The following is a 131,785-nucleotide window of genomic DNA, read 5'->3' on the forward strand; positions in this document are numbered from 1 at the left end:
GTGGTGTAGCCACTAGTAAGGTACGAATACTTCTTAGTAGCCCTCAGGAGAGTCACTGGGACACACACACATAGTAGCTGAGAAGAAAGGGGTCTGTGGGAAAGAGAAGGTAACATGATCAAAATATACTATGTACACATATGAAAATGTCACAACTAAATCCATAATTACCTATAATTTATATACTAATAAAAACCATCTTTGAAATGTACCATTGCAATAAGTTTCAAGTTTTAAAAAAGGGTTTAGTCGATGTAGCATTTAAAACACTACATGTCGCAGTGCGGTTGTCACTTCCCTTTTAATGAACTGAGATTCTTAAACCAGGAAAAAAAAAAAAGAGGAACTGGTCTCAAGCGGCTGTTGTGATGCTTTTCCTGACTGCTCTGCACTTCCGCTGCTGCTCCAGCTGAGCCGCTGTGTTCCCGCCTTCCTTCCTTTCCTTCTTCTGTCCCTCCCTCTCTCCCTCCATCCCTCTTTTCTTTCCTCTCCTAAGCATAACCTGGCCCAGCTTGCCCCATCTGCAACCCACATGGCTGAGCTGGAGAGAGGAAAGATCACACCACTTGGGCCCACAGGCAGCTCTTGCTCTGTTTGCTCCGATGGCTACCAAGGATGTTAGGAAGGTCTGCCCCTCTATCGCCATCCCCCGATGGAGAGAATAGAAAACTGAGAAGCACCAGGCAGTGGTGGCGCACGCCTTTGATCCCAGCACTTGGGAAGCAGAGGCAGGCGGATTTCTGAGTTCGAGGCCAGCCTGGTCTACAGAGTGAGTTCCAGGACAGCCAGAGCTACACAGAGAAACCCTGTCTTGAAAAAACAGAAAAAGAAAACTGAGAAGCAGAGGAGATTGTGAAGCTGGAGCACAGGGAGCATCAGAGAATAAAAGGTAACTGCAGGCAACAAGACCTTGTGATCTGACTGAGGTTTCCATAAAAAAAGCAAAGGATGAAATACTGGGAGAGAGATGGTATTTGTGTGGATGAAGGCTTGCCTAGCATCTAGGTTCATAACTTGCCACATAAATTTATCTGTGTTGCCGGGCAGTGGTGGCGCACGCCTTTAATTCCAACACTTGGGAGGCAGAGGCAGGCGGATTTCTCAGTTCGAGGCCAGCCTGGTCTACACAGTGAGTTCCAGGACAGCCAGGACTACACAGAGAAACCCTGTCTCAAAAAAAAAAAAAAAAAAAATTTATCTGTGTTAAGCTGGGTGGTGGTGGCAGGGGTAGGCAGGGCTAAGTTTGAGGCTAGCCTGGTCTACAGAGTGAATTCCAGGACAGTCAAGGCTACACAGAGAAACCCTATCTTGAAAACAAAACAAAACAAAACAAAAACAGGCTGGAGAGATGTCTCAGCAGTTAAGAGCACTGACTGCTCTTCCAGAGGACCTGAGTTCAATTCCCAGCAACCACATGGTGGCTCACAATCATCTGTAATGGGATCTAACGAGAGAGACAGTGAACTCACATAAATAAAATCAACAAATCTTTAAAAAAAGAAAAAGAAAACAAAAATGGTTCCCCTATATTCCAAAGAAATTAGGATGTAAACACTGGTAAAGAATGTGGATTTGTTTACATTTTGGATTTTCTTTCTGCCTTCCCAGATCAGAGTTATAGAAAGAGTAAAGTAAAAGCCAGTGAGTGTCACCATCACCCTGAGAGGAGCTGTCAGAACCATGTGAAGTCTCTTCCAGGGACAAGTTCTCCCCTGTGCCAGAGCGGCAGCTTTCTCTGCCCTGCCCCTCTCTGCCTTGGATTCCTGGGATATTTTAATTCACAGGGATCCTTTGCTTTGGGGGTCCCTATTATGCCAACTCTGATCTCCAGCACTGCAGTAGTGGTGGGGGCCTCACTCGTTCATTACAGACCGCGCCAGGCCATGGGCTGTTGTACCAGCTCAGATGTCCTAAGTAGAGGAGCGTAGGAGACAGGTGGGTAAGGGCAGAGTGGGATCAGGACTGTACATCATGGTTGTTCTTGGTTTTGGGGGGCAGGTGTGGTGGTTGTGTTTGTTTCTTTATTTACTTAGGTTTTTGTTTTGCTTGGTTTTTTTGTTTGTTTGTTTGTGTTTTGTTTGAAACTACTGGGTTTCATGCAGTCTAAGCTAGCCTTAAATGTACTCAAATAGAACCTTGAACTTCTGATCCCTCTACCTCCTAAGCACTGGAATCACAGATATACATTGCCATACCCAGTTTAATGTAGTGATGGGCGTCAAACACGGAGCTTCTCGTATACTAGGCAAACACCCTACCAAGTGAGTCCCATGTACAGCCCTGTACAGTTCTTACTTTGAATTCTTATAGGGAAAGCTCTCATTAGGTCACAACAGCCTCCAATCCTGAAATCAGGATGCTCCAGGCCAGCAGCACACCCCCTCCTCTGGAGATCGTAAGCACTTCTGGGGGGAAGAAAAGGGTGTGACCTTTCACACCCCTGCATCCAACCCTAAATTCCTGCTCAGGGACCTCTCCCCTCTCCTGCTGGGAAAAGCAGTCAAAGGCCTCCTCTGGCTCCATGAGCTCTGACAATGTGGAGATCAGGGATGTGAAGACAGGTTGTCTCCACACCTCTTACACAGGCTATGATGTGAGCTCCTAAAATGACCTCAGATTCTTCAGTCTCCTGGGGACAGAGGCACTGTGAAAGGATTCCCTCCGCTCAGATGGAGCAGATCAACACAAAACACACTTTTCACCTCAAAACTGACAAGAGTTAGTTTGTTTACAAGTCAAGTGTGAGTGACCACTGCCCATGAAGAGATGCGGGTCACCCCAGTTTCATGTTCCAGTGTGGTAGCAGCTTGAAGAAGTTTTTGTAGTAACAGAACAAATAAAGCTATAAAGTGGGCTGGAGAGATGGCTCAGAGGTTAAGAGGTCTGCTCAGAGGTCTGCTCTTCCAGGGGTCCTGAGTTCGATTCCCAGCAACCACACGGTGGCTCACAACCATCATAGGATCTAGTGCCCTCTTCTGACCTGCAGGCATACATGCTGTATATACAATAAGTAAATCTTTTTTTTTTTTTTAAGTTATAAAGCAAGGCCCTTTTCACATACATTGGCAGAAAGGTTGGAGTGGTGACTTAGTAGTTAAGAGTAGTGAGTGCTCTTCCAAAGGACCAGAGTTTTGTTCCCAGCACCCATGATAGGTGGCTCACAATCACCTGTAACCCCAGCTTCAGGGGATCCTATGATCTCTTCTGGCCTCTAAAGGCACCTGCACTCACATGCACATGCCTACACACAAAGACATGCAAATAAACATAATTTAAGAGATAAAAATAGATCCTCAATAAAATAAAAAGATTGGGCTGTTATGGAGCATGACTTTAATCCCATCATTCAGGAGGCAGAGACAGGCAGATCTCTGTGAGTCTGAGGCCACCCTGGTCTACATAGTACATTCCAGGACAACCAGGGCTATGTAGTAAGATCCTGTCTCTAAAAAATAAAATAAAATAAAAAGTAAAGAAGAATCTAGGTGGGCTGGAGAAATGGCTCATTGATGAAGAGCACTGACTGCTCTTTCAAAGGTCCTGACTTCAATTCCCAGCAACCTTGTGGTGGCTCACAACCATCTGTAGTGAGATTTGATGCCCTCTTCTGGTGTGTCTGAAGACAATGACTATGTACTTACATGAAACAAATAAATCTTATTTAAAAAGAAAAGAAGAATCTAAGTATGATGGTGCACACTTTTAATCCCAGCACTCGGGACACAGGGCAAGTGGATCACTCTGAGTTCAAGACCATCCTAATATATATAGTGAGTTCCAGATCAGTGAGAGCTACATAGTGAGACCTAGCTTGAGAGAGAGAGAGAGAGAGAGAGAGAGAGAGAGAGAGAGAGAGAGAGACAGAGGCAGAGACAGAGACAGAAATCCAGGTACTATGGTTACAGGCCTTTCACTCCAGCAGAGGCAGGTGGATTTCTGTGAGTTTGAGGCCAGCCTGGTTTGCATAGTAAGCTTCATGCCAACACCATGGCTAACACAGAGAACATGTCAAAATATTAAAAAGAAGAAGAAGAAGAAGAAGAAGAAGAAGAAGAAGAAGAAGAAGAAGAAGAAGAAGAAGAAGAAGAAGAGGAGGAGGAGGAGGAGGAAGAGGAGGAGGAGGAGGAGGAGGAGGAAAAAGAGGAAGAGGAGGAGGAGGAGGAGGAGGAGGAGGAGGAGGAGGAGGAGGAGGAGGAGGAGGAAAAAGAAAATACATTAGGGTTCTATTGTTTTTCTGGAGAATCTTGTCCGTTCTTAAACTCATGATCTTCCTGCCTCAGCCTTCTCCTGAGTTTCTTAGGATGACAGGAGAAAGTCTAAGACTAAGACAGCCTCCAACCCTAACTTCCAACCAAACTTTGACCCTCTCTGTTCTCCCAGAACCTACCTGCCCATTTCATTCACACCCTAAGAATATCTCAATTATTCAAGTGCTTAGTTGCTTTTCCCTAAACAGAGAAGCAGCCAGACCTGAGCAACATAGGAAGGACATTTGTCTATTTAACACTCAAGAGACCTACTACAAGCCAGGAAGTGATGGCACATGTCTTTAATCCCATCACTGAGTAGGCAGAGGCAGGCGGATCTCTGAGTTTAAGGCCAGCCTGGTCTACATAGAGAGTTCTAGGACAGCAAGGCTACACAGAGAAGCCCTGTCTCTAAAAACCAAGGCAGGGGAGGGGTGGGGGCACAGATGACCCACTATGTGGAGCAAGAGGGTCGTCTTTGGGAGGTCAGTTCACATACCATGATAACAAAGGTAACATCTCCAGGATCGAGGCTAATTCACTGAACTCTGAATATGGAAACTCTGAGAGTCTTGCAAATGTTGGAACTCAGAAGCCATCCTATTATCCACCTGGAATTGGCATCAGATCCCACAGGCTGCCAAATGTGGTGGTGTGGGAGGTTAATCCCAGCATGTGGGGAGTAGAGGCTGCAGGGAGAGTTCTAGACCAGCCACAGGCTAAGATTTCAGCCTCACAAGACTTCCTGGGTTTAGGTGTCACTCTAAGGTCCTTGGCTGTCGCTTCTAGCCTACTGGCTACAAAGTCAAGAGTTCTAACAATTCTCCAGTCTCAAACTTGAAAATTCATAAATGTGGCTCCCACATCTCAGGAGAGCCTGGGTGAGCCGCAACGGTGGTACGGGAAGACTGTCTCTACAGCTCCCTCTTTTGGAGCAGCATGGATGTGGTTCTTGGGCTTCCAGTGTGAAATTTTGACAGCTTTTTTTTTTTTTTTTTTTTTTAAAAAAGACCAGCGCTAGTAGCCTAGGATTTGTCTTTGCTGCCCTCTGCTGGTCACGAACTGTCAAGAACTGCCTCCTGCGGGATTCTGCGATGCCACTATGATTTTCCTGACTCCCCGGGGAAATAATACCCCCAGAACCCTGAAATTTGCATCTTTTAGTAGTCTAGGGCTGGGATGATTTTGAGCCCTCAAAATCAAGATAAGAGTTCTCTTATGGCCAGGTGTCCTCTGCGGTATCCAAGGAGGCTAACCAAGCTGTGCTCTTCTGAACCCCAATGGTCGGATGTGCTTATGTCTCAGTATTCCTCCGGAGCCAGCCTACTCCAGGATGGTGTGCAGCGGACTGGGAGAGGGACATTCCCTGCTCCCAAGGCCGCCATTCTGGTTCCAAAGCTGCATCATAGCTGTGTCAGTATCTGCTGTCAATACTGTGTCAGTATTGTCCCTCGGGTCTGCTTCCAGCGACTGGCTTTGAGATGGACTAAATCAGGTTGCAACGCACACCCTCCATAGTCACCGGTCCCTGGACAGGCAAGGGGATGAATCACAGAAAGCTGCAGAGGCTGACCTTGGGGCAGATCACCCTTAACCTCTGTTGGGTTGTACAGAAGAGGCGCTAACCTTTTGTATTAACACCCTTTGCCTCTACTCCATCCTGCCAGTCAACTCACAATACAGAGGAAGAGTAAGTCTTTGGGTGGACAAATGTTCTCGTACTTCTGCAGTTATTTTCCAAAGTTATTCACTGAGTAAAAAGTTTGAGAGGAGTAAGGCCTCAGAAATTGTTATGACTGAGTTCCCTTTTCTGGTGGTTTAATCTGACAGCTCACAAAACTTCTGGTATCACTAAACCTTACAGTGTATGGGCTTTGTTTTGCTTTTCAGCATCAGTCTCTCAAAGAGAAATCAGCTTTATCAGTATCTGGATGTGTTTCTGCTTTTGTCCTAAGGAATAATGGACAAAGAGAAAGAATTCTTGAGCCAAGCTTTTCTCCAGAAAACCTGGGTTCAATTCCCAAAATCACATGGTCACTTACAACAATCTCTAACTCCAGTCTCATCTTGAGCCCTCTTCTGGCCTCTGCAGGTACTGCATCTACATGGTACACATACATGCAGGTAAAATACCCATACACATAAAATAAAAAGTACACTGTAAAAAAACAAAATAAAATAAAATTTGAGGTGTTGAGTTTAATCGTAGTTTCAATCATAGGTCAATTTCATCTATGAAGAATACTCCTTTGTAAATGGATCAAAACATAACAGTTTTTAAACACTCTTAATCCTCAAATGTGTTTACTTGGGCTAAAACAAACTTCCCAGATATAAAACATAAATGATAGATTATGAGAAAATATGCTGAGTAGCAGTTCGGCTCCTCAGCAGGTCAGCAAGGCTCTATAGCCACTGCGAGCCAGGAGCCCCTCCATGGGCAGGGCCTGCCTGTGGCCCGGACCTTTATTTCCATATACTACCTATAAACACTGGTCCTTACTTAGCCAAGATTCTCTTTGTCTATTCCCCACCCCCACCCCCCGCCCTTTGCTCTTGGTGTTTAGACACAGTCTCTGGGGCTGGAGAGATGGCTCAGTGGTTAAGAGCACTGACTGCTCTTCCAGAGGTCCTGAGTTCAATTCCCAGTAACCACATAGTGACTCACAACCATCTGTAATGGGGATCTGATACCCTCTTCTGGTGTGTCTGAAGCTACAGTGTACTCACATACATTAAAAAAAATACATTGTTAAAAATAAATAAATAAAAAGAATAGAAACAGTATCTGTCCTCACCTCACCCTCTACCTCTTTTCTATGCTGACCTCAAACTTGGGATCATCCTCTTGTTTAGGATTCCCCAGGGCTGCCATTACACCCAAATGGCTTTCCCTGTAAAGCATTCTGCCTCCCTGGGTCACTGTCCTTGGGCCAGGAAGACTGACTGCAGAACATTCCTTAGCTCTCTGTATCTGTCCCGCCCAGACGTTTTAGCTGTGAGTCAGCACACTATAGTTGGAGCGCTTCATGACACTCGCCCAACCTCTCCCCGTCTGGATTACGGCGGTACAGTCCTTCCTCAGGGTGGAGCCACACGTGTCTCTGCTTTCCCAGGAATGGCTGATAAAAATGGGCCAAGGATGCTGAGCACCCACGTCTGAGTCCGGGGTTTCTGGGCCAAGGTCTCTCAGAGTTCATTGTCTTCCTTTGACCGGAGCATGCGCCTCTGTTCCGTATTCAAATACAGTGGAGTTCTGGAAGGGAGTTTTCTCGTATATGTCAGTGTCACTCAAGCAGAGGCTTTCCACCTTTGTGTTTAGGAAACCCACCCAGGAGTGGGATTTAGCTGAGCATTTAGCATAATGGGGGAGGGGGAGGGGGAGGGGGAGGGGAGCCTGGGCAGGACCTCCAGCACCTAAAGAAGAAAAAGAGGTAAAGAAGGGGATCCCACAGGGGATCTTACCAAAAAAGGGAAGGTGTTTTAGGACTGCAGGATTTCTCAAGCCTTAACCAAGTAGTTTTACCACAGGACAGCCCCACTGCACTTTAGAAAAAGCCTAAATCATTAGTGCTAAAAAACGAAGACTCCACAGCTACTTTGGAGAGATCGTGTCAGTGGAGGGGCAGCGTAGCTACACACCTCTGAGGAACTGGTGACCTTTTACCAGACTGCTTCAGGGCTTGGGACTGCAGCTCAATTAATAAGAGTACTTGCAGGAAGCCCTGGGTTCAATCCCCAGTACTGACTGCATAAATCAAGTTTGGTCATAGTACATGCCTATAATCTCAGAACTAGATGGAGAGGCAAGAAGATCACCCTTAGAGTAATGAATTTGAAGCCAGCCTGGGCTAATAACACTCAGCTTTGCCAGGCAGTGGTGGCACAAACCTTTGATCCCAGCACTCAGGAGGCGGCTAGCCTGGTCTACAGAGAGAGTTCCAAGACTGCCAAGATTACACAGAGAGACCCTGTTGGAGTGGGGATGGGGAACACTTAGCTTTTGTTTGTTTGTTTGTTTTTGTTTTTGTTTTTTTCGAGACAGGGTTTCTCTGTGTAGCCCTGGCTGTCCTGGAACTCACTGTGTAGACCAGGCTGGTTTCGAACTCAGAAATCTGCCTGCCTCTGCCTCTCAAGTGCTGGGATTAAAGGCGTGTGCCACCCCCCGACCCCACCCCCCACTCCCACCCCCCACAAGCACTTAGCTTTTAAAAACAGTTCCAGTGTCCCATGGACCTCCTAAGGCATGAGGCGTATATACATGGAACACATAGACACATGCAGGCAAACACACTCAGACAAATAAAATAGGTCTAAAAATAATAATAATAAGCAAAAATGTATTAAAATAATAGCAACAAATAAAGGAAAGTAAAAGGTAAAACACAAATAAAAAGAAGTGCAAGCTTGGGCCGGGTGTGGAGTCACATCTTGATGAACCAGCCTGCCTCCATCGTGGGCTTGAAAGCCATCGATGTCAAGACAAACTAGATTGGTTCCTGTTTATGATTAAATCTGTGCTTCTCAAGGACTGGGCTGTGCCCCACCTGTAATCTTAACTACACATGGTTCTCTACTGCCTGTTCCAGGAAATGACAACCATGTCTTTGTTTCACAAAGTTATTACGACTACCTGTTATTATGGACACTTTGCTGTGACCAGCTTACTATAACCATCTTGTGTTGACCACCTTACAAACGTGTTTCAGGAGGGTCTTACGACCAACTTGTTATGTTTATGTTCTGCTTCTGTAACGCTGCCTCTGTGCCTTCCAAACCCTCCATACGAAAATCCCCTACTCCTGGACTATAAGCCCCTTATTTTACCTATATCCAATGTTAATATCGCGAACCCCACCTTTAGGGAGAGTCCATGTATATGAGTTTTTAAAACCTCACTTTAATTAATTGCTTGCTTTAGTTAATCTGGCCGTGATTTGGGTTGGTGGTCTTTTTTTCTTGAATCTGTGGGATTAACAGCCTTCAATCCCAGCACTCAAGAGGCAGAGACAGGCAGATCTCTGTAGTGAGTTTGAGGCCAGCCTGATCTATAGAGTGAGTTCTAGGTCATCCAGGGCTAGAGAGAGACTGACTCAGAAAGAGAGAAAGAAAGAAAGAAAGAAAGAAAGAAAGAAAGAGAGAGAGAGAGAGAGAGAGAGAGAGAGAGAGAGAGAGAGAGAGAGAGAAGGTTAGTTTAAATTAAATACAGGGTCTCCCTAAGCAACCCAGGTTGGCATACTACTTAGTGCCAGGATTACATGTGTGTGGCCCTGTGTGTGCCATGTGCCAGAGGAAACACATTTAGTGTAACTACTACACGTATGGTGTATGCCAGGGATTAAAAGTGTTTCAGGAAGCAACCCTGGGCGGTGTGAGGAGCCATCTGTAGTGGGAACTTTGCAGGGAATTCTAAAACTTAAAGACCCCAATTCCTCATACAACTTTTTCCTCAGGTTGCTCCCCACTGTTGTTCTAATTACCTTTTAAAGTAGGTGTGCCTGTCTGGGGTACTTTCCCATAGAAATGTTGCCATTTGCTTGGCTACTCAGGCTGTCTCACACAATAGAAAGTGGAGGAGCCTCTCAAAGGTAAATGAAAGGTTTGCCTTCTTAGAAGGACTTCCCAACCTCCAGAGAGCCTTCAAACAAAACTGTGCAGGCTGGGAGGGGCTTCTGTTCTCAGTAAAGACAGGCAAAGTTTGCAAACCTAAGTACAAAAGAAACACACACACACACACACACACACACACACACACACACACACACACACATGTCTTCCCATGAATGAGTAGTACTCTGCTGGGCAGGTAACCATCCAGAAACACTGACCTGAGGAACTTCTCTTCCAGGCACAGAGCATCAGCAAGCTTTCTTTAAGAGGAAGGGAGGGAGGGTAACACTGTCCCCTCCCTAAATCGCAGGCACCCACTGAGATGTATTCCTACACCATTCCCTACAGCAAAGGAAGTGAGTCCCTGCGGCCCTGCAGTCACTGCCTAGTCGGTTACTCTACAACCAAAAAGCAAAAATGCAAGGCATACAATTTCCTTTGAAAGGCGGTTCTTTCTACTTTATGTTTTGTTTGTGGAGTTTTTTTTTGTTTGTTTTTTTTTTTTTTTTTAAACACGTCACACTGGAACTATGTAAACCATGCTGCGGCAATTCTGCTTCTGGTTCCCAAGTGTTGAACTAGAGGCCTGTGCTTCCATGCCCAGCTACACCCAGCTATGAAAGGTCACTGAATCTAAAGAACAGTCTATGTCTATCAGTGAGCTTCTCTGAATCCCCTTTAGATTTTTTTTTTTTTTTCCAGAGACAGGGTTTCTCTGTGTAGTCCTGGCTGTCCTGGAACTCACTCTGTAGACCAGGCTGGCCTCAAACTCAGAAATCTGCCTGCCTCTGCCTCCCAAGTGCTGGGATCAAAGGCGTGTGCCACCACCGCCCGGCTCCCCTTTAGATTTTTAAAACAACTTTCTGCCCAGTTGTGGAGGCATCCACTGTAGTCCCAGCCCTGAAGAGGCCGAGGAAGGCAGATATTTATGAGCTCAAGGGCAGTGTGGTCTAGATAAATAGTTACAGGCAGCCAGGGTTACAGACACACACACACACACACACACACACACACACACACACACACCACACACATACACACACACACACCACACACACATACACACCACACACACCACACACATACACACACACACACCACACACATACACACACACACCACACACACGAAAGAAAGAAAGAAAGAAAGAAAGAAAGAAAGAAAGAAAGAAAGAAACTTTTCACTTGGAAATTATTCAATTAGTCTCAGCTCCAACAACTGCATGTGAATCTGGACATTGTTGAAACAAAACTACAATTCTCACTCACCTCAAAAAGGATTAGAGGTAATTTATTCTGAAGCCAAATGTAAGAGACTATAGCCTAAGAACAGATTCAGGGTACCCCAGATTCCATGTCCAATGTGCTAACAGGTTGACTTTAGATTTCTGAGGCAGTGGGAAGAAACACAAGACAGAAAGAGACCAGAGTCTAACCTCCTCAGACAAAATGTGTTTATTAGTGCACACAGTGAGAGGCAGCCTCTGTCCTGTAGGAAATACAGGGCCTGTAGGGTAAAGGTTAGCTTGGAGCATTGTGGTGGGAGTGTTGGGAATGAGGAAGCTGTTAGAACTCAGGGGTCTGCTTGTGGTCTGCAGCCTCTCCTTCCTGAAATTGTCCGCCCAAGGCAAGACAGACTATCTTGAGAGACAGGCTTTCACAGCAGGCATTCCTTTCTGGACTGACAATAATGGTTGAGCAAGGTCAGTTGTAATCTCCTAAGGATTCCATTTTTAAAACCGAGGTGCTCTGTCAGATGGTGTTTTTATGGTAGCTGAATAAAGAGAGTTATAAATCAAGGTACTTTCCAATACATTGTGAAAACAGTAAGTGGGCAGCCACAGAGAATCAGAGAAGTGACAGGAATAGGCTTCGGCTGTCATCTGGTGACATTCTGGGCTTTGGAGTTGGTGAAAACTAGAGGGTTTTTTTTTTTTTTTTTGGTTTTGTTTGTTTGTTTGTTTGTTTGTTTGTTTTTTGAGACAGGGTTTCTCTGTATAGCCCTGGCTGTCCTGGAACTCACTCTGTAGACCAGGCTGGCCTCAAACTCAAAAATCTGCCTGTCTCTGCCTCCCAAGTGCTGGGATTAAAGGTGTGCACCACCACTGCCCAGCGTTAAGAGTTTTGTTAATACATTACAAAAGGTTTTATCTGTTATTCATATGATGTTAGGTCAGACACAGGGGTGGACAAGGAATTGCCATTTTAAGGGATAAAGGTAGCCCAAGATAAAGTGTAATTTGGCTCTGGCCCTGCCACATTTCAACAATCACTGATGCTCTAATCAATTGACCAACCTGATGACAGGGGTTTTTCTGTATAGCCCTGGCTATCCTGGAACTAGTTCTGTAGGCCAGGGTGGCCTGAAACTCAGAGATCTGCCTGCCTCCTGAGTGCTGGAATTGAAGGTGTTCGATACCACTGCCCAGTTTAAATATGGTTTTACCTGCAGATGGCTTTGGGGGTTCTTATCAACCAAGTTACACTTTGAGGAAATTAACAGGTTTCACAGATACAGATACTACATGTTTGTGTCATTATTGGGCAAATGGGAAGGTTTACAAAGCAGAAATTCTATCATAGCAATCTTTGAGATAGACCAGATGTTCTTCTAGGCAGCTGTTAGTCGGGGGTCATTCTTTTTAAACTGTCCAGCTGATTTTCACTCTTCCTGCTAAGAGGGAAAGAATTTAATGACGAGGCAGACATGGTGAGCAAATTTAAAAAGGAACATACCCTTGGGGAATCTGAATTCTAGTTATGTTAGAAGTAAAACCCTGGTTTCCTTAGGTTTCACAGTTTCTACTAAGTCTGGGTAGTGTGCTGCTGGTCTTAAGAGTTCCACTTGAGACTACAGTTTACTGCTGTATAACTTCATATTTTCTAAGCAGGCTTATTGGCAAATTGTATTGGCAAAATACAACATTAGCTTGTGGTTTTTACTTTTTTTTTTCTTCATCTACTCCCACACAGATAGAAGGAGACATAAAACTGGGAATCATAGCTAAGTATTTCGGTCCCATAAATTCCTTCAGATAATGTGGTCCTGAACCTGTCACAGCCTGTTTCCGCTCAGTTATGAAGTTTGATGGTGGGTAGTGTATCAGTGTTAACTGTCTGCTAACAGAAACAGCAAATAAAAAAAAAGTAATTGAAGCACTTGGAGAAAAACTAAGTTCAAGTCATTCTGGGCTACATAGGCAGCCCCAGCCAGCCTTCAACCCCTTCCCAGGGCATGTGTTCTCTGCTTGCAGCTTCCTGTACAGCCTAGACAGCAATTTGGGACTGAAGCTTCCTCTCTACTTGGAGGTGTTGGGATAAAACAATCAAAACTTGTCCTAAGTACTGCCATTTGTTTTCAGACTCCATCTTAGTTAGGGTGTAACTAAGTCCAAGTTCCCAGGCTCTAGGAAACTTTCCAGATGGCCCACCAACTTCCTCCTCCTCCTCCTCTCCCTGTTCCCAGAATGTGATCAATCCTAACCATGAAAGAACAAATGACTCTGACTGACGCTGTGTTGTGATAGAACTTAGCACAGATATTTGTGACCTTTAAAACTCTATAGTGTGTGGCTCAGGGTCACAGTTCAGACCCCACATCTGTTCTTTTCCCCTAATTGATCAGTAGAGACCTGAATACAAAAAACCTTTCTCATCTGCTTAACTATATGCCAAGATGAACGTTCCGAAAGCACAGTTAGCTTTATCCAGGCTGTGCTGTTGTCCCTGACTGGTCAGTTTTTGCTGCCTGATTCAGATAAAGACCTTGCTTTGCTGGACTCCTGTAACTGCTTTGACTGTTTTACATTTTTCAGATCCCAATAAAGGGAGTTCACCATTGCAGCCAAGCTCATCTCTTCTGATCCCGTTCACTCTTTTAAAAATATATTTTAAAATTTTCTTTGTATATTGTTGTCAAGCAGGCCAGGGAACCCTTGATAAGGAAGCCAGATCATTCTCAGAGTGGCTGCTTTAACACTGCTCAGCTGATGCCCTAAGTCTGCCCTCAGACCACAGTGCACAGGGTTCTCTCTCCAGGCCTTCCTGTCTCTACACTTTTCCTCCTTGAGAAGTTTTGACTGAACATCTGCAGAAGAAGAAATCCTGATCATTGCAGTCCTTCGTAAGTGTCCATGCATGTGAGTTGCTCCTTACTTCCTTAAGTAAGCTGAATCCCTGCACACCCTTCTGCCTGGGGGGTTGTGTTGGTTCCTATTCTGCAAAGAGACAGAGACAATAATACAAAGCCAGACTGGAGAGTTAGCTGAGTGCACGTGCTTAGCATGTAAAGCCCGGAGTTCCATCTGAAACAAAGCAGAACGTAACGGTGGAAGCAAGAGACAGAAGGTTTTAATTGGATACCTAAGACCCTGTCTCAGAGACACACGTACAAAATACTTAGCTATCGCTCTATTTTTGTTGTGACAGACACCATGGCCAAAAGTGACTTGAGGGAAAAAGCTTGATTTTATTTTACAGGTTATAATTCATCATCAAGTTAACTAAGGGAAGAGCCTGAGGCGGGAGCTGAAGGAAAACCATGGAAGAATGCTTCTCGCTGGCTTCTTCCCTTAGGTAGCCATATACAGCCCAGGCCCACCTGCCTCGGGAAGGCCACCCACAGGCCACAATGATCTAGGCCCTCCTACATATTAGCAATGATTGTGATTATTATGATAAAGATCTAGGGCTTTTGGACTGGCTGATCTGAAGGAAGCAGCTGCCTGGGTGTATCGAGTTGGTAGCAAGATCAGCCATCACACCACTGTGGCGTCCAAGTGTTCAGAAGGAGAAAGGCAAGCTGAGGTACAGTAATGTCAGAAAAGCCAAACGGTTGACACATTTAGAAGTCATGAGTTGCCTGGTGGTATGGAGAAAATGACTACGACAAACAGGAGCTGAAACTGTCTTTTGCTCTGTGCTGAGATATTCATACCTATAATTTTGCCTTCCATAGGAACCAGGTGTTATCTCCCCCCATTTAAGTAGTCCAATGTGGGAGGGCTCTAGACCTCAGTCTGATAGAGGGATGTTGTGGGAAGACTACTTAGACACAGGTTTAAGCAAATAAAAAGTCTTTATTAGCTGGTTGGAGACTACACTGGGTTTTTGGGATACCAGTGTAACCCTGAGTCTTCCCTGGGGTGAGCTTTTAAGCACAAAAAGCACATCCTGGGTTGACATACTTTTTAGCCAGAAGCAGAACTACAGAAGCCAAAAAGCAAGCAAGGTTAGTATATTTAGAGACATTGTCAGAACTGTGGGCTTTGATGGGGTACATGGTGAGAGCCTGGCTGCCAGAACACCCACGTTTCAGGGGAGGGTATACCCATCAACTGCTGAAAATACTTTGTAGTCTCCCTTTTGTAGTACCAACATGGGTTCTCTCTCTTACACACACACACACAGAGAGAGAGAGAGAGAGAGAGAGACAGAGAGAGAGCGAGAGAGCGATGGAAGGAGAGAAAGAGGGATGGGGAAAGGAGAAGGAGAGAGAGGGAGGGAGGGGAGAAGAGGGGGAGGAGAGAGGGAGAAAGAAAGAGAGGGAGGGGGGAGGGGAAGAGAGAGAGAGAGAGAGAGAGATTGATTGATTCAGGACGGATATCTGCTTAACTCTAACACTAAACTCAATCTCACACACTAAGTTCTCAGTCCCCCATAGCCACACCTTCAGCCCAGCACCAGAAGCAAGCAACAGTGTCTCCCTAAGCTTCAGTTTTCTTCCAGAAATTCCAGATTCAGAAATTCAGCTCATATGCCCAGACCCTTAGGAAGGCCCGTAATGATCTGAATTTCTTCCTTTGCAGAGGCTCAAGGGAGGGAAAATATGGAAACCAGGAAGTCCTGGAGAGAGAACCCTGGGTACTGTGGTCTGGGGACAGACTCAGGGCATCAGCTGAGCAGTGTTAATCAGCCACTCTGGGAAAGATCTGGCTTCCTCATTAAGGGTTCCTTGGCCTGCCTGACATCCCCAGCTTCTAGGCGGGACAGCCAGAGACCACCCACTTCCAGCTAGCTCCACTTCTCTTAAGCAAATCTCTAAACAGCAAACAGGACAGAGGTGACCGCCACCCAGCCCCCTTTCCTGCTTTGTAAGTTTCTTAAAGCTTCCTAACTTCCTGATGCCTGAGGATCCACTCAGCAGACTGTGAACACTTCAGCCCTACCAGGCACCTAGAAGAGAGGGCTAGCTCTGCCTCAACTTGAGGCAGAACAGAAAGAAAAAGTGAGGGAGGTAGCCAGGTGTGGTGGTACATGCCTTAACCCCAGCAGAGGTAAGCAGATCTCTGAGATTGAAACCAGCCTGGTCTACAGAATGAGTTCTAGGACAGCCAGGGCTACACAGAGAAACCCTGTCTCAAAAACCAAACCAACCAAACAAAAACAATGAAAGTATGTGAGAGAATGGAAACGGTCTGGATTGCTGCCTGCTAGAGAACTTGGGGAACTGCTGATAAAGCCAAAACCGTTTCCAGAGATGCTGTGTGTCTTCCAAGGGACAGCTTGTTGGACAGGAAGCAAACTGCTTACTTAAGACCAAAATGATATTTAACCTTAAGTTACTAGCCCAAGCTTTTTTTTAAAATCTAAATAACACTCATAAATTCATCTCTGCAGCTTTGTTTTCTGAATGTTTTCCAAATTTTTATTATTTTTCTTTACCTCCCCGTCCCTTTTTTGGAGACAAGGTTTCTCTGTATAAACCTGGCTGTCCTGAAACTTGCTCTGTAGACCACGCTGGCCTAAAACTTAAGAGATCTGCCTGCCTCTGCCTCCTGAGTGCTGGGGTTAAAGGTGTGCACCACCACTGCCAGCTTTTTCATGTTTCTTTCTAATAATCCCATTAATTAAGTTCTATATGGGAGCCAGGTGTGTACACCTTTAGTCCCAGAACTCAGGAAGCAGAGGCAGCCAGATCTCTGTGAGATCGAGACCAGCCAGGGCTACATGGTAAGACCCTATCTCAAAACGGGAAGGGGAACAGGAGAGAGAGAGAGAGCTCATTCAGAGACGGTTAAAGAGCACTAGTTGCTCTTCCAGAAGACCCAAGTTCAATTCCAAGTACCCACCTTTGCCACTCAGCTCTCTGTAATTCTAATCCCTGGGAGAAGTCTGACATCCTCTTGTGGCCTCTGTAGGCACTGCATGCACATGATAAATCCATGCAGGTTAAACACTCATACACATAAAATAATAAAAAATAAAATTATATTAAAATGTCCCTTTATTGAAGCCGCTAACCTCTTTGGTCTGAGTGAAGGTCACTAACGGGAAATAGAACCCTTCAGGCTGGAGGAGTGGAATAAAACTGTGGCTCTGTCCCCGTGGCCAGTGATAAGCTAGTGTAGTTACAAGGACACACTCCTAGTAATGGTCACGACACCTTCTGCTGGTGTGCTGTACCCTAGCCTATCAAACAAGGCCCCTCAACCCAGGACCTCCTCACCCACACCCACACGGCTAAGTTTTCCACTTGGATCTCTATGTTGGGGTCCATTGTCTGGATTTCTTCTGCATGAGCTGAGGGGGTCCCTGCAGGTGTCAGACAGGTGAACTGTGCAGAGATGAGGATGACAACCCAGTGCAGATTGCCATCATCAACCTGGATCAGACTCCAGGGAACCTAACGGCAGGCAGCTGGTTCTCTGTCAGCATATTTAAAATACAGTAAAATACAAAAAAGCTTGGAAAAAGATTTCCAGGCAACACTCAGTCCGATCCAGCTGCACAATAAAGCTTAAAATGTGACTACATGTGGGCGTGGGGGAGCCGTGGGGAGCAGGCCTGGACCAAGAATGGGGTGGAGGCCTGTCCAGACCCTGGAAATCTCATCCCAAGATCATCAGTACTAGGATAGCCACCCCTGATGCACTGGGCCTGCTTGGCTGGGCACATATAGACCTGTGTCCTTTGCCCCACCAGAGGAGGCCACTCCCCTTATAAGGTCATGCCCAGCAGCTCCTGGAATTCCTCCTTATGCAAATGAGGCATCCCCAGGACTCTGGCCCTGGACGATGCTGTACACTCACCCTCAAACCCTCTACCTGCTCACCAAAGGTTTAAATAGCCTTTGTTCCTCCAATTAAAGGAGCTATTTAATGAAGCAAAGCTTCAGGAAGAAGCATTCTGCTCAATCAAGTCTGCTTCTCGCCATGCTCACCCATGGCCTGAGGTCTTACCACACACCCCCACCCCCACCCCCACTCCCATCCCATCCCCCTGCCTTTCCTGCTTTCATTTTCAGTCTCAGGCCACTGGTATGATGGAAGGCAATCATGCCTGCCTTAAGGAATTGGGGGGGGGGGGGGAGGGTGCAGAGTAGGAACCACAACTACTTAGAAATTCTTTTACAAAGTACATGTGGCCATGTGAGTGGGTTCTATAGCTAAAAGGCCTAGAACCTAGTGTGGTCTCTGACCGATAGCCATAGAGGTCAGCAGGCCATAAAGTACTGTGACATCTCCCCTAAGGTCTAGAGAAGGAAGAGCCCGGGATAATCATTCTGGGGAATTTGGGTGAGGTCAGCCTCCACAGATAGCAAAAGGTCACCAGGTCGTCAACAAAATGCACTCTCAGATTTCGGGATAGAATGCAGGGATTTGGTTTTATCTCCTCCATTGAGAAGACAGCCCAGTGTGATTAACGACCTGGTTCTCTCAGTGCTTCTGTGCTCCCAACAATGAGTCATCAGCAAACTCTTTCCTCCTCGCACCAAGGAGTAAAGTTCCTAGAAAGGGGAGGAGGGAGGGGACCGGAAGCCACACCTGTTTTGAAGATTCAACAATGCAGACAGACTCATTTAAAACTTCCCTGATTGCGGCGCAGAGTTGGAATGTTACAGATCCAGAGCCAAATTATCCTAGGCTATCTTTAGCCCTGTAAACCGGCATTCCCTGGCCACCTCAGTGTCTGACCTAGCATCCCCAAGACTATCACATGAGATCTCTCAAGAGGTATTAACAGACCACTCACTTCCAACAACCCCAGAGCTAAGAATGTCATCAGGTAGCATCTGAGAGAAAGCAGAGGTTCTCATCTTCCACGTTTAATATCGTTAAGGTGTGGAGTCAGCTTCTGAGCCATCAGTAGCTGAATGTATAGAGAAAATACAGTATATATACAAAATGGAGTTTTATTCAGGCATCAGTAAGGAAAATTTTCACTTACAGCCAAAGGGATAGACATCAAGATAAATGAAATGGTAGCACAGAAAGACGAAGGCCCGCCACATGTTCTCTCCCAGGTTAAAAGAATAAACCGACCTGAGATGGCTTTGTGACAAACACACGGGTTAGCAAGTCCGGTCACCTGAGTTCAATCCCCAGGACCTACACGGTGGATGGAGAGATCTAATTCCTGCAAGTTGTTCTCTGACCTCTAAAGTGTGCCTTGGCGTGCATACCCACTCACACTGCATACGTAAATAAATGCAATGAAACTTCTCAAAGTAACTCAAGAGCCAGGTGTGGTTGCACATGCTTTTAGTCACGCTGCTCAGGAGGCAGAAACAAGCAGCTCTGTGAGTTCCAGGCCAGTCAGGGCTACACAGTGAGACCCTATCTCAAACCAGTAATACGTAAGTCAATCTGTAAGTAAGCTAGAGCTTCCTGGGACCAGGAAGGATATGGGGAGGTGGGTATACACTCGATTACTCAAGGCATGTGTGACTGAAAATGCCTCTCCACAGCTGATCAATTTCCTTTTTTTATTTTCAGACAGGGTATCATGTCATTCAAGTTGACCCCAAACTCATTCACTATACAGGAGAACATGACCCTGACCCTCCTGCCCCCAGTTTTGAAGTGCTGCGATTACAGGTGAGCATCTCCATTCCTGGTTTTATGGCATGCTGGGGATTTAATCTAGGGCTGGATGCATAACTGACAAATACTGTAGCAATGGAGCTACAGCCTCAGCCACCACCACCATCTCCTGTTTTTCATCAGACAGGGTCTCAGTGAAATAAATCCCTGGCTATCCTTAAAGACTGGTCCTTTCTGCTTCAGCCTCCAGAGTACAGAGATTACAGGGCTCAACACTATGCCCAGCATTTAATATGTGTAAGTAATATGTTTGGGGGTGGGGAACCAACCTGCCATTGAGTTTGGCCTAACACTGTCTGGCTGAGCAAGCAAGCTCTGTCCTCTTGTCTTTTTCCTATTTGTCCACCTGTCACTTGATGACTATATATTACTAGCATTTTTATTTATTTATTTATTTATTTATTAAATTTTTTTTTTGTTTTTTGTTTTTTTGAGACAGGGTTTCTCTGTGTAGTCCTGGCTGTCCTGGAACTCACTCTGTAGACCAGGCTGGCCTCGAACTCAGAAATCCGCCTGCCTCTGCCTCCCAAGTGCTGGGATCAAAGGCGTGCGCCACCACCGCCCGGCTTACTAGCATTTTTAATGTTCTCATTAAGATGTATCAGTTATAATGATGGCTTTTCATTGTCATTTTCACACATGTATATATTTTGATTGTGTCTGCTTCCATTACCCTCGTTTGTCCTCTGCCATTGATCTCTCATTTTTCTCAACTTCCTTTTACTATATCCCAGTCCCGGATGGAATTTATTATTTCCTTTCCCTTCCAGCATCCTTTTTTCCTGGTTTTCTAAGACAGGATAGCCCTGGCTGTCCTAGAACTTGGTCTGCAGACCTTGAAGCTGCCTTGAACTCACATGGATCCGCCTGCCTCTGCAGGGATTAAAGCTGAGAGCCCCGACGCCCTGCTCCCTTCTAGCGGTTTGTAGCTGGGTTTTCTTCTTAGGTTCCTGTGTCACCCCAAGTTCTACCTCAGCGACCTAGCTAAACTTCTTCCTCTCCCTAAAAATATCTAAAAGTATCTTTTCTGGGGGGCCAGTTCAAACTGGATTTAAGCTAAGTTAAGATGCCCTGAATCTTTAACCATCTGTATGCTAAACAATACCTCCTATCTCCTGACAGTTAATAATTGCCAAGGATCATAAAAGGAATAAAAAGGAACATCTGAAAATGTCCAGAAGCTCCAGGAAAAAAAAAGTAATATTCCTATTTTGTTAGTTGATGCCCCCACCTTCCTTTGTTTTCCCCCTTGAGATAAGAGTCTGTAGCCCAGGCTGTTCTGTTCTAGGTATACAGCACACCCAGGCTGGCTGCCAGCTCTCCTTCCTGCCTCAGCCTCCCAGGTGCTGGGACTGTAGGTATGCACCAAGGCACTCGGCTCCCCTCAGTTATTCTATAGCTACAATACCTCCATACCCAAGGGTTGAGAAGTTGCCTTTCAAGTCTGCCTCCCATTCTTGGAAAGAATAAAAGTTGTGCTTACTTTGAGGCTGTCACTTTGTCTGACTAATGGTAACAGAGCTGGGGGGGATCACTGTGACAACAGAGCAGGGTTTACGAGTGTCATTGGGTACTTCACCCACAACTCCTGACAGAACCCTGGCTGTTTCCGAGTGAAATGTTTTTCTGTGGCTTCCAGTGCTACCTCAGGGCCCGATCACCTCAACTCCTTCATTTCAGAGACCATCTTCGCAAGGATGTCTGATCCATCTGACATCCTTGCTTCAGTATAGCTTAGTAACAACTCTCAGGCCCTGCTCAGCACTCCTGTCTTAGGCTGCTGCTCTGATTTGTATTGTGGCTCTGAAGACCAGAGGTCTGCTTAATGTCCAGAAGCCCCAGGAAAAAAAAAAGTAATATTCCTATTTTTTTTTTTCCCCTTCCAATGGCCAGTGGAATGCACAGATGTGTCCCAGGATCTGGATGGAAGCTTCAAACTGCAGATGTCTTGTGGACTCTCAGTACATATTTCCTGAATATCCTGAAAATGAAGCAGACAGCATCAGTCTTCTGTATGAGGCACCTGAAGCACAGAAAGGTCATGCAGGCCTTAGATCACCTGACTGGGCCTTGATGGGCATGATTTAATACATGTGCTCTGATCCCCAAACCCAATCTATTTAGTCCCTATGCCAGGCTCTATGCAGAAGAAACACAAAGCGAAGGCATATTGGAGCCACTGGTGGCTACCAAACAGCGAGAGGGAATCCTGAGCTTTGAGCTCAGGGAAAGGAACCAAAGGGTAGGTGTGCGTGTGAAAAAGAAAAATCCCATGTACCAGCCTCCTCCTGGCCCTGCATTTTTACCTACTGAGGGCTCCAATGAACAAGCCTCTGAGCAGGAATCCAGGTATTCAGCAGTCACCTGAAAGGAGTCCTTTAAGATGCACAGCTGGGCTAATCACTAGGCTTGCCTCCCCAAGGGGGTCTTTGGTCATTCTAGGCTGTGGCTCCTGGCTGGTACTTTTGAAAAGGGATTGGCATGCAATAAGTCTAGGTGACTCCTATTGATCTCTGCAAGCCTCAAGTCCCAGCCCTGGGTGACCCTTGCTCGCCCAGTTCTGCTGCACTTGGGGAACAAGTCATCCACTTGGCTCACTTCCTAACGTCACAAAATCGGGACATTTGACTCAATACCTACTAGTGGGAAGTGATCATCTCAGTTATTAGAAGGAAATGGAAGCACGACGGCTCACAAGACAAAAGCAGTCGGCCGGTGGTGGGGTGTCTCTATCAAGCCACCTTACTGACTTCCTACTATGTACCCTCGAAAGAGAATGGGGGTGGGGGGATCAGCACAGTAGCTCACTTCTGGGCAGACTTTCCTTTGCTTCTTCCCTTTGACAGTCCGGTTCCATTGTCCAGCCCGGGAGAACAGACGTGGGGAGGATTCGGACTCTACTCAACACGGGGTAGATGCAGCAGGAATCGGTTGCAATGCCCTAGTTCTTGGTCGCCTCTCACTCTCCGTGACTTAAGTCACTCTGTCCTGTGTCTATGCACTAAGCCAGAGACAAGCTCCCTAACTCAAACTCTCAGGATTGGCAACCTTCTCTCTCCGTACTCACCAGGACTGTCCTGGTGCTCAGAGGGACCCAGAGTGCTACAGTCTTCCTTAAATAGAGAAACTGTAGATCATCTCCTCGCCACGAAGGCGCGGGCAGATGCTTCGGCGAGCACAGTGGATCGCCCGGGTCTGCATTTCTCCAGTCGAACCGATTTAGGTGGCTCTGGCAGCGTTGGCTATGAAATGGAATTTTGTCTGGGAGGGGTTGGGGCACAACAGCACACACGGGATGCGGGTGGTCACAGGGAGATCCCCTTACACCTCATCCCTCCTCCTCCCAATTCTGGCATTTCGCCAGCGCCGCCAGACCAGCCCTTCCCTGCGCCCACACGAGAGGAGCCGGGAAGAGCGAAGCCCCAGGCCGGCCTCCCTGGCTGGTGGCCACGCGAACTGGCCCCCAGCGCCCGGGTCCCGCCGGGCGCGCGCGCATCTCGAGCCGGCTAGGAAGGCCCACAAAGCTAAAGCCCGGGCCCGGCGCCCAGGCCCGGAGAGCACCGAGCGGGGCGGGGCGGGGCGGGCCAAGCGGGCCGGGGGTGTCGGATGTCACCCCCCGCGTACACCTCGGCCGGGAGGCGGGGAAGCGAACCACTGAGATGAGGAGACCTCCTCGGTCCTAGAGCGGTGCAGGAAGTGTCCCAGGGGAGGGAGCCGGAGGGCTCCGGCCTTTCCTTTCCGCGGCGGCCCGGCCTGCGCGGCCCGCCAACCGGGACGCTGCGCAGCGGTGAGTATACGGTGGCCCGGTTTCCCATGTCCTGCTGCCTGAACCCGAATCCTGCTTCCCACTTCCCGCGCTCTGATCCCCAGCCCCGCGCCTGGGTCCTGCTCCCTGTTCTCCTCTTCCCGCGTCCGGGCCCAGATCCCTGCTCCCAGAGCCGTGTCCTCATAGGTGCCCTCGGGGATGAAGCTATACGATTATCTTTCAGGCGTCTCCCTTCGCTCCCAAGCTCAGCTGATGCATTCTAGAGGATCCCGAGACTGGGTTGGCCTGGCCAGAGACAGAGTCTGGCCCATGCATTGGAGCCGCCTCGGCCAAGACACCAGAAAGACAGAGCTGGAAGGTGAGGATCTGCTTCCCTGCTGTCCCAGGCTTCGAGGTGAAGAGCCAGCAAATCTGAAAGAGTGTAAGCGACAGAAACCCCATAGTTCTCCTAGCCTAAAACACCCTCCTCCTCCTCATTCCTTCCCTGGGATCCTGCTCCTTCAATAACTGCTTTGGGCAAGCCCCGCCCCTGCGGGAGCCCTCCCCTCACTAACGGTAGTTCATTCATAAAGCTTCCGCTCCCGAGGCTCCTGCGCGCCAGGTGCCAGAGTGACAAAGAGGCACACGCTTGTCTGGCCTAGGGCTCTGTGAGAGCAGTCCCACAGCAGAACTGTGCTGAGGGTGGGACCCTGGGTATCCTATCCTACGTGCAGACCTGAGCCATTCAGGGCCCAGCAGGTGGGAGATGGTGGGCGGAGGAAGCTGAAGGGAGCGGGCGGGGCCCAGATTGGGTTCTTAATACCCGGAGTTAGACGTGAGAGTAGTCGCGGTTCACAGCCTGTTGCTTTCAGAGACTCGCTTCGGGTGCCTGTCTTTACTTCGGAAATCAAAGGAATACAGAAAAGTTGGGGTTCCAGGTTGTTGTTCGGTTGCTTGGTGGCTTTCTGGTATCGCTTGTCTTCCAGCAAAGTGGTGCTGCCCCGCTGGGAATCTCTTCCAGGTGAGGGTGTAAAGAGCCAGTCAGTGGCTCTGCCTGGGGTTTCCAGAATCCGGAGAGCAGAACCCTGTGTCTCCGGCTGCCTTTTCTCGGAGTGTTCGAAAGTGTGGGTCAAGTGGAGAGGCCATGCTATGCTGTGCTCCTGGTGTGTATGCTGGATTTTGTATGTGATAGCCGGGGAGCTATAGAGCCCACAGCCCCCCACCGTGGTGTGTGTGTGTGAATCTGTGGCACTCTCAGTTCCTAGAGAGCTGAAAGCCTGGCCATGACTGCCTCCCTCATGACCAGGAAGGGCTGTATCACTATGTGTAACACTGCCTTGAGCATAATTTGGAGAAAGCAAGGGATAGACTCAGGTGAAAGACAAGTAGCTTTTTTTTTTAAGCCACAATTTTAGATACTAAAATATAATTATATAATTTTCCCCTTCCCACCAACCCCTTTTACTCACACACACTTATTTATGCACCTGCACTCTTAACTATATATATAACAAGAACTTAAATTTTTTTTAAGATTTAATTTTTTTAATTATGTGTATACCTGTGTAGACATCTTTGCGTGGGTCTGTGGTCTTGGGTGCAGTGCCCATGGAGGCCAGAAGAGGGTGTGGGAGACCCTGGAGTTGGACTTAACAGGACTTTGTGAACGACTTGATGTGGGTATTGGGGAAAGAAGTGTGTACTCTTAACCACACAGCTGCCTCTCCAGCCCTCAGAAGATTATAGTTCCTGTGTTGGACCCAGGTGGGTGTAAGGCTTGTCATAAAGCACTGTTTGGAGAAGAGGCACAATTTTGGTGTACCCTATCGCAGAGCTGTACCCCCAGGCCTAGCAATGGTATTTTAAAGTACAGTGGTTTTTTTTTTCCCCCTCTGGTAAACTTCTGTGGTGGGTTCTGAGTTCCTTCTGTGCCTGGGAGTTTTTGTCCTTGCCAACACACAGAGTGAAGGCTTCTGTCCTTGGCAGAGTGACACTGTTCCACAGTGGTCTTCCATGACTCTTCCCTTGCATGTTTTTTTTTCTTCAGTTCAATTTGTGAAGACCTCAAGAACAGAAAAAGTGACTTTGGCTCCAAAACTTCAAGATTGTAGCCGGCTGGGGCTAGATCCTCCAGGAGGACCTGTCCATCAAAGGTATCACCAACCTTGATTGCACGTAGCTGCCTGTGGTCTTGTTATCTTCCTGGGGTACTGGAAATGCCAGTGTCCTGTTGAAATGCCACCACTTTTCTCCTAAATTTCCTGCCTTCTTTACTGCCATGTGTTAGGGGACTCCACATGGAGTGATAGCTTGTGGGAAGGGTCATCTTTCTTTCTGACCCCGTGTGTTAGGACCAGCCACACCAACACTTCATATATTTCCCAGGGATTCCTCAAAGGGCTGGTCTCCTATGGGCTCTGTCTAGCACCCCCCCTCAGAAATAACCACAGGAGACCAGAGCATTGAAGCCAGTGATTTCTGTTTGGAAATAGGGTCGTCTTCTGCTGCTGACCCCCATCAAATCCCATCATGCCCACAGCCCTGTGCCCACGAGTCTTGGCTCCAAAGGAAAGCGAGGAGCCCAGGAAGATGCGGAGTCCTCCTGGAGAGAACCCCAGCCCTCAGGGTGAGCCTCCCAGCCCAGAGTCCTCTCGACGCCTCTTCCGCCGGTTCCGCTACCAGGAGGCCGCAGGCCCTCGGGAGGCCCTGCAACGCCTCTGGGAGCTGTGCCGGGGCTGGCTGAGGCTCGAAAGGCACACGAAGGAGCAGATCCTGGAGCTACTGGTGCTGGAGCAGTTCTTGGCTATCCTGCCGTGGGAGATCCAGAGCTGGGTGCGTGCCCAGGAGCCTGAGAGCGGAGAGCAGGCTGTGGCTGCAGTAGAGGCTCTGGAACGGGAGCCAGGGAGACCCTGGCAGTGGGTGAGCATGGGGCGTCTGGGAGAGGGGAGCCCTTGCTGATCGTGTGAGACTTCTGACCCCAGATGAGAAATTCTGCCCAGACCCAGTGTTTGGTGTCATAAGAATAAAAATGTTACTCTATGAAGTCTTAAGTTGAAAGGAGTCCATGCACAGAGCCTATGGGCTGGGCTTTATCATATTCCTCTCTGCCTGGCCCTGATCTGCCTTCTCTGGGATTGCAGCTCAAGCACTGTGAAGACCCAGTGGTGATTGACGATGGTGATGGGCCTGCGCCTCAGGATCTGGAACAAGAACGAATGTCAGCAGAGTCCCAGAGCAACCTTGATGCCCTGCCTGGGGCTCTAGCACAAGGCCCTGGGCTCCTAAGCAGATCGCCTGGCCAGCCTAGTGAAGACCTAGGTATGCAGTCTGTAGTGTGAGTTTGGAAGTTGAATTATACACCATCAGTGTGGTTGGGTGTTGACTGAAGTGATGGCCTTTTTACATTCTCAGTTTTCTCGTCTCCTATGAACTATGAACTATTATTGTGTTCTGGGTCTTTCCGCAGAGCAACCAACCCAGAGTCTATTCTTGGTATTGAGTCCTCCCAGAGGGAAGGCCTGTGTGAACAGATGGTGTGAGATTATATGGTCTTCTTTCTTTGAGGATGTTCTCAGTGGAGACAGAGTTAGTCACTGTAGGACCAGGACCTGTGACCTGATCTGAGCATGGCTCTGTCTTCTGTCCTCTCAAAACCACATTTTCTTGGCTAGGTTACCCTGCCAAGAACATCTAAAATCCCCTGGGAGAAAACAGTGGCCTCTGCTGCTGATGGCTCCAGTGTCCTGTGGCAGGGTTTGAGCATCTGTTTAAACCATCCAACAGCTGCAAAGAGGGGGAAGTGTTAACTCAAAGCCTGAGCCACCCTATTGCAATTCCTTTGAGTTGCAATAGGTCACTTCTTGGCTCCTTGAGGTTTGGTTCCCCAAAGCTCCTCAAGGCCCAAGGACCCCATGTCCCTCTTATAAGTCTTGCTACTACAATGGTACTCTTAATTATAATGGGAAAAGTGCATTGTTGAGACTTTCTTAGTTATTTCTGGCATTGAATCTGTTCAATGAGTTGGCGGTACAGCTCTGTGATAGAGCATCTGCTTAGTGTGTGTAAGCCCCCAGTTCTGTCTCCAGCACCTTTTCAAACTAAAAACAAAGCCTGCTTCTGGTTTTTCTTTTTTCTCCTTTCCTTTCTCTTCCCATCCCTTTCTCTCCCCTTCCTCAGGCTGCCCTCAAACTCCTGAAGTCTCCTAATTCAGTGATGCAATTACAGGCCTGCTCAACCATAGTTGACAATAATAGTCTTTTGTTTAAAAAAAGAAAAAGAGTGTGTGTGTGTGTGTGTGTGTGTGTGTGTGTGTGTGTGTAATTTTCCATACAAATCAGAACTCTTCTGTCCCTCTGGCTAGAAGGACTAGCTGTATTGTGGTGGTGCTGCCTACCTGTATTTTACACACAGGATTGCTTCCCTAACAGCAGTTAGTTTATTCTCTCATGGCTGTGAGGTTGGCAGTTTGAACTGAAGGACTGGTGAGCCTTGGGTTCTTCTGCGACAGCCACTTCTTGCTGTATCTTCCATCTGCCTGTCTTCTAGTTAACCCTCCTCAGTGATACCAGTTATGTTGAATTTGGGCTTATGGCCAAGAGCTCATTTTAACTTGCTTCTTTAGAGAGCCTTCCTCCACATACAGTCACATCTGAGACACCTAGGATTTGAGCATGTGAATTTACAGGGACCATACTTCAAATATATCAGGAATATAAGGAAAGAACCATTCCCCTAAGTCAACAATACTGTGCAAGCAGCCTTCATATACATATGAGCCCTTCTAGGGGAGGGATGCCCAGGGAGAGACCTGCTGTGAAGAATCTTCTAGAACCTAGATTGCATCCAATCTGGCTTTGGGTTGCTTCCTTAGGCAGTACTCAATACAGAATTTCCCAGCAGCTGGGAAGCCATTTAACACTAGGATGATTTACTAGAGGTACAGCTTCTAATTGTGACGCTCTTCTGCCAAAAGTAGCCTTTGTTTGAGTAGAATGAGACAGCAATCGATCCATGATAGGTGGCAGGCATTAGGGAGCAGAATTAAAACTTGTCCTCCAGATATAAATTCAATATATGAGCAAGATTGAGCCGTTCTTGTCATCCTGTGCCTGCTTCACTTCTTCTAGGATATGCTTTCCGTGTTGCACAGAGAGATGGGATGCCACCCTTTATGACTGAATAGCATCTCAAGTGTCTATATGTTTGCTTGCATATTTTCTCTGCCTGTCCATCTCCATGTCTTATTCTGTTTTTCTTTTTGAGATAGGTCTTCCTGACTGCCATGAAACTCTTGTTATGTATCCTCAAACTCGAGATCCACCTATGTCTACCTCACATGTGCTGGGAAAAAAATAAACACTATGCAGCTGAATGTGGTGGTGCATGCCTTTAATATGCGTACATACTATATACACACGCACGCACACACTCATGCATGTGTGCGTGCACAGTGTTAGGTTATATTGTAGAGTGACAAACGGTTTGTCCCTGTTGACTGTCTTCTTTCTTGTGTTCATTTCTCTTTGCACTCTACCCTACTGCCCTCCCTGGTGTTTTGTGTCTCTGTCCTTTCCTATTCTGAACTAATCTTCTCTCTCATAGACCATATTTTCTTATCCATCCATCTGCTGATAGACACTGTGATCCTCTAACAGCCATTGTAACTGATTCCCCAGGGAACATGAAAGTGACTTGCCCCATTGAGGTTTCGTTTCTTTTGTGGTTTCTATTCACAAGAGGGATTGTTCGGTAATTTTTGTTCATTTTTTGAAGACCTGCTGTTTTTGCTAATGGCTGTGCTAATTCCCATTTTCAGTAATGGTACGAGATTCTCTTTTTCTGCATCCACACTAACTTCTTAAACAGCCTTCTTGTGGAACTTTGCAGGTATTGAGTATACAAAAGGTCCTTCCCTTTACTGAACTGCCAGGATTAGCCTTCATTCGGGCTTTTTTTTTTTTTTTAAATGTGCGCACACACTGTGCAAACATGCTGTGGTGTAAATGTGATAGTCAGAGGACAACTTGTAGGACTTGGTCTTTCTACTGTTTAGGTCCCTACGATTGAACTGAAGTCATTATGTTAGCAGCAAGCCCCCTTACTCATTGAGCCATCTTTCTGGCCCTGTATTTGTTTTTTTGAGACATAGTGGTTTCATAATAAAGGCTGGCTGATTCTCCTGCCTCTTCCAAAGGCTGGGATTACAGGCATGTAACACTGTACTCTGGGGCATATTTAGATGCTGAGACAGGTTCCTGGATTTACAGGGGTTGAATAGCAAATTGATCAGGCCTTCCTAAACCTTGCATTCCCTGAGATAGCCCCCATTGTCTATCTGAAAAGACTTCCAGAACCCTTGTGGTTTGCAAAGTGCTCATTTTGCAAGTTAAGGCAGAGCACCAGGAATTTTGCAAATTATCATGACAGGAATGGCTCCCTGTTGGTCCCTCTCTGCTTCTCTTTCCTTGCACAATCTGTATCACAGAGCCACCCCTGGAAATCTGGGAGGTGTTGGGGACAGGGACTGGCTCCCTTTGGGACATCTTTTCCATCTCTTCCAGTTCCGCAAGATGCTTTCCTTGTTCAGGAGCAGAGTGTCAGGGATGCCCAGCCAGTGACCACCTGCCAGCTTCCCCCGGTGAGTGATTACCAAAAGCTGATCTCTGAGCTGCCCCACAGGACTCTAGCCTGCTTGCTATCTGCCATGGAATGTCGCTTTAGCCCAAAGAACCAAGGTGAGCAGGACTGGGTTAGATGCTGTTTGCCAGCCCACTCTGCAGATATACTTATACAGGCGCTGGAGGAGACTTCTCTCCTTTTCTAAATTCCCCAAGTGGAGAGGAGAAACCACACTCCTTACATCACAAGGAGTGTTTTAATGAGGCAGTCTTCTCATTTCAGAAAGAAAGCATAGTGGTTGCATGGCCGGGTGTGTGTCCATGGGGCTTCCATGGTGTTCCTGGTCCAAGTTTGCTTCAGTGTCCTTGTGGGGTGTGGTTGGTGTTCAGAGTGGGCACAGCTGGGATCTGGTCTCACAGGTGGAATGTTCCTTTCCTTCCTTCGTCCATCTGCCTAGGTTTTCAGTGGACCTCTTAGCTTTCCCCTTTCCATTGCCCTTTCTCCTGCCCTGCATGATGCTACAGTGTAAACACACGCACACACCCGGGGACTGTGGGCTCACAGGGTGTAGGACTGCTCCAGTAGAAGACTGTTCAGAAGAGATGTGAAGGAATAACCCCTCTCCAGAATGCTTAGGGCTGTTGGGTTTGACGCAGGTATTGAAAAATTCACAAACATAAAATGAGAACTTGGGATAAGACTCAAGTTCTACACATGTAATTCTCTTGTTTCATATATATCTCATATGTGGATGAAGGTTATTTTATGCCGTCTGTTTTTAAGAGTTGTTTGTGTCTGCGCCATGCTCCCTACCATCAGTCACTGATTTTGAGGCTAGGTTGGACCTTATCTTTCTCTTTGTAGCATCACTTCCTGTGCTGTGACCTGAATGTTTGGTCATTCCCCCCCACCCCCCACTCCTCCATTTTTTGGGAGAGTTACAGGAGGGAGCTTTGGGGAAGTAGGGAGGTCATAAGTGCAGAGTCCTCTAAATGAGTGCCTTCATAAAAAAGGCTTGGTTGGTTAAAAGGTTGCTTGTCTTGCTAGCATGAGGACCTGAACTCAGCCCCCAGAACCCACATAAAAGCCAGGCCAGTAGCACACACTTGATCCCAGTACCAGGGAGGCAGAAACAGGTAGATCTCTCTTCCAGGCCAGAGAGAGGCCTCCGTCTACCACAGATGACAAAAACCATAAACTAGATGGGACTAATACCTGAAGTTATGCTTATGAAGATTCCTGTATTCACAGCCACACATTTGCAAATACTTGTGTGTATACATGCCTGCAAATAGGTCTCAGAGACTTGCCTTGTCCTTACATTTCAGCCCAGGGAAAGGCCTACACAGTAAAGGAGCAGGGCTGGAGAGAGGGCTCCAGCTACCGGCACAGGCCTGGATTTGATTTCCTGCATCCACATGACAGCTCATAGCTATTTTTAACTCCATTTCTGTGGTATTCAGCACCCTCTTCTGACATACACATACACACAGGCAAAGCACCCATATATATAAAACAAATTTAAAATCCTTTTAATGTTTTAAAAGGACACAGAGGTGGCACTGTACAGATGGAAGCTGACAATGGAGGGTTGTGACACGTTCCCAGAGCCACCGCAGAAAGTGTCCATGGGACTTGAGGCCAAGGAATTCCATGAGGTTTTGGGAGTAGGAAACATTGTTCATACTGAACCTTAACTGGTTGTAGAGGACAGGACAGGACAGAAACTGTCAAAGGGGAGAGAGGATAGTCCAAGAACAAAAGGGTCTTTTTTTTTTCTCCTTTCTTTTTTTGGGATATATTCCTACACTGTAGCCCAGGCTAGTCTTGCACTCATGGCAGCCTTCCTGCCTCGGGCTCCCAGGTGCTAGTAGGATTATGGGGTGACGGTGTGGCCGGTGTGGTGCCGTGTCTGCCTCCTAAGTCTTGCTCCTTCTTGGCTGATTGTTTTCAAAAGCAGACTCTGCTGTGACCTTGAGAGAACTTCAGCAGAGGAAAGCAACACGGAGCAGATGGGTTTATTTTCCTCGGCTGGCTTAGCCTGAAACTGAGTTAGAAATAACCCAATCTCTTTCTCTCCCTTCTCTGGCCTAGGACTTAGAACATCTTGGAAGTTTTTCTACCATTTCCTTTTTTTTTTTTAAAGGTTTATTTTGTATGTATGAAGTATACCATGTGGTTGTGAGCCACCATGTGGGTCCTCTGTAAAAGCAACAAATATTCTTAACTGCTGAATCATCTCTCCAGCCCCCTCACTGTTTTCCACAGGACTCTTTCAGAGAAAGGCTCCCAGGTGACTACTGTATTTTACCATGCTTTAAATAATCTTGTGTTCATTCTCGTCCTCTTTGGGGAAGACTCATTCCTAGGAAGTTACCTTCTATCAAGGAGGGAGGTTGATAGACCAGATTTGTGACGTGTCCTTTAGTCCGTTGCCGCGGTGGTAGGAGAGAGAGAAAGGTGGGGGGAGAACACACAGTCACTGCGTGGCCTGGTCTGTATATTTAGAGGTGGCTTGTTTTGGAAAAGTGTAGGCAGGTAGTTCAGGGTTGGTTGAGTTTTTTGTTTGTTTTTTTTTGGGGGGGGGGGGAGGGGGGATTGAGCCAGCATAATGTGGCTGGAATTTGGGAGAGATAAAGTGTTCAGCATTTAGAGATTGTAACAATCAAAGGACTACAATATATGAACTGTTAAGCCAGCCTATAATAGTTGTTATTGTTTTTTCTGAACAATGAAAATATTTAGTAATGAACTAAAAGTTCACTAACAGACTAAGTCTGGGTAAGTCCCCGAGGCCTGGGGGAGCTGGGTGATTGCTTGTCTAATATTCTCCACATGGGTCTTTGTTAACACAGCAGGATACTCAGCCAGTCTACACCCCTCCCTCTGTTGCTGTGCACGCTGCTCTGTTGTTCAGCCACTGTTTCCATGTATGCTGTAGTGAAGAGGCAGCCCCGTAAGCAAGCTGATGGGAAGGCCTCCAACCTGGGTCGGCATGAAAAGTACTACCGACATTGCAAAGGGCTCTTCCGAAGGAGCTTAGAGCTCCTCCTGTTCCTGGTAAATACTTGGAACCAAAGAGAGCCCCCACAGAAAATTAATTGCTTTGATCTAAGAAGGGTTTGAGGTGACCACTGTTTGTTTCTCTGAGTCAGTATGGATACAGGTACACTGTCTCTTGTGAGCCATCTTGTATTGTGTCTCAGGGCCCATGGGTGGCCATTTTCTTCCCAAGCACCACAGGTTTGTCGTGTTTTCTATAACTTGATGATGGTTAAGCCACAGGTCAGTCCTATAGCATCAGGTTAGTCTGGACCTTCTTTTGAGTTTATTATAGGCTTAGTTTTTGTTTTTAGTTCAGTGTCTGCCTGTTTGATAATACTGTGGTGAATTTTGAGGTGTAGCAGGCATGGAAGTATGAGCACTTGGCATGGATTGGCTGGGCAGAAGAGGCACGGTTGGGTTCGGCATCTCTTGGTTTTGACTGGTGGTCCTTCTGAGGAGGAATAGTGCCTTGGATGGCTACTGTCAGAGATTTGCAGACAGATGGTAGACTAAGCAATCAGATCTCTGTGTCTGGGCAAAGGGGACAAGAATAACAGTTCATAAAAACCTCAACAACCCAGATGTTAGCACACACCTTTATTTAATCCAAGTACTTGGGAGACTGAGGCAGGCAGGCAAATTTTGGTCTATACAGTGAGACCTTGTCTCAAACAACAACAAAAACAAAAGGCTGGAGAGATGGCTCAGTGTTTAAGGATACTGGCTGCTCTTCCAGAGGACCTCAGTTCAATTACTAACGTCTACATGGCCACTTCAACTGTCTGTTAACACCAGTCTCAAGAGATTTGATGCCCTCTTCTGGCCTTAATAGGAACTGCATGCACAGACATAAATGCAGGTAGACCACCCATACAACATAAATAAATCTTTTTTAAAAAATTTAATTAAGCCAGGCAGTGGTGGTGCATGCCTTTAATCCCAGCACTTGGGAGGCAGAGGCAGGCAGATTTCTGAGTTCGAGGCCAGCCTGGTCTGCACAGTGAGTTCCAGGACAGCCAGGACTACACAGAGATACCCTGTCTCAAAAAAAAAAAAAAAAAAAAAAGAAAGAAAGAAAGAAAAAAAAGAAAATTAATTAAACCTTTTATTTTTAGTGGCTTAAAATAACAAATCTAAAACACAAGGACACTAACTGGCTTTATGCAGCATAATCAAAATCAAAAATACCCTCAAGAACAAAATTAGTGTAGTGACTGTACAAAAAGCAAAGCAGCTAGAATTGGCAGTTCAAGGGTCTGGAAAGACGGCTCAGAAGTTAAGAGTACTTGTTGCTCTTGTAGAAGACTTGGTGTAATTCCCAGCATTCCCATGGTTACCATCTGTAACCAGTTCCAGGGAAATCTCATGGCTTCTTTTGGACTTTGAGGGCACCAGGAACCCATGTGGTACAGATATATACATTCAGGTAACATGGTCATACACAAAAAAATAAATCTTTCTAAAAAAAAAAATTGAAAAGAATCAGCAGCTTATGACTTAGCCAGACCCTTGAGCAAAAGTCCATCTCCAGCCAGCACTGGCTGTCTGCTCGGAAAGAAGCTCAGAGCCAGTACTCGGCCCAGTGACCCAGTGACTGCGTCATGTGGGAGACTGGAGTCCTCACTAAGCATCCTGGTCCTCACCAGGAGGTCTTAACCAGTTTCTTCCGAGATCTGTTCCCAATAAATGAAACTACCAACCTGGGCTTAGGTAGGTCACTCTCCTGGGTCCAGTATAAAAGGTGGTTTACCAAAGATGGTTTCTCCCTTGACAGCTTTAATAAGTTCTTGGCAACACCTAAAAATTCCCTTTTCAGTAGCTAAAGAGGCTCAGGCCCCAGAGGAGGATGTTCAAACATCTGAGTTTCCCAAAGGGATGTCTGAAATTGCAAAGAACTGAAAGTCAGGCCAGACAATGTTGAAAGTTCCCATAAATTTAGCTGAGGCTTCATTTCATTTGTTCTTTCTACCAACCCAAGGCCTGGAGGTGTAGGCGTGGTGAAATATAATGATACCGGGTAGAGCCCTGGGAAGCCCCTTTTACCACATGATGACCCTGGGTCTTTTTTGGGTTTTTGAGACAGGTTTTCTCTGTGTAGCCCTGGCTGTTCTGGAACTCACTCCATAAACCAGGCTGGCCTCAAACTTATGTAGCTCTGCCTGCCTCTGCCTCCTGAGTGCTGGGGTTAAAAGTGTGTGCCACCACTGCCCAGAAAGGGCACCAAACCCAAAAAAGCAGGCTGTTTCCACTGGCCCTCTCTGGTGCACCTTGGTCTTGATTTCTAGACTCTGAAGTCATTAGGCATTAATGCCTTGTGTTGCATGCCGCCTGACCATGGCATCGTAGGTAACACTGAGAAAGGCCCTGCTCCTCCCCGTCTGACACAGCCCTTGCTCTGTACTTTCAGAACCGAGTGTCCCCATTTAAGGACATGATTTTATGCTTCTCAGAAGAGGACTGGTCTCTTTTGGACCCAGCACAGACTGGTTTCTATGGAGAATTCATCATTGGGGAAGACTATACAATCTCCATGCCTCCAAGTAAGACCTAGCTCCCATGCAGCCAGGTATAGGGAAGGTGGGTGGGGGCCTCACTCTGAATTAGGGACACTACCTGTGAGGTTAAGATACCGTGGTCGAATCTGATCTCTCTGTTTACCCTCTTACTTTGACAGGAAGCTCTCTGTAGAGGATTCAGTTTCCATGAGTTTCCAATTATTCTTGCTCCAATGGCCCTTCCTTCTGTACCCAGTGGGGCTCAGAGAGAGCCCTGGCCTGCTCGCCAGCGTACAGCCTCTCACTCTACCCCAATTTGTCTGGCCTTGTTCTCCTTTATAGCCCCAGTGGTACCTGCCACAGCTCATTGGCCATCTCTTCTCGGTCTCTTCTTGGGTTGGACAGGGTTTAACTGTAACAGCAGGTCACTGTTAAAAGTGTCCTACCTCTTTGTGAATAGATGAGCCTCCAGTACAGCCGGGACACTCACATGAAGAGGAGAATGGGTTGCGGATCACAGAGTGGACAGACCTCCAGGATAAAGAAGCACCCCAGGCCTCCTGCTTAGGTGAGTGACAGTCAGAGGTAGGTGGACAGCAAGGTAGAAAACCATTGCAGTCAGAGCATCCCAGTATTCCTCTACAGCTCCCCACTCTTGGCACTCCATGTCTTGCCTTGACTCTGGCTTTTTGTGGAAAGTGAGGAGGCTAGATTTTGCTATGCATTGAGATTGTATTCCTCAACCAAGGACTTGTAGAGACGGCTACTTCTGCTTTCCAGAGTAGCCTTACGTGTGTAGTCAGGGCCTCTTAGAAAAGTGGTCAGATGTACATGGCTGAGGACCGGGCACAAAGCAACCCTTTTAGACACTGCTTGCCTACTCACACAAGTGCTAGGAGAATTCCATGGGGAGAGATGGGTGAAGATTCAGTGTACCCAGGACATGTGCATGCATTTGTGTGTGCATGCAACCTGCGCTATGAAGGGAAGTAGCCTTGAACAAAATCAGCAACCCTGGACCTCCATCCCCTCCAACCCCTGTGTGTGTATGACCTGTACTATGAAGGGATGTGGCCTTGAACAGAATCAGCAGCAAATGCAGACCTCCATTCCCTGTGGCCCTTCTTATCTCTGTCCCGTAGGCTCAGTACAGTCTGTTTGTGGAAGGTCTGTGGCCTGTGGAAGGTGTTACCATTTGTGGTCGAACTAGAAAGTACATTAATTAAGTCCAGCTTCAGAACTTGGGTTCATGGTGTTTGTTCACTTGCCTCCAGGTTCATTCGCTCAGCAGAATGACCCCTTGTGCTCTGCCCCGAAGGGAGCGCAGCACCTGCAGCTCATAGCCTGCCTCTTCCTTAGTGGTTTCTGGGTAATGATATCTGTATGTGACAAATCACTTTCTCCATCCTCTTTGGAAAGACCTTCCCAGCCTCCAGCCATTCCAAGAAGAAAGAAGGAAATGGGAGGAGGTACAGGTGCCAGAGCTCCAGTCCTGCCAGCAGGCGGTGCTCACCCAAAGTTCTTGTCCAGGTGAGGAGCCTGCTGTGGCGTGGGACACTGGTGGTGCTTGGTGTGACGTGGAGAACGGGGGATGGGCATGTGTGTGTTGTTGGGAATTAAACTGCCCAAGGCTCCTGTTGACTGCTGTGGCTGCCCATTGCCTTTCCTGGGTGGATTGTCAAGTGCTAACGTAACAGTGCTCTGTGTGTGGTGAGTGTGCCTTTTACCTGATCATGGGGAACCAGAATCCCAAGATGATCTTGTTAAAGAGAAGATTCTAGAATGCAGAAGCTGCCCTCCCAGTATGGAGTCTTGAGTCATGGAAAAGTATCCACCTCCAGAGGCCGACTAGTGTCCGGTCTTTAACATCCATGTTACTAACTTCAGCTGCCAGGATAGGGTACAGCCTTGGCTCCCTCTGGACCAACTACAGCTTCTGTGTGCTAACTCTGAGAAAACACTTCACAGGTTTTACTAGGCGATGCTGCTCTCTTCTTAATCACTGCTAACTCCTTAGCTCCAGCTGACCAACATCAATTGTCCCCACAAAGCAGACGTTTCTGTTTAATAGTTCTGCTCTCAATCACAGCTGATTCTTCCCAACTGACGGGAACCATAGCATACAAATGGCGTTGAGAGTCTTTACTTCCCCCTGAAACTTTACAGAGCTGGTCTCTATTTCCTGCACTGTCCTGAGCTGTACGTCAGTTCCCTCATTAGCTCACAAAGCTCTGAACACTCAGTGCCTTTTCCAACCTAAAGTTCAAATGCCGCCATAATCCTCCCAGAAACCATGCTCAATCTGTCACAGCAGTGACACCAACCTGGTACCAATTGATTTTAATCTGCTTTCTGTTGCTAATAACATAATATAGTCTTAGTAAATTGTATGATTTTTTTTTTCAATTATGTGTCTGTCTGTGTGACTATATACACGTGAATCTAGTACCTTTAAAGGTCAGAAGAGTGTGTCCGATCCTCTGGAGCTGGAGTTATAGGACTGGGTCCTTGTGACTCAGCACAGAGCCATCTCACCAGCACTGATACAGTTTACTTTTTAAAGATTTATTTTGGTCAATGGTTCTGATTCAGTATCAGGGCCTTCTTCCTGTTGATCTCAAGGGGACAGAGGCCATCGAATGGCTAAAGAACCAGCCCCCCTAGCTTCTCTACAAGGTTGCTCTGAGATAGATAATCATGTGTCCATTATTTATATGAACAGCAGAGCTCCTATCAACTGTGCTGAGGTCCTGAAAGCTGGAGTCACTGGCGCAATCCAGTCAGAGCCCACTCGGCCCACTGGGATCTGACTCTGCTCTCCATTCCTCGGCTCCAAGCTGTGTGGTTTTTGTAGTCTGTTTGTCTGTTTGTGTGGAGTTCTTATTGTTGTTTTTGTTTTCTTATTGTTCTTGTTGTTTCCAGACAGTGTCTCTCTGCAGCCCTGGCTGGTCTGAAACATATTATATAAACCAGGCTGGCTTCCAACTCGAAAATCTGCCTGCCTCTGCCTTTCCAGTGCTAGGATTAAAGGCAGGCTGCTGCCACATCCAACTTTTTTTTTTTTTTTTTCTTCCCTGTACTATGGATTGAACCCAGGGTTTGTGAATGCTAGAAAGTGTTCTACTGTATTTGCTGGTACAGGTCAGAAGAGGGCATCAACTCCTCTGGAAATTAGTAACAGACTGTTGTGAGCTGCCCTGTTGTGCAGTGTTTTCACCTCTAAGCAGCTGCTACGGCCTCACACTGGCCAAGCTTTAACCAGCCACATAAAAGTTTCTCTCAGCTCCAGAGACTGGTGCACGATCAAGGTCTCATTAGGGTAGGCTTCTTCCCAGATCTTACACACACACACACACACACACACACACACCTCTTCACCGGGACCTACAGGATCTTCTTTCTGCATCAGGCTTCCTCTTGGAGACACACAGCTGTGCTGAGGCCTGCCTATCAGCCTCATTTGAACTCAGCTCTGTCTTTTCGTATTTAAAGTCAGCCATGGGGTGAAGGGATTCATTGTTAACTTTTCCTATGTGTACTTTGCCCACGTTTCTTCCTGTTACCCCCTTGCTCTTCCTTATGGTCCCTCCTTGCAAGTAGCTTCCTGTCTGCCTGAGATATTGAGTATTGAAGGCAGAGCTTTGTATGTGCTAGGCAAGTTCTTATAGTAAGTTATCTAGGCTAGCCTTGAACTCACTTTGTAACCCTGATGATTCTTAAACTTTCGAGTATTGTCTCTGTTTTTTGTTTTGTTTTCTTTTTTTCTAGACAGTGTTTCTCTGTGTAGCCTAGACTGTCCAGGAACTTGCTCTGTAGACCTGGCTGACTTCAAACTCAGTGATCTACCTGCCTCACCTCCTAGGTGCTAGGATCAAAGATGTGCACCACCACTGCCTGGCTTGATTTTTAAACTTTCAATCCTCCTGCCTCAGCCTCCTGTGAAAACTGCATTACAGGGTGTCCCACCAGGCTGGCTCATTTTTCTTTCTTAAAAGATTTATTTTTATTTTTTTATTTGCATGTGCATGTCTATGTATACATGCAGGTGGTTGCCCGTGGAGACCATCAGAGTCTCTGAAGCTGGAGTTCCAGATTGTAAGCTGCATGACCTTGGTGCTTGAAAACAAACTCCAGCCCTTTGGAACACAGTGGCTGACCTGGAACTTGCTCTGTAGACCAGGCTGGCCTCAAACTGAGATCTGCCTGCCTCTGCCTCCCAAGTGCTGAGATTAGAGACTGCACCACCACCGCCCTACAGCAGCAAGCACTCTCTCCTAGGCCATCTCCAGCCTTCCTTTCAAACTTCTAGGTTTTCCATAGAAGTCAACTTGCCTTTTGAAAAGCTGTCCCAAATACAGTGGCACTCTGCTGCCCTGAGGGTTACATCAGCTGTTGAGTGTTTGAGTTTTGGGGCACAATCAGTTTGGTCGGGGCTGTCATAATATATTTCATCTCCTAGTGCATAAAAAAGAGACCTCTGTAGTCGACCATCGCACTTTTTCTTTCACTGGGGGCTCAATAGCACCTCTACCTGACTAGTCTGAGAGGTCTAGGTGTTTCACAACTTGAGTTGCCCACATCCAGCCTGGAGAAATGCAGCATCCAAGTTGCCCTCATCCAGCCTGGAGAAATGCAGCATCCACTCCATTTGATCATATAGATCAGACCACACAGGCTTAGAAAAGCCACCTGGCTAGGTTTCGACCTCTCAGGTAGAAGACCAAGAAGAGAGATGAGCTTTAAAGCCCAGCTAGGCCGGCTTAGGTTTGGAAACAGTGAGGGTCGAGTTGCACTCCATCCTTCTTCCTTGGACCGACCCTGTGCTTGGGAGAGTAGATAACAAATAGTACATCACTCGGTAGGGTCTAGGAGCAAAGAGAGATGTGCTCACCATAAATCTACCATGACCTTTGACCCTCCAGGGTCCATTACACAAAACTCCAGAGGTTAAGTAATATAAATGTTAAAAAATTTCACAGGTGAGTGCCAATTCTTAGAATTTTGAGTCCCAGTAGTTCAGGAAGAAATGCTTTGAAAGTAAAGGATTAGGGAAAAGCAGAAAGAAAGGAGAGAAAGAGACAGTTGCTATACCAACAGCCTGTGCAGGGCAGCCAGACCCTCAGGAGTTACCAAGGAACAGTACAACCCAGGGTGTCTGGACCCCCAGTTATGTCTTTCTAAGTAAGTAGGCTTCCTAAGATCTGGAGTAGGCAGTAGTCTGGACAATTCCACTGACCATACTGGTTTCCTGTAGCAGGAGGTGACCCACCATCCCTCAAGAGCAGCCTGGACCAGGAGGTGACCATCGAGATCGTTCTGTCCAGCTCTGGGGACGAGGACTCCCAGCACAGCCCGTACTGCACAGAGGAGCTGAAGAGCCCTCCTGACCTCCACAGTGTCCCTGCCCGCCAGAGCAGCACTAGTGCTGGGGGCGAGGTGCAGACCTCACAAAAATCTTACGTGTGCCCAAACTGTGGGAAGATCTTCCGCTGGAGGGTCAACTTCATCCGGCACCTGCGCAGCCGCAGGGAGCAAAAGCCACACAAGTGCTCAGTATGTGGGGAGTTATTCAGTGACAGCGAGGACCTAGATGGACACCTAGAGACCCACGAGGCCCAGAAACCCTACAGGTGCACTGTCTGCGGAAAGAGCTTCCGCCTCAACTCTCACCTACTCTCGCACCGACGGATCCACTTGCAGCCAGACAAACAGCGACCCGTGAAGAAGAGTGAGGAGGATGCGTTGGAAATGGAGGGCCCGGGTGCCGGGGACCTGCCGGAGAACACGACCAAGCTGAGCTTCCAGTGTGGGCACTGTGAGAAGAGCTTCCTGCGACACGACAATCTGGCAAAACACCGTAGACACTGTCATCTAAAGGACGGGACCCGTCCTTTTCAGTGTCGGTATTGTGTCAAAACTTTCCGACAGAATTATGACCTCCTCCGCCATGAGCGCCTGCACATGAAGCGTCGCTCCAAGCAGGCTCTGAACTCATACTGAGCAGGGTGTGGCCCCACAAGCTAGCCCCTGCCCCCGCACAGAACCCTCACCACCTGCCCTTTGCTCTCAGGTAGTGTCCAACTTCTGGTGCCATGCCTCTTCCTCCCCAGATAAAAAGCAGTCCCCTGAGCATTCCTTCCTTCTGTGCCAAAACCCAGGGAGGTGAGGCAACTCCAGCCTCAAGATCTGCATCACAGAGATCTCCAGCCACTTGCTCCGACCCTCAGAAGGACTGGGCTGCCCCATCCCAGTAGCTTCTAGGGTTGGGGTGTCTACAGTAGGAGCTGGCCGAAGCACTGACCTCTCCTCCGAAGTCAGCCTGGGGTGATGAGCCAGGGGAACATCCCACAGATCCACTGACCATCAGGAGATCACATTTTGAAAGTTCATGCATTCCCCACATGTCTTATTTGTGCCCTAAGACCCTTCAGAAATGTGTGATGGAAACTGTCACCACTCACATTCCTCCCCATTCTGTCTAGGAGTTGAGAGCCTAGCCCCTCTTCTGCTGGGTAAGCCAAGCCCTGGAACAAAAGCTTCTGTGAAGTCTGGTCCTTCATGGGTAGTGACTCCAAGGCATTTGTTTAGCTTCCTAGCGCTGTTGCCACTAGTACTAAACATAGGATCTTCTAACAGCATGGGGCATTGTCACAGTTACAGAATTTGCAAGGCTAGTTCTGGTGTCAGTTGGCTGGTTCTTTCTGAGGCTAGAAGAGGGAATCATCCTGGGTCTGATGGTCACTGACACTTGTCTGTACCCCAGGGCTTATACAAACATCTCTCCATTTTTGCCTTCATCTCCACTGTGTCGGTCTCCAAACTTACCTTTTATACAAGGATCCCAGTCTTGGGGTTGGGGCTCACCCTGACTAATGTAGCATAGCCCCACCTTCATGTGGAGTGGCCATTTCCAAATACAGTCACATCCTGAGGTACTAGGAGTAAGAACCTCAACACTGGGGTTTGAGTGGACATAGCCACAACTCCAGTTAATTCCATGGTGCTGTTGTTGTTCCTGCCTCAGATGAACCAATGCAACCTTGAGGCAGAGTGCTTGCCATTCCTTTGAATGTTGAGCTCAGTTGTCTGCTTTCAGAGCTGCTGTCCTCTGCCAGGGAGAATCTTCATCCATGGCCTTTAAGTTCAGAGCCTGAGATTCTGGGAGTGGTTGCAGCTAGGAAACCTCAAGCAACCAAACACGTGGTCCCACTGTCCTGGCACACTGGTGTTGGCCAGGCTCAGCGTGGCTGTGACTGGACCTGAGAGCTACAGCAGCCAGTGCGCTGTAACAGCTCTCAGCAGTCAGGAGGTCTAGGAAAATGAATTTAAGGCCTCTGGTGCTCTCTGTCCTGATTTTCACATCAAGAAGCCTCTAGTCCAGACCCAATCAAAGACTATAAGACTTTGTAACAGGTTTCTTTTTCTGCTCAGTGCATTGCCCAGAAATAGTAAATGCAATAAAACCATTTGGTCACACCTTGGAGAAGAAATAAACTGTTGAAGCTCTTAGTTTCTAAATAGTTTTCTTCTATGCTTGTGTCTGGGAAAGGGAGGCGTGGGGTCTTTGTGGTCAAGGGAGAGACGTCTTGCACATGAAGACCAGGGTTTTTTTTTCTTCACCCTGTCTACCTCTGCACTCTTGCCTGAGCTTCACAGTTACAAAGTGAGGAACATGGTGCTATTTCCTTGTGTACTTGACAGCTAGTAACCAAACATGCAAGGATTAGTAAAAGGTATCCCAAGCATGCACCAAATGCTGCCAGGGATTGTTCATTGCTGACCAAAGCCTATCAGGGGTTAACCATAACTGGAATGTTACTTCTATCCGTGTTAGCAGCTCAAATCCTAGGTTCTTCCTCTCAGGAGTAAATAGGCATTACCTGTTTTGAGGAACACTGGCAAACCTCCACTAAGCATCCTGTCCTTTCTGGACCAGCTTAGTCTTCATCTCCCTTCTGGTTGCTGCTGTCTGAGGCCTTGGCTAAGAAGAGCCAATTCACTTGGCTCCTCCATGTCTTTTCCTAATGGCCCACAGAAACCTGCAGGCTGATACCAAACAACCATGCTCTCAATTCCTCTGCTTCCCACAGCTGGCACAGGTGCGTAATACATAGTCAATGGATTGAGATTCGTGTTAGACTTCATTTAAAATAATGTGAAGCTGGTTATTGGAACACAGATCTGTGATCTCAGCAACTCAGCCTGGCAGGGAAACAGGTGAGAACAGTGGCCCAAAGGTCCCTGTCAGTGTTTCCCAAATGAGAAGAAAGTCACCTGTTAGTGGAGATCTGGTCCAGGTTACTTATGCTCAGTGGTTTCCCCTAAGCCAAAAGCAGAATTTAAATCACCTTGCTGGTTCCATCAAGGCCCAGACAGTTTTTTTGTTTTTTTTTGTTTTTTGTTTTTTTTTTGTTGTTGTTGTTGTTTTTTTTTTTGTTTGTTTGTTTTTTTCCCCATTAATAGGAAGTAAGCCCAGGGCATCCTGCTTCCTAAAAAGTTACCCTATTACTGGCCTGAATTCCTAGCCTTGTTTTCACTAAGTTTCCCAAAGCTGGCTTTGAATTTGAAAACTGAACACTGTATGGTCTTGTTTCAGGTATTATATAAGTGTTTCCACCAGAACATTTTATAGCATTCCGTCTTCTGCCATTTCTCCAATATCTAACTTTCTCCCCCTGTTTCCTTTCCCTGTTCGTGTGTGTGTGTGTGTGTGTGTGTGTGTACATGCATCTCTGAGAATTTGAGGCCAGCCTGCTCTACATAGTGAGTAGAGAAACCCTGTCTCAAAAAAAACAAAAACAAAAACCAAACAACAAAACCAACGAGACAAAGTTTCAGCAGAAGATAGTTTTCTCTCAGAGGCTTAAACTCTGAGACTAAGGTAGTCAGAAATAAGGGAGAAATCCTTTCCTATGCACCCTTCCTAGGTGAGCTGGTAATGCTCCTTCCAATCAGGTGATGGGGGGGATGCGCTTCAGTGGGGGTCTTATGCTCCCTGAGATGGACTAATGAGAGTTCCAGTCACCTAGAAACCACCCCACAAACGGAGGCAGAACTTTATATCTTTTGTTTTCAATTGAAAAGGAAAAAAAAAAAAAAAATGAGAGTGTGTGTTTGTGTAACTGAGCGTCACCTGAGTTGAGCCTACCTTGAGATGTCTGTTCCGAGCCTTCTCACCTTGGGTGCTGTGAACTGGACTCTAGATCTCTTTGAAGGAGGTAAGGAGGTATGTGCTCTTAACCACTAAGCTATCCTTCTAACGGTGGAGGGAGGCGGGGTCTTCAATAATCTTCATTAGCATAGCTAATCCCACGGAAGTTGCCGAGATCCAACCTGCAATTATACAAGCAACCACACGAGGTCACCATAAAATCAAAGTATTTTAGACTAACAAACTAATCTGAGTTTGAAAAGAAAAGAAAAATTATTTTGACAAATATGGGAAATTATAACATGGGACTTGAAAGAACTCCTTCAGCTGACCGTATCCAAATTGCAGTTTGTCCTGGAAGTCCTGAGGTGTTACTTATAGATGGATCCAGAAAGAAATTCAATAATCCCTCACTGGGTCAGCCTCAAGGTTTAATACTTGGTTTCAGGGCCTTAGAAGGGTGGAAGGGCAGGCAGTGCTCTTGGCTCTGTTTCTGCTGAGAAGCGATGAGGGAAAATGCCCCCTTTGCTTACTTTGAAGGCAGGTCCTATGCTGGAACGCCCAGAGTGGAGAGGGGCCTCTGGTCTATGACAGATTACAACATTGCCACCAAATATGTCAAATCAAAGTTTTAGAGACCAGGAGATACAGCGGGGAAATGTCTTAGTTCAGCTACAACAAATGCTAGGTAGAAGGAAAGGACTGCAACTGCTCTGTAATCACCAACGGCCTGGCCACATGGCAGTTGCAACGTGCTCACATGTTTGTGAGAACATTTCATCAGGAAGATCTGAGCACATAAACAGCTTATAGCAACCCTCCACTGCCTGTGGTTAAGAGAGAGACAACAGGCCCTGGACAGAGCCTTGGGATAGGATACTGTGTAAAACTAAGTCCGTTTGCATCTTGGCTGGCTGACTTCACTGGTAGAGTGTGGAATTCTTACAGCAGTAGACCTCTGACTGTTGGCTTTTTTACATACAGATAGGGAACAGTTTTCTTTATTTAGCCTAAAAGTTTGTGTTCAACTCACCACCTTCACCTTTTCCCTTCCTCCACCCTTGGATTTTTTTGTATTAATTTAAAAATTGGAGCCAGCCGGGCGGTGGTGATGCACGCCTTTAATCCCAGCGCTTGGAAGGCAGAGGCAGGTGGATTTCTGAGTTCGAGGCCAGCCTGGTCTACAGAGTGAGTTCCAGGACAGCCAGGGCTACACAGAGAAACCCTGTCTTGGAATAAAAAAACAAAACAAACAAAAAAAAATTGGATTGGTGCATTTTATTTTATAGGTAAGGGGTTTGCCTGTGTGCATACATGTGTACTACCTTCTGCTTGGTGCCTGAAGGGGGCCAGAAATGGCATTGGATCCCCTAAAGTTATGAATGGCTGTGAGCCATTATATAGGTGCTGGGATGCAAACCAAATTAAATTGGGTCTCTGAAATTGCAAAGCAACAAGTGCTCTTAACCAATGAGCCATCTATCTGTCCAGCTACCTTGGAATTGTTTATCATCATTGTCATCATCATCATCATCATCACCCATCCCAAAAGCTTTTTGTTGTTGGTTTTTTGTTCATTTGTTTGTTTGTGATAGCATTTCTCCATGTAGCCCTGGCTGCCTTTAAATTTGCTCTGTAAACCAGGTTAACCTCAAACTCAGAGATCCACCTACCTCTGTTTCCCAAGTACTGGGATTAAAGGCATGGGCCACTACTACTCTGGCCAAAGCTTTTGTGATAACAGTGAAATCCAGGCTTACTTTTTGGAGAGTTGATGACCCTTCAGCCTCAAGCATGCTGAACCTTCTAGTGCTTGGAGCAGAGGTTTTTGTGCAGTTCCTGGGACCTTGCCAAAAGTGCCAGGACACCCCTCTGCTCTTCTGAGGATAAGACAGGAGCAAGGTGCCACTGCCCTTAGGGGACTCCAGGGCCAGCCGGTCAAAGGTGGGAATCTTAACCCCAGTCTGGAGAATGTGCTTCAGCCTGGCTGCCCACCTGCAGTGTACACACTAGCTTGGGCACTTCCAGAACCTGCGTGTCGTCTGTGACTGTCCCCACAACTATAGCTGCTTTGTCTTCCCAGGCAAGAAGCATTTCATCTTTTGAATCATCCAGGACAGGGACAGAAGCGGCTGGTTAGTATGACATGTGAATGACCTTCAGCGCAATCTGATTAAAGAAGCAGGTGGTCTGGCTGCCTGGAAACCTGTACAGCTTCAGGAGAAGCTGCAGGCAGCGGTCCTGGCTCTTGGGTGCCACCAGCAGAACCTTTTGGTCCTTGTGACAATGGCAACTCCCAAGGTGGCTCTTCCTGCTCAGAAAAAAAAAATGTAATTTTTTCTAGTTATCAATGGGGGGGTTTGGTGTGCATGCCGTCTCTCATGTATAAAAGATAAAGAGCCAACCTGATTATGAAATAGAGTATTTGGAAAGGATTGTGGGTGAGTTGGGTAAAGAGCAGTCAGGTTTAGAATACAAGTCATACGCACGTCTGGGAAAAATGACACTAAGCCCCCATGAGTGTGTATGTGTTTTAGGTGTCAGGCAAAGTAAACTATTTACAAGAAAGAATAAACACATACTGAGGCATATGTATATGTAAACATATGTAAAATACTTTACTTTATTCTCAGACATGTTGTATAGCAATTCTTTCTGTTTGAAACATCCCATACTGGAGAAAGGTTCCCTGGATAAAGAATGGAGCTTGAGAGATGGCTCAGCAGTTAAGAGCACTGGCTGGTTCCAATGACCCAGGTTTCATTCCCAGACCCCCCCATAGGATCTCATAACTGTCCACAACTCTAGTGCAGATTGGACATCCTCTTCTGGCCTCCAAGGTCATCAGGCACATGTGTTATGCAGTCATACATGCAGGCAAAGCACCCACACACATAAAAATAAAATAATTCTTTTTCTAAAGAGTCAAGAAGTAGAGGTTGGTGGTTAAGAGCTGCTTCCCCCATTAATAACTGAAAGAAATTAAAATAAATTTTCTGATCAGGAAGTGCTGCCATGGGAGTTGCCACTGTCACAACAAGGACCAGAAGATTCCACTCCAGGAGGCCAAGAGCCAGGACAGCTCCCTGCGGCTGCTTTTCTAGAGGACCTGAGCTCATTTCTCAGTGCCCACGTGCTTGCAACCATCTATAATTCCAGTTCTAAGGGATCTGATGCCTTTTCTGCCCTTGAAGGGTACCAAGCACATAGTTCATAGACATATGTGCAGACAAAACATGTGTATACATAAAATAATACAAAATAACTTTTAGAAGACTCAGGAAGTATACAAAAACTTAAAAGCCTCAAGAAGCAAACACTCTCAAATTTGAGGAAACACCCCAAATTTAAAGGAATTCACCCCCCAACCCATGTCATACAGCTGTAAAAACAGTGAGAACTCCGACCTGTCAAACTGCCTAAAATTGTGCAGCTTTCCTGGGTCGTCACCTAGGCTAGGATGTGCTGTTCACTGATGCAGCTGCCTAACAGCATCTGTATTCTTGAAACTACGTGCTTACCCATCCTTTCATGTGTAGCCCCAATAAACTCACTGGTTCACCAAATGGGATTACCGTGAACTCGTTTCTTTGGTCTGTTGTCTGTGCCCTGTCTGGGGTAAGTAGATGTTTCTCTCTCTCTTGTGAAAAGACACACAACACAGTAAATGCCCAAACAGGGATCAACAGAAGAAGAAATGAGTCATGGAGGAGTAATGGCCCTGGGTACTGAGGCAAGCAAGTGAGGCTGGTCCATGTGATGGTGGAGGATGCACAGGGCACAATCCCCAAGTAGCTACCTTTCTTCTATCCTTTGTAGGAGACAATGGACCTCCTTGTTGTAGCAATGGTTGCATGCTCTCTGTGATGGCTGGTAACATATGCAACCAAGGCCAAGCTATCTGAGAATGGGATGCCATTGAGGGAAGTCTCAGGGTGGCCATCTTTCTCTATTCATTATGTGGGTGAAGTCCTCATGAGAACTGTCTTAGTTAGGGTTTTACTTCTGTGAACAGACACCATGACCAAGGCAAGCCATATAAAATCTTACAAAGGACACATTTAATTGGGTTGGCTTACAAGTTCAGAGTTTCAGTCCATTATCATCAAGGTGGGAGCAGGGTAGCATCCAGGCAGGCATGGTGCAGGCAGAGCTGAGAATCCTACATCTTCATCTGAAGGCTGCTAGCAGAGTATTGGCTTCCAGGCAGCTAGGGTGAGGGTCTTAAGCCCACGACCACAGTGACACACCTACTCCAACAAGGCCACACCTCCTAATAGTGCTACTCCCTGGGCCAAGTGTATACAAACCATCACAAGGATCATAGGAGAAGGGCAGCCATTACTGAGAAAGTAGTGTGAGAGCGGCAGTGTGAGAGAGGCAGTGTGTGAGAGTTCAGTTCTCTGGGCTGTGCAAGATGGTGTTCATAGGAAAACTTAGATTCAGTGAGGACTGTGGGGCTGGATTAGGGCCTTAATGGCTTTCCATCTCTCTAGAAAAGTCTTACAATCCCCCCCACACACACCAGTTACTTCCTGTACTAGAAGGAAATCTTCCACAATTTCTTCTTAGCCAGGCATTAAGAGCTTTACTGAGCCCTAGGGTACTAATCTCACATCTCAGAAAAAGTCAAGCAGCAAATGCTAGTAAAACAGTGGAATTGGATAAACAATTATTTACTTCAGAATATCCATATCCCCTTTAGTCAAGGGTAAACAGCGAAAATTCAAATGTATGTCAGTACAAAGATAGATAACTTCAATGCATCATACGGCAAAACAGTTCTCATTACTAACTAGAAAGAAACTCTCTCTTTCTCTCAGACAGAGTCTTACTATGTAGTTTTGGATGGCCTGGAACACATTATATAAACCATTATATAGATGGTCTTGAACTCACAGAGTTCATCTGCTTCTGCCTCCCAAATCCTGGGATTAAAGGCGTGTGCCACCATGCTGGGCTATGAATTTATTTATTTATTTATTTATTTATTTATTTATTTATTTTCAGAGATTTCCTCCCAGGCAAAACCAGGTTCATGGCTTTGCTGAAGAAAAGACTTCATGGAGAGCCAGTATGAAGCATAGTTAGATTTATTATAAACAGAAAGAGTGGCTGGAGAGATGGCTCAGAGGTGAAGAGAGTTTGCTGCCCTTGCAAAGGAGCAGGGTTTGGTTCTCAACATTCACATTGTGCAGATCACAAATGGTTGTCACTTCAGTTTCAGGGGCTCCATGTCCTCGTCTGTCCTCCCTGGGTACTGCATGCCTGTTGTGTATGTAGATAGGGCTGGGGAGATGGCTCTGCAGTTAAAAGCACTGGCTGCTTTTCCAGAGGTCCTGAGTTCAATTCCAGCACTCACATGGCAACTCACAACCATCTATTATTGGATCTGAAGTCCTCTTCTGGTACAGTGTGCAGATGTACATACAGACAAAGAAGCCATATCCATAAACTACATGAATAAATGAGCCTTAAAAATATTTTCTGGCCGGGCAGTGGTGGTACACGCCTTTAATCCCAGCACTTGGGGGGCAGAGGCAGGTGGATTTCTGAGTTCGAGGCCAGCCTGGTCTACAGAGTGAGTTCCAGGACAGCCAGGAGTACACAGAGAAACTCTGTCTCAAAAAACCAAAAAACAAAATATTTTCTGGCTTAGGCAGTGAGTGGGGTGCACGCCTTTAATCCCAGCACTCAGGAGGCAGAGGCAGGCAGATCGCTGAGTTTGAGGCCAGCCTGGTCTACAGAGTGAATTCCAGGGCAGACAGTGCTACACAGAGAAAACCTGTCTCAAAACAACAACAGCCAAACAAATAAACAAACACAAACAAAAAGGAAACAAAACCCGAAAACAAAACAAACCTAAACCTTAAAAAAATAAGTCTTTATTAAAATGTTTACAAAAGAGTTTCTTTTGTAAACAAAATTGTGAGTATATTTGTGAGGAGTATCTTTTTTAGGTTTAGGGAAGAATAGTAGACATTTAAGGTTATAAATAATTGTTTAAAAGAATTATTTATTTATTTTATGTACATGAGTTCACTGCAGCTGTTATCAGACACACCGGAAGAGGGCATCAGATTCCATTACAGATGGTTATGAGCCACCATGTGGTTGCTGGGAATTGAACTCAGGACCTCTGGAAGAGTAGTCAGTGCTTGTAACTTTACTTTCTTCAACACCTATTTTTAATGGTGGTTGTTAAATGCTTTAACCTCCCCTCTAGCCCATCACCCACCAGAGGTAGTGGAAAAGAAAGAATACGGGGGAAGTGGATCTGTTTAGAAATAGTTCTTTGGAGCAAATCCTATCTGCGTTGTCTGGGAACCAGCAGTTCAGCTCTGTGGTCCACAGTGGCAGCTCGATCTACTTGCAAACATTTCACAGATAAACCAGCAGCCCAGTTCAATAGCCTCAGGATAGTAAACAGGAGTCAGCAGTGGTGGTACTACCCAGCAAAGACAGCCAGGCCTCAGCCTCTGCTCAAGTCAGTGGCAGGGACCAGGAGAGACACCAGAAGTTCTCAGCTGTAACTCTCTCAGCGAAGTAAAGATCAGCGAAAACTCAAGAACCACAAGTGTTGTACAGCTAATTCTACAAGCAAGCGAAACCCAGCCTCTGTCACTGTCTGTCAAGTTCTTTTTATACTCCCTCCAAACATTACATGTCCTCTAAAAGTCTTGCCTGAGCTGAGATCACTCCACTAATCAGCCCCAGTCTGGAAGAAACTGCAGCACACCACCAGAAGGGTTTTGTGTGTGTGTGTGTTTCTCCCAGATGGAGCTCAGGTATACAATGTAAGGCGGACCAATGCATGTATGCAAAGAATCCTTCATCATGTGTCTTACTGTGTGCTTGCTTTAGCAGAACATCCTTTCAACTGTGTCTGCTTCAGTGAAACATTCCTTTATGAGTCTGCCTTAGCCTTTCATCTGTGTCCACTTCAGCTAAACATTCTTTCACGTGTTTGCCCCAGCAAAAAACCATCCAACCCACTTTCCAAAGAACCCTTACGTTTTTATTTCAAATGCTCTTAACCACTGAGCCATCCTCTCTAGCCCTATAAATAATTTTTACTCTGGGTAAACACAGTTTATTTACTGTTCAATATTCTTTAGTGAAATGTCTTTAGGATAGTATTGTCTAGTCCCAAAGAAACACAATTTATTTCTTGTGTTTGACAAGATACCTTTTGGAAAATATAGGTTATTTAAATGGGTTTCCTCAGTGGTATCTAAAATGTCCTGTTTTTGTTTGTTTGTTTGTTTGTTTGTTTTCAGCAGAAAGAGCAAGCCAGAATGGAAGGACAATAGGCGATTTTCCTTTTTCAAGTCACTGTAATGCCTCCTATCTTTTTATCCTACCTCAGACAGACACAAATTTCAAAGTAATCCAGCTACTCTGGAGAAGTGTAATTTTCTGCAGCCTCTAAGATTCGGGGACTTGTCTGAGGTCCTCCTGCCTGTTGGGCATGGTGACTCCAGCCTGTAACCTCAGCATTGGAAGGTAAGAACAGGAGGACCATGCTGGCTATATAATGCTTGGTGAGGCTGGCTTACAGGAGACCCTGTCTGAAGAAATGAAAAATATTATCCAGCCTCTGGGCAGCTGCGGGACTTGGGCCGTGTTTCTTGACCTGGAACACTTACATAAGCCTAATCTTTGACTATGCATGGCGCTTGCAGACAGAAGTGTTTCTTCATCTCTACTTGAATCAAGTCTTTTGGTTCTTTGGTTTGTGTGAGACAAGTCCTCTGTCACCACCACCCACAAACTGTACCTGTTCCTTTTAGTTTTTTAAAATGTGGTTTCTAGAAAATTTAAAATTATAGATGTGGCCCTCCATTAACTTCTATTAGCCATTACTGTTTTAGAGGGGTACCTTCCCTTTTAAGGCTCAGGCTAGCTCCTTGTATTAGCCAGGGCGCTCTAGACGAACAGAGCTGAGAGTATATATAATTTATTAGAGTGCTTTACAGACTGTGGTTCAGCTAGTTCGATACTAGCTATCCCCCAACAGAGAGCCCAAGAATCGTATAGTTGTGCAGCCCATGAGGCTGGATGTCTCGGTTGGTCTTCATTATACACTGGAATCCTAAAGAAGTAGATTCTAATATCACCAAGGATTGGTAGCAGGATAGACAGACTTGCCAGTGAGAGGGAAGGCGAGCAGGTAAAAAGCAAAAGCCTCCTTCTTTCATGTTCCTTTATATACCCTGTCATCAAGGTGCGGTTCAGGATTGGGGGGAGGTCTTCTGACCTCAAATGATCGAGTCAAGAAAAACCCTTTCAAGTAGCCCCAGCTGCTTGGGTTTTAGCTGATTCCAGATGTAGCCAAGGTGACAACCAACAATAGCCATCACACTCCTCAAGCTAGGAAGATTATGACATCTAAATGTTTAAAATAAGGGCTGTGGCTCAGTTGGCAGACTCCTTGTTTAGAATACAGGAAGTCCTTAGCCCGGTCGCTAGTGCTGCATAACCTGCATAATGGCACATGTGTCCTCCTAGCACTCAAAAGATCCAGGCAAGCAGATCAGGGGTTCAAAGTTGGCCTGAACTGTATTTGAGACAAGCTACACGAGACTCTCCCTGTTTCAACGTATTCACAATAAAAATTTAAAATAATTGTCATGTTAGATATTTCCAGTTGTGAATGATATTGTCATATATACATACACATACAGATACACACATACACATATACATATATATGATATTGTCCCATGGATATGTCTTCTTAGAGTGCAGAGAAATCTTGTCCCTAAAGTATCTCTCAGTCAGGAGTTGGCTTGCATCCCTAGTTACTCAAGGATTAGGGGCGTGTCCAACCCCCTGTCTATCAGAATGGAACTGTCCAACCAGACCGCAGCTGGAGCAGAGGGGCGGGGCAGGTTGCTTTACTCTCGCGGTGTTTTGGGTCTTTTCACTGTTTAGTTCTTGCTCAGGTTCCGTTTCTTCAGGTTGTGTCTCTGGCTTACAGTTGTGTAAGGTGGCTCTGCTGTAGCTAGTGTCCCTATGAGGTGCAGACGACGCGGGACGGCAGAAATTCGGAAATGGTGAGCGTTCCGGCCGACGCTGGCTACATCCAACCAGGACCAGCCGCAGGGAAGGCCTCCGTAGCTGGAGTCTGCGGCCGGATCCCGCTGCTGTCCGTGGTCCTCGTGGTCTGGGTCCCCTCGCTTCCCATCTGCCCCCGCGGCGTCCTGGCCGACTCACCTCAGGACTTGGGGCGTCATGGCCGACCCACATTAGGACTCGGGGCACTGGCATCTGGTTGTGGGTTCCCGCCCGTCAGCCATGGCTGAGCTTTCCTGAGGCTTGGAAAGTGGAGTCTCAGTCTATTTTCTCTCCGCCTGACTGCCCCGAGTGTTCACAGTGAATCCCCCAAATTCTAGTCTTTAGGACTGACCCCCAAGCTAGTCTCAGGACACCGAGTTAGACCGATGGTTGGTTAGTAGGGAAAAGCCGAGAGTGGAGATTTCGTCAGTGCGGGCACAGTGGAAGAGTGACAGATAAAGGGTCTAGTGACACTCATACCCCAATCAATCTTTGGACAGGAGCTTTAGGCTTAAATAGAGGAAGGCCAGACCAGAAACAAGCTTGAACAGCAGCAGCCTCATGCAAAGTGGGCCCCGCCCATCATTGTCTCCGCTCATTTAAGCCCTGGAGGGGACTAGGTAGTGGTTCTCAGGAGATAGCTTCTGCTTCTCTGAAGGGCTGTTCTTCAGTGAATCCTGGGTGACTGCAGGTTAAGGACCATAACTTATCTCTGTGCCCTCAGCCTTGAAAGATGAAGTGGCTTAGACAAACACCACTTGAGCATATTAAGCATATGCTTTATTTTGGTTGAACCAAAATAAAGGAGGTTGGCAGAGTGAAGGTCGAGATGCCAGGCTTTCATCCCGCTTTTATTTGTGGATGTATGTGGATACACACACGAGTGTATGGGTGTCTGAGGAAGTCAGAAGAGGGCGTCAGGTTCCCCAGAGCTAAAGGTATGGGCAGTTATGAGCTGCCCCAAAGTGGCTATTAGAAACTGAACTCAATCCAGTTTTCTGTAAGGAGAGCAAATGCTCTTAACCACTGAGCCATCTCTGCAGCCCTCCAAAGTAGTTTCACTCCCAGTATTCCCAAACGTCAACTTCTAGTGTAAAAGGTTTAAAGAGTGACAACCATTACTGTTTATTTTTGTTGCTAAATAAATAGAAATAGATACAATATTTTTTTTCATTTCCTGTTATGTTCTGGTTGTGGGTTCCCGCCCGTCAGCCATGGCTGAGCTTTCCTGAGGCTTGGAAAGTGGAGTCTCAGTCTATTTTCTCTCCGCCTGACTGCCCCGAGTGTTCACAGTGAATCCCCCAAATTCTAGTCTTTAGGACTGACCCCCAAGCTAGTCTCAGGACACCGAGTTAGACCGATGGTTGGTTAGTAGGGAAAAGCCGAGAGTGGAGATTTCGTCAGTGCGGGCACAGTGGAAGAGTGACAGATAAAGGGTCTTTATAAAGATAAAGATAATGGTCTTTATCTTTATAAAGATAAAGATAATGGTCTCAGGTTTCAGAACTGCCAGATGCTGATAAGGTTGACTTTTTTTTTTTTTAAGATTTATTTATTTTTATGAGTACAGTGTTGCTGTCTTCATACACAACAGAAGAAGGCATTTGATCCCATTACAGATGGTTGTGAGCCACCATGTGGTTGCTGGGGATTGAACTCAGGACCTCTGGAAGAGCAGTCAGTGCTCTTAACGGCTGAGCCATCTCTCCAGCCTCCGAGGTTGACCACTTAGACACCAGTCTGAGGTCTGGGGTGAAACCTCTTCGAGGAGCAGCTGGAGACCCTGGAGCTGGAGGAATCTCCTGGAATAGTCCTCATCTCAATATTTTTTTAAAGGATTTATTTATTATGTATACATTGTTCTGTCTGCATGTACGCCTGCAGGCGAGAAGAGGGCACCAGATCTTATTATAGATGTGTTAAGACATAATGTGGGTGTTGGGAATTGAACTCAGGACCTCTGGAAGAGCAGACAGTGCTTTTAACCGCTGAGCCATCTCTCCAGCTCAACAGTTAAGTTTTAGGGACATTATCTCCCCCTACGCTTAGCTCCGCCCCTAGAAAACATTGTTTAGTTAGGTGCTGGTGAATGAGGGCCTCAGAGCAGTATTTTTCACCATCTTGAGTCTCTCAGTTGTTAGTGGAGAAAACTTTTCCCAAAGGATTAGAAAGAAAACCACCAGAGTGCAGTGGGACAGAAAGCTGAGACTGTTTGAGTCAGTACTGTGTCTCCTGAGGAGGTGTGGCTGTTGAGTTTTTCAGCAGCACTAGGGTGAGAGAACAGTCTTACTTGGCACTTGATCCTGACAGGTCTGTCTGTTCTTCAGGACTGCCTCTTTTCTATATTCATCGTCTTGAAATCATTGTTCATTTACTTGAATCTAAGCTTTTCAATAAGTATGAAATGTACTCAGAGCTGAATAAGGTAGATGTTCTTTTTCAACAGGGTTTCTCTATGTAACCCTGGCTGTCCTGGAACTCACTCTGTAGACCAGGCTGGCTTGGAACTCAGAGATCCACCTGCTTCTGCCTTCTGAGTGTTGGGATTAAAGCTGTACTGCGCAGCAAGGTGAAATATTCTTGAAGCTAGCAAGAAGTAGATTTCAACAAAAAAGTAGAGTCTCATTTCCTCTGATTTTTTTGTTTAACTCTTGGCTTTCTCTAGTATACACAGAAACATTTCTGAGATTTTTTTTATTGGGGGTGTCATATGGGCCTAGACTCAAATATTGAGAAAACATTAGTTTGCTATTGTTGTTTTCGAAAATGAATACATTTCCCCAAAGTATGATAGATGAACTTGTAAATTAATAACTTGGCTTTGTTGTTGTTGAGACAGGGCCTTGTTATGTAACATTGACTGGCCTAGAACTTGCTATGTGGACCAGGTGGGCATCCAGTTCAGAACCTCGTATCTTAGCCTTGAGAGTACTGGGATTAGAAATATGTGCTGCCAGGTTAATATATATAAAACTTTTATCTCAAAAAACAGACCTGAATGTCCGTAAGATAGGATTTAAAATGATCTTCTAAGTAATTCTTTTGTCTTCTCCTTTTTAAACCTAAGTATAGATTTGTCAATTATAATCATTAGCAAATAGCTTTTTTTTTTTTTTTTTTTTTTTTTTGCAAATAGCTAGTTTTTGCTATAGTTCATTATTTCCATTTGATTTATTTTTATTATTTATTTGTGTGAGTTTGAATCCTGGGATTAAAGGTATGTGCCACCATGCTCAGCCACCACTCCCCCACTCCTAAAAAAGGTTGTGTACCTGCATGAAATGGCCTTGAAAGCTGAAAGAGGACATTAGAAATCCTAGAGCTGGACTATAGGTGGTTTGTTAGCTGCCTTGTGGGTACTAGGAATTGAACCTGGGTCCTCTGGAGAGTAACAAGCACTTTTTAACTGCTGAAATATCTCCAACCCCTATTTCCAAAATAGTTTTTGCAGACTGTATTGCTTATGTATACTCAGTTTGTTGTATTGTTCATTATTATTTATTGAACCAGTTTTGACATATTTCTGTAAATTTCATAAACTAAAACAGAAAAATTAGAAGACATAGCAAATGCTCCCCTCTTTCAAGGGAATGAGATTAAGTATTCCTTTAATACATAATCAGGTTGGGTTTTGTCCTTAGAGTTTCTTGGGATGCATGGAGCTTTCTCAGTTTCACATTATATTTGGGTACTTTTGAATGCTTTAATTTTTTTTTAAGATTTATTTATTTTATGTATGTTAGTACACTGTCAATACATTTAGACCCACCAGAAGAGAGCATCAGATCCCATTACACAAAGGTGTAAGCCACCTTTGGTTGCTGGTGAATTGAACTCAGGACCTTTGGAAGAGCAAGCAGTCAGTACTCTTAACTGCTGAGGCATCTCTCACACCCGAATACTTTAATTTTTAAAAGAAAAATTGACTGCAACATTTTCTTCCAGAGTTTTGGTGGTATGTACACATTGTGGGTTTAAGGAGCACTTTGGTTTTGTTTACTTGATACACAGTGAGATCTACTCTGTTCCTGAGCTGGAAACTTAGGCTGCTGGCTTTAAGACTGTTAGCATGTGTCTTAGGTAGGGTTTTACTGCTGTGAACAGACACCATGACTAAGGCAAATCTTATAAAGGACAACATTTCATTGGGGCTGGCTTACAGGTTCAGAGGTTCAGTCCATTTTCATCAAGGTGGGAACATGGCAGCATCCAGGTAGGCATGGTGCAGGCAGAGCTGAGAGTTCTACATCTTCATCCGAAGGCTGCTAGTGAAAGACTGGTTCCCAGACAGCCTAGGACAAGGGTATTAAAGCCCACCCTTACAGTGACACACCTACTCTAACAAAGCTACACCTCCCAACAGTGCTGCTCCCTGGGCCGAGCATATACAAACCATCACAGCATGTCAAATGCAGATTAAAACAAGGATACGGGGAAGCCTCACAAGGCCTTTTCAGATTTTTTTATATGTTTACATTCACATGGCTGATATAAAATTTTTAAATATTGAAATTTATAGCAAAGTTGTTTTTGACAGTTTTGCTTTTTCTGTGGAGGGACATGTGTTTGGAACAGCCCAAAGCCACTTTCCTGACCTCATGTTCCCTGGACTCTGTGGATGTTCATGTACTGATGCTGTTTGTATCATTGCTTTACTGTGTTACTTCCATGGCTGTTACAGTAAGAAGCAGGTTCTGGCATTAGGAAGCACTAGTCTGGCTGCTCTTTCTGGAATCTTGTAGTTTTCTGAGTGTCTTATACTTCCATGTGAAACTTTGCACTGGTTTTGAATTCCTATAAGTTACTCATCCACGACTCTAATTGTTCTTAGTCACTCTAAAACTTGGATTTTTGGAATCCCTCCTAACTCTTGAGGTTGCTGATCCACCAGTAAAGGTCCAACTTTGTGAGTATTTCCTTCTAACCCATAGGACAAGTACAAGTATTAATATCACTTTGAGGAGCAGACAGTAGGATTTGGATAGTAACATGGAGTGGAGATGTACTGTACTGTGGTAAACTAGAGAAGCACATCTTACTCCCTGGGTTTACCAGTGAGGAGGGTGTTTTTACTCTGCTTTTGCTTTCCTGAGTGCCTCAGTTCAATGATACTATTAACACAGCTGCATGTGGACAACTGAATACATAGAAAGTGAACTTTTAGATGACCAAATGATGGAATAAATATTTGGAAATCAGAAAATCACATGAACATTTACTCATATAGATTCCTAGTGGTATGTCTTACCCAGTCTCTAATACACATTGTGGAATATTTTAGAACTCAGTGGCCTTTGACGATGTGGCTATAAACTTCACCCAGGAAGAGTGGGCTTTGCTGGATCCCTCCCAGAAGAATCTCTACAGAGATGTGATGGAGGAAGTCGTTAGGAACCTGACTTCTATAGGTAAGAATGATAACATTTTTTTTCTTTTTCTTTTTTTTTTTTTAATATACTTTAATTGCATGTGCATTTGTATTTTGCCTGCATATATGTCTGTGTAAGGGCGTCTAATCTTGGAGTTACAGACAGTTGTGAGCTGAATTGAACCCAGGTCCTATGGAAGAACAGTCAGTGGTCTTAACTGCTGAGACATCTCTCAAGCCCGAAAATACCCTGGAATTTTTTTTAATCAGGTTTTTTTGTTTTGTTTTGTTTTTCAAGACAGGATTTCTCTGTGTAAGCCTGGCTGTCCCGGAACTCACTCTGTAGACCAGGCTGGCCTCGAACTCAGAAATCCATCTGCCTCTGCCTCCCAAGTGCTGGGATTAAAGGCATGCGTCACCACTACCCGGCTTTTTAATCAGTTTTAATGGTGGAAAAGAACTACTTTTATGAATAAATGGGCATGATTTTTAGTATATGGTGAATCTCAGAGCTGCTATTAATTTTTTGAAGTTCATCATTAATAGTGCTTTTCCTTGGTCTATATTTTAGAGAAAGGGTGGGAAGACCAGAACACTGGAGATGAGGACAAAAATCCCGAGACAAATCTAAGGTAATCTGAATTCATAAAAGGGATGATATTCCTTGAGGGGAGCTTAGCATGTCTGTGAACTTTGGTAAACAAACCACACAGATAAGCACAACTGTAAACATTGGTTTCTAGCTGATCTGTCCCCACCTCCAGTTTAACAGTGTTTTGTTTTTAAGGTAGTTGATTTTCATACAGTACTAAGAAACTATGTTAATGCCACTTTTTTGATAATAGATTTGGGGAAGCCATGTTTCAGAAAGATGATTCCATTTACTTTCTAATAATTAAGATGTGCCAAGACACTTGGACTTTCTCTGAAATTGGTTATAATGTAAGTCCAAGACATTAATGAATAGAAATTCAGCAGTAAACCAACTTTCGATATGTGCTTGTCTTTTGTACAGAAATCATATGGTAGATTCTATAAAAGTAAAGATCATAAAATCAATGTGGGTGAACTTTTAGTGAGATTACAAATCTTAATCTGAAAAAGAAACATGCTTAAGTATAGGAAAACTATGTGAAATGTGACTTGTCTGTAAAAATCTTCCTATGTTGTTTATTCTTTAATAGGCACATCATAGTCAACTCTCGATACAACATATATGAAGGTGAAGAATATTCTGAGAAGCCATATAAATTTACACAGTATAGGAACTCTTTCATTTCTCTTATGAGTATTCAAAGACATATGATAACCGACACTGGAAGTAAGCCTTATAAGTGTATGCTATGTGGGAAAGCCTTTCATTTCCCCAGTGAATTCAGAATCCATTTAAGAACTCATACAGGAGAGAAGCCCTATGAATGTAAACAGTGTGGAAAAGCTTTCAGTCATTCCAGCTCCTTTCGAAAACATGAGAGAACTCACACTGGAGAGAGGCCCTACGTATGTAAACAATGTGGGAAAGCCTTTAATTGTTCTGGTTCCATCCGAAAACATGAAAGAACTCATACTGGGGAGAAGCCTTATGAATGTAAACAATGTGGGAAAGCCTTCAACTGTCCCAGTTATCTTCAAATTCATGAAAGAAGCCACACTGGAGAGAAGCCCTATGAATGTAAACAGTGTGGCAAAACATTCAGTTGTTCAAGTTCCCTTCGAAAACATGAGAGAACTCACACTGGAGAGAAGCCCTATGAATGTAAACAGTGTGGGAAAGCCTTTAGTTGTTCCAGTTCCTTTCGAAAGCATGAACGGACTCATACTGGGGAGAAACCCTATGAATGCAAACAGTGCGGTAAGGCCTTCTTTTCTCTCACAAGTGTTCGAACACACATGATAAAGCACACTGGAAATGGGCCTTTTAAATGCAATGTATGTGAAGAAGTGTTTCCCTTTTCCAGTGTATTTAGAAGACATCAAACATCTCATGCTGGAGAGAAGTCCCATGAATGTAAACAGTGCAATAGATGGTTTAGTTCCTCCACCTCACTTCAAAATCATGCAAGAAGTCATAATGGGGAAAAGCCCTACGCCTGTAAACAATGTGGTAAAGCTTCCAGCTGTCTCAGTTACATTCGAAAACATGAACGAGCTCATGCTGGGGAAAAATCCTATCCGTGCAAACAGTGTGGTAAGTGCTTCAGTGCTTCCAGTTCTCTTCAAATACACGGAAGAGTTCACACTGGAGAAAAGCCCTATAAATGTGAACAAGGTGCTAGAGCGTTCAGTTGCTCCACTTCCATCAGGAATCATGAGCAGACTCATACTGGGGAGAAATCCTATGAATACAGTGGGAAAGCCTTTACTTCCAGTTAGAATTGATTACTAACAGTCCTAGAAGTTATTCATAACAGTCTTATGAATGTAAATTCTAGCAAATCCTTAGTTTTTCTACAGGTTTTTGTTTGTTTTTGTTTTTTAACAAAAATGATAAAGCACACTGGAAATGGACATTTAAATGTGAGGTATGTGAAACAACCTTTCACAGTCCCAGCATACTTAGAACATCAAATAAACTCATGCAGGAGAGACACAGTGTGAGTGCAGACAGTGTGGTAAATCCTTCACTCGTTCCAGGTAGCCTCACAACCATTAAAGAATTCATGTTGGAGAGTACCCCTATTAATGAAAGCACTGGAGAACCACTTACTACAATTGCCTCGTAAACATGAAAAAAAATTGTACTGGAGACACGTCCTTTGAGTACAAATAAATATGGTAAATATCACATTTTCCACTTGTCCTCAAAGAAACTAAATACTCCTTGGACAACAAATCACCAGAGTGACTGTAAAGAATATGAAAAAAACCCAGAGTTTTCTTATTTTTTATAAAGGACACAAAAAGGTTCAGACTGAACAATAAGAAGCCCATGTTTGTGAGAAAAAAGGGAAGGCTTCAGACACCACAGTTCTCATAGATTATGTGAAAGAACACCTGTTAGCTAAAACACTATGAATAGGAACAGGGGTTGGGCGGAAGCATTCAAATTTTCAGTGTTCTTCAAAGGCATAAAAAGGACTCAGAGGGAAAAAAGCCTGTAGACCTAAGTAATATGGGTAGGCTTCAATTTTTACACTTCTTTCTGAGAAGCATAGAAGAACTCTGTAGAAAAGTCTGAGTAAGAAATGTCAGAAGATCTTCAGCTTTTCTACTTTCATTCAAAGACATGATAGAACTCGTCTAGAAAAAGACCATTGGGTACAGAAAGTCTACTGAGTTCATTTCTTATTGAAAGGTACAGATACACTGGAGATGGCCGTGCATTACATTGACTCTACAATGTGAAAACATTGCTTTTCTGGGTTAAAGCATGGATTGTGTCTTTTTATATTAGATACAATTTTGTAGTATTTTGTTGAGACATTTTACAACTGTACTCAAAGAGATTTATGTATCTTGGTATAATATATAATATAATATTATTTAGTACATACAGTGTATGCATGTATATATGTGTATCTGTAGGATACAGTATAGTTTGTATATGAGTAGTATATATTATATAACTAGTTTATATGGTATGTAATTAAATGTAACCACTATTTTACTATAGTATTATACTACATGGCTATGCTATTGAAGTCTTATCAGTGTATAGAATAAAATATTTCAGTTACCCACCCCAGTCCCTGTCTGTAGCTGTTTCTTGCTCCAGGAGCATGGCTATCAGGATCCCCATATTCAGTATGAACTATTTTCACCAGGTAGAAAACAGTGTTGTTTCCTTACCAACCCATGGGCTTGGGACTTCAGCTAGTATCAAAATCCTCAGCATCAACTGAATGTGCTAATATACCTCTAATCTCCAAAATAGGGAGATAGAGACAGGAAAGGAGGGAAGAGAAGGGGGGAGGGAGGAAGGAAGAAAGCAAACAAAACCAGCCAAAGGAAACAACTCTACAGAATCTTCAGTATCGCCGGGCAGTGGTGGTGCACGCCTTTAATCCCAGCACTTGGGAGGCAGAGGCAGTCGGATTTCTGAGTTCGAGGTCAGCCTGGTCTACAGAGTGAGTTCCAGGATAGCCAGGACTACACAGAGAAACCCTGTCTTGAAAACAAAACAAAACAAAACAAAAAGAATCTTCAGTATCACCCATTCTTGTCCCTGAGTAGGAAAGGTCCTGTTCTGCAGCTCTGGGAATGTGGCTGTCAAACTTTAGAGCAGGTTTCCAGAAAGCTATCAGTAAATGATCTGTAGACATCGTTTTCACATCCTGTAGGTTGTACATGCCAAAGTTACAAGGCCTGGTGCCATCTTTACTCAAATGATATAAGGTCTCTCAGTTTACAACGGCAAGAGATTGGACACCAGGACCGTGAATCCAAATGTTACCTTTAAATGTTCCATAATTCTTAGGGAAGATTTTCAGAGACAAAGACTTCAGAGATTCTGAAAAAAAAAAAAAAAAAAAAAAAAAAAAGCCCCGGCACTACTTGGGCTTATGCCATGAGGCTTCAAGAAGATCTCATCTAGTGGTCACAGCAAGTGGTTAAGAATGCTATATGCCCTGATACCTACTTCAGCTCTTATTTAAGGAAGGTACTGTTTGTGTTTCAAAACTTAGATTCTGGGATTACCCATGTCACACACCAGGACCTCATCTCACAGGACCTGGTGAGAGTTCCATGCATCCTGTGACATCAAAACTTTAGCCACTGTTACTACAATCTCGTGCACCTACATTCTTGAGTCCCAGGGAAGGTCTTCTCATGGCTGTGAAGAGTCATGGCTATGGCATCATGTATGCTTGTCCTGGGGTGAGGCCATGGATAGTTCCCAGTATCCTGTAGAACAAGTAATGGTAGATGCTGCCAAAACACCTATAATTGCACCAGCCTGTGATGCCCATGAACACATTCAGATGCCTGTGTTAACTACATAATTGCACAACTACTTTTATGAACCCTTGTGCTTTGAACTATTAGGATACTCATGCATACTACTTCTGAAGCAAAGATGAAAGCACACAGGCTATGCTCAGTTGTAGGCAAAGATTAGAGTCTAGAAGGCACCCTACAAGGAATTGAACACTGACACATGGGTAGGGTTACAAACAGAGACAGTTTAATATGGAAGAATACTTCCAAGAAGGGAGGTGAGCCATAGATGGGTAGAAAAGTCAAGAGGCTCAATGGTCTCACTAACTAGCATATTGGAGTCTGTATGTTATTTGTACAGTGTGCTCTTCTTGTGGGTTTGATTCAGTTTCAATTGGGGTGGGCTTTCCCTGATTACCAACCCCCCACCCATTGCCCATTTGTTTCTATCACTGCTTTCTTTTTTATATACATATATATATATATATATATATATATATATATATATATATATAATTTTTTTTTTTGTTTTTCGAGACAGGGTTTCTCTGTGTAGCCCTGGCTGTCCTGGAGCTCACTGTAGACCAGGCTGGCCTCGAACTCAGAAATCCGCCTGCCTCTGCCTCCCAAGTGCGCCACCACCACCCGGCCTAATCTATATAATTATATAATTTATGTAGCTTATACATTTTATGTTCTGCTGTATTCTCCGGCCACATCTTCAGTATCAAACCTGATAATGAAGTAGCAGTTTTGGATTTCTATTCCTGCACAAAACATCGTGACCAAGAAACAAGTTGGGGAGGAAAGGGTTTATTCAGCTTTCACATTGCTGTTTATCACCAAAGGAAGTCAGGACTGGAACTCCAGCAGATCAGGAATCAGGAATTGACCCAGAAGCCATGGAGAGATGTTACTGGCTTGCTTCCCCTGCCTTGGTCAGTTTACTTTCTTATAGAACCCAAGACTAGTAGCCCAGGGATGGCACCACCCACCATGGGCACTCCCCCCTTGATCACTAATTGAGAAAATGCCTCACAACTGGATCTCATGGAGGCATTTCCTCAACTGAAGCTCCTTTCTCTGTGATAACTCCAGCTTGTGTCAGTTGACACACAAAACCAGCCTGTACAGTGGGGATCATAGACCCCGCATATTTATTTCTCCATGTCTCAATGGCTTTCTCTCTTCACCAGCTAAACAAGAATCCACCTTAAGAATAGTATAGGTATATAAATCTAACATGCAGATTTGCAAACTTGCAGCTATGTGATGGGAATTCTGGCTGTGCTGCAGAGAGTACAGGGACTTCTCCTTGGGAGCTATGGTTGGACACTTGGGAGGCAATTAGACATCCTGTGTGTGGATGAGCAGGTGCTGGGACAGGGACTGGTGCAGCAGGGTATGGAAGGTAACTCAGTGTCTGCTGCCTGTCAGGCTGCCTTGGTTGTCTCCTCCATCACAATTCCTCAGAGGTATTTGATAGAAAGGCTGCCACCACTGGGGAATTTCCCACACAAGCACTTGCAGATGGTGCCCATGTGAAGAACGTTAGCTAGGTGGGACCTATGGGTGAGTCAGTCACCAGGTATGATTGGAATGCAGCTCCATACTCTTCCCCTTTGCAAAGCCTGTGTGCAGAGATGGCTTGCATAATTCCAGCCACATACTGGTCATTGTCTAAGCTTGCATGCTCCCGCTGACAAGACAGAACCTGGCTTCAAACAACACTGTGGATCTGAGAGAAGATGCCTCATTGCTCGACTGCCATGCCTTGTGAATTCCAGTATTGAGAAACAAGAAGTGAAAGCTTCCTAGCCTGTCTCCTCAGCAAGAGGAGACTCGCTGAGGCCCTTCTACGACAGGACTTTTTGCCTCTGTCCCATTCTTTCCTCCATTCCTCACATCCTGTGTGAATCTGCCAATTAGGTGGTTTCCCACAGGCAAGAAGCAGTTAGGTTTGTTTGCTTGTTTGTTCTTTGAGATCAGGTCTCCCTGCATAGTTCTGGCTGTCCTGTAACTCACTATATAGACCATTTCAATGAAATAAATAGGGTGGAGAAGCAATAGACACCCAACAATGACACTATTTGGGTGGTTTCAGTGCTCTGAGAATGTGGATAATTTTATATACATATATATATTATATGAAATTATTTATATTATATATGTTATATATATAATTTATATACGAAAAAAGGGGGCCTCAGATCTTTGATCAGGGAGTCCTGTCCTCATCTTTCCCAGTGGGAGGATGAGACACACATGTTTTTTTCATATATATAACCAAAGGGGACCTATGGGTGAGTCAGTCACTAGGTATGATTGGAATGCAGCTCCATATTCTTCCCCTTTGCAAAGCCTGTGTGCAGAGATGGCTTGCATAATTCCAGCCACATACTGGTCATTGTCTAAGCTTGCATGCTCCCGCTGACAAGACAGAACCTGGCTTCAAACAACACTGTGGATCTGAGAAAAAACAAATGTGTGTGTGTGTGTATATATATATATATATATATATATATATATATATATATATAAATTACACACACATTTATATATATATATATATATATATATATATATATATATATATATATATATATATATATACACACACACATGACAGGTGTTTTTTGGGATTTCCCTGGCTGGACTGGAACTATTTTAAGCTGATTGTTACAAAGATGCTAAAACCATGTAACTTTCATGAAAATAAATGCATACCTTTTTTCTTGATAGGCTTTACAGATTTTAGGGTTGCTCTGGTATTCTGTGCCCTCCCATGTGCTGGGATTACAGGTGTGTGTGCACAGGTTATTGATTTTTTTTAAAAAAAGATTTATGTATATGAGTACACTGTAGCTGTCTTCAGAGACACTAGAAGAGGGCATTGGATTCCATTCCGGATGGTTTTGAGCCACCATGTGGTTGCTGGGAATTGAACTCAGGACCGCTGGAAAAGTAGTCAGTGCTCTTAACTGCTGAGCCATCTCTCCAGCCCAGGTCATTGATCTTTTATAAGCCAGCTCTTGGGTTCATTGCTATTTTCTATTCTTCTATTTCAAAGATTTGTGCTATTTCCATTTTACTATGTAGGTTCTATTTCTTGTGTTACTGATCCAAGACGCTTGTTCTTTCTGAAGTCCTGCCAGCTTATCATTTTCCCTCTAGTTAAGGTTTTAGCTGTCTTACAGATAGTTTGCATATTGTCTCTTCATTTTCAGTAATCTAAGGTGTATTTTTTAAATGTTGCTCTTGATTTTTTATTTTACCCTCACATAATCTTTATCTATACTTGAGTAATCCAGCTATTTGTTGTTTCATCGCAGGCATATTTCATTAGCCAGGCATAGTGGCATGTGTGTCTCATCCTCCCACTGGGAAAGATGAGGACAGGACTCCCTGATCAAAGATCTGAGGCCCCCCCCCCGTGGGCCCAGATCAGGATGCTTTCCTTTTGTTAATGCTTTATACATGTTGGGATAACTAGGTGGAGTATACTTAACTGTTAATCCAAGTCCTCTTTTAAAAGATGGTGCCTCTTTTCAACAGCAGTGTCACAATGGGAACACATGTCAGTGAACTAAGACTGTGCCCATGGCAGCTGGGGCAACAAAATAAGGAGAGGATGTAAGATCTCCCAAAATACCATCTTGGGCTACAAGAACCAGCACCTGGACAGGGCAGAAATCCTTACACAAGTTTCAAACCGTGGCAGAGTTTGGGCAGTCTATGATGTACTCAAGCAGCAGGAAGGGGCTCCTCCACTTTGACATGAATTCTAGGGTTCAAACCTGGCAATAGATTTGCACAGCAAGTAAGTACCTTTACCTGCTGAGCCATTTATCATGCCCCTGCCCCCGGCTTGTTAATCTAACTTGGGAGTCTATTATCATTCTAATTATGATGGTCATGGGAATAGTTAATATCTATCACACATGGCCTAGGATGTTAACTTTTCTTAATTCTGCCAGTCTAGATAGAATAAGGGAGGTAAATTGAGCTGCTGGACCTCTTGAGTGAAATTTAAGTGTCTCCACGTAGGAAAGGAATCAGGGCCCCAGATACTATACCCCTGGCCAGCTCAAAGGCAGAGCCTGGGCAAGCTTATTTACTTGGCCTTGTCTGAGGACTCCCTGAGACAATGCTGGCATAGTCTCTGAAATAGGAGGTGTGCCATTATTTAGCGGTCAAAGGGCTTGAAGGTATTAGTAAATAATTTTCTTTCCACTGATTCTACATCTAACACCAAGTGCCATCCTTCTGGCCAGTGATCTCCAGCAGTTCCCCAGGAGTCACAACCAAGAGGAAAGCTGCTCCTTGTGGCAGGCAGGGCAGAAAGATAGGTGTCCCTGCCCCTGCCCACATGCTTACACTTAGATAGTAGAGGACCTGCAGCTCACAGGGTGAATTAGCTACTCTGCAGCACGCCACCAGTTGTGCCTTGTAAAATGCAGCTCTCTAAGCCTCACATGGCACCTCTGAAAATGTTCCCAGGCCTTACCCAGAGGGGTTTCTTAGGGATGATAGGATGTGTCACTGGCTGGTCCTGTACAGGAATCCTACAAAGATTATGGCCAATTCTGCTTATAATTTCCTTCTCCCTATGAAGCCTCAGCTCAGCCCAAGAAGGCTGCAGGTTTAGGCAGTTTCTGTCTGCAAAGATGTCCACAAGTCCAGCACTATTTAGAGATGTGCCTCATCCCAGTGGTCTATGCTGGGGTCCAGAGTAAGCAGCTAGCTCTCACACAGGCTGCACACCTCTGCCCTCAGTCACAACCCCTATTTCTAGAAAGAGCACAGAGAACATGGTGGCATGCAGACACCAGAAGTATCATGTAGATTCATGCAGGCCATGAAGCAATGGTTTGTCTCCATCTTAGACTCAGAGAACATGCATGGGCAGTGAGCAGAGCCAACAGAGGAGGCACTGACCTATCCAGGTCAGCCTGAGACTGAGTGTATCTGTCCCCTCTACAGGGTTCCCTATATTTCTGCAGATGAGCTAGCATAGGAGGCCAGGCCTTAAAGGACTGGTGTGTGGAAGAATGATGCTCCCTAGAATGAGGCTTCCTAGGAGCCTCTTCTCAGCAATGACCTTGAGGAAATGGTAAAATTCTTCAAAATTGATCCCCATACAGGACTTCATGATGACCTGGGCCAATAGGAAAGGGAAAGTAAGCCCCTGGGGTCACATCCAGATTCAGACTGCTCTGGTGTGCAAAGACCCCTCCCACACACCCAGGGGTCAGGAGGGGCTAAGATGGGATTCAGAGACAAAGGATCAGAGTCAGGATAGTACCATCATCTCCATTCTGAGGGTTCAGATGTGCCAGTACCTGGGTTTTTCAGCCACTAAGCCACTGGCAAACAACACCCAGCTTAAGAACTCCCGCTATAGCTTATCATACCTTGGTTAGTTCCTCCTAGTTCAGTTGGAGCCTGGAGCTCCTAGGACAGAACTAGAGGATAAAGAGGTTTGGAGGGCAACTACATGCATGCATGCATATCTATGTCTATGTCCCAGGTTACATAGGGACACCTCCAAGGTAGGCAGATTGGATGTCCATCACCCAGGAATCCTAGGGTAACTAGAAGAGGCTGGGGGGCTCCAAGGAAACCTGATTTCATGATCACTACTCAAGTCACATTCTTGTCAGGCTTGTTAGAGGCCAGAGAGGTGAACATATCTCTAGCCTCCAGGAGTTAAATTCCCATTTTGGCTGGACTTTCCTCAAGGCCCACCCTGCAAGAACTGCACTGGCACAGGCTTGGGGCACATCCTAGGCCTCAAGGAAAAGTAGCCTGCATTTCCAGAAGGGCCCTGAGGCAAGTGGCTGCTCTGCAGAATTCTCCCTGCATAGTGATCTGCAGCATGCTAAAGGGACTTGGTGGCAGCCATGGTGTCCTCCAGCTGCTGAAGCAGCTCCTCTGGCTGTGGTGAGAATGCGCTGGTGTCCACTCTCTGAAAGTCAGGATTCGCGACCACAGAGGCCAGCACGTCTGCCAGGCGGCCAATATCAAATGCAGCCTGCTGTAGGCCCAGCCCTAGGCTCTGGCTGTCCCCTGAATCCCCCTTCAGTCCTTGCCTCAGGACAAGGAGCCTCTTCTCAGCGATGACCTTGAGGAAATGGTAAAATTCTTCAAAATTGATCCCTGTGCAGGACTTCATGATGACCTGGGCCAATAGGAAAGGGAAAATAAGCCCCTGGGGTCACATCCAGATTCAGACTGCTCTGGTGTGCAAAGACCCCTCCCACACACCCAGGGGTCAGGGGCTAAGATGGGACCAGAGACAAAGGTTCAGAGCCAGGATGGTCGCCAGCAGGATCTGACTCAACATGAGCCGGTTGCTTCCCACCTGGCAGTGGTGGTGCCAGTCAGGCATGGAGTCCTTCCATTCTCCAATCTCATGCTGCACGGCCTGGAGCTCTTGCTGCAGGAAGTGCCACATGTTTGCCAGGTTGCAGCCATTGATCCAGTTGTGATTGATAGAGATGGTATCGTCCTGGAGGGCAGAAGACAAACTGATCCATGAGGCATCAGTAGGCCTCACCTTGGGTGAGCAAATCAAGTCCCATCCCACACCCACCAGGCTTAGTGCTTTGGGTGGGTGTAATAGTTTCAGCTGTCAACTTGGCACAATCTAGAATCACCTGAGAAGATAATCTCAATGAGCAACTGTTTACATTGGATTGGCCCGTGGGCATGTCTGTGGGGAGACTGTCTTAACTGATGTGGGAAGACCCACCTCATTGTGTGTAGCACCATTCCCTAGGCAGAGGGTCCTAAACTGGGTTAGAGCAGAGGACCTGAGCGGAGCAGTAAGAAAGTAAATCTTTAGCCAGGGCTACACAGAGAAACCCTGTCTCGAAAAACCAAAAAAAAAAAAAAAAAAAAAAAAGTAAATCTTTATGCATTTATTCCTCTAATCTTGACTGGGGATATGATATGACTAGTCATTTGAAGTTCCTGCCTTGACTTCCTCACAATGATAAACTGTAACCTGGAATAAACCCTTTTCTCCCATAAGCTGCTTTTCATTAGAGTATTTTATCACAGCAATGAAACAAGAATAGTGGGCAAAGGTAGAAAGCAGACTCTACGCTACTGTAGCCAGGAAATGTGGATCCCATCTTATGATGGGCTAACACATTGGGATGAAGGCTAGAACTTCATAGGCCATGGCAGGAACCACGTTAACGTAGGGCAAGGGGATAAGTTCTCAGTAGTCTCATTTGTAACTTCCCTGCCCTATATCCAGCCTTCACAGAGGAATAATACTGCCCTCTTTCTACAGGGGCAGCTGGAGTGGGAAGGGAGAGGATGGAGAGGTAGGGAGCCTGGCAGAAGCACGGTCATGTGCACAGTCTTACCAGGTTGTACACTTGATGATGCCACCCGCTGGGCACAAACACCATCTCACCAGGCTCCTGTATGACTTCAATGGGAAGGCTGTTGTGCTGGATCCTGGGATACAGGTGGGTGTCCAGGAGCTCCGTGGAAGTCACATCATAGGGCAGGCTACCATGGCAGTCCCGAAGGGCTTCCTCCTGCCCTGGCGGGAAGAACAACCATTTCTTCTTCCCACAGATATTGACTGACCAGCTGAAGGAGCGGAAGATGTCTGCATGGAAGGGAGACCTACAGCAAGGGCTTTGGTTTGAGTCTTGTGGCGTCCTGCAGGGAGCCTGTTTACTTATTTATTTTTTTGATAGGCCTCTAGGCAGATACCCCAGATAGTCACACCTCCCATCTCATCTTCACCAGCTACCCACATCCCTTCTGTCATTACCAGGTGCCCCTGGGGCCTGCATAGACAAAACGGTAGTCATCCACGTTGAGGACGTCCCAGAACTCATTCAGCCAGTCTGACGAGAAGTACACAGGCAGCGTGAATACACCTTCCAAGTCACCCACCAAGGAGTCTCTGAGGAAAGCACAGGAGCTATAGCAGTGATCCACTCTGTGCCAGACCCGAGTAGGGCCACCCCCATCAAACAGGGCCACCTAAGATCACGCAGTCCTAGTGGGCTTCTTGATAGCTACAGATCCTGAGGACCTGAGCTGAACCTCAAATTGCTCAGTTCAGAATGCTGAAGATGACTCTGGGGGCACCCCAGCTTAACCACCCCACTTAGGCAGTGGTCACTGTGCCTCTGAACACATGGGTGAGCATCGTCTCAGGTCATGAGCTACAGGCCTCCTCCTTTTCTTCACCAACACTATGGAAACTATTGGTACCTGGCAACTCCAGGCTGCAGCCACAGGTGTGAGAGCCTCAAAACCCATCAATGGGTCCCCAAACACTGGATCATATTAACACCATCCTTAAAGGAGATACTGGAAAAAACTTCCAGATTCATGTGCCTATAACTCCCAACAAGAGACAGAGATGGCCAGAGCCTAGTAGTAACAAATTATCTGTAGGTCCCCAAACATCAGGATCCCCCTGCCTCTGCGCATGTAGCAACTTGTTCATCTATTAAATTCTCAGGTATGGCTTCCCCTGTGGCCTCCAGATTGTGCAACGCCACACCTTCTGCCCTAAAGTACAGTCAAACACTGTATTTCAAATGAACAAATTTCTAGCATAAATATGCAGTGTAATATTTGGAAAATACTTATACCAAAGTAACAGCAAGGCACACAAACAAAAAAGACCAAAAAAAAAAAAAAAAATTTACCCAAAATTCCAAACTACTACACACAACAGTGTTAGGGCCTGTGTTGAGGTGTGGTCTGTTACTATGTATTGTAATGCTAAATTCTGTACCCTAAGGTCTAGACCTATGAGGGTTGGGGGTGTTGAGGGGTGGTGGTGGAGTTGAATTACCTGGTTGAGCATGAGAGAAAAGGAAAGAACGGGGAGGTGAGGAGAAGGTGCCACGAGAGGTAGACCATAAGCACATGGCCAGGAAAAACAGCAAGTATCTGGGGAACATCACTAGGGAGGTAGCCGGGGCAGCAGTTAGAAAAGTAGAACAGGGGTTACCCCCAGTAATTGTCAAAGCTAAATTTAAAAAAATAGTCTGAGTGTCATTTATTTGTAAACTAGTCAGGGCTAAGCTTAAAGTGGTTGTACTACAGGCCTGTGAGGCTGTTTCTGTCATGTCCAGATCCAGGGACCATGTCTGGTCACACTTTACCCAGCTCCTGCTCTAGGTCCAAAGAAGTAGCATGGCAGGGTAGCTGGAGGCTGGTGTTTCTCTTGCATCTGGTCAGTTGTGGGAACTGCAGGGGTCTGAATTCCATCCCACTCTACAGTTCCGAGCCTTACTTCACACTCAAATGATTCAGGAATTCAACTGGTCATTGGCTCCCTCAATATTACACTGTGCTTTTTGCTGGGGGTGGGGTGGGGTCTGAGTACAATGGTCTGTGCTCGTGAAAGGCACATCAGGTAAAGGAAAACACACAGTCCTAGGGCCACTATGGAAAAGGGTAATATCCTTTCCAAAGTAAACATCATATGAGCCAGATCTTCGATGCAGCCAAAACTCCTGAGATCTAGGAAGCTCCTCAGTTTATGATGGGCTTATGAACTAACATGTCCAAATTGAAAATACCATAAATTTCAAAACATACTACTAGCATGTGTTTAGATGCTCAAGACCTTAGCATTCCCAGTTCCAAAAAGAAAAAGCAGCAGTGTGCCTAAGTGCAACAGAGCACACTGTAGAGGTGTGATCATTTCTGTAGATCCAGGGGTTTGGATGGGGGTTATGGCTTCTTGACACTGTCCATCATTGAGAGAGAAGGATGGGAGAAGAACAGACCACATATGGCTAGCCTGGGAAAACACCAAAATTCAAATTTTGAAGTAGTTTCCACTGAATGCAGTGCAGTCTTGCCCCAGCACGAAGTCAAAATCTCCTAAGTAAAGCTGTCACAAGTTTCTGTGTGAGAAAAGTGGAAGCTGATCAGGGAGGGTACTGTGTATCTCTTTAAAGAGGAAGGGATTTCCAAAGTGGGACAAGAGTGGTTGTGGAAAGGTCATTTGTCCCTTTAGAGAGCTTAGAATGGGTCAGGGGATGGCAAGAACCCCCAGAACAATCGTAGAAGGAACAAGCCTGTTCTCAGTGGGGTCACAAAGAGGACAGCCCCAGAGGATCTGAGCGGTACCTGCTCAAACATTATACAGAAGAGGAAGGAGACAACAGGCTGCCTGTACTAATACAAATCCAGGAAAGACCTACTTTATAGTCCACCTGGTCCACTATGTTGATCTCCCCACGGAACCATCCTCCCACCAGCTCTGAGATACAGATTAGAACTCTGCTGTAGAGTTAGCCCCCCTGAGTGCAGTAGGTGTGTTCTACCTGCACTAGCTGCCCAAGGGCCATCTGCCGGCCTGTCTTATTACCTGCACAGATGCCAGTCTTTGAGGTAGAGGCAGCCCCGCGGAGAGGAGTAGTCTCCTTGGATGTACTCCTTCCAGTAACTGATATAGTCACGGAGGGGCATGTGCTCCTTAGGGTTTGAATTGTATTCCTGCACTCCACAGTTAGCAACCGGTACAACCGCGTCTCCTGCAGCGAGAGAATCAGCACAGAAATGGCACAGTCATACGCGTAGTCACCCTCTTGGGCTCCGGCTACCCTCTGGGTGAATTATACAGATTCCACCTGTCTGTGCAGCCCTGGCCGCCCTCCCATCCCAGGATCTACGCCTCCCGTTTGAGCCCTACCATATTTCTGCAGCAGGTACTCGAAGTCAGGCTTTCCCTCCGAAGTCACCCAGCGCCGCCTGCTGCCCCAGCCCTCGGTGAAGGCGCTGGAAAACACGCAGGGCAGGTTAGGCAGCAGGAAGCCCTTCACGAAGTCAGCATAGGAGAAGGCGTCCGGCGTCTGAATGAAGGTCACGCTGCTGGGTGTGGGACCGCCGCCGCTAGGGACTCGGTCCCAGAGCCCCCGGTAGTACCGCTCGGCAAAGATGCGCGTCTCCCGATCCATCCACTGGGGAACCTGACCCCGGAGGCCCAGTCTCGCTTTTCACTACACTCCAAATGGGGACTGGAAGCTGAAAAACCCCTAAAACCAGTTAGGAGCAGAAACCACCGAGAAGGAGCCCGGAACAAAAAACCAGAGGTGAGACATTCCAACAGGAACTCCAGCCTTGGAGCGCCCACTGTGTGCGCGTGCGCACCTACGCGGTCCCGCCCTCCCGCGCAGGCGCACAAGCGCTCGCCGAGTGTCTGACCCGCTCTCCAGCTGCTGGCGTCTCTGTTTGGTGGTCCAGTGGAGCGTGCCAGTGCGTCTTCTGCGCGTTCCTCTTGCTTCAGGTGAGCTGCTAACGCGCAGCTAGTCAGTACCCGAGCCCGCCACCGAGACAGGAGATGAACATAAGTCGCAAACCTCAAAGGATGACTGGGTCCTGAGAGGATGGTGGGGCGCGGAGCCGGCCGTCAGAATCCGCGGGGGCGGGGTGTGGGTCCCGAGTGTCCTGGATAGGTTGTGGAGGAACCTTTCCAAGGATTGTGGTGTTGACTTAGAAATAGAACGGGGAAAAATTAAAAAGGATAAAAATGACTTTGGAAGATGCTGAGGTTCAGGTAGAGAGGTATGCATTGGGAAGAGGGGAAGGATAGAAACAGGAGGAGGAGGATTGTTTGGTCTAACTCACCCATTGTGGACTTAACTGTGACTCTTGTGGTCAAAGTCTGGAACTCTGTTGCGGCTAGGTCATGGTAGAGATGACAGCTCATAGAGAAATTCAAGTGAAGAAAAACATTTACCCATGCCAGGACTCGTGGTGCACACCTATAATCCCAGTATTGGAGATTTTGAAACAGAAAGATCCGAGGTTCTAGGCCAATGTGAACCACAAAATCAAGATTTAGCTCCAAAGGGGGGCGGGGGGAGAGGCCAGATTTCAATAACAACAACAATAAAAGCCCAAAGCACCCAAAATTCCATTCACATGTAATCACTAAATCTGGTATTGAGCCAGTTTTTCCAGGTATACATGTGTTTATACATTTTATCCCTGTTATCTCCTCCCTCTCCCTGGGGCACTCATCCTTCTTTTTCTCCACTGGCAGCATGTTATATTTGTTATATTTGGAAACATTATTTTAGATTTTTAATCTACTTCTTGGCATACAATTCCTAAAATTCTTGGACAGTTTGAGTTGACAAATGCCATTTTACATAATAATGAGCACAACACCATCCAACAGCCCTCAGCAGGGAAGATTCCAGATGGAGCTGTTCACTGAAAGACCTGGGCAGGATCAGAAGGTGGGGACTCTGAGGCCAGCCCTGAGCTTCTAGGGCTAAAGGTTGAGTGGGTCATCAGTGGCCAGTGTTTAATCAGTCATGTCCACATAATGAAGTGTCCATAATACCCCTAGAAGACTCATTCAGAGGATCCTATGTGCTTAGGGAGAGTGAGGGCTGGGTCTTCTCAGACTTGGTCTCTCGCTTCTTTTTATACGATGTGTAATAGTTTAATAGTAAATATAAGTTGGTGATTTTCTGTGTAATATGAGCTTCTAGGGGAAATCTAATTCAAGAAGGACCTCTGGAACCATGATTTATAGAGTGGTGCTACAACTGGGCTTACATCTGCACTGATGTAGGGACATCTTGGGAGACAGAACCCCAACCTTGAGTCCTGATGTGATCTTAAGACAGACATTGTCAGAGCTGAACTGAACTAAGGACATTCTTCTTCTGGTGTCCACTGATGAGGACCCTTTTAGGGTTCCAGAATTCTCTACTGACCAGGACATGAGAGTATACAGATAAAGCATGTTTGTTTTTTCTGTGAAAGTATGAAACCCAAATAGGAATCACTTCTTTACTTGAATATCTGAGACCAGTGTCCCTGAGCAAGAGGTCAGGGCCAGCAGGTGTATATGCTCTCAAGATCTCTGGGGGAACCTAGCCCATAACACTGTAACTGGAACATGAACTCTTGTGCCCTGGGTAGTTAGTGCTTTAATCCTGGTCTTCACATGATGGCTGGCCTCTGGGTGTTAGTAACAGTGTCCATTATGTGAGTCCTGGCGAGAGGCCTGAAACAGGTGTGTACCCATGAAGTTGCCTCTCCTACCTCCAACTGGGATGTGCTGGTGATGCACATCCTCGGCCCACACAGACCTATGGAAACTGCACATCCTGGGCAGTGCCACCCAGAAGAAAACAGGAAAGGATTGGAGTTGGCACCCTGGAGGCGAGGTGGAAATACTGCACGGTCTCATTTCTCTGTCCGAATTTCTAGAGCATGCCCTGCAGCTAGGCTGTGGTGTTTGCTTGAAACATCCTCAGACAGCATGCCTGAGCCTCCCAGGGTGGGGATGGGAACATCTGAGGGAGTGGAAAGAGGGTCTGCCATAGAGCAGGAGGGCAGGTAATGGAAAAACCCAGTCTTGCCGCCCCCGCTCGGACACACTGCCCCACTGTTCTCCCGCTCAGCCTTGTAGTGGAAGGTGTGCAAAACGTTGCGTGTTCTGTTACTTTGGAAATTAACTAAAAATAGACTGTTTACTTGCTATTGAGTTTTACTCAAGGGCACATGTGTGATGGAAATGCTGAAAGAGACCCATTATGCCAATCCCAGTGTGTTAGGAGTCACAGTGACGTGGGCCTGTTCCCCAAGAACATCATTGATGTGAATTGACTTGACACCCAGGGGTTGCCTGCCATGACTTCCCACAGTAATTGTCTCTCTCACACAGGGTCCTCTCAGGGTTACTACTCTGTACCTATCCTGGTGGAGGCAAGTTACAACCTTACAAAGGCAGGTACCACACAAAGAATTCAGGAACAGAGCATCTCTGGAGGCCCATTCACTGCATGTACACTGGGCGCCCATGGAGTGTACACAAGACTCGGTTCTGGGAAGGTCACCCTTTGGTGCACATGTTGAGCTACGTTGGGAACGCTCTCTGAGGGATGGAGTGCTGTGGTTGGTAGTGGGCATTAGAAAGGGTAAAGGTGCTCTTCAAGAAGAAGCTTTAAGGTAGAAAAGCAATTCAGAGACAGGAGATGAGGAGCCTTGAGGTGGCCAGAAGAGAGGGACAGCACAGTGACGCTCAGAGCCCATTAGAGTGGGTGGAGTTGCACTTTACACTATGTTAGAAGGGTATGGGTTTTTTATATTTGTTTCACAGGGCTCTCCCCCATTCTCCCACAACTCAGGGCCTCCCATATGCCAAACAAGTGCCTTCCTCCCCAGCCCCCACCCGGGGTGCATACTCAGAAGAGTTTTGGCCAGAAGCATGACATTTTATAATTCTGTTTCCTGACTCATTGATGGTGAATAGACTAAAGGGGCAGGATGAAGTGAGAAGGTCCTGGAGGAGCTATGCCAAGAAAGGATGACCCTGTGCTAGAGAGTAGTGTCACTGTAGACAGCAGTCACTGTTGTCAAGTGGGAATCCTGACCTTTGCTTCAAGCCAGTTCTGAAAGAGCCATGCTAAAAGTGAAAAAAGAAGATTTATTCAGTGTGATCACATTGGGAGAGGGACAGAGAGCTAGAGAACCTGAGGTGAGATTAAATAGAAGCTGAGGATTTGCATGCCTCAGCAGTGCAGGTGTGGCCACACACCTCTAACCCATCCTAGTCTGGACTTGAGTCTCCTCCTGTAAGGTGCTCTAACAAATTGTTAAAATTATGTGACATCTCTTTCTGGGAGGCAGGCCCCCTTCTGGCTGGTGCCTCTTCCTTCTCTCAGGTTGAGATTCCTGGGGAGATACCCATTTCCCTGGGGTTCTTTGTTTTAATACTTCAAATACTTGAAATACTTTGTTTAATACTTATAAGGCACAGTTGTCTCTTTAAAATATTTTGCGTTCTATCAGGTCTGTTATACCAGGATTTACTATGGGTTTAAGAGGATGAGGAAGAGGGTTCCAGAAAGTCTTGGTTCCAACAGAATTTTTGTTTTAAAAAGAAAGTAAGGAAGAAAGGAAGGAAGAAAGAAAGACAAAGGAACATATAGCCAGGACCTAGAACAGTATGAGATACCTAACAGAAGACCAAACAAGGAGCTGGTTATGGGGCCGGGCTGGTTGGAGATGCCTGTAAGGTGTGTTGTAAAGATACACATCAGGCAACCAGAAGTCTCAGTTGATGCCTTGGGAGCTCATGGACTTGGCAGATATGATTGGGTGAAGTCAGCCTTGACTCTTAGACCTTTGGGTCTCACAGTGGAGGCAGCAACTGGAAGGGATGATGGTATCTGAGGGGGGTATGTATATGCTTTAACTTGAAGACTGTTGTTGTTGTTTGAGTCAGGGCTTCTCTGTGTAGTCCTGGCTGTCCTAGAACTCACTCTGTGGACCAAGCATCCTCTAACTCAGAGCTACCCCTGTCTCAACTTCCCAAGTGCTAGAATCAAAGGTGTTTGCTACTGTACCTGGCTTAACTAGGAGATTTATAATAGGCTTGTGAACTAATGAAGCTGTCAAGGGGAATTCCTGATAAGTAGTATCTTATTAAAACTGTAGTGACATGGAGAGGTTGGAAAACCTTTGGCATCGGTTCACCTAACAGACCACCAGATAGGGATGCCGTCAGGTAACATCTGAGGCTTAGAGAAAAGCTTTTTCATCTTGCTCTAGCCGCCTCTCTGATGAGTCCACTGACACATTTTTACATTTGCCTTGACTTACGGCTTCCTTTGTTCTATAAAACTTCATGAAACTGCTTCTACTTTGGAACATGGAATTTGAGGTAACCTAAATCTGTGTTGCTGGACCCTGTTCACTCAAAATGGCTCCAGAAGAAACGTCTGTTAATTCTGTTTAAGGTGATAGCTGTGCTTTCTGTGCTGATAGAGTAAATGGGATTGGCTACAACCCATAGCCCATGTCCAGTTTCCAGAATATTGTAGGTGAGGTTCGTTGGCACAGCCACACCCCTTGGTTATGTGTTACCTGTGGTTGTTAATGACAGTGACTAAGACTCATGGCGCCTAAGCCTAAAGCACTTACGCGGCCTCTGAGCCAGGTTCATAGGCCTGGTGTAGAGAAGAGTGGGTCAGTGATGCTGAGGAGGGGGGCTTGGGTGGAGAACCCTCAAAGGGTCTGGCTTCAAGGGGAGCAGGAGCCCCTTGAGGACGTGGTGGGGACTCTGTCAGTCTAGGCAATAGGAAGGTCATGGGGTCTAACCATGAGTGGGCAGCTTCTGCCACATGGGTGGGAGCAGCTTTCTCCTTTCTGCCCTTCCACTTAATATCTGTTTATTTTGGCTTTCTGGAAAAGACATCCTGGAAATCTGTGGTAGGAAAAACTGTGGCCACATGTTTCTCCTTTGAAGTTCTCAGTCCTGGGTACCACGCTCATACTCATTGTCATGTCATAATGACAAGTGCTTGTTGTTCTTCTCCTCTGCTTTTGGTTCTCTGTGAATCTTTGAATGAGTTTGAGGTCTTTTAGTTATTTTACCAGAGGGTAAACAGAGGTCCAGAAGGTGAGGTAACTTTTCCCAAGTCATAAAACTGTGGTGGAGCCAGAGGAGCCGCAGCTGGGACCACAGTGAGCTTCCACTGCGGCTGCGCGGCTAGGTGTGGGGATTTTCTGGGGAAAGTGTGGATAATTTCACTGCCCACTCATGGAGCACCTCCCAGTGCTCTGCTCATGAGCAGCCTTGTGGAGCAGGGGTGATTGCTGATACAAACTTTTTGTGGTGTCTAGCAATGAAGCAGTGTGTTGTCTTGTTTCCTGGAAAATGACTCCTAAAGTCTCCAGAAGGGAGGTGTCTTCTGTGGGCTAGCAGTCCCTAGGTACAGGGTAGATCTGGTCATTGAAAATGCAGGGCAGGCTCAGAGGATAGGGAGGTCAGTCTTATTCCCAGGCCTCAAAGAAGGAAGAGGGGCTGAAGGTTGACTGGATCACCCATGACTAGTTGAATCAGTCACACGCATGTAAATGAAGCCTCCATGGGTAGACTGCCACAGAGGTCGGCTTCGTAATAGCTAATGCTCAGAAGTTCCAGGGAGGCCAAGGAAGCCTTGCCCTTCATTATACCTGGCCCTGTACATTTTTTCATTGGCATCCATTTTAACAACTTATAATCAACTAGTAAACGTAAGTGTTTCTGAGTTGTATAAGCTGTTTGGGAAACTGAATCCAATCTGAGAAGATGGTAGACCCTGACTTACCGGCAGTGGGTCACATGTAGCCTGGGTTTGATGTTGGCATTTAAGTGAAGGCTGGCTTAGGAACAGACTATCTTCAAGTAGATAAGGTTGCAGTGGAAGTAGGCTGGACACATCTACCTGGTGTCCACTTTAGAAACAGTTACTAGGTGGTGTGTAAGAAGACCCCCACCCCAACACACACACACACACACACACACACACACACACACACACACACACACACACGTTTGCAGAACTGAGAGTAATGTAGGAGAATTCCTTACCTGGACCCAGACATTGAACAAGGCACTGTCTCTTGGACATGTTAGCTTACAGCTGATTGATGGGAAGCCCCTTCCAGCTGGGAGAATGAGCTAAGGCTGTCTTCAGAAGCTGAGTAGTGCTCTGTGTGGCTCCCTGCCTTTAATAATTACCATAGCCCTGGAAACTGTGGCTAGGCTAAAGTGGCTCCCCTAATTCTGAGAGGTGCATGCCTGTACTTGTTAAAGCTATTATTTTGTGTATGGGTGTTTTGCCTGCATGAATGTGTACCACATGAATGCAGTACCCTAAGAGGCCAGAAGAGGGCATCAGATCCCCTGGGACAGGAGTTGTACACAGTCACGAGCCACTGTCTCAAACTGAGACTCACACATGGATCCTATGGAAGAGCAGCCAGTGTTCTAAAACAGCTGAGCCATTGCTCCAGCCCCACCAATAGCTTTCAAGGGTTTAGAGGTCACATGCATGGCTTGGATGTACTCTAGCTTGTGACCACTAGTCTTATGGCGTATAGGCAGGTCTTCTGAGGCATGCAGGTATCTGCACCTGCTTCCTGTATTTCCAGGCATTATGGTGGAAGGCTTAGGCATGGGCTTCTTAGTTCAGGGATTTGTTGCCTACGACTTACTGAGGTTTATCCAAGTAGAAGACATTGCCACTGGTGTGGCCCTGGTGTGCCAGGGAGGGGCTCATAATGTAGACTTGCCTGCTAAACCCCTCCCTCAGAAAGACAAAGCACCCTTGTATACAGAAGGAAGTGTCTCCTGCAGCTGAGAAAATCTCCCCCACTTTTCCAGTGACATCAGGCTGTTTCTCATGGAGCCTTCCTGAGGTAAGCATGCGAGGTGTTTTGTTTGTTTTAAACGTGGTGGTTCCCCTTGGTCTGGCCAAGGACAGGTTGTTAGGATGCCTGGCTCAGGCTTGGCATAGGGCCTAGTTGTCCTCTGCAACTTGGAGTTATCTCTGAAATCCTTTTCTAGAAAATAACTTTATGTACTCTTCTCTTATTTGCGATGATAACAAACTTCTTAAAGCTAGTTGGGCAACTTTCTTCCAGGAACATCCTAACCTCTGGTCTTGGAGCTGGTGGAGCTGGGATTTGCTGGTGTAGGAGTGACTGGTGATAGCCATAGACACGTATTGGGAAATATGGGTCTGCTCTCGCTGCTGTCATGGAGAAAAGCTCGAGGATATGTTTGTGAAGAACTTGAGCTAGGTTATTAGAGAAGTCAAATCGCCGTTTCGTTTTTACCTGGCACTTCCATTTTGTATATATTAATCGTGACACAAAGTTGCCTTTCTTCATCTTTTCTTTCTTCCTTTTCTTTATTATGTCTGCTTGTTTGTACATATATTGTCTGAGACCAACTCTAACCGGATAGTAAAAGCGAAGGCCGGCTGCTGCTTCTCCTGCTCCTGTTCTCTGTTGTGGTTTGGTTTTCAGAAGAAATTGGGTATCCTGATGACAAAGACTGGACTTCCCCCAAGGAACCCGATGCCCCTGATCATCAGGAAGTAGTCTAAGGAGATTGATACTCCCTCTTCCCCTCTAACAGAGATGAGGGTGGACTAAGGGTTGGAAGGGTAATAGATATAAGAGCCCAATAAAATAGCTAAGAAAAGTATGCCTTCAGTCTCCAACTCATAGCCTTCCTCCCTCAGGCTCCCCAGACACCACTGTATTCATCCATTCCCATAATGCATTTCTTATGGGTTGGGTTGATGGCAACAAATCCCATATAATCCCAACAAAAAGAATGACTAAGACAATATTTCAGAAATGCTTCTCTATGAACGAGTTTATTTGTCCATTTCTGTAGAGTAGTTGAGAATTCTGTCTTCATCTTGTAGTTTTGACATTTTAACTTTTATATTCCCTGGAGAATCTTGTTGTGAGAATTCTTTGAACTTCATGGATCTGAATATCCACATCCCATTGAAAGCTTCAGGGTAGGAGATCTAGCTCCATGGTAGATTACTTGCCTAATATGAACAAAACCCTGTATTCGTTAGCACCATAGAAGGGCAAGGGGAGAGGTGGTGGTTTGAATGAGAATAGCTCACATAAGCTCATGTGTTTGAATATTTGGTCACCAGGGAGTGGGACTATTGAAAAGGTTTGAAGAATTAGGAGGGGTGGCCTTGTTGGAGTAGAGGTGCCCTAACAAGGAGAAAGTGTGTCACTGGGGCTGGGCTTTAAAGTTTCAAAAGCCTGTAACGGTCTTTGTCTCTGTCTGTCTGTCTATGAATCAGGTTGTAAAGCTCCCAGCTACTTCTCCAGTACCATGTGTGCTGCCATGCTTCCCTCCATGGTAATGAATGAAACCTCTGAAACTGTAAGCAAGTCCCCAATTAGATGCTATTTTTAATAAGAGTTACCTTGATTATGGTATCTCTTCATAGCAGTAGAACAAATGACTAAGATAAAAATCTTCAGGAGTTTTCAGCTGTTACTTTAATAAATAAAGTTTTAGTATCTTATTCCTTATATTCTCTGGAATTCCCATAGTGCAACTCTTTGTTTCCTTAATGGTTTCCTATGTGTCTCAAAGGATGTCTTCATTCTTTTTTTAACAATTATTTTTAGTTCATTTTCTCTCTGTCTCTCTGTCTTGTCTGTCTGTCTCTCTCTCTCTCTCTCTCTCTCTCTCTCTCTCTCTCTCTCTCTCTCTCTCTCTCTGTGTGTGTGTGTGTGTGTGTACACAAAGTATCTGCTGAGGCCAAGGCATCTGGACCTCCTGGACTTGGAGTTACAGATGGTTGTGGGCTAGGAACTGAACTCTGGTCCTCCTGAAGAACAGTAAGTGTTCTTAACTACTAAGCTATCTTTCCAGAGCCACGTTTTATTTTACTCTTTATAATTGTCTGATGAATTCTTTCAAAAGAACTGTCTTCAGTTCAGAAATTGTGTTTATCCCAGACTATTATGGTGCTATTTATTTCATACTTGTTTATGATTTTCTTTCAGGATTTCTAGTTGACCCATATGTTTTTTCCTAGTTCTTTATCACATTTCTTATCTATATAATAAATTGCTCTACTCATTTTACTATCTGTCTGTATTTCCTTAGGATTTTATTTTGAATTATTTTATAGGCAACCCATGGATTTTCTTTGAATTGAGCTCTGTTTCAGAAAGTATCTGTATCCTTTGGAAATGTCATGCATCCTTGATTTTTAAAATTTTTTTTCATTGATATTTTCACATCTGGCATAATGGTTACCTTTTCCAGTCTTGTGGTGAGCCTGAAAGTGTGGCCTGTGTAGTTTCTCCAGCTGTAGTTTGTGTCAGCAGTGCTATGTGGACCTTCATAGCCCAATTCACAGCAGTGTGTGGGAATAGATGCACAACTTTGCAGCAGACAGGGGATTCCAAGTGCATGCTCCCTTGTGCCTGCAGACTTGAGTGCTTGTGACTCTGGGATTTATGATGGTGGCACTGAAGTCTTAATGCTGCAAAGTTCCTGACCTGGTGGTTTGTGTAGACACAGGTCTTCTGATTAGGGCAGCTGGTGCCCAGGTGGAGCAGGAGTAGAGGTGATGGGAAGGCCAGAACCTCTTAGGTTTCCTGCACCCACTGCTGCTCCCTGAATCCATGGCACTCCTTACAGACAAGAGGGAGCACTTGGCCTTCAGCATCGACGCCCTTGCACCTCTAGACTTCCACATGACACATGTGACACATGTCTGAAGGCAAAGTAGCAGCCCAGCCCACATTTCTCAGGGAGACCTCATGCTTGGAGAGATCCCATCACAGGGGTGCAGTCTGTTCAGGAGCCTTGTTTGGACACAGATTGTGCTTTTGTAGGTCTAGACCAGATGGTGCTGTGTTTAGCACTCAGAGGTGACTCACTGAGTGAATGAATGAATTTCCTATTGACTCCACATCACAGGAGCTAGGGAGCCTGCCAGTGATACCTTTTGTATGCTTTCTGCCTATTGAGACATCTGCATATCAGGGCCTTATCATCTCCCTGGTGATTGATAGCAGTATCCTTGTAGCCTACAGATGGGTTCAGTATTTGAGGGATCATGCTAAGATATTTCTCCTAAGAAGTAAAGTCATATCATAAGAAAAGTGTGTTTGAGAGAAACAGACTAGACACAGAGGAAGAAGGAGGGTGAAAGGGAGAGAAGGATATACAGAGAGAGAGACAGAATCAAAGACACACTCAGAGAAATACAAGGACAAGGAGAGCTGGGGAAAGCTCTGCTCTGTACTTTGCAGGACAGAACACTTTACTGGGCATTGCCAGGCCTAGCTCTTACCCAGACAGTACCATAGACTACAGTGTGGAGCCTCCTTTCTTGACTAATATTTGCTACCTGTACAAAGAGGATTGGGCAACATATCCTATAAGGGTTAATTCAAACCCGTCATCATGACTTAAGACTGCCTTGGTGAATATAACTATAAACATGAAATTTCAAACAGCCAGGTATGATGGCACAAGTCAATATTTCTAGTACTGGCCAAGCATGGGAACTTGAGGCCACCCTGGGCTGCATAGCAAATTCAAAGCTGGTCTGAGCTACATGTGAGACCCTACTTCAAACAAACAAACAAACAAACAAACAAGGACTGGGGTTAGAGATCAGTGGAAAACGGCTTTCCTAGATGTGCCTGGGTCTCATTACTGGGGGCAGGCGGGGGTGGGGTGGGGGGGGACAGAAGCAGAAGAAAATGAAACAGCACACTGAACTACTTACGGCCACATAACAACACCTGTCTATATGTAAGCGCATCCTTGTACATGTGACTCTAGCTCTGAGATGATGACTGTGTGGACTTTCCAGTAAACCACTGGGTACGTTCACAATGAATTCAGAGAGGACTCTTAGGAGGACCTTGTACAGATACACAGTTATAGGGATATCACAGCCACAAGGTCCTGTGCATGGTAGGGGTCTGGGGCCTTGTCTCTGGTGCTTGCTGTCCTCACGGTTTGCTTAGTGGGCACAGGAATGGAGGGTCTCATGCAGGGAGTGATGGGACAAGCAGTTTCCTTCTGGTCTCAGCCCTCTCTACTGTTGACTCGCTGGGAAGGGCCTAGAGCTCCCTGAGGCTGCAGCTTCTCTCCAGGCCAACCTCCTCCTATCTGCAATTGAAAAGAAACGATACATTTCAGCCTCACAGGCCTACTAATTGCTTCTTTTTTCTCTGAAGCAGTTACTACAGCCTCCGTGCAGCCCAGCCACCTACGTACAGATGAGCAGTGATGTACTTGTCCACTCCTGGCCTTGTTCCTACTATCTGGACCTTGAGAAGCAATGGGTTCCTGGAAAACTGACCCTGACACCTCATTCACTGAAGTTCAGTGCGGACAAAACTGAAGAGGTCCTTGTGGGCCTGCCCCTCTCCAGTATCACTGAGATTAGGAAAGAAACATCTCTCTTTATCTTCAGTGCAATCACAGTCCTGGAGAAGGGCCAGGCTAAGCACTGGTTCAGCTCACTTCGGCCTAGTCGAAATGTGGTCTTCAACATCATTGAACATTTCTGGAGGGAGCTCCTACTGTCCCAGCCAGGCACTGCTGCCAGCACAACCTCCCCCATGACCAGGGGGCAAGAGCTGATGGGACTGATGGAGAGTTCCCAGAGACGCATGGAAGATACAGCGAAGGTCCTTGAACACCAGAGTGAGCAGCTAGACAGCGTCTTGAGGGGCCTGGAGAAGATGGAGTCCGATCTTGATGTGGCTGACAGGTGGGCAAGGCTCCAAGGTCTTCTCTGCCTCTACTGGGAAGGCTGCGTGTCCTCTGGACAGTCTCATGGTTAGCACATTCCCAGCACCTAGAGAAAAGGCTGTGTACCTATTATGCGACTGTGTGGGACTCATCTCAGAGAGCCATTGCCTGTCATCACACGGATTCTGTTGGTTCATAGAAAGTAGGGGGCAGATGTCCATGTGATGAGGGATGGGCTGCCTGAGGGAGGCGTCTTGCTCTGCTAATGCTGTGGTTCCTGTGTGCTGATTAGTCATGTCTCCAACTCTCAGGTCATGAGTATGATCTGTGTCCCTTCCTGGTGGTGATCTGCTTTGATGGCAACAAATAGGTTTTGGTTTTGGTTTTGTGTGTACCTTACAATGTTCATTTCTTTGGTAACTTTTTCACATCTCTAAAATAGTAACCCGTTGGGAGCTCCCGTTTTGTGTGTGCGCCTTGCGCCTGTTCTCCTTTATCAGCTGTCTTGTGTTTTCTCTTCATTTTGCTCTTTTTCGTTTTCATTCTGGTTTGTATTTCTTGAGCTTTTCTTTTCTTTCTGTTAGATGTTAATTTCACTTTTTTTTTCAGTTTTTTTAATTGGATATTTTATTTATTTACATTTCAAATGTTAACCCCTTTCCTAGTTTCCCCTCTGCAAACCCTCTCTCCCATCCCCCCTTACCCTTCCTCTATGAGGGTGAGCCCCAACCCACCTACCCACACCTGCCTCACTGCCCTAGCATTCCTCTACACTGGGGCATCAAGCCTTCACAGGACCAAGGGCCTCCTCTCCCACTGATGCCAGATGAAGGCCCTTCAGCTCCTTCAGTCCTTCCCCTAACTCCTCCATTGGGGTCCCTGTGCTCAGTCCAATGGTTGGCACTTCTTGGCATCAGCAGTAGTGTCTGGGTTTGGTGTCTGCATATGGGATGGATCCCCAGGTGGGACAATCTCTGGGTGGCCTTTCCTTCAGTCTCTGCTCCACTCTGTCCCTGTATTTTCTTTATACAGGAGCAATTCTGGGTTAAAATTTTGGAGATGGGTGGGTGGCCCCATCCCTCAACTGGGGGGCGGGGGCATGCCTAACTTCTGAATATGGTCTCGACAGATTCTCTCTCCCCTTTGTGGGGTATTTCAGCTAATGTCATTCCCGTGGAGTCCTGGGAGGCTCTTGCTTTCCTGGAACTTTCTGGTTGCTACCCCCAGTTCTAGAATCCCCCATTGCTATACACCTCTGTTCAATTTCCTGACCCTTTGTACATCTCCTCCCTTACCTGATTCTGCCCCTCTTTTTCCCCTCCCCCTCTTCTTTTCCTCCCAAGTCCCTCCTACCCTCTACTTCCCTTGATTGTTTTGTTTTGGATTCTAAGGAGGACTGAAGCTCCACTCTTTGGTCTTTCTTCCTCTTAGTTTCATGTGGCCTGTGAGTTGTATTCCACACTCTGCCTAATATCCACGGATCAGTGAGTACATACCATGTGTGTACTTTTGTGACTGAGTTACCTCACTCAGGATATTTTTACTCTGAGGAAGTGTCTGTCTTTGTCACTGAGGTGCGTTTGCTGTATGTAGCAAAATGCTGGATCCTGTTTATGTATCCAATCTGTTAGTCTATTTCTTTTTATTGGGGAATTGAGTCTATTGATGTTAAGAGATATTAAGGAATAGTGATTGTTGCTTCCTGTTTTTATGTTATTAGAGGTGGAATTATGTTTATGTGGCTATCTTCTTTTGGGGTTGTTGAAAGAAGGTTACTTTCTTGCTTTTTTTTAGGGTGTAGTTTCCCTCCTTGTGTTGGAGTTTTCCATTTATTATCCTTTGTAGGGCTGGATTTGTGGAAAGATATTGTGTAAATTTGGTTTTGTCATGGACTATCTCGGTTTCTCCATCTATGGTAATTGAGAATTTTGCTGGGTATAGTAGCCTGGGCTGGCATTTGTGTTCTCTTAGGGTCTGTATGATATCAGTCCAGGATCTTCTGGCTTTTAGAGTCTCTGGTGAGAAGTCTGGTGTAATTCTGAGAAGTCTGCCTTTATGTGTTACTTGACCTTTTTCCCTTATTTCTTTTAATATTCTTTTTTTGTTTTGTGCATTTGGTCTTTTAACTATTATGTGATGGAAGGAATTTCTTTTCTGGTCCAATCCATTTGGAGTTCTGTAGGCTTCTTGTATGTTTATGGGCATCTCTTTCTTTAGGTTAGGGAAGTTTTCTTCTATAATATTGTTGAAGATATTTACTGGCCCTTTAAGTTGGGAATCTTCACTCTCATCTATATCTTAGGTGTGGTCTTCTCAATGTGTCCTGGATTTCCTGGATGTTTTGGGTTAGGAGCTTTTTGCATTTTGCATTTTCTTTGACTGTTATGTCAATGCTTTCTATGGTATCTTCTGCACCTGAGAGTCTCTCTTCTATCTCTTGTATTCTGTTGGTGATGCTTGCATCTAGGACTCCTAATCTCTTTCCTAGGTTTTCTATCTCCAGAATTGTCTTCCTTTGTGATTTCTTTATTGTTTCTATTTTCATTTTTTTGGATCCTAGATGGTTTTGTTCAAGTTCTTCACCTGTTTCATTATGTTTTCCTGTAATTCTTTAAGAGATTTTTGTGTTTCCTCTTTATGGGCTTCTAGCTGTTTACCTGTGTTCTCCTATATTTCTTTAAGGGAGTTATTTATGTCCTTCTTAAAGTCCTCTATCATCATCATGAGATGTGATTTTAAGTCAGAGTCTTGCTTTCCCCGTGTGTTAGGGTATCCAGGGCAGGCTGTGGTGGGAGAACTGGGTTCTGATGATGCCAAGCAGCCTTGGTCTCTGTTGCTTATGTTCTTGCCCTTGCCTCTCACCATCTGGTTATCTCTGGTGTTCGCTGGTCTTGCTGTCTCTAACTTGGCTTGTCCCTCCTGCAAACCTGTGGGTCAGTACTCCTGGGAGACCAGTTCTCTCCTGGAGGAATTTGGGTATGGAAAGCTGTGTTACAGGGTCAGCTCTGGGTCGCAGACAGAAGCCGGACACTAGATATGAATTTCTGAGCATTAGAATTGTTCTGCACATGCTGTTTGACTCACACCTCAACACTGTTTCCTGTCTGTTTTCTCTCATCTCTGCATTTCAGTTGCCTCTTTTGGTTGTATTTTACTTTATTTTTATTTATTTACTTACTGGTTTTTCAAGACAGTGTTTCAGTGTAGCATTGGCTCCTGGAACTGGCTCTGTAGACCAGGCTGGCCTGCCTCTGCCTCCTGAGTGCTGGGATTAAAGGTGTGCACCATTACCCCCCAGCCTTTTTTGTTTGTTTGTTTTATATTGACCTGTCTTTCCTAGTTTTCTCTTTGTCTAGATTTCTTTATCCTCTGTCTTTAGTCAGAAGCATTTGTCTCAGGGCCCCTGTGTAGGGAACTTCTAGGACTGGACTGACAGTAAACCGTCATCTTGGGTCCCTGCATCACTCCTGCACTGTGACCCCATCGGCCTTGCTTGCCTTGGCATGGAGGACTCAGCTCTCCTCTCTCCATTCTGCCCCTGCTAAGCAGTGTCTCTTCCCAAGTGCCAGGTTGGGTGTAGGCTCTTGTTTGTCTTCCTCTAAGCCAGCCTACTCTGTCACTGACCACAGTCCACCCCTGTTTTTAGAGGATGCTGGTACTACCTTTGTTATTACACCTAGATTTTCAGCTTCTCCCACCATTGGTATCTAGAACAGTCTCCACGGTCTTGTGGCTGTCTCTCTCTGTCCCCAGTGAAGTGGTGGTATTCAGCAGTAGTCCTTGAACAGTGTTCCCAGGCCATTCTTCCCAAAGCCCATCTTTGTGAGTGCTCTTTTTCAGCACACCAAGTTCAAACTTATATTAAATTTCCATGCTTATTTTCCAGAACTTAGTTTGGAAATGTTACAACCCTCTTGTCTACAGTTCTGCTTTCTTGTATCAGTTATCCCAGAGTCCCTCTGAAAATATTAGGTGGAGAAGCCAACCTCTCTGGTAAATGTGTTGTCAGTCCTGCTCTGAGTAGCCTGATAAGATCTCAGGCCCGATTGCCCAGTCCTGTTAGGATGGGATCAGCCCTTTGTCCCGCTGTCCACACTGTTCACTACCCACGTCAGTTGCTAGCAGCCACTTTGGTTATCAGATATTTGTAGGTGTCTCAGTGCTGGGTTTATACTGATCCTAATGTGCAGGAGTAGTGGTGCTCGTAACTTGGATATGCTAAGGAGAGGCTGTAGAGTGAAACACAGGAAGGTGCTCTGAGAAGAGACGCCTCACATAACTCCTATTGTAATATAGTAATAGTAGTGGTCTGTAAATAACTACATCATAAGTATGTGTATTAGAAACACAGGTCCTGTAGGTTTAATACCGCTCTTTGTTCTGGTGTTCCTCAGGGCCTAGGAACATGCATTCTGTCTAGATGAAGGGCTGTGTGTGTGAAGAGCATGCAGTGCTCCCTATCCATTATGTGGTGGAGTGCCCAGGCTCTCTAAGTGCTTTTTACGTGTGATGGCCTTTGCTACAGTCCACACATGGTTAGGGGTGTATGTGCTCAGAGAGAGCGTGTGGATACATCCTCCTCTCTCATTAAGACAGAGACCATGTCATGGAGATGGGCCTGTGTCAGGCTTGTTACAGGAGCAGACAGCAGAGTCCACAGTGTTTAGAGTTGGCAACTGTTCTCTCTGGCCCCTGCTTAGTTTTGTCCTCAGGATGAACTGCTATAAAATGGATATGGAGAGTAAACTCTCTCTGTTCCAGGAATAGGGTGTTTTTACAACATCTTCTCTTCTGATTGACCGTGTCCTAGCCTGTTTCTGCCTCTTTGTGCACATGGATACATACTTTACGGGAACTCGGGGATAGCTCAGCATATTTCATAGTCTGCCAAGTTAGAGTTCCTGTTGTTTACTTTTGGTTCCTGTTGGGAAATGAGGTTTAATCTGGACACACTGGACACATTCGAGCCTCTGTCTTCTCCATGAAAACTCAGCAAATGAGTCAAAGAGAAGTGAGACTCCGGTGTTGCAGGGCTAATCACAGCAGGTGCTGGCTCAGGGCTTGACTCTTTCTGAGGTCTATTCTGTATCCTGACAGCTCAGTCTTAAAGAGCCTACTCCATCACCACCCAGATGTCTTGGTGTCAACAGCTTGTGTTTTCAGTGTATGCCTATTTGTGAGTACCATAGAGCCTGTTTCCATGGCAGACTAGACAGAGGGTGTCTGTCGGAGAGTAGTGCTCTGTGGTCTTAGGGTGTTTGGTTCCTTTTCCACCATGGTGCCTGTAATTCACCTCGCAGAGGCCTCCAGCCTCAGAACTTACAGGGAAGGATTTGTGCATAAAGGAAAAACGTGATTTGGTATCTTTTTGTTTTTATTGTTTACCACTTTTTGGCTGTGATATAGTAACCAAACTAGGAAGTGGCCCACGTGTCCATCAATCAGTGGTATAAAGAAAATGTGAGATACACACACACACACACACACACACACACACACACACACTTACAGTGGAGCATTACTCAATGATAAAGAAGGATGAAATTGTATCATTTACAGAGAAATGGAGGGACTGGAGATCAGCATGCTGTGCTAAACACCAGACTCAGAAAGAAACATACTGCATGTTCTTTCATAGGCAGAAGCCAGGTGGGCATGAGAGTAGCAGTTGGACTCTTTGGAAGAGAAAGGAGATTGGAAGGACAGAAGAGTGTAACAGTGATGAGCTGTGACTTTTAGTCATGTGACCAAATACCTAAGTAGAAGTAACTGGTGAGAGCATTTTGGCTGACACTTGGGAGGACACATCCCCTTGTCAGGGAGAAGGCATAGCAGTAGGAGCACAAGGCTGCTTACATCCCCATTCCAGGAGTGGGGAATGAGGACAAGGTTGGGGAGGACCAGAGCAAGACGTCACAGGAGCCGTTTCTATGCCTGGGCAGTGGTAAGTAGAGCTGGGTGAACACACTGAGTCACAGAGACACAGAGATGGTGGTCAGCATAATGGGCTCCGAACAGAGAATAATCTAGACAGAGCAGACAGTATCCTCACAGATACATGGGTAAGGGAAATAGGCTAGGTCTGTGCAGTGAAATGCTAGTCAGCTATAAAGAACAAAATCCAGCTATTTGTAGCAATGCAAATGAACCTGGAGATTGTGCTATTGAATTAAATAATTAAGGCACAAAAAGCCAAATGCATGTTTTCATTTGTGGAAGGCTAAAGAAGTGGGGCTTGTACATGTTTGTAGCTTATGCCTGTTTCAGTAGGTCCCCAAGCCCACCGTGTCATCACTCCAGTTCTGTAATACATAAGTAAAGTGGACGTACTCTGGCGTACTCTCCTGTGTCTCTAACCTGTATTAAGAGGCCATGATGGTGGTAAAAATTAAAATGCAGCCCCTAGAACTTCTGTCTAGGAACATGGTAGCCGGTGACTTCGTAACCTGTGCCAGGGTTACAGAAAGTGCCACCACTAACGGCTGTGGATAGCTCCCTTGACCCACCCTTGGGTTATACTGATTTGTTCAGGCAGCTCTCAAAACTTGTGTTGACTGGTTAATCATGAGAATAACTATCAAGGATACAGATGAAGAGATGTAGGTCAGGTATGTGGAAGGGACAAGGCTTCCATGCCCTCCCTGGCCACTGCCCCCAGGACCCTCCACATATCCAGCTCTGAACATGGATCTAGGGATTTTATGGACACTTAGTTACATGGGGATGATTGACTAAACCACTGGCCATCGGTGATCCACTCAGCCTCCAGCCCTTCTTTGGGGATAAGATAAGGCTAAGGGTCCCCACCCTCTGGTCCACCCTTGGTCTTGCAGTGACCAGCCCCACCTGGTAGCTACTCAGGGGCTGCTGGCCAGCAGAAGGCTCGCAAGTAGAAAGTACGTGATGTAGAGATCCTAGGAAACAGGATGAGGACCAAATATATTTCAGAGTCACCTTGAGAAATGGCTGTAAAGCTTGGAGAACTTAGGGATCTGCTTTCATTCTGAAACACACAGGCATGTTGTTAGCTGAAGTCTTTTGTAGGTACCCTTTGTTCTGTGGAGAAAGTCTTCCTTCTAGCTTGTTGAAGTGATGGAATTCTCCAGGTGCTGTGCTGCTCTGATGAGCGTGTGGCTTTCCTGTTGCACTGTCAGTGACGTGCATCACCCTGATGAGTTTTCAGATGTTAAGTCCCCCCATCTTCCTGGGATGCATACCACTGATATGCAGGTCAGTAATTCTTTATGTCACCAGCAATGATGCTGGTTCTTAAAAATTTTTTGTTGTTATTGTTTTCGAGACAGGGTTCCTCTGTGTAGCCTTAGCTTTCCTGCAACTTGCTCTGTAGACCAGGCTGGCCTTGAACTCAGAACTGAGAGATCCATTGGCCTCTGCCTCCTGAGTACTGCGATTAAATGTGTGTGCCACCACTGCCAGCTTGCTTGCTTTCTTTCTTTCTTTCTTTCTTTCTTTCTTTCTTTCTTTTTTTTTTTTTTTTGCTTTAAATAAGGATTTTGCTATGTTGGGATTTATGTCTGTTGGGATTTATGTCTTGTCAAATCTGGCTTGGTGTGTGTCACTCAGATTGGGAGCTGCGTGAACAGTTCTGCCTTTGCATTGTTCTCTGAGCAGGACTGGACAGACAGCCAGTGATCCTTATGTTTGGCAGAATTACCATTGAAACCACTCAGGGCTTGCTGTTCTCTCTGGTGCCATCTTTACAGATTACAGATTAGCTTTCTTTCTAAAGATATATATATATATATATATATATATATATATATATATATATATATTTTTTTTTTTTTTTTTTTTTTTTTTTTTTTTGCCAGAGTTTCAGAGGTTGGGCTTTCTATGTTGTTCATTTCAGGTAAGTTGTTAGATTTATTGGTACTGGGAATAATGTTCATAAAACTTTCAATCTCTATAGTAACATCTCTCATTTCTAGTCCTGTGTCAGTAATTTATATTTTCTCTGTTGTTTAATTGATGTTTCTTGTTAGTAATTTGTATTTTGTATTTAAGTCACATCAAAGAACTGACTTTGTATTCTCTCTCTCTCTCTCTCTCTCTCTCTCTCTCTCTCTCTCTCTCTTCCTCCCCCCTCTCTTTTAAGATACAGTCTCACTATGTTTCCCAGGCTATTCTGGAGCTTACTTTGTAAACCAGGTGGGCCTGTAGCTCATAGAAATTTAGTTGCCTCTGCCTTCAAAATGCTAGGATTAAAGTCACAGATCACTTGTTATTTCTGTTCTCTGTGTGTGTGCAGGCACATACATGCTATAACGTTTGTATGGACAGTTGGAGTTTGGTCTCTCCATCCACCATGTGGGTTCTAAGGCTCAAACTCAGATCTCAGGTTTGATGCCAAGTTTCTTTACCCACTGACCTAGCTCCCTAGACCAGCTCCCTGGGACCCACCCCTCCCCCCAACTCCAATTTCAACTTTTGGCTTTTCTACTTTCTTTGTGTATATTTTGGTCTTCATTTTAAAATAATTTGAAGTAGATGCTTAGATAACTAATTTTAAACCATTCATTTATTTATCTTTTTTTATTTTATCTTTTTATTTGTTTATTTGTTGGTTTTTTTGAGACAGGGTTTCTTTGTGTAGTCCTAGCTGTCCTGGAACTCACTCTGTAGATCAGGTTGGCCTGGAACTCAGAGATCCCCTGCCTCTGACTCCTGGGTGCTGGGTTTAAAGGTGTGGGCCACCACTGTCTAATTTTAAACCTTTCTAATATACACATACACATGTTGAAAACTAAAGTTTCTCAGGTGGAATTGTGGTTGCTTCTCATGTGTGTTGTATTTTCATTGTTATTCACTTTAAATGTTTTCTTTTTCAAAAAAGATTTGTTTTTATATATAGTAGTATTTTGCCTAAATCTATGTCTGTGTATGTATATCAAATGCATACTTGTGCTCTTGGAGGTCAGAAGAAGGTGTCAGATCTCCTGGCACCAGAGTTACAGTTGGTTGTAAACTACCTGGGAAAGAAACCCAGGTCCTTTGCAAGAGCAGCAAGTGCTCTTAACCACTGTGACATTGCTCCAACCCTTTAAATATTTTCCAATTTCCTTTTTGTTTTTTTGATACATGTCCTTCAGAACGCATTAATCTGCAAATATTTTCAGATTTGTAATAATGCCTTTGCAACTAGCTCCATTTTCTGTCATGAGCAGTCTGCGTCCAGTTGAGAGCGGTGTGTATCGGCAGATGCTGTTGATTCTGTTATCAGTCAGGCTGAGCTCCCACAATATCCTCCAAAACTCAAGTTCTTACTAATTTTTATCATCTTGTCCTATCAGTCATTGAAAGAAATGTAACTGTTGAAGTCTGCAACTGTGGCTGGTTTTTTTTTTTTTTTTTTTTTTTTTTTTTTTTACCTTTGTCAACTTTTTGCTTCATGAAGTTTGAAGTGATGTTATTTGGCATACAGATGTTTAGTGTTAAGGCTCCCTGTTGGGTAGATTCTCTTATAGTGGTAGCATCCATTTTCTGTTAGCATCCTGTGTATGATGTGTATATGCCAATTCTTTGTTTTCTGTCTATCTGTTCTTTCATGTTTTTACAGTGTTTTGTGGACATGATATAGCTGCCTCTTGTTCAAACTGACAATGTGTCTCTTAACTTGGTTCATTTGCTTTTCTACTGATGCTTTCCTGGTTTGGTTTAACTCTTTAATTCTGCCTTATGTTAGTTTGCTGTTTGTTCTTACTGATATTTGCTTTTTCCTTCCTAACTCCATTTTTCTTCTGTGGATGCACTGGATCTATTTCTCCGTTTTCCAGTTGTGCCGTGCAGTCTAGTAGACAGTGACTGTACTAAAATTGAATTATATTGGGCTGGGAAGTGGGTTAGAGAAAGAGCCCTTGCCTGGTGTATATGAGGCCTTGAATTTGATTTCTCAGCTCTACAAACAATTAGTTAATTGAATTAAGAATTGGATCTCTCCGTTACCATGACTATAAATAAAGTGTTTGGTAGCTACATGTGCCTCCAGTTTTTTTGGACATGCTGCAGAAAGCTGTAGCAAACAGCTCTGTAGAGACTGGTAGGTTGATGAGTTCCTAGATGGATTCTGAGTCAGAGTTCTCCAGGTCAAGGAATAGTGTGGAAAGTACACCATGAGTCATGTGCACATGTTTGCTGTCTCTTTGGTTAGCAGGCGTCCATCCAGACAGGTGTGCTTATAACCCCAACCTCAGCCCACACTCTGCTCCTTCTGCTTTGTGAGTGCTTGTTGGGAAAGATTGACCATAAAATAGTAACATGCTCTACAAAGATTAAAGTAGTCTTCTGAAAACAACAAAGGCATTAGACCTTAAAACTAACAGTCTCTGGTTTCTGTGTTTTCTTTGTTCCCTTAGATTGCTGACAGAATTGGAGACTTCTTCCTGGTGGCCTTTTAGCTCTAAATTTTGGAAGACGCCGTCAGAAGCAAAGCCCAGCAAAGGTGTCTCTGTAGCCACTTGTGAGCCCTTTGGAAAGGAAGGGGTTGTGATCAGGGTCCCTGCTGTTATTTCTCAGAGAACAGAGTCTCATTCCAAGCTGGGAAACCTCACTGTCCTGGTTTCTGGTTTGGAAATCCATGACTCCAGTTCATTGCTCCTGCACAGATTTGAGAAGGAAGATGTTGATGATATCAAGGTTCACTCTCCTTATGAGGTCAGCATACGCCAGCGGTTCATTGGGAAGCCAGACGTGGCTTACCGGCTGATATCTGCCAAGATGCCAGAGGTCATTCCCATTTTAGAAGTGCAGTTCAGCAAGAAGATTGAGCTCCTGGAAGATGCCCTAGTGCTCAGGAGCAGAGGCGGTGCTTCTCCTGCAGAGAATAGCTGCTCCATTCGGCATGCAGGTGAGTGGCCAGCAGGGCAGTGCCTTCACTGACTTCCAAAATTAGAGCCTCACTCAGCATGCCGTGATTTGTGTTCAGCATGCCCATCAATCAGCAGCTGCTGGCTCCAGCTCGCAGGCAGTCACGGGCTTGAACAACCCTTCCAGACTGCCAACTTACACCTGCCCTTGACAGATAATTGGGTTTCAGGATAGGGCAGTGCCAAAGCCTGGTTCTTGAATGTCTCCCAAAGGCTTACCTCTCAAGGTGGCACCATTAGGAGATGGTGAGGCCTTTAGAAGGAAAGGCCTTCTTGGAGGTTTGCCCTCTCCTCCTGTTTGTTAGTGATGCAATAAGCAGCTTAGTTCCCGTTGTGGTACCCTGCCTCACCATAGGTCCACAGCATTAGGGACCACGTAACGTGGACTGGGACCCTCTAGAACCATAGTTCAGTTAAACCTTTTCTCTCAATAAGTTGATTGGGTATTTCCTTATGGTATAGAAAACTAAAATACCAGAAGCTAGGTGTTATATACAGGAAAGATTAGGTAATTTACATTCTGAAAGCTTAAAGTCCAAGATTGTACAGCTCCATTTGTTTGGCCTCTGCTGAGGGTCATATGGCATGATGAGAACACTTGATAGGACAGGATGCTGAAGAGATTCAGGGGCCAGACTTGCTCTTTATAACAACTAGCTCTCAGAAACTTACTAATATCCCACAAGCCTCCTAAAGCCAGTTTCCTTGTGACCTGATGACCTCTGCCTAGGCTCTGCTGCTCAAATGCACCACCACTTCTCAACACCACTTAGCACCTAGCATATGAACTCTTGGGAGACACACTTAGAGTTTTCTGAACAACAGCAAAGGGTTTAGGTAAGTCATTCAAAGGAAGCCTCAAGTCCCCAGCCCTTCCCTCTACTCAGTCTAATTCAGGAAGTGGCATTCTCAGATATATTCTAGTGTGATCCACATCTACCCTGACCTGTCCCCTACCAGCCTACCACTATCCTTTGGGGTTAGATTGGGTCTTTCCAGCCACTACCCAGTTGTACATTGTAGAGGTCTACATCCTTGAATTCTTGAACACAGTACTGAGTTTTCAGGTTCAGATACTGTGCATTGGGTCAGTGGAGCAGCATAGCATAGTACCAAGGCCCAGGATGGGGTAGTCCATTTGGACATGACGTGTGTGCATTGCCCACAGTGTTCAGCTTCCCTGTTTTAGGTGTAGGCAAGTGGGGACTTACATGTAAGAGATGAAATGCTACCATATGAAGGTATCTGTCAGTGTGGGAGAATAAACGGATCCTTTCAAGGGAGGCTCTCAAGACCAAGAGTGCCCAGTGAGGCACAAGCAGAGGAGAAGGAGGAAGTAGGGTCTCCTAGTGGAGGCAGGAGTAAGGAGGTGATGTAAGTAGGCATGCGCAGTGCTGGGGAGGAGGCATGTGATACCTTAGCCGGGTGAGTAGGAGCTGTCCCAGTGGAAGAGGACTGAGGGAGGAAATGATATGTGTGCATGCATGTCCTCCTCCTGGAGGAGCTTTAGGAAGGAGACATTATAATGTCTTAGGAAGGTGGCAGCTATGCCAGTGGAGGAAGCCGAGGAGGCCACAATAGCCTAGAATACAGTAACTTCCTAAGGAGATTCCTGGGGCTTTTATGACCTCCCTGGATACGTCATACCTCGTGAAGTCATAGGTTCACTGCTAGATAGACATCATCCAGTTGGTCTCGTTTTGTGAGAGTTCTGTTGACCACCTAGTGCCAGAAGGCCTAGGTTTGTGCACAGGCTGCCTGTGGTTTGCTGTTCAGATAGTATCATGTTGAAGAAAGCCATAGGTGCGCTTCCTGCTCTCCTTCCTGGTCACTATCCCAACTGATGCAGGGCAACCTCCCATATCACAGATGTTGGAATCAGGGATGTCTTTGTAACCACAGTCCTGGCAACAGCGTGCGGGGATTGGATAGAGTTACTGGGGACCTGTCCTTTGTAGTTGCACAGGAAAGTAGCCATCCCAGGGCACTTGCATGGGATGATTGGAGCACTTGAAGTGTGGCAGTTTGTTGTTTTATGTCTCCTGGGGACTCCCTGAAGTGTTTTGAGTGTACTTGGTGAAAAGGAAGCGCTATCCTCATTTCTAGCGCATGGGTGTGCCCAGCTGGCTGCTCTGTGCAGGAAGCTCACATGTACTGAGGTTTAGTGGGGAAGATGGCTTCCAAGGAGGTAGGAACTCGGTGGTTTTCTTACCCACAGCTTGGTGGGAGGGTTGGCACCTTGCCCACACCTTCATGTGCTGCAGTGTTCAGCTAGCTTCTGTCTTACCACTGGGAGGTGGAAACTAGAAGCCTTGACTGAGGCCCACAGGCCCAGCCTCTTTTGAAGGTGTGCTATGTGCATGCAGCCACACAGGGGCAGTCTTGAAGCACGGTGAGCCTTTGCTGTTGGGAGTTAAACTTTACACAGGGAAGCTCCCTAGAGACTACTGTAGTGAATGTTTCCTGCAGGCCGCAGAGCCTGCCAGTATCAAGAGCCTGGACCTGGAGAGGAGGAAGCTTGGCCGTGTTGTCTCAGAAGAACACAGCTGGATTGCTGCTGCCCCTCAGATCATCCTTAAAGACCTGTGAGCTTTAGGTTTGAAGACAGTACAGGTCATTATCTTTTGTTTAGTGTCACATGGTAACAGGTGTCTCAGACTCTTGAGTTTCAGATTGTGGAGTATTTGTGAACAGTAGTGAAATCGCAGAGCACAAGTCTGCGCGTGAAATTCACTGCTGCTTTGTTTGTATCTACTTTAGGCATGCAGGCCATGGGTGGTTTTATACATTGTTTTCAAGGATTTTGTGCACAGACTGTTTCAGAGTGTCCTGGAGTTTGCAGCATATGAACTCTGGATTTTAACATTAGAGTTCTATGCTGCTCCCAACCCAAAATCTGCTCTGTCATCAACTTCTAATGTTAGTGTGTCTCCCTGTCCCTCTAGGGAGCACCCACTCCAGGTACCTAATCTCTTATCTCACCTCGCCTCCACTTGGCCTCCTCTGTCCCCAGAGCCCCAGGGTCCTGTGCTTGTGGGTTCCAGAAAAGCCTGTAGAACTCCCTGCTGGAGCACTCTCTGCTGGAGTACATGCCATGTATTTTCATGGGTGAAATCAGCGGTAAGGTGCCCTCCCATTCTGTGACCAAAACACGCATAGTGTGGTCTGAGTCATCTGTTTGCTAACTCTTTCTTGCTGCTTGTTGTTGTCACATGCCCAGAAGGGCTGTCCACAGCAGGCACTGAGAGCCACCCCCAGATGCCTGCTCCAGCAAGGCTCTAAGAGCACTTATGCTGCGTCCCTGACCATACAGCACAGTGGAGGACAGAAGACGGCATCTGATTGGCTTGGTTCAAGCTGTCTTTTATGACAGGGCTTAGAAGCCCTTGAGAATCCTAGATGACATAGGTACCCATCCTAATCAGGGTGTCTACTGCTGTGATGAAACATCATGAGCAAAAGCAAGTTGGGGAGGAAAGGGCTTGTTTTGTGTATACTTATATAACAGTTCATCACTGAAGGAAGTCAGGACAGGAACTCAAAGGGCAGGAACCTGGAGGCAGGAGCTGATTCAGAGGTCATGTCAGAATGCTACTTGCTGGCTTGTTCCTCATGACTTGCTCAGCCTGCTTTCTTACATAACCCAGGACCATCAGCCCAGGGGTAATCCCACCCACCATGGGCTGCTCTCTCGCCCCCATTAATCACTAGTTAAGAAAATGTCCTATAGGCTGCCTACAGATCAATCTTAGGGAGCCACTTTCTCAATTGAGGTTCCCTCCTCTCCGATGACTCTGACTTATGGCAAGTTGACATAAAACCTAGCCAGGACAGCACCCAGGGATGAGGTCCTCAAGTGTGCAAGTGCTGTGCTATGTTTGGCTGAGCTCTCACAAGGGGCTCCTGATGATACAGTCACCACATTTAGCCTGATGACAATCTCTGGGCCCAGTGGAATTTGTAGAAATACAGACATGGGTGGCACAGTGAGTGTTGGTTCTCCTGGGTCCAACAGGGTCCTTGGGTTGCACTGTGCTGATCTGGGTTCGCCGGAAAGCTGGTTAGGGAGAGTGACTTGGCCTTTGTACACCTGTGGTCTCCACGCCTGAATGTGCTTTGTGCTACAAAGTCATCGTGAAAGTTTAGGTGTCTGTGGAAACAGTATGATCTCCTGTTTCCCCTTCCTCGCTCTGTCCTACCCTTATGGATGAATGTGCATTTTGTTTTCTGACCTGTGTACTAGCGTCTCGGGCCTTTTTCAGCCTACAGCCCCTGCCAGAGGAGCTGCTTTCCAAGTGCATATGAGGATGTGAGGCCAGGTAGTTCCTAGAAGAGGATCTGCCTGGGTCAGTCGTGGTACCTTTACTCTGAGCTGTGTGCCAGCAGGCTGTCCATGGGGGGACATTATCTGTCCCCTTTGCCAGCTGACCTCTCTTAAGGCCATCTTGTAGATCTCTGTTCCTTTAGACTCATTGCCTTGCTGTGGGAGCCATTCTTCATGCTTTTAATACACAGATCATTAGTGACTAAAGAGATAGAAACCATCCTGCCCAGAGCCACAGTAATTCTTCTCAGATGTTTCAAAACATGGATCAGCGAGTCAGCAATCAGCCCTGGAGGTGGCAGCGTGCTCTGTGGCTTAGATGGGTCCCAGCTGACCCCACAGCTTGTGGAAAACATCCCAGACTCCATGTGTCTGTGGGTCACTAGGAACTTCCATTAGAGAATCTCACTTCAGCTTTCTGTTTGTTGGAGCAGAGTCCTGGTATTGGAGCTGCTGAAGTCCGTCCAGCCAGGCAGCAGTGAGCCCTGGGAGCTGGGGCTGAGGGAGGCTGATGGCCACCACCACCACATTAGTGCCTGGCAAACAGAGTCTGTAATCAGTTTGGGTTGTTGCAACCAGTTTTGTTGAGAATGCAGTAGGAAAACCACTGTCCTGGTGATGGGTCCTAACTCAGCTATTTGGTAACCGGGTTTACACACTAAAGTGTGCAGTGTGTGTGAGGTGAAGGATGTTTACCTCTGTGTTCATCTACCAATCTCATGGGCCTGTTCTCATCCTGCCTGTCTTCCTCCTAAGGGTGTGCCTTCCTCAGGAGGGTTGCCTTTTAAGACTGTTGGAAGAGATTCAGAGTTAAGAGGGTTTTGTGCTGTGTTTGAAGCACCTGGGGAAGACAGCAGTGTCTTAGTGACTGATCTTTCTGGTCCCTGCCCTCAGGCCCAGTGAGGGCTCCCCTAAGTGTACCCCCTTTTCTCTCTTTTCCTGGTGTGCAGCAGTGACCTCCAGGCTGTTCTACCTTGCCTTGCTAAGAGAAGTGTGAGAGCCACTGGAGGAGCTGCTTGTCAAACTGAGTGCTCTCCCTGTCTCCTCCCAGCCTAGGAAGTGCACTTGGCTGCCACTCTTTATTCAGGGTGCCCCATACTGTAGGGGAGAGCAAAGATGAGACTCAGTTGCATTCCTTATCTGGGCTATGAAGTTCTGGGTTTGTGGCTGGAGTTGCTCCTAAATAAAGAGCAGGTGGCATGTGGTAGCCACCAGGAGCCACTACGTTGGGCAGTGATAGTACATGTGTATTGCACTGTCACTGCCAGCTATCCTGTCTTGGGTGCAGAGATTACAGGCACACAGGTGTGTGTTGGTCTGTGTGAGCTGCAGAACTGTCCCAGTGAGCTTGAGCGCTGCCTGACCACAGGGTGGGTGGTTCTGACTCACAAACTGGGCCAGGCTTGTACGTGCAGCACCACTTGGCACCAAAAGCTGGTCATTTCCTGTGCTCTCTGGAACCACAGTGTTCTGTGGAACAGCTCAACTGTCCCCACATTTCCTGGTGATATGTATATTTCACCAGGATTCAACAGTTCTTGTGTTTTATATACCACATCTTTAGAAATGTGAACACTTGTGAATTATAGGCCCTTCTCTTAAGAGATACTTACAAAATTAGCTCTGGGTGCTTACAGTATTGCAAACTCACCTTTATATGGGGCATTCAGCTCAGGAGGGGCCCAGGACCAAGGCCCACACATACCCATATGGATACTGTGACGTGCACCTTGGGCCAAAGCCTGTGGCAGGCTTAAATGCCCTCTGTGATGTTCTGAAGTCTTGTGTGTGGTTTGCTCCCTTCCGAAAGTTTTCACCACTGACCTCAGCTTCCTGTTCCAGCATCCAGACTGATGGGCTGCACTACACACCGAGAGCTGCCCACAGGAGGACAGGAAGGCGAGCAGCTGCAGCTGCAGAAGGACTGGCCACTACTCTCTGAGGGGGAAGCCCAGGAGCTGACACAGGTAGAGGGTACCCACTGCTTCAGTGGGGCAGCCCAGCATCTCTGTCCTCTCCACCTGTGCCTTATCCCTCCTGCCTGAAGACAGGCCCTTGGTAGATTATGCATGCCTTTCACTAAACAGTGCTGCTCACCCTGTGGGTCATGACCCCTTTGGAGACTGCATATCAGATATTTACATTATGATTCATGATAGTAACAAAATTACAGTTATAAAGTATCAGTGAAAATAATTTTATAGTTGGGGGTCATTACAACATGAGGAGTGGTATTAAAGTGTCGCAGCATCAGGAAGGTTGAGAACCACTGAACTAAAAGGAGCTGCTTGGTTCTAAGTTTGCTATGCCCATCCCAGCTCTCTTGTTTCATGGTATACGGACTCAGTGTGCACACCTGCACATATAATCACCTTGTGGTGACCTCCATTATGTATGTATGTATGTATGTATGTATGTATGTATGTATGTGCTGTACGTGTGCACTACATATGTACCATGCCCTCTTTGCATAGTATATGTGTACTGTCTAGTACTGTGCAGTATACATGTGCTCTGTGTGATGTGTTGTATGGTATACAGGTACTGTCTGCAGTGTACGACGCATGAACACATTCTCTGTAAGCATGTATGTACAGTTAAGGATAAACTAGCTTGCTCAGATCTCTCATGTTCAACATTAGATTCTGAAAGAAGTTTTCTACTTTTCCTGAGAAAAATTGAAATTTAAATCCCACACAAATGCTTTAGTATTAGTGCTGGACAGCGCAGGTGCCGTTTCCTCGAGGTTTTGAAGAAACGCCTTGTCAGTGTGTCCTCTCACTGAGTGATGTCTCTGTCTGTACCCTAGGAGGTCAGAGTACTTGCAGGACATGGTGGCTTGTCTCTGTAGTCAGAGCACTCTGCAAGCTCAGGCAGGCTTCCAAAGGTTCAAGGCCAGCCCGGATTGAAGAGAGAGACTCTAAAGACAAAAAATGGTAACAAAAGCAGCGTCCAGATAAGAGCTGTTAATAAGGCAGGAGCATGAGGTGAGGTAATTGAATCATGAACTGCATACATATAACATACCTATATACATACATGAGCAAACATAACCCCATTCTTAATTTAGAAAAAGAAAAGTAGGGGCTAAAGAGACAGCTTAGCAATTAAGAGCACTGGCTCTTCTTATAGAAGCCTGGGTTTGTTTTCCAGCAACCACATGGTGGCTCACAGTGGTCTGGAATGCCGTCTTCTGATCTCTGTGGGTACTGCATGCACACAGTGCACATACATACGTCTAGGCAAAAAACTCATACACATAAAGTAAAACTAAATAAACCTTTTTAAAAGGACGCATGACTAAAATGTTGAGTCAGCGTTCACGCTGCCCTGGACCTCCCATGAGGCCGATCTGTTTTAACCAAGACCTGTAGCCACAGAGATGGGAACAGCTCTGCCCCAGCTCTGCCCCTCGTCTGTGGGAGTTGCAGGTAAATACAGGGGTTCTGTTTGTGGGGACATGTCTCCAGCAGAGTACTGTCTCCATTGAGAGGTGGATGTGATTCAGTAAACCTGTTCTTAGAAATGACTTCTCAGCTGTGTATCTGCATAGACACAAACTTCTTTGAGCTCAGCAGTTTCCTCTTTGGGGGAAAATCCATCCTTTCTATGAAATACTTTAAACATAGACCCCTATTCCTTTTTCTTCATGGTCCAATATTTATGTGTAAGCATGACCCAGGCACACTGCCAGGTCATTGTCTTCTCCTCTGGGATTTTGAGAATGCCTAGTGTGTTAGGACCCATGTCCCCAAGTTTCCTCTGAGTCCTCTCCTGAGCTCCTGGACAGAAGAGCATCAGCCTTGGGAGGCTGAGTGTGTGGGTGCTCAGCCCACCTTTATGACAATGTTGATGCCCTTCAGTTGTGTTTGGGCAGAATTCTACTTATTAATTGCAATGGTGGTTATGTAGTCTGAGAGGCATCTCCTGTTTGTGAACATCTAATCTCTGTCAGTCTTCATCCTAAAGTTGAGGGTCAAGAGGGTGATGTCAGGCTGAAGACAGCCCAAGCCAAGAATGGGGTAAGGCTGTGCAATGCCTGTCTGTGGCAGTACCTACACAACCCTGGTGTGCTGTGTTGGAACTCTGAGCACCAAGAGTAGAGGTCTTAGCACTGGGACACTGAGGGCAGTGATCTGGAAGGGGGTCTGTGATACCAGGCTGGACCTAAGGGAACAGTCAGGTGGGGACTTGGGCTGGTTAGGAGGTGCAGCCTAGCTTTACATGAAATGGTCTTTTCAAGGTAAAACACATGTTTCATATTTAGAGAAAAATTCCTGGCTGTGTAGTTGAAGCTCCAACCCAAGTAGGAATGAGTTAAATTCTGGGGAAAACAAAAATGCAAGAAATCCTCCTCCATCCAGCTGTGGTTTTGGTTGCAGATGCTATTAAAGCCATTATGTTGAGATGTGTCCTGGTGATTTAAATTGCAGTTGGGGATGCTAATGGGGAAGTGGCCAGGACTATACAGGGGAGGGAGCGAGTTGAGTGGGTACGTGGTCTGTGGCCACCGGCTGCCGCGTCACTGCGGCTAGGGGAGAAAAAGCCCAGGAGGCCAGAAGGAAACCAATCCCCTGGTAGATTTGGCACAGCCTCTCAACTGACAACCAGCAGAGTGTCTGCTCCTCCTCAGAACTGTGGCTGCACTTGGTTCATGGGCTCTGCAGAGGCACATATTGTTGATGGTAAAGGGTGGACATGATAACGCAGTAAGTGGAAATTGCTGTCCCAAAGCAAGGCACTCAGGGTCCATCTAGGGTTTTTTCCTGTCCCTGTTTCTGTGTCCTGATCTGAGCTGAGAGGATCTTCATCGCACTTTGCCTTATCCTGCCCTCTGAGCACTACATGCATATGTACATGCACAAAGAAACATAATTAAATATAATGAAAAAATATTAAATCCATGTCTTCTGTCTCTGCCTTTCATTTTTTTTTTGAGCCAGTGTGGAACATGGTTTATCATCTTCAGTGCCTATCACCCTGGCCTGTTTTCCCTGGCACCCCAGGTTTAATCCTACCTCAAACTGCACCTTCTCCCTGCGGGAAAACATCAGTCAGCCATTTTGTGTGAACTTCATCTGCAGGAGATGAATGTATTATCCAAGTATTCCTGAAGCTGAAGCAGAACTCAAGGGTCAGGGGCATCCATACCCACACTGTCTGCTCATCGAGACACCGGGCCTGCTTGGCACAATGACATGGGCCCTGTTGTCCCCACACATGTGCTGCAGGTCTCAGCCCCACAGGCAAGGTACACACACAGTCCCCCATTAGTCTGTACAACCAGGATGCTCAGTGTGTAAGTGCAGAGCCCAGGAGGACCCCCCTGCCAGGCTGAGTTCAGGGTCTAGCTCACGAAGACCAGCTTGTGGTGAGAGAAGGTGCTGAGTGGCTTTGGCCACTGCAGGGTTTTGCCTTCTTGGTGCCCAAGTGTCCTCACACTTACTGGAACTTTTCTTTTCCTACCTTCATTGATGATCTCTGGAGAATGTTTTTATTTAGAGCTTCAATTCTAGTCCATTATAGCACTGAGCTAAGCCATGCACCCCTAATCCCCAAATTCACAATTTTTTGAACACCTGCTGCATGTGGAGGCCAGGCATACCTTTCCTCAATCTCTTCTCCGTCTTACCTTTTAGAATACGGTCTCTCACCAAACCTGAACCTGCCATTTTGGCTAGACTCACTAGCCAGTGAGTCCCTGGAATCCTGTCTTTGCTCCACAGTTCACACCTCAGCACCCAACTTTTACATAGGTGCTGGGGATCTGATCTCAGGCCAGGTCCTTATGCTTGCATAGCAAGGGCTTTACCTCCTGAGCCATCATCTTCCAGCCCACAGCTAGCATTGCAACAGAAAGGGCATAAATACAGATCTAGATCAGAGAGGGTCTCAAACATAGCTTCCCATCCTCTCCCAGGCCTATTAGCACGTTGGTGTTACCAGCCGGGGTCTCTCTTGTCTTTATTGGGTTACATTGCAGGTCATGCTTAATTGATCAGTCTCATACCTGAACCTAATACCTAACCCCCATTCCCTGGGGGGGGGGGAGGAGGGCAGTCACAGTGGGATCTTGTGGCCACCACCCCTACCCTCCAGTCACACACAGTCATTGCATTGCAATAAACTCAGGTATGGGCATCTCATTGGTTACAAAGACAAAGATATTCCCATTACTTGAGAAGTCCCAAAGATCTAGGTGCTTCCAGGACCCAGGAGCTAAGGCTACTCAGATCTTCTTCTGATCTATCTATCTATCTATCTATCTATCTATCTATCTATCTATCTATCTATATTTATTTATTCTGGGGCAGGGTCTCTCATTCTGTAAACCAAGCTAGCCTAAAATTTACTATTTTACCAGGTTGACTCCAAACTCATGATAATATTCCTCTTTTTTCTTCCCGGGTATAACATTATACCCAGCGTTTAAATTCTTTGTAATACAACAAAGGTACAAAGAATTCAAATTATAGTATATATGCTCCCCCATCCTCAATCTGACACTTCGGTGTTTGAGACAGGGTCTCACTCTATAACCCTGGCTGACCTTGAACTCACAGAGATCCATCTGCCTCTGCTTCCCAAGAGCTAACACAAAAGATGTGCACCACCCCACCCAATTTATCTATTATGCACTTATCTGCTTTGTTTGATGGTTGTTGTTTGTTGTTATTGTTCTTGTTTGTGATATGTTGGTTTGGTACTTAAAGAACACATCACTAAAAACAAGTCCCTAAGGACTTAACCCTGCTTTTCTTGTTAGAGTTCTGCCTTTTCCTCTGAAGTTGTTAGTCCATCTTGAGTTCATTTTTGCGTGTGCAATGAGGTGGTTTCCACATTGCTGGTGAACTGACTGTTTTCCCCTTTGAGTCATCTTGAAGCCCTGTCAAATGTCCATTAGCCATGGAAGTATGGGTCTCTCCCCTTTTTCTTCTTTGTTCTGGTCTATTGATGAATGTTCTGATTACCTTAGTTTTGTAGTAACTCTAAAATTGCTCAGTGTGACACACCTCTGTTGTTGGTTATTTTTTAGTCTTTGAGGCAGGTAGCTCAGGCTGCCCTCAAACTCATTATACATAGCCAATAGGGCCCTCAGACTCCCAAGCCTCCAGCTTCCCAAGTGCTTGGATCATACATGAATTTACCACCCAGCTCTGTGAGAGTCGTTTTGGTATCCTAGGCCCCTTCCGTAAGGACCTGAATATTAGCCTTTCCATTTTTGGTTTATAAACCACGGCTTGCATTTTGACTCTGCCAATACTGTCTCTGTATCTCTTTGGGAGGTTCCATGGCCAGGACAACCTGAAGCCTTCTGACCTGGCACCTAGGGAATCTCTGTTTTGTTTCAGCCTCTGACTTCATTCAGCAAAGTTTTTCGTTTTCAGTAAAGGCTACTGTTCCATTCTCTAGGATGCTATCATAACCAGAGAGGTTGTCTCAACTTCCTTTTCTTAGTCCTTTGCTGCTGCTACAGGAAGCTGCAGCTGGCTGAGTTCATGGCTCAGACCTGGTCACCTTTTTAGCTGAGCTGTAGGTTTCTGCAGTCATACGACATCCTCTACACACAGGAGTCGTTTTGGTGTTCCCTTTCCTGCTTCACTATTTTATTTTATTATGTTATATGTATGAGTGTTTCACCCACATATATGTTTGTGCAGCTGTGTCCATGTCCTATTCCCTCAGAAGCCAGAAGAGGGCATCCAATACGCTGAAGCTGGAGCTACAGACAGTTGTGAGCCAACCTGTGTGTGCTGGGAATTGAACCCAGGTCCTTTGGAAGAGCAGCCAGTGCTCTTAACCACTGTGCCGTCTCTGCAGCCCCCTGCCTTCACTATTTTACCTCCGTGATATGGGTGCCTTGTTGGTAGACTCTGTGAACTACTCATGAACCCTGTTACCCTCTTGAAGACTCTCTTCTCTTAAGTTCCTGAGGGCATGCCGGGCTTCATGGATGCCCTTGCTTTGTCAGTGGAAGGTCTTTCTGGTAGTGTTACTAATGGCGAGTCATTGATTCTTCACAGAGAACCCCTGCATTCTGGGATCTGTCCCATATGGACTCAGTTTGTTTTCTATGTTGTGTTTTCATTTTCATTTGTCTCTAAGAATTTACTAATTTCCTTTCACTGGTTGTTGCAGAGCGTGCTGTTTAATTTGTACTTATCTATGAATGTTACAGATTTCCAAATTTCTTCTTTGATACCACTGTCGTAAGAGAAGAAACTTATTATTTTAGTCACTGTACATTTAATGAGATTCGTTCCCTGGCATATGATGTATGCTGGAGAAAGTCACTGAAGCATGGGGCATTCTACTTCACTCCTGAAATCCTGGGAATCCAAAAGTGAAGTATTTTCCCATGTTCCTCTGCTGGCCAGTAGCCACAGTCTCTAGAGTAGCCTCAGAGTGGGGCTGGCTGCTGAAGAACCAGGGCAAAATTGGAATGTGAGTACCCTTAGCCTTGCCTCAGAAGACCGGCTGGGGGGTTGAGTGCATCACCAATGGCCGGTGGTTTAATCACCCACCCCGTGTCATGAAGCCTTCATTAAATTCCTAGAAACATTTTCAGTAGCTTCCTGAGAGCTGAACAATTGGAGGTTTCTGGGGCGGGTGCACGTGGAGGCCGTGGAAGTCCTGTCCTGTGCCCACACCTTATCTCTGACATCTCTGTGTCTGTATCTTGGTAATTATCCTCATGATGAACCAGTCATCATAAGTTAGTGTTTCCTAAGTTCTGTTAACTATCTGAGCAAACCAGTACAACCCAAGGAGGAGCCCTGACAGAGCTGCTGTGCATCAGGAAGGGGGCTCAGCTGGTCATCGGAGAGGGCTCATGTCTGGCACTGATGTGGGGACGTCAGAGCTGAGCTGAATTACTGCTGAGGAACTACTTGCTTGCTGCTGTGGAGAGGCCCCCCCCCCCCGGCTCGTGGTGTTAAAAGGTGCGGTGATGCTGCACTTGCTCCTCCCCATGTCCTCATGCTGGGGAGTTGACTGTAGTTGACTGAAGCCCTGCGTTTCTTTATATGATCTCTCCAAATAGTCTCTTCAACGTTGTACTCTTTTAGGTAGCTTGTCTTAGTAGGTAGCAAGTATAAGGTAGCTTTGGTCTTGTCTGGGAAGCAGGTGCCATTGAATCATGTTGGATGATAAAGAGGGTGGAAATAATGGCTGTCTATCCTCTGTCTATCTGTGTGCAGTGTGAAGCTGGCACATGCTGTGTTCTCACCATGTAACCCGTTGTGTTAGTATTGATTTTTACTGTCCCTGTCCTGCAGCAGGGCTGTACCTGAAAGCTCAGATAAGATTACATGGTATCTTGTGGAGCAGCAGGAGGCGGCGCTTCCATATCACTGAGACTCTGGGGAGCCACACCTCAGCGCATCTTTTCTGTCTCCCGAATCTTCATCTTATTCAAACATTTGACTCTCTTTAAGGTCACCTATTATGATTGAATTGTGTATCAGTGGCCTGGCCCAGCTTTTGACCTGTGTAGTCAAGCACCCTGCTGGGCCTCAAGTGAGAGCAGCTATTTGTCACTGGCGGCTGGTCACCAGATGTATTCAAGGCCCACAGATCCCTGAAGACCTGAGCTCAGCCACTCTGCTGTCTTTAAGTTACCTCAGGAGTGGCACAAGCAAGCCCATGCATGCTGTAGAATGGAGGGACCATGAGACTGGAGCCTCACATCCACCCTCCCTGCCGGCCCCAGACCACCAGCAGCCCCTAGGAATGCAGCCACTAGGCTGTGAGACTAGGGTGGTCTGTGAGCTCGGCGTGTGATGGGTTGCAGCCGAGCATGCTCCTGCAGCCCCTAGGGCTTCGCTGTTGTGAAAGCCAACTTTCCCTCTTTACCTTCTCCACAACATGTTAATGGCTCAACTGGAAGAACAGTTCACAGTTGCAGACAGCTTGATTTATCCCAGCTCTGTTCTTAAATGGTTGCTAATTTCTCACTGTAGGAAAATTCACAGTTACTGGGTAAGTCAGTGTAAAAACAGCTGAGAGCAGCCAGCCTAGCTCATGTGAACTGTAGGTGCTCACATTCATGTGGTCGTAGCCCAGATCCTGGGATCATAGGGTAGGGTGGAGCAGAACATCATTTCTCAGATCCTATGTGAAGATAGAAACCAGTGTACTGCAACATCTGTGAGCACACAGATTGTGTCCTGAGCTAGGCTGTCCTGACAGCACAGCTATACACCATGAGGCGCCGAGACCTCTTGAGAGTATATGTGGAGACATGTCCACGTAGTCAGTGCATCTAAACTACCTCAATCAGCGCTGCTTACATACTGTGCTGTCAGTGTGGACAATGTAGAGATGTCAAGGAGGCTGAGGTCTCTCTGTGTTTGCTCTTCTGGTGTGCCTGGTGTGACTGCTGCCAGCCAGGACTGTGTTGGTGGTGCTTATCTAAGTCCAGGCAGCCTTGTACAGGTAGACCACTCAACACATCACCACTGAGCTGTGAGCTCTGGTCCAGAGAGGCCTTGACTCCTGGGATTGTCAGGGCCAGCGAGGCTAGAAAACCCTTCCCAAGGATTCCCTGGGAATAGCACTTTGCAAGGTTGTGTTTGTACTGCCCTGATGACACAGCTGTTGGGGTGGGGAAGCTTTGTCTGCTTCCTTCCCTGAGCTTACGTGTTCTTCCCTACTTCCTGCCTGGTTCCTGCCTGAGTCACCTGGTGTTCCCTTCTCCTGTCACAGACACTAAGTCACTGATGTGACTCGGATACAACAGTTGCCGATGGTTGTGTTGCAGCCATAACTTCCCTAGGAGAAGAGCCCTCAGTTTCCCAGACTTTCCCAGACACCGGCTTGCACATGCTTGTGTCTAGCAGGGGCTGAGCATCCACACAGGTGAAGCTGCCTGGTTACCGTGTTGTTTGTTGCATGTCAGGGACTTGTAGGAATGTCCACTCAAGCCTGATCTTTGACTCACAGCCAGACAGGGCTCATCAAGGGGCCCCCAGAGGCTGGCAGCAGTATGTGCTGATGACTAGACAGCTTGTCATCCTGGGCCACAGAAGGAACAACTGTTTCTAAGGTTTGGCCAGACTTCATGAGCTCCATTCTTTCCGTCCCCTGTTATATGGAATGTACGTGGTGCTATTTAATTACTTCAATCCCTCTCTTACAGAGAAAAGGCTACCAGTATTCTAGAGGTATTAGTGCTTGGAAGGTTAGCTCTGTGATTTTCTTTGTCTGCAGACCTAGTAGCTGTTGGATGTCTTTTCAGTATGGCCAGTATTAATTAATTCCAAGTGCATTTTGGCAGACAGGCCAAGGGGTCTTAGCAGGCTATTTGGAATGAGTTCTATTTTTAAGACTTTTAAAATGGTGAGACTTTTTCCAAATCAAAGGTTGAATAGCAACCAGCCTTTATTTTGAATATTTGTACAATATAATGCTGAAACTTGGATAGGCAATCAGTTGTTTGTGCCATGGATTATTTATCTGTGAATATTCTTGAACTGTTAGGCAGAGGTCACAGAATACAGTCTTTCTCTTCTGATTTGTTTTTGGTTTTGTTGTTTTGGGGGTTTGTTCTTGTTTTGGGGGGTTCTTTTGTTCTGTTTTGAGATGGTCTTATGTTGTTTAGCCAAGATGACCTTGAATTTCTGGTCTTCTGTTTCCCAAGAGCTGAGATTACAGGCAGACATCACCACATCCGACTTCCTTGATTCTGGGGTCTCAGCTTCAACTGAGCTGTACCCCTAGCTCATGCCTAGTCTTTCTTTGGCTACACTTTTACTGTGCACAAAGAAGAGTCAATTGATTTAGCTTTTCAGGAAGATGACAGAGGAAATGTAAGTCTTACAGAGTCTATCATAGAGTGGACTTTGTGCACACAAGGTCTGTGGCCTCTTGGTCCTGTTTCATATGGCTAGTATTCATGTTTGTCCTGGCTGAGTTGTTTGTTAAGCCTGACGTTCACACTGACATTAGGACTTCTGTATTGTGTATATTATACTTACCTAATCATGACTCTCATTTGTTTACTTTTTGAAACATATTTTGGACATGTTTACGTTTCACTCCTCAGTATGTGGTTGTTTAAAAACTCCTTGTTTCTTCCGGTCTTGCAGCTTTCTGGCCACTCCAGGCTGTGAGAGCTGCTGTGGGTCCTGCAGCCCAGCTTCCAGTTTGTGAGCGGTTCCTCCAAGCCCAGATGAGGTCCTTGCTCTGTTTTCAGGGACATGTGATTTCTCACAGTGCCCTGGTGCTGTGACTGAGTCATCTGCCCATGGCAGTTAATGCTAGGCTAGTGGTCACATTTCTTATAACTGGCTTAGTCTGGATCCAGTGAGCCCAGAGCTCATGGCCAGTGCTCAGCTCTTCTGGACCTTATTTTAAAAAAGAGTTTGAGGTAACAGGTGAACAGTTCCTAAAATTAAGTTCTGTGAGTTGCATTAGGGGTGGCAGTGGGGGAGGGGAGGTTCTATAACCCACGCTTTTGTTTAGGATGAGCTTTTGTTTATCCAAAAGATGAGAAAGTACACAGCAGGAAACAAAACTGGAAGTGTCCTTTCATCGTGTATTTTGAATTCTCATACAAACATATAGATAAAGTAATAAAAACCAGCCCACATGGGCTGAGCGTCCCTTTTCTGAAGCATTCAGGACTGTACTGGTTTGGGCTTGTTTGGGATTTTAAAATATTTCCCAGACATGATAGCGCCTCGGGCCAGCACCCAGGCTAAAAAAACATGGAATGCACTTGTTTCATGAGTACCTCTGACACATACCTAAGATGGTCTCAGATGATACTTACAGTGGACCTGCATTCTCGAGGGTTTTGTTTTGTTAAGTTTTCATTTTTGTTGTTTTGAGATACGGTTTTGTGTAATCCAAGCCAGACTCAAACTCGGTATGTCCCTGAGACTGGCCTTGAACCCCTGGTCTTCTTGCCTCTACCTTCCAAGTGCGGGGATTGTGGGTGTGCCCTTCCATGTCTGATTAGCGCCTGGATTTTGATGTGGCTTGTCCTGTGGGCTCATGGGTGCTGTTCAGCACCAGTGGTACATCAGCTCAGAAAGTCTCAGATTTGGGATTTGGGGTTAAGGATAGCTAACTTGTTAGGCTAGTGTGAGGAATGGTGGTTTGAGTCACGGATAGCTTTCATTTTCTTCTTTAATTCTCTTCTTTCCTATAAGCATGGTTCTTGTTAACACAAACAAGACAAATGGTTGTATCAACCAAGTGAGCCAGTGCCTGAGGGGCTACAGGACCCACACACGGCATGGCTGGAAACTGGTGCCCAAGTTCTGCCAGGACTTGGACCCCAGACTTCAAAGCAGTCGTGGTCTAAAGGTATTTCTGTGTCAGTCAGTCACATGTACCTTAGGGACAAGGATGCTGTCTGAGAACTACATTACCTACACATCACAGTGTATTCACGCCTCCTGGAAAGACATGCACTTTTATGGGACCCATGTGTACACACACAGGCACAGAGACCATAGAGAGGCATAGCCAGGGGTTGTGTTTGACCTGACTATGGGAGGCTGGGAGGCCTTGTCAGATGACATAACTGACAGACAAGTGGGCAGCATAGGCAGAATAACCTTTCCACCACAGCAGGTGGGCAGGGCAGATGGGTGAGAGAGAGGGGTGGGGCTGGGTGTTAGGGATTCATTTCCTTGTTTTATTCTGCTGTTTGGTGTCAGCAAGTCTATGAGATGGAAAAGACTACTGTATAATGCCATCCCCCATCCCAGGGCTCACTGTCCCCACTGTGTGCTTTCTAGAGCTCCAGCCAGCTCCTGGGGAACAGATCTAGAACTGCAGACAGCCATCACAAGCTCTGTCTCACGATGGCAGTTGAACACAAGCTGTGTCTGAAGAGGAACCCTGAAACCTGTTGGTGGCCCAGCATAGGCCTTTGCAGTTTGCAGTTGATCATGTGGTTGGTTCATGTGACTCTAGCTGTTAGGAAAGGACTTAGGCCTTACCGTCCTGGCTTTCCCCGCTCGTGTTGTCTGTCGCTAGTCAGACGCAGAGTTCTTGGCCTGGTCTCTAAGCTGGTAGAAATGCCAGCCTACGAGCAAGGGTGCCTGTGTGAATTAGAACTGAGCACTTAGTGTGTGGTCATGGCGCCAGCTGGGTGCTGATGGAGCAGTTTGGGCCACCTGAGATGTTTTGCCTGGGCCCTCATGGAACACTTCCGTGTGTGACATCAGATAGGGGTCAGGAAAGGTTTTAGGATATAATGCAGTCACTAGACAGGCCTTGGGGACCTCAGAAGTTTCCACTTAACCCATCCCTGTCATAAGCAGCTGTGGGGAGACAGTGATCGTGACCAAGATGTCCTGATGAATCAGGTTCCTTGATTCCTCTTCCTTGGCCTCACAGTGAAGTGAGGCTCTTCCTGAAAGGTGTGGACAGTCATCACGAGCAGTGTTGCAGTTTTCTTTAGTGTGTTTTCCTTTTGTGCTGTCAGCTTGAAAGTATGAGTGGCTTAGCCCAGCTGCATGAGAATCCAGTTAGAGCAACCACAGAATGAAGAACTCAGGACTGCAATAAAATAAAACTTCCTGACATGCATCATGGATCTGAGTGGAAGAGAGGCTAAGGGGAGACGGGCCTCCCCAGCCCGTCTGGCCTGCAGTGGCTTGTTTCTCTCTCCAGTGGCCCCATACACACACACACACACACACACCTGTTACCTGGCCCTCAGTGCTCTCTGCATCACAGACTCTAGGTAAGTGCGGCTAGCCTTGTGTTTTTGCAGCGGCCCTGTGTTGTATAGCCTATTAAATTACAGGCATTTGTCACTTAATGATGAGGATGGCTCCTTGTGAGGCGACTTGAACATCACCAATGTCTCAGTGGCTTCCACAGGTCTGAATGCTTGGTCCCTGCTGGTCTGAGAGTCGTGAGCACAAGTGCACACATGCTGCAGCACGGCATGTAGCCCAGTGACTCTGTTAGCCCAGACCCGTGTGTTATTATCTGCACTGTGGTTTGTGTAAGTGACCACACACTGGATCTGTTCATGCCAGTGCCACTGTACAGAACATGTGAGACTGTGACACTGGGGACTGTCTATGCCAGTGCCACTGTACAGAACATGCGAGACTGTGACACTGGGGACTGTCCACACCAGTACCACTGTACAGAACATGCGAGACTGTGACACTGGGGACTGTCTATTCCAGTGCCACTCTTCAGAATATGTGAGGCTGTGGCACTGGGGACTGTTCATGCCAGTGCCACTCTTCAGAACGTGTGAGGCTGTGGCACTGTGACATGGTGTCATTAGGCAGTTAACATTTTTCAGCTCATGGAAATCTGAGGTACCTGTTTGGCAGAGCTTTGCTCTGTGGCAAATACTAGTGTTGTGTTGTACCTTTGTGTTTGGGGTGATGCTTTCTGGGTGTGTGAAGGAGAAAGGAGGCTGTTCTTTTCAGTCTTACTATTCTTGTGTCTGGGTGGCACAGTAAGGTGAGATACAGGTGACTGGGCAGGTCTCCCCTTACACGGAATCCAACAGATGATGGGTGTGTTCCTGGTCCACGTGGTTCACTCAGCACCTTCCAGGGCATGGTCATGTGTGCTTTCTGCTGAGGACAGCTGTATCCTGGGACCACAGGGTAAAGCCTAGTGCTGAGGCCAAGCTCAGGCAGCAGACTCTGGAGCTGTGTCCTCCTGACTCAAAAACTGTATCCCTTTGGTTAGTTACATCAGGCTGTTGATACTGAGATAGGAATAGAAACTGTGTGCTTGTCATTTCTGCTTCCCCCAGATCCTGAGCAAACTGAAGGGACTCGCACTGGACACTGAGGCTGAGCTCGAACGCCAGGACGCAGCTCTGGACGGCATCACCGTAGCTGTGGACCGGGCAACCCTGACTGTGGACAAGCATAACCGGCGTATGAGAAAGCTGATGTAGTGGGGCAAGCTGCAGAACAGCCGCCCCTGGCATGTCTCTGCTGATTCTGCTGCTGTTAGCTCTGTGTCCTTCTTACTGAGACCTGGGAAGCCATTCTGGGCGCTGTGGAACTATGAGGTCCTACCTGGGAACTACACCTTCCTAGGATGGGCCAGGGGAAGCCACGACGTGCATGAACATGATATGTTTTCCATGTGCCCTTAGCATGAGGGCCAAGTTCTGTTTAGGCAAGGATGGCCACCACAGCATAGTCATTCTCGCTGTCCACACTGAGACCCCCGCGTTGAGCTGCCATTGTGGGGCCATGGCCCTGCTTACCTTTCACAAGCCACATCATATTGTCATATCTCACCATTTTTGCCAAACTGTAAAGAAAAATGTCAGTCATTCTGAGATGTGAGTACTTGGTCTGGCTCTGCCATTCACTTGCCACAGGCATTGATTCCCCCTTCAGATGCTGCTGTAGCCCCTGCCACCTTCTCCTGGTCATCAGTTAGAGTTCTGTAGAAGAACAAGACCAGTAGCCTCTATGTGTGCATAATAAAAGAATGTTTATTAGATTGCTTACATCATAGGAGCCGGGTCTATAACAGCCATGTGCACATTGGAGAGACAGAGAACATTGTAGCTGTCCAGTACAAGAGTCTGGACCCCTCAGCAGCCTGAGGGCCTGGAAGCTCCTGGAATCGCTGGTATTGGTTTTGCATTAAAAAGTCAAAGGTAGTGGAGGCTGGTGTCAGCAGAGGCTGGTGTCAGCCATGTGCTCTCACACAGAGAGGCCTGCACACTTAGCACACACTGCCTTCTTCCGCCTCCCATTTGAGCTTCCCACAATCAGGGTAGCCCTTTCCCTAACTGCTGTCCCTCTGGAAGCACCCCCACGGACACACAGGGATGTCTGGACACTCCAGACATCTCTTAATCTAGGAAGTTGATGGCCAAGACCAACATCCTTCTGGCCTTGCCCTGGCAGCAGCCTTTTCTCTCCACATGCTTGGTGACTGACTGCAGTCACGAGTGCAGTCCAGTCCAGCTCAAATGTCTCTGCTGTGGACCTCTCCAGTTCCATCAGAAGCAGAAACAAGATGCCCATCTCCCAGTTCCCTGACCCAGGCTATTCAGAAGTGTGACTAGGTGCCTGCTTTAGTAGTGGCCCACACTGTCTTGTTGGTACCCTTTGCTTAATCTTTCAGTGAGGGTTCTCAGCTTACTGCTCAGAGCTGCTTCCACCATCCACTCTGCTGTGGGCTACTGGGGACTCATGCATGGGTTTGTGTATTTGGGGGAAAGGGTCCTGTGGGTTGTTGGCGGTTTTTGTTGTTGTTGTTTTTGAGACAGGTTGTCACTCCAGTCCAAGCTGGTTTCAGACTTGCAGCAGTCCTCCTGCCTCAAAGTGCTAGGATTATAGGTCTGTGCCACCTTCCCCGGCCCCCTCATATATTTACTGAGTGGATACCAGATGGCTGGTGTGTGGTGATGTCTGTCTGCAGTGTACAGTGATGGGATCAGACAGGTCCTGCTTCCTCCTCTCAAGCACTTGTCAGCCCTGTGTGTGGGAGCCTCTGTGTTCTCCACAGCTTTATGAAGAGAACAGTGACCTGCCAGGCACTGTAGTCTCCCTGACATGTTCTGGAGCACTGAGTTTACTCCTCCTGCCTACCCATGCTCCACTCCCATTATCCAGCCTTTTTCCTATTCCCCCCATTCCTGCCCATCCTGTGTTCCCCTCTCCTCCACTCAGAGCCCCTGGGAGACCTTGACTATCCAGCCAGCACTTGTCTTTGTATGCCTGGCTCACTTCACAAAGCATCATGTCCTCTAGATTTAGCCATGTTGTTGCAAGTGACAGGATTTCATTCTTTTTCACCACTGAATGCTGATCTATTTATCTATATCATGGTGTGTGTTTCTGCCAGTGCTAAGAGCCAACACAGGGCCTTGTGCATGTTAAGCAAGCATTTTACCACTGAGATGCATCCCCAGCCCTGGCCTTTTGAGACTGGGTATCACTGTGTATCCCTAGCTGGCTTCTTGAGATCTTCCCACCTTTGCCTCTTGAGTGTTGGAGTTATAGTCCTGTGCCCCACATACAGCACCTACTACATTTTTTTTTAATCCATTCATACCACAAGACTTCACTCATGTGGAAGCTGGAAAAGCTGATCTCATGGGAGCAGAGAATGGAATAGTAATTACTCGAGTTGGGGCTTAAGAGGGGTGGGCAGGGAACTGGGTCCAGAATTAAAGTCAGACTAGCAGTATGCTCTGGTATTCTATTTAGCAGAGAGACTAGAATGAGCAATGGGTATTATTTCAGAGCAGCTGGAAGAGAGTTCTTACCTCGTGTGAACTGATGGACGCCTGGTGGTATGGACTGTCACTACCTGATCTGACAGTACACAGGGAGGGTATGGATGTGTGCCAGGATATCACACTGTACCCTCCAAGTACGTGCAATTACTGTGTTAATTACAGACAAGGCAGGGGGCTGGAACAATGACCCAGTGGTTAAGGACACTGGCTGTTCTTGCAGAGAGAGGATCTGGGTCCAGATCCCAGCATCCACGTAGTGGCTCATGACCTCTTGTAACTCCAGGTCCAAGGGATCTGATGTCGTCTTTTGATCTCACGGGCACTGAGCACACACAGGGTGAACAGATACATTCAGGCAAAACATTCATATACAGAAAATAAAAAGAAACACAAATTAAAAAACAAAAGTAGCACCCAGAAGGCAGTGTGTGGTAACATGTGGCTTTCACAAGAATTTTTCCCCTGAGGTTCCATAACAGTATACACCCACACATTGCAAATGGAAGAGCACCACCCAACAGATCCTTAAGACATGTTCTAACATTTTGAGAAAGTGATCCCTATACAGCAGTTGGTGAGATTTGTGTGGTCTGACAGTTGAGGCCCTACCCCAGCGCAGGGCCAGCAGGGACCTCCATGAAGGCCTGAGGCTGGCCTGGCGTCCCAGCCACAGGCTGCTGGGCTGCATGTGGATGCCAGGATGCTTGGTCGTAGGCACCTTTCATAGTTGCTATGGATTTCCACATCCATATCTTATGCCCTTGGTACCTTCTCAAAACTTGATTCTGTTGGAAGATTCTTCCCCTTGGTCCTTTTGAATAGAAAAGGCCACAGGGTCACTCACTTCTGACCCAGAGGATTTGTCAGTCTTCTCTCCCCTTTGGGGCCTCGAGACATGCTAACAGTTTGGGATGGGAAGTTTCAGTGGTGAGCTTGCTTTGTGTGCATCTCTCTGGTCACAGAGAAGGAAGTACCTTAGGAATTCCCCATATTAAGCCCCTTTCCCTGTGTAGGACTGGAAGGTGGAGTAGACACAAATATGGGTGTGGCTAGCAGGCCCCAGTTTGGGTACTGAGGGCTCCAGACTTGAGAGGTTCTGCTGAGGAATGTGCAGTGTCCAGTTTTGAGCAGGTACAGAAGTTACAGGAAATTCCTCTTTGCATGATGAGTGGAGCCCTCAGGTGACACGGCTTGGAGTGGGGGCAGGAATACCTCAGGGCCCTAAGGAAGACCCAGATCACGTTTGTTGAATGCAGTACATCTTAATACTTGTTTTGTTTGCCTTTTTTTTTTTTTTTTTTTTTTTTTTTTTTTTTTTTTTTTTTTTTTTTTTTTTGGTTTTTCAAGACAGGGTTTCTCTGTGTAGCCCTGGCTGTCCTGGAGCTCACTCTGTAGACCAGGCTAGCCTCGAACTCAGAAATCCGCCTGCCTCTGCCACCACCGCCCGGCTGTTTGCCTGGTTTTTTTTTTTTTTTTTTTTTTTTTTTTTGTTTTTTTTTTTTTTTCTTTCTGTTTTTGAGTGTCACTTTCTTAGGTGTATGTAGCCCTGGCTGGCCCTGGCTAGCTTACTCATCGAGTATACCAGGCTACCCTCTTAACTCACAGAGATCCTCCTGCCTTGTCCTCCTGTCCTGAGTGTAGGGATTAAAAGGCATGCCTGGCTTAGTTCAATACTTTTATTGTGCTTGTATGCACAATAGACCCTGTTCTTGGAAGAAGACCTCTGACAGACAGGGTCTCTTAAGTAGCCCAGACTGGCCTCAAACTTGAGATCCTACCTCACCTCCTCAGAGGTAGGAATACAGGTGTGTTACCACCATCTGTCTGCTGTTGATAGAAGATAGAGAAATGTTTGCCAGGCCCCTGCCAAAGCTTTCGGGATCTTCCTGAGAGCTCTTCTCTAGGCCTGTGAGACATAGGCAGTCCAGGAGGAGCCTGTGTGCAGAGCAGAGCAAGGCTGCCTGACCCAGCATGTGGGAAAGACACTCAGAGATAACAGGCTGGGACCCCTCTGTATACACTGTATTCCCGGTCAGTGCACCCCACAGATAGGATGCCCGGTAGACTTCAGTGAGGGCCCGTATGCACGCAAGGAGAAGCTGACTCTGGAGTAGGAAGATGGGAAGGCACAGGGATTGTTGGAGCAGGGGGCACCACCAAGCACAACAAACTTGGGTGCAAAGAGATACCTCCATGTGACACCCTACATGCCAGAGCCTGCACCTCATTGTCAGCAGTACACAACACACAGCACATTGAAAACACCTGGATGTCCATCCACACCCACTTGACCTCTGACTCAGAGTGGCAGGTTCAGCACTGCAGGAAGCTCCCCGTCTGCAGAACGCACACCTTCCTAGGTGACTCTCAGCCACTGCAGGACCCAGGTGAGGATGGCGCTGGTCTTTCTAGCATGGGGGCTCACACTGGGCTGAGTCGTCATTATCGAATAGACACACAGGGTGAGGTCTCCCCTGTCCCTGACTCCTGGGACATAGTCTACAGAACCTGGTTCTCTTCCTCTAGTTAGACACCACACCCTTAAGGCTCTAGTACTCAAAACAGTGCCACCGGCTGATAATCAAGTCTCCCGACACATCTAGTCAGTAGTAGCCCTGACTTGTTCTCAGACGGAGACGGAGACTTAGGAGGTCAGAAACTTAAAACGAAACAAAAACAAAAAAAAAACCCCGCAGTTTCAGTGAAAGAATACATGTAAATTTAAGTTTACTGAAGATAAATGATCTAACATATCTCTGCATATGTCTATATGTACATAGCGAATGAAATTAATGGCAGCCATGATGCAAAAGGGTGATAGGTAGAAATATTTTGGTGATAGGGCGATAGCAATATTTTGTAATTTTTAACAACTCATTTTTATGTGTGATGTTTGCCTGCATACATGCATATGTACCTGGTGGCCAGAGGTCAGAGGAGGGTGGTGGATTCCTTGGGACTGGAGTTACAGCGGGCTGTGAGCTGAGTATTGAACCTGGGTCCTCTGGAAGAGCCTCCAGTGCTCTTAGCCACCAAGCCGTCTCACCAGGTCCATGCCCCCATTTGTGAGTCAGGGTCTCACTATGTAGTCATGGCTGACCTGGAATTGATAAGTAGAACAGGCTGCCTCTGGCTCCTGAGTGATTACAAAAGAATTTGCTCCACATCCAGCTTTTAATACTTTTTATAATTTATTCTTTGACATTTCATGTGTGTATGTCCCCTTTTCTCCCCAGGGTATGTGTGATCTTACCAGTTTCTAAGGCTGGGATTTGAAATCCAGGTGCTGGCAGGTTGTATCCTCATCTGGGCTCAGCTGAGGTCTCCCGTGCAACCATGTTGGTGGCAGAATTCAGTTTCTGTGGCAGTAATGGCCCAGATGCCACTTCTCTGACTGCCAGACTTCTTGTCCCCTGTTCTCCTCACGCCCAAGCCTCTGCCTCCACACTAGCAGCCACACAAGGCCCCCAGTGTACTTCCTGGCTCTCTTTGGCCAGTGGTAATGCTAGACCCAAGGTAACACTCCCTGTCTCAGAATCTACTCACCCAGGCCTTGACTTCATCTGCAGAGTCCTTCTACCAAGACCTCATTAGTGCTCAGTCACATCACTAAGAGAGCTGTGTGTACAGCAGGGCTTAAAATGTTACAGCATCTAAGGATCTGCCTTTCTTGTCCCTTCATCCATGAAACCATTGTCTGGCCCTCACTCCTGACTCAGTGAAATCTGTAAACCCTTTTGGTTAGATAGTCATTGTCAACTTGACATAACCTACAGTCACCTGGGAAGAGAGAACCTCAACTGAAGAATTGCCCTGATCAGATTGGCTTGTGGCTATGTCTGTAAGGGACTGTGATTGACGTGGGAGGAGCCTAACCAGTTGTGAGCAGCACTATCCCTGGGCAATGGTGAGCTGGATGTGTTAGCCAAATAACCCTTTCCTCCCCAGGAAGGAAACTAGAACAGAAAGTCAACGGTCCACCTTCACTTGTCCAGTCCCTAGCCCCTTCATCCCAAGCTGTCAGACTTTCTGCCAATAAAACATTCTCAGAACCCCACAAGTCGCCCATGCATGTCCCGGCTCTTTCTCAGCATTGGCTGGGCTGCTCTGTGTGTGTGGCTCCAGCAGTTACTTCTGATCCAAGTTTTTACTTCCATGTTTATAACATGGAGCTATCCCTATTTCCTATGAACAGTGACAGAGTGCAGTGTTCCAGCCAGGTAAGACCCTTGACCCAGCCCCATGGTGTACAGCCTTGAACCTCCTGCAGCCCCTTCCTCTCCTTATCTGTGAAACTGTGTCGGCCCCTATTCCTGCCCATGTCCAGGGACTCCAGTTCCATGTAATATCTAAGACAGAGAGGACACAGTGGTGCTATGGAGAGAGACTTCTCCCTCTTTTTCTTCAGTCCTTCCCACAAGGTAACTAGCACCTGTCATCCCTGTGGGCACCTTTCACCACGAGCATCCCAGCAGGGTAGTGGCAGCTTGCCAGCTAGCTTAGAAATCCAGTAAGGGCCTGGGTGAGACAACCACAGTGGCTGCCACACCCAGGGGGATGGAAATACGTTTTTCATTCTTGCTTTGTTGATGTGCAGTGAGAAGGCTGGGTGAAGGCATAGCCCATTCACAGAGCTATCGGGATCTGTTCCACATGTGAGGCATGTTTTTAATTTAATGGTTTATATCGTGGTGGATGGTGTTTACAGCAGTGAAGTCAGAGAGATGGAAGTACTGTGGGCCCAGAAATCTTGCTTGGCACACAGACTGTCTGGCTTGATGGTCATGGTATAGGTCACCTGAGGGGATAGCAGTCCAAGGGAGGAAAGAGCCAAGAGACAGAGGGCTGGGCATCTTTGATCTCACCAGTCTCCTCCACCTTGGAATCCCTCCGCCTTTCCCATATGTAGGAATCAAGACAGTTTGTCTGTTAGCTAGCCCCAGATCTGCACACTGTGCTGTGCAACTGGGGGCCATGAGGACAGAGATTCCAAGAGTCAAGCAGTCTCAAGCAGATAGCCTGTCTTGGGAGATGAATGTGAGTGCCTTGGATTCTTGAACACTGCAGTTCAAAATCCCATCTTCCTGGTCCCATTTAAGATGGGCCTCGATCTCCAAGAACATAGTGGAGGAATCATACTCCTGGCTATGGCCAGCGCAGCAGGAGGATTCCTAAAGTTTACTGCCATACCCTACCCCACTCCCAACCCCGGAACATACCCATATCTTAGCAAGCACTAGAAGCTGGTTTTTAATTTGTTTATTACACTGTGAATAAACTTTTTTAAATTCACTTTTCCACCTGAAGGAAGGACTTTCATGGCTGGTCTTTGGTGTGCAGTGACAATTGATCTGATCATGGAAGTGACTCCCAGGTCACTACAGGGTGGAAAATGTGAAAAGCTAGACAGAGAGGTGACTCACATACACAGTGGCAGTACTGAGCCCAAGGCCATGAGATTTTACCATGCCGCCCAGAGGATGGGCCAGTTCAGATGAAGGAACCATTTTTGGGGGGATTTTTTTCTTTTATTAATGTCTTTAGATTGTGGTAGCCTAAAGTCAGATATGAGACCTGGGTGAGGGAACTGGCCTGGGTGGCCTCATGACTTCAGTTCTGCACCCATGTCTGTTGGTAAGTATCCAGGCAGATGCCCTGGTCGGTAGATTGACTGACTTCATGCTGGACCAGGGCTCCATCGCTCACCAAAAGCAGATGTTCGTCTCTGGATCCCTGTCGCAGCATGCAGCCTGAACAAATAAAAGAATGACCACAGGTTCAGAAGAAAGAGGGGCAGCATCGCCTTTCCCAGCTTTTCAAAGGAGAGGCTTCCAAAACAAGACTCTTTAGATTTGGAACCATACCTCCTAAGAAGCTAATTCTTTCCTTATGTCTGGAGCTTGATAAAAACAGGCTCCTTTGAACGCAGTCCCGTGGTGCTACGTGTATGACGGGAAAAAGTTCCCAGAAAAAGTTCCCAGGGTCGTTTGTGGGCAGTGCCTGTGAACCCACTGGTGCAGCCCTTACTCAGGAGCACCCAGACAGGGTTGGGTGGTGTCGGGGGGGGTAGGGAGGGCGGCAGAAACAGAGAGAGGGTGACACCCTCAAACCCTGACAGTGGGAGTGAGGCCACCGAGGGGTGAGGGGCACTTGTGAGAGTGGGAAACAGGGTGTGCCGGGGAGGGGGAGTGGGTAGATTAGAGGGCAGGGCTCCTAAGAAACAGAGAAACCTGGGTAGGGGTGTGGGGATAAGGGCCCTCAGGAAGAAGGTAACCAGAGGACATGGTGAGAGTGTGGGGGTGGGGAGATGGAGATCCAACGTGGCCAGGGAAGGGGTGAGGGGCAGGGCAGGGAGACAGAGGCCTCAGGGAACAGGATGTCAAAGGGAAGGGATGGTAGGGAGATGGGGTCCTGGGTACCAACAGAAACAAAGGTAGGAATGGTGAGAAGGTGGGGCCTTAAAGAAGGATGTCCAAGACATGGACAAAGGGAAGCTGCAGGCTGGTCTGGCAGTGAAGTTCCAAGGGGGTGGGAGTTGGCAATGTGGACGTAGAGGGCAGCTTTGGTGCTGGGGATATGGCGTGAGGTAAAGACGGTACACCTCTTTACAAAGCCCAGTCTGCAATCTGGAGACAGCTCACTGTGGCTTCTGCTGACTGTCCTGTAGAACCTGAGCATGAATGCAGGTGTGTCCCTAGCCTGTTGGCCACTGGAGCTAGGCCAATTTAGGACAGCCAGCCATGGCACAACTTCTCCCCAGCAGCTGCTCTGGGGTCACTGTAGAAAGGACATTAGTCAATCCCAGCATCAAGGGCAGGACTGTGCCTGGGGAAGGGGGACAGAGGCTTCTAAGGCAGATGTGGTTAATCACCAACCTCCTCCTGCCGAGTAGCACAGTGTTCCAAGGTGTTCAGTAGAGCATGTTTGTGTGTATGCTCTCAGATGCCTGCATCTGGGTGTGTCTTGTTTGTGTACTCAGATGTGATGGACTGTCTGTTACCCTCTGTGTGTTTTCAGATGTGTGTCTTCCTGTGTGTGTTCTCAGGCGTGTGTACTTGGATGTGTTTATCTGTTGATGTTCTTTAGTGTATGCCAGGATGTAGGTGTTCTCACATTTGCATTTGCACCGTGTGCTTTCAGGTGGGAGGTGCACACTCCTGTTGAATGTGAGGGCCTGTGTACAGTGTGGGGAATCTGTACACTGGATGCTGCCTTGCTTCCTACTCTGGTGAGGGGATCGTCTTATACTTAGTTATTTTTGCATAGTTTCTTAAACACTGACTTTCACTTCCTGGGGACTTTGGCACTAAAATAATGACAGTCCTCGGTCACCCAAAACCACATCTCCTAAACCTTACTTTCAAGGATCCCTGGAATCCAGTTGGGGGCAGTTGGGCAGAGACAGTGAGAGCAGCTTCCTGCACTGACCAATGGATGGCAATTCCAGCCATCTTGCTTCCTGGACCCATTGCTCCACCTCCATCCCCTGGAAGGTTCTAGATGGAAGGTGTGGTTGTCTCAAGCCTAGCTTTGGTCCTCCTCTTGAGCCTCATCCCATCTTGAGGGCCCAGAACCACAAAGACCCTGACCAAGGTAGTCCTCACACACGCTTTGAACACCAGTCCCCACTCCTGGGCCCAGCTGGGCTTTGAACAGTCCAGGTATTACACAATATCTTGCTTGTACCTGTAGGAGAGGGCCTCTCATCTCTGCCTGTTTACCAGCATGCCCCAGGGTGGGCACTGCTTACATTCAGCCCCAGAAGGAGGCTGGGTCCAACACCCTTGGGATGCTCACTACAGACTTGGCCAGGTAGCAGTTCTCTGGTACCCAGAGGTTGTTCGTGACAAGGATGTCAGTGCTGTCGGCAGCACTCAACCTGCAGGAATGGAGTCTGCTGCTGTTGGGAAATGGTTCAGAGTGTCTCCCAGGATGGGATCCTCACTGTGAAGGGTGATGAGGGAGGGAGCTTTGGGAAGTCATCTGGACTCGTTATGGTCCACAGTTGAGTCCCGGTAGCATAAGAAGAAGACAAAGACCTGAAGAGACACTGTGTCCCCTTCCTCTTGCTGTATTGATGCCACTGCCCTTCAAGACTTCATCAATAGTCTCTGAGGGAAAAACCTTAACCCTGGTCCTGGAAGCTAGGAGGGATGAGCTGAAATCACTCCAATGCGTGACTCCTCCAGGCAGGGGTACTTTGTGATTAGCAAGAGGAAGGGACTGAAGAGCCAGGCATAGGAGCACACACCTTCAATCCAAGCACTAAAGGGAAGCGCTCTGTGAGCCTGAGGCAAGCCTGCTCCCCCTCTCCTTTTTTGGGACAAGATTTCTATGTAGCTTCTTCCCACAGCTGTCCCAGAACTCACTCTGTAGACCAGACTAGCCTTGAACTCAGAAATCTGTCTGTTTCTGTCTCCCAAGTGTTTAAAGGCCTGAGCCTGATTGTTTCTTCTTTTTCTTTCTTTGTTTTCAAGCCTGGAGTCTGGTATAAATAATCAAGCTCCAGGCCACCCTAGGCCACACAGTGAGTCCCTGTCTCGAACAAACAAACAACTACAACAACAGGGAAACAGAGACAGAGGTGCGACTGAGTCAGGCCCTGCTCCAGAGTGGACTGTACACAAACACACAGATACACACAGACACACAGACACACACACACACACACACACACACACACACACACACACACACACACACGTACTGTACATAGCAATTACTTGAAGAGCCTGGAGGGATAAGAAGACCAAGGATACTGGATCAGATACAGGACATCATCTAGATTCATCCAGACCCCCAAGTGTGCCAAACACAGAAGGAAAGGAGTTCTGTGTGGGACTGACGGGGGCACCAGATGACAGGAATTTTCCAACCTCACACCTGCCACCTGTTGACCAAATGACATCATGCCATGTTGCCTGTATACAAGACACTTGAAAATGAACTAAAAATTAGACAGTATCACCCATTTGGCACAACAGAGCACATGGTGAGTTGGCCATTGTTTTCAGATTTATTTTATTTGTCTGCATGAATGATTTACCTGCATATTTGTGTGTGCACCAAGTTCATGCCTGGAATTCCAGAAAGTCAGAGGGTGTTGAATCTCCTGGAACTTGGGATCTGGAGTTAGAGATGGTTGTGAGGTACCATGTGGTTGCTAGGAACCTAACTCAGGTCCTCTGGAAGAACAACAAGTGCTCTTAACCACTGAGCCATCTCTCCAGCCCCCAAATTAGTCATTGTTGGGCCAAATGTTACCTGGTTTTCTGAGGACCCAGAAAACGGTGAGCTGCATGCACGTTTCCCTGGATATACGTTGGCAAAGTTAGTGAGAGGGGCCTGCTCCTGGCAGGACATCTGTAAGGGGCTAGTCTTGGGTTCCTCCCTCCAAACAGGCTGCAGTGTCCTGGTACCTCAGTGGCCATTTCTGACCCAGTCCTGGTTCTGGCCTTCTGCTTATATCCAGAGCTTTCATAGATTAGACTGGCTCCAAGATCCTTAGAAGCGTGAGCTGGCCTTGAACTTTGGTCCCAAGCAATCCTGCTTCATCCGCCTACGTAGTAGGTTGGGTGGCTTCTCGTTGCCCTTAATTGATTTTCACTAAACATATAAGCAGTTGTGGGTTTGGATTTTTGCCACATCTTTCCTCTCTTGAGCTTCTGAGCCATTTTAATTAAATCTATCTTGTCATTTTTTTTTTAAGGGCTTGCTATGTAGCTCAGGGTAACCTTGAACTCTGAGCGATCTCCCTTTGCCTCTTGAATGCTGAGATTACAGATCTGTACCGGTGTGCCAGGCTCAGACAAGTTTTCAAAAGAGCATTGCATTTACTGTGTAAACAGGACATGGTAGTGCTCGCCTGTAACTAAATGCTTCTTTACTTGGGAGGTAGAGGCCAGAGAACAGGGGCCTCAGAGCCAGTCGGAGCTACATAGTGAGTTTGAGACTGCATTACATTCTATTTCAAAACTCCAAAAACATTTATTTAAAGTTGATTACATCTATTTATTTATGTCAGACACACAAGAGGGGGGAGGGAAGGCTGGAATATGAACATAGATGGAGGCCAGAGGACAACTTTGGGAAGAGTTCTCGCCTTCCATGTAGATTCTGGGAATGGAACTCATGGCATGAGCTGTAGTGTCACCTTTACCTACTGAGCCATCTCACAGGTCTCAAAAACCATTAAAAAAAAAAAAAAAAAAAACCAAAAGAAAGTGGAGGAGGAGGAAGAAGAGGAGGACGAGGAGGAGGAAGAGGAATTTACTATGTGACCTATAGAATGCACTGTAGCTGAGACTCCTAATCTCAGATTTCACATTTTTGTGGAGCTCAAAGCCGATTCGCCACTGCCGCCTTTCTAAGCGGTCCACACTGAGGCTTACAGAGACGAGTGCATATGGGTTTCATTTGTTTCCTTGCTATAAGTCTGATATCCATGAACTCCACTGGAATGGCTCTTCCACAGCTGGCTTATTGCCCTGATGGGATTCCCATGGAAACCTCCGTTTACCATCCTTGGCATTAAGAACCAGTTTCAGTTTTCTCAAGGCATTCTTACCCTTCAGTCCCCTCCAGAGCCCCGCTTGTGTGTGTCCCACCTTCAAGGGACAGTCCCAAATCGGGCAGCTGACACTCAGATGAGAAGAAGGGATTTGGGATTGAGCCATGGTTTTCCTTCTGCTTTGGTTTTGTTTTGTTTGGTTATCTTTTTGACCCAGGGACTCACTATGTTGCCAGGTTGGCTTTGAACTAATGATGATCCTCCTGCCTCAGCATCCCAAATGCTGAGGTCAAGGCTTGGGCTCTGTGCCTCACCTGTTATGTTTTTGAAACTACAGGAGGGAAGAACTCAGACCAATAGCCTTGAGGTTTACACTAGGCCTGGGTCAAGGCCAAGAGCTGAGTTGAAACTATGAACCAGAGTGCCAGTCTCAAACACAGTTCTACCTACCACCAAGTCTTCCAAAATAAAAAATTCTGAAAGACCCAAATCATAAAAATAGCCCAATAAAAAGTCAAAATCTTGAAATTTTTCATTTAAAATGTTGTTGTTTTATTACTATCATTATCATTGTTTTATTATTTTATTCACTTATCTGTGAGGGATGCTAGTATCATAGTACCTGTGTGGAGGTCAGTGGACAACTTGCAGGAGTCAGGTCTTGTTCTACCATGTGGGTCACCAGGAAGAGACTCTGGTTGCCTTGAGTCTTCTGAACTTTTATGGTCAGAGACTACCTTGGTGGGAAGGCAGGC

At 46.3% G+C, this 131,785-nt stretch overlaps 4 protein-coding genes and 1 long non-coding RNA gene across 15 annotated transcripts; 4 read left to right on the top strand and 1 right to left on the bottom strand.

The window, feature by feature from the left end:
* The first annotated feature begins 273 nt into the window (after nucleotides 1–273).
* On the top strand, nucleotides 274–19,901 carry LOC143442922 (uncharacterized). Its single transcript, XR_013111552.1, has 3 exons — nucleotides 274–889; nucleotides 19,573–19,674; nucleotides 19,804–19,901. It is a non-coding gene; the product is annotated as an uncharacterized LOC143442922 (long non-coding RNA).
* A 3,426-nt stretch (nucleotides 19,902–23,327) lies between these two features.
* Znf496 (zinc finger protein 496) lies at nucleotides 23,328–43,101 on the top strand. Of its 8 annotated transcripts, none has more exons than XM_076937681.1 (11): nucleotides 23,328–23,467; nucleotides 23,670–23,867; nucleotides 24,298–24,446; nucleotides 25,473–25,578; nucleotides 25,918–26,344; nucleotides 26,566–26,743; nucleotides 29,986–30,062; nucleotides 35,496–35,628; nucleotides 36,044–36,151; nucleotides 37,003–37,113; nucleotides 40,838–43,101. In XM_076937681.1, exons 5-11 carry the CDS (start codon nucleotides 25,955–25,957, stop codon nucleotides 41,581–41,583), a joined length of 1,743 nt encoding a protein of 580 aa, XP_076793796.1. In that variant the 5' UTR covers nucleotides 23,328–23,467; nucleotides 23,670–23,867; nucleotides 24,298–24,446; nucleotides 25,473–25,578; nucleotides 25,918–25,954; the 3' UTR covers nucleotides 41,584–43,101. The 8 variants fall into 8 exon arrangements, with proteins under 8 accessions (XP_076793796.1, XP_076793797.1, XP_034361100.1 ...); XM_076937682.1 differs by having other exon boundaries at nucleotides 25,965–26,344; XM_034505209.2 differs by lacking the exon at nucleotides 24,298–24,446.
* Nucleotides 43,102–53,602: 10,501 nt separating this feature from the next.
* LOC117710439 (uncharacterized) lies at nucleotides 53,603–62,847 on the top strand. Of its 2 annotated transcripts, XM_034505219.2 has the most exons (5): nucleotides 53,618–53,793; nucleotides 59,076–59,202; nucleotides 59,734–59,794; nucleotides 60,347–61,014; nucleotides 61,121–62,847. In XM_034505219.2, the coding sequence occupies exons 1-5, from the start codon at nucleotides 53,791–53,793 to the stop codon at nucleotides 61,546–61,548; spliced, it is 1,287 nt and encodes a 428-aa protein (XP_034361110.1). In that variant the 5' UTR covers nucleotides 53,618–53,790; the 3' UTR covers nucleotides 61,549–62,847. The 2 variants fall into 2 exon arrangements, with proteins under 2 accessions (XP_034361109.1, XP_034361110.1); XM_034505218.3 differs by having other exon boundaries at nucleotides 53,603–53,793; nucleotides 60,347–62,847.
* A 6,013-nt stretch (nucleotides 62,848–68,860) lies between these two features.
* On the bottom strand, nucleotides 68,861–75,172 carry Jmjd4 (jumonji domain containing 4). 2 transcript variants are annotated; one of them, XM_076937694.1, is made up of 6 exons: nucleotides 74,734–75,172; nucleotides 74,410–74,575; nucleotides 71,839–71,973; nucleotides 71,420–71,651; nucleotides 70,405–70,551; nucleotides 68,861–70,221 (listed from the first exon to the last, which is right to left on the bottom strand). In XM_076937694.1, the coding sequence occupies exons 1-6, from the start codon at nucleotides 74,996–74,998 to the stop codon at nucleotides 69,922–69,924; spliced, it is 1,245 nt and encodes a 414-aa protein (XP_076793809.1). In that variant the 5' UTR covers nucleotides 74,999–75,172; the 3' UTR covers nucleotides 68,861–69,921. The 2 variants fall into 2 exon arrangements, with proteins under 2 accessions (XP_076793809.1, XP_034362239.1); XM_034506348.2 differs by having other exon boundaries at nucleotides 71,420–71,687.
* A 10-nt stretch (nucleotides 75,173–75,182) lies between these two features.
* Nucleotides 75,183–118,774, top strand: Snap47 (synaptosome associated protein 47). Of its 2 annotated transcripts, none has more exons than XM_034506350.2 (5): nucleotides 75,183–75,327; nucleotides 86,589–87,124; nucleotides 97,479–97,969; nucleotides 104,155–104,279; nucleotides 118,061–118,774. In XM_034506350.2, exons 2-5 carry the CDS (start codon nucleotides 86,628–86,630, stop codon nucleotides 118,205–118,207), a joined length of 1,260 nt encoding a protein of 419 aa, XP_034362241.1. In that variant the 5' UTR covers nucleotides 75,183–75,327; nucleotides 86,589–86,627; the 3' UTR covers nucleotides 118,208–118,774. The 2 variants fall into 2 exon arrangements, with proteins under 2 accessions (XP_034362241.1, XP_034362242.1); XM_034506351.2 differs by having other exon boundaries at nucleotides 75,187–75,327; nucleotides 86,586–87,124.
* The last annotated feature ends 13,011 nt before the right edge of the window (nucleotides 118,775–131,785 follow it).

This window comes from Arvicanthis niloticus, chromosome 6 (genome assembly GCF_011762505.2).
Source record: "Arvicanthis niloticus isolate mArvNil1 chromosome 6, mArvNil1.pat.X, whole genome shotgun sequence".
Lineage (NCBI taxonomy): Eukaryota > Metazoa > Chordata > Mammalia > Rodentia > Muridae > Arvicanthis > Arvicanthis niloticus.

Coding starts and splice junctions, on each gene's coding strand:
- Znf496 (XM_076937681.1), top strand. CDS start 25,955: ATGCCCACAGCCCTGTGCCCACGAGTCTTGGCTCCAAAGGAAAGCGAG. Junction 26,744..29,985: donor CCAGCCTAGTGAAGACCTAG/GTATGCAGTCTG, acceptor CATCTCTTCCAG/TTCCGCAAGATGCTTTCCTT. Junction 30,063..35,495: donor CCACCTGCCAGCTTCCCCCG/GTGAGTGATTAC, acceptor CTGTACTTTCAG/AACCGAGTGTCCCCATTTAA.
- LOC117710439 (XM_034505218.3), top strand. Junction 59,203..59,733: donor TAGGAACCTGACTTCTATAG/GTAAGAATGATA, acceptor TCTATATTTTAG/AGAAAGGGTGGGAAGACCAG. Junction 59,795..60,346: donor AATCCCGAGACAAATCTAAG/GTAATCTGAATT, acceptor ATTCTTTAATAG/GCACATCATAGTCAACTCTC.
- Jmjd4 (XM_034506348.2), bottom strand. CDS start 74,998: ATGGATCGGGAGACGCGCATCTTTGCCGAGCGGTACTACCGGGGGCTC. Junction 71,688..71,838: donor GCAGGCCCCAGGGGCACCTG/GTAATGACAGAA, acceptor CCCTTGCTGTAG/GTCTCCCTTCCATGCAGACA. Junction 70,222..70,404: donor ACTGGCACCACCACTGCCAG/GTGGGAAGCAAC, acceptor CTATTGGCCCAG/GTCATCATGAAGTCCTGCAC.
- Snap47 (XM_034506350.2), top strand. CDS start 86,628: ATGAGCAGTGATGTACTTGTCCACTCCTGGCCTTGTTCCTACTATCTG. Junction 97,970..104,154: donor CTGCTCCATTCGGCATGCAG/GTGAGTGGCCAG, acceptor TTCCTGTTCCAG/CATCCAGACTGATGGGCTGC. Junction 104,280..118,060: donor AAGCCCAGGAGCTGACACAG/GTAGAGGGTACC, acceptor TGCTTCCCCCAG/ATCCTGAGCAAACTGAAGGG.